Genomic DNA, 144,179 nt, shown 5'->3' on the forward strand with positions numbered 1-144,179 from the left:
TTTGTCAATGATAATTAAACGTTCAGGTCGGCTTGGCAATATTTAACCATTTTATGCTAACAGAGACAGTCTTGTGTTCCATAGCTAACGCCGGGAAAGAATTCAGTAAATAATTAAAAACCCACTGCATCTAGAAAATGTGTGCCAAGGCCGAATTATGTAAAAAAATTAATTTAAATAAGTTTAAAATAAATGTTATTAATCAGTTAGTTTGAATTTATCAGCAGGAAAGGGTTGCTAAGGTTCACGTAATTTTAAATGTGCTCAATTCTGCCTAAATGAAATTATATTACCACTCGTTAATAAGGGGTTCTACAACAAAGTTCGTACTGAAGGTGTAAATAACATAAATATTTAAAGCCATTTCTTCCCCATTTTTTCATTCATTCACATTTTTACATAATAAATATTTCAATTCCTTTTTTTTACATTAAAAAATGTGACTGCCATTTTCAGTTATTCTGCTGTTGTACGCTTTCTTATTTGTTAACGTATTACTGAATTCATTTTCTACGCAGAGAGTAAAACGAAATTGTGGATTTGCAGGAAAATCTAATAGGTGAAATCGGAATCTTTGAAAATGTTAGGTGCAGCGAGATGTATGCGATATGTAAAAAGATGACGGTGGTTCGGCAGAGCGAGCGTCAACAAAGAGTGTGGCTTGTGGAAATTATTGCCATGCGTTGCGTGTACCGCTATGCATTGTGTTCGTGACAGGTAAAAAATATCCATTTTTGAACAGTGCTACATTTATGATGTTCGTATGTTCTGCCATTTGAGAACTTGCTCATGATCCTGAACTGTATGACTAATTAAGCATAAATTTTTTCAAGTCCAGACCGGTAAGCTTAACACACGCCATAAGAATCCCGTTCCTGGCTGTAGACAGCACAGATTGTTTATTGCGCAGAGAGTGCTATGAATTCAAACAAAATGTATGCTGGTACCATTTCTTATCATATATTGACACAAAGAACTCCAACTGTGAATGTACAGTGCACTGACCACCGCGTGATTGAGTGATTATGTAGGCAATTGTAGACGACACGGACTGCTCGGTTCAATCCGGGGACTAATGGCTCACCAACAATTAACTTGATATACTTTAGTACAGCGGTCGGACGTACTGTGCCGCTCCGCGATCTGATAGTAAAGCATAAATCTGAAAACGATGGTTAAGGTGACTAATAAGCTTTATCGCGACAAGTAACGTCACGCGTTAATGAAATAAGACTGGTTTATGTTCGTCGTTGTCTGGATGTATACAAAGTGAAATTAATTCTGTAAACAGCGTGCGTTCCTGTTAGATTCGCATCAGGCGCCCACGATCAAGGGTATCAGCAAGACGACACCCATTATTGGAATACACGCCCAAGGATCATGGCCTAAAGACGTGGACATCGACAACTCGCCTGCAGAATCAACTAAGCCGAGACTGCTTTGAAGGAACATTGGCTAAGAGACAGCACGAACTACATTTTGTAATCAGTGATGTAAATGCTCGTTATATAAAAACAATAATAACTATTCTAGCCACGCGAGATTAGCCGAGCGGTCACAGGCGCTGCAGTCATGGACTGTGCGGCTGGTCCCGGCGGAGGTTCGAGTCCTCCCTCGGGCATGGGTGTGTGTGTTTGTCCATAGTAGTGTGTAAGCTTAGGGACTGATGACCTTAGCAGTTAAGTTCCATAAGATTTCACACATTTTTGAACTATTATTGATCTTTAATTTTAGGTATTGTAAATTGTCGTGTAGTAATGCTATTCATATTTATTTTCACTAACATTCAGAACAAGAGTTAAAACTTGTTTTCATTCGTTGAATTATATCTTTTCATAATCATAATAACATAGTAAATACATTAATTTCCGACAGAGTTACTATTGCAAACAGTTGCTACGAATACTAAATAGTTTTGTTTCTTTTACCCTTTTTTAATTGCCAATATTTCTTTTCTTATGTAGTTTGTAGTTCTTTACCTGCATTTACATATTTTATAGTTTTACATTTAATCTCACACGATTTATTGTGATGTGCTACTGAAGTTTTCGTGCTGTGCAGAAGCACTTCACGAGGTGTTCAGTTTGTTCAGGAGAATATTATTACCACAGGTAATTCGTTTCATTTGGGCAAATTTCATTCGTACTGTTATAGTTGTTGGTAATTACTTGTATGTGTGAGTGTAACGTCCAGCCAAATTGAGGAAAAGTAGAGTAATCGTCGTTTCCGCTATCTTAAAATTTCGCTGCGCGGTTAATTTAGAGGAGAGGCATCGATGTGTTTGTCATGTGTTGTCAGTGTGAGTAGTAGAACATGTTCAGTCGATGTTGGAGGACGTATTGTTTCGGAAGATACCACTCGTCCGTTCACAGTACGCAAAACAGTAGTGCATATACACTGAAGAACTAAAGAAAATGGTGCACCTGTCTAATATCGTGAAGCCCCCGCCCCCGAGCACATAGAAGTGCCACAACATGACGTGACATGGATTGAACTGATGTCTGAAGTAGTGCTGGAGGGAACTGACACCATGAATCCTGCAGGGCTGTCCATAAATCCGTAGGAGTACGAGGGGTTGGAGATCTCTTCTGAACAGCAGGTTGCAAGGCATCCCAGATATACTCAACAGTGGTCATGTCTGGGGAGTTTCGAGGCCATCGGAAGTGTTTAAACTCAGAATGTGTTCCTGAAGCCAATCTGTGGCAGTTCTAGACATGTGGGATGTCGCATTGTCCTGCTGGAATTGCCGAAGTCCGATGGAATGCACAATGGAAACGAAGGGTAGCAGGCGATCAGACAGGTTGCTTACTTACGTGTCACCTGTCACAGTGGTATCTAGACGTATCAGAAGTCCCAGAGCCTCCACGAGCTTGAACGGTTCCCTGATGACATGCAGGGTTCATGGATTCATGAGTTTGACTCCATACCCATACGCGTCCATCCGTTCGATACAGTTTGAAACGAGACTCGTCCGACCAGGCAACATATTTCCAGTCATCAACAGTCCAATGGCGGTGCTGAGTGTGTTGACAGGTGCAGGAAAGGAGTAAAACTTTGTGTCGTGCAGTCATCAAGGGTACACGAGTGAGCCTTCGACTCCGAAAGCCGATATCGATGATGTTTCGTTGAATGGTTCGCACGCTGACACATACTGATGCCCCAGCATTAAAATTTGCAGCAATTCTGTCACCTCGAACGATTCTCTTCAGTCGTCGTTGGTCCCATTCTTGTAGGATCTTTTCAGACCGTAGCGATGTCATAGAGTTGATGTTTTACCGGATTCCTTATATTCACGGTACACTGGTGAAATGGTCGTACGGGAAAATCCCAACTTCATCGCCACCTCGGAGATGCTGTGTGCCGACTAGAACGCCACGTCCCAACTCACTTAAATCTTGATAGCCCTCCAATGTAGCAGCAGCAACCGAACTGACAATTGGCCTGATACTTATTGCCTTATATAGGCGTTGCCGACCGTAGCGCCGTATTCTGCTGCTTACATATCTTCATATTTGAATACGCATGCCTATACCGGTTTCTTGGCGCTTCAGTGTATAATGCAAGGGTCAATTAGAGCTACCGTTTTCGTAATGAAGGTTACAGTAAAATAATAAGTATAGGATCATAGTTACATATGATGAAGAAACCCTGTATAAAAACAGCAATACATAGTATGACCTATTCGTACTCTATACTAAATACATACCTTCAATTTTCACGTAACTGAAAATGCTCTGCCCGCCCGGTTGGCTGAGCGGTCTAACGCACGGCTTTCCGGGCGGGAAGGAGCGCCGGTCCCCGGCACGGATCCGCTCGGCGGATTTGTGTCGAGGTCCGGTGAGCCGGCCAGTCTGTGGATGGTTTTTAGGCGGCTTTCCAACTGCCTCGGCAGTTCCTCTTATTCCGCCTCAGCTACACTATGTCGGCGATTGCTGCGCAAACAAATTCTCCACCTACGCGTACACCACCATTACTCCACCACGAAAACATAGGGGTTACACTCGTCTGGTGTGAGACATTCCCTGGGGGTCCACCGGGGGCCGAACCGCACAATAACCTCTGGTTCGGTGTCGGGCGGCGGAGGGGTGAAGTGGACTGCGGTAGTCGTCGTGGGGTTGTGGACCACTGCGGCTGCGGCGGGGACGGAGCCTCTCCGTCGTTTCTAGGTCCCCGGTTAACATAACATAACATAAATATGTTCTGGTTAGTCACTTCCCTCGTGAAAGTCCATTTACATGGCTCTGCCATAGTAGGCTAGCATCAGGAAAATAACCAAAGCACATTAAACTTCGAAGTAAAATGAAATACAAGAAAACTAATGTATCGCAATTCTTACCACATTTTTTGTTACGAGGAACCCACTGATTCCAATTTACTGTCCAAAAATAATTGTGTATTTCATATCATTAAAAATTTTATCAAATATTGTATTTAGTATTTCACCTGCACATAAATCTCCTTCGTAAAACATGGAACGTGAAATCTGCACGGTACAACCGGTTAGATGTTAAATTTCTGTGAAACAGCATGACTATAGTGGTTTGAAGCATTATATTTATCCATGAGTCACCAAACCATCGGAGCTAAATTGTTTGATTTTGTATTATTTTTATTTGAATTTACATGTGAACAGTTAACTTTGTGTAACGGAATAACAAACATTCAAAATAAATTACAGCTAAAGTAATTGTTATTTTTATATAGTGTGGTAAGGAAAAGACAAAACGGAAGTGTTAAGGAAAAAGTATCGTTAAGGTATTCCAGAACGTATTAATTTCATATTTCTTACAGAAAGTGTGTTAGCACGTGCTTGGACAGTTGCTAATGATTGACCGTATTTGTAAAAGCAGCTGTCAGTGATAAATTTATGGTGCGGTATGCTATTAAGTTTCAGTTTGTCGAATCGTAAATCGCATAAAATAATCCTCTATATTCAATTTTTTTCTTTTACTCCCAAGGAAATGAGTGTGGAAGTAATGTAGGAAAACATTTGTCTTACGTGAAGACGACGTTTTATTAGTTAATTGCTAGATCATTATCCATTGCTACCCAGCCGGCTACTAAGTGTCACAAAGAATGAAACTTCTCTACAATGTAAAATAGTCCTGAAGAGGGTCATACATGCTTCAGATTAAGTTTCAATTGTGTTTGGACCAAACAGAAACATAGACAAAAATTGCCTTCAAGTAAACTGACTGTTTTATCCACCAGTTCCCAGCAGAGCTACGTTATCATTGATGTTCCAAAAAAGCTCACGGAAATGCAGTGCTGATATTCTTACTTGAATGTTAGAAATTTTTCGGAAGTGACTAGAAGGACCAGAACCAACATGAGCAGTAGGACAGCATCGTAAAAACGAAACAGTGAGGCAGTATTGTAACTGATGTAGCACTCATCTTCTAAAATAATTATGTTCACTGTATTGCCATTTTAGTAGTCTTTTGAGCCACAAACCGATTTTCTGAACATTTCTTTGATGTTACTACCTCTGGATTTACCTTCATTTATTCCATGTAACATAAGCGGTCAAAGTATTTCTATAATCGTTTACCAGTAGGAACTTGTACATGGTAAATCTGTTTCCTCGGACTTACCAGACATGTTTCCCACCGCGGTCAAGACCTCAACCAACAATTTTGTTTTTTAATTCTCATTTTGTTCGCTTTTGTTCTTTGCATCTGCTCGGGGCGGACGTCGTAAGACATCCGTTAAGTTCCCAGAATGCAATTTTCACTCTGCAGCGGAGTGCGCGCTGATATGAAACTTTCTGGCAGATTAAAACTATGTGCCCGACCGAGACCCGAACTCGGGACCTTTGCCTACAGCGGTCAAGTCCTCAACCAACAATTTTGTTTTTTAATTGTCATTTTGTTCGCTTTTGTTCTTTTCGTCTGCTCGGGGCGGACGTCGTAATACATCCGTTAAGTTCCCAGAGTGAAATTTTCACTCTGCAGCGGAGTGTGCGCTGATATGAAACTTCCTGGCAGATTAAAACTGTGTGCCCGACCGAGACTCGAACTCGGGACCTTTGCCTTTTGCGGGTAAGTGCTCTACCAACTGAGCTACCGAAGCACGACTCACGCCCGGTCCTCACAGATTTACTTCTGGCAGTATCTCGTCTCCTACCTTCCAAACTTTACAGAAGCTCTCCTGCGAACCTTGTAGTCTCGGTCGGGCACACAGTTTTAATCTGCCATGAAGTTTCTTATCAGCGCACACTCCGCTGCAGAGTGAAAATCTAATTCTGGAAACATCTCCCAGGCTGTGGCTAAGCCATGTCTCCGCAGTATACTTTCTTTCAGGAGTGCTACATCTGCAAGGTTCGCAGGAGAGCTTCTGTAAAGTTTGGAAGGTAGGAGACGAGATACTGACAGAAGTAAAGCTGTGAGGACCGGGCGTGAGTCATGCTTCCGTAGCTCAGTTGGTTGAGCACTTGCCCGCGAAAGGCAAAGGTCCCGATTTCGAGTCTCGGTCGGGCACACAGTTATAATCTGTCAGGCAGTTTCATCCGTTAAGTTCGTTGATGATCGATTAACTCAGATTTTTTTTATTACAGAGGGCACGTAACCCTCTAACCGAACACGCTGAGCTACCGTGCCACCATCTGATCTACCCAAGCACGACTCACGCCCCGTCCTCACAGCCTTACTTCTGCCAGTACCTCGTGTCCTACTTTCCAATTGAAACTCCTAGATTCGCAGGAGAGCTTCTGTTAAGTTTGGAAGGTATAAGACGAAGTACTTGCAGAAATAAGGCTGTGAGGACGGGGCGTGAGTCGTGCTTGGGCAGCTCAGTTTTCAGTCTGCTTTCGGCGGTGGCGCGGCACGGACCTGTTGTCCCGGCCGCGGGCGGGCGTGGACGAGAAAGTGTTTACACCGCCGGTACTCGCGCGTGTTGTTGTCTGTCTCGATCGCCATGGCACACAATTTTCGAAAGACTACGATTCAGTTTACGTTCTACAACGAATATTCCAGCCCCAAATAGAGGGTTTTTTGTGGGAAGAAGTTCGTTTACCTGCTGCAGACATAATTGGAGTACACCTGTCCCTTGTAAGCAGTACAATGTACGTAAAGATGACCGATGAAGCTGCGTGTGAATGAACTCTCTCCGCTGCTCAAAGAGGATTTAAATTTCGACATTCCGATGGCCATATCAGCGATGTAACAGTAGCTCCTTCAGGATTGGGTGTAAGGGTCATTCGGATCATTGAATTGCCGTTTGAGGTGCCGGAATCGATGGTTACCGAATCGCTGCGACCATATGGAACGGTAATTAGTCATACGCCTGAACGCTGGGCCAGTTTTAGCACCTTTCCTGTGCTAAACGGAATCCGACAGGTGCGGATCGTCCTTACTAAACATAACCTTTTCTTATTTATACTTTGGAGGATGTCGAACTATTGTGATTTACGATGGCCAGCCACGCACCTGTTCTGGCTGTGGTGGAGAAGGTCATATCCGCTCGGAGTGCATCCAACGCCGCGTCGTGTAACTGCCACAAGGGGAAGCGTCACAGCGAGAAGTTCCCACGCAACTGCCGATGACGTATGTGTCGGTGGCCCGCCGGGAGGTGTTTCCAAGTTCGGAGCGTGACAAGGACGTGTTGATGCAAGAGCAGACCGAGTTACGGAGCATGGAGGTGACTCGAAGACTGTCCCTGGACCCACGTCACGTCCGATGAGGGAGGAACCCTCCGAAAACTCACATGTAGCACGCGGCGTGGAAGTAGAGGTCGCGACAGTGGCGCCGCCAAAGGACCAACGAACGATCGACGAACACAGTGAGGCAACAAAGGCAGGGCACGCAAACAGCGATCGCCGAAGCGTCGCAAAAAGCGTCGCCATAGTTCGGGTAACACGTCCCCCCCTAGCCTAGGGGACACGGAAGTTATCCTAGCCGAAGAACTGTCTGACACGGACCACGTACCTTTAGAGGACGCTGACAGGATTCCGTCAGATGGTGATCGGATGTGCTGCCTTTCAGATGGTCCCTCTTCATTGACACCGTCTGACCCAGCGCTGCCGACGAAGGAGTCAGTGACGCCAATGACCTGGCTGCCACATCGAAATACATCGGAGGACGTTTCTCGGATTGATGACCACGGCGACTGGGCGGAACCAGTCGAAGACATACAGGAACTGCCACCCCCAAATCAACTCACTTACGGGATGCACACCACGGAACGACAACAACGGAGGGCAACCCGTTGGCGGGCACTCCTCTGAGCACGAATAGTGGACTAAAGCCTTTGCAGTTCTCAGTGACATGACACGAGCATGACGACGACAACGGACCAAGCATATAAGGTGGGCACAGTGAACATTAACACCTCACGTTCGCTTGCAAAGATGCAACTTCTCCGGGACATGATTTACGCCACAGACGTTGATATTCTGCTGGTGCAGGGAACCTGCAATGCTGCTTATCCCGACGTGCATGGCTACAACACTTATCTAGCGCCGACTCCAGATGGAGGACGTGGCACAGCGATACTAGTCCGGGAAGGGATTAAGATGTGTGACCTCGGTTACTTTCCTTCGGCTCGGGGTTTGGCTATGACCGTGAACGGCATTCGTACCGTCAACATCTACGCATCCTCCGGATCTGACAATCGACAGGGGCGTGCACGATTCTACTCGAAGGATATTGACCCCCTATTCCATGGGAGGTATGACCACATCTTGGTAAGGGGAGATTTTAACTGTGTGCTCGCACCGAAGGATCAAACTCCTAATTTCAGCTCCTGCCACGCTTTGAACACGATCTGCCGGGACATGGCCCTAATGGACACGTGGGAAAAGATCCATGGGCAGCGAGAGGGCTACACGTATTTTACTAGCCACTGGATCGGTTTTATGTTTCTGAGAGATTACGGGATCACGTGTTGGCTGCTGAACGTTGGCCCACAGCTTTTACGGATCACCTTCCATATTTATGGACGTTCTGCATCAAATCAGTCTCAGTACTGATGACAACAACAACAACAACAACCCTCCAACAAAAATCAGAAATATACTGGGCTCAATGAAGGACAACTTGGGTTTAAGAACTCCGGGTGTCTACAGTATTTCCTGTGAATGTGAGAAACAATATATTGGGCAGACGCAGCGTTGCATAACGCAACGCATCTCTGAACATGTGAGAAGCGTCCGCCTCGGACAAAAAGAAAAATCCGCGGTAGCGGAGCACAGCCTTAGTGAAGAACACACGTTTCAGTTTGAAGAAACCAATAGACTGTGTAGAGCGAAAGGTTTCTGGGACTCAATTATTAAAGAGGCAGTAGAGATACGGGTTAGTGACAACCTGGTCAATCGGGACAGTGGCTTCCAACTCAGCAGCGCGTGGAATACAACATTATCAAGAATGTGACGAGAGCGCTCCGATGGAGGTAGGTCGGTGGCGGCGTATGGAATAAACAGGCCGCACCGAGACGAGACGCCAGGACCCGGCTCCCGCGGCTCCCCCCACACCACGCGCCGCCGCGCCGATTCCGCTCGCACCTGATTGGCCCGACCCGCGCCAAGGATGCAGAGATGCCCGTCGTCCAGCGGCTATAAAGACCCGGACGAGACGTGAACCCGACACTTCGCCTGAAGATGGCAAGTAAGAAACTTTGCTGAAACGTTGCTGGAATACAACGCATTGACTCGGCTGTCAGCCCGAGAAGATTTTATCATCAAGATTCGCCGAGAAAGCCTGCATTCTCATATAAGAGAGCACGCAATATCTCCTTTCAGCATGCCCCGCATGCAGTGGTACAGAAAGAAGAATCTGTAGCAGTCACTGCCCAATGTAGATGCTGGCGTCCGGTGGAGGAATGTTGGACGTGGATGGGAACTGTCAGGATGCACCGTATTAAAACTCGGCCGTGATCTTCCAGTGTTTCATTATTCCCAGCTACAGTGCTGCGTTCCTCTCTATGTGCGTCGCAGGGTCCCACGATGCCGAAGACGCCACTTCGCTGCCAGCAAAACAACTTGGCGCGGAAGGGTACCTCAGCAACCTGTCCAATGTACTGCAGCGTGCCGGTCATTTACAGCCAAGGTGTTTTGATGACGTCAGGATGCGCCGGCAGCTACTCAGCGGCCTTCGACTCGAGATGCTTCTGGCGTGTGTTGAGAGCCAACAAGACTGACTGCAGTAGCGAGCCTTCGAGTGGCCCGCCGCTGGCTGGTTACGGACCCCGCATTGGCCTCAGAGGGTCGAACCACTGACCCTACGTGGACTGGAACGCTGGCGCGTGGCCAGTGGTGTGAAAAACCCCGCCATCCAGGAGAGCTGCCACAGTTGAATTATCTCGATAGAAAATCGGTACCTAATTATACAAGGCTTTGCGCCTTCGTTTTGCTGATGTACCACTCCGGGTCGTGTACTCTTGTGTGTGTGTGTTTGAGGTTTACGGGCGCTAAACATCGTGGTCATCAGCGCCCAAACGCATAGAAACAGGAACACATGCGGTAAAGGGACGAAGACGGACACCGAACAAGGAGAACGGCTAAAAGACACAGGCCTGACGCAGTTCCAATTGCTCACATACAGAGGTCAAACAAGAGGAGAAGAAACACACTAAAAAAGAAAAGAAGCACAAGGAAAAGAGAACAGATGCCGAAGGGAAACAAGGAGGTAATCGTGACTGGCTCGTGTACTCTTAACACCTGGGTAAGCCAGCGGACCCACTCTGCCTGTAACTTGCGCCATGCAAACCGCTGCGTTTACTCTTTTCAGCGGTTCTATGGGCATGTGACCTCCATTCTACACTACTGGCCATTAAAATTGCTACACCACGAAGATGACACGAAATTTAACCGACAGGAAGAAGACGCTGTGATATGCAAATGATTAGCTTTTCAGAGCATTCGCACAAGGTTGGCGCCGGTGGCGACACCTATAACGTGCTGACATGAGGAAAGTTTCCAACCGATTTCTCGTACGAAAACGGCAGTTGACCGGCGTTGCCTGGTGAAACGTTGTTGTAATTCCTCGTGTAAGGAGGAGAAATGCGTACCATCACGTTTTCGATTTTGATAAAGGTGGGATTGTAGCCTGTCGCGATTGCGGTTTATCGTATCTCGACATTGCCGCCTGCGTTGGTCGAGATCCAATGACTGTCAGCAGAATATGGAATCGGTGGGTTCAAGGCGGTAATACGGAACGCCATGCTGGATCCCAACGACCTCGTATCACTAGCAGTCGAGATGACAGGCATCGTGTCCGCATGGTTGTAGCGGATCGTGCAGCCACGTCTCGATTCCTCAATGAACATATGAGGACGTTTGCAAGACAACAACCATCTGCACGAGCAGTTCGACGACGTTTGCAACAGCTTGGACTATCAGCTCGGAGACTATGGCTGCGGTCACCCTTGACGCTGCATCACAGAGAAGAGCGCCTGCGATGGTGTACTCAACGATGAACCTGGGTGCACGAATGGCAAAATAACATTTTGTCGGATGAATCCAGAACTGTTTACAGCATCATGATGGTCGCATCCGTGTTTGGTGACATCGAGGTGAACGCACATTGGAAGCGTCGATTCGTCATCGCCATACTGGCGTATCGCCCGGCGTGATGTTATGTGGTGCCATTGGTTGCACATCTCGTTCACCTCTTGTCGCATTGACGGCACTTTGAACAGTGGACGTTACATTTCAGATGTTTCACGATCCGTGGCTCTATCCTTCATTCTATCCCTGCGAAACCATACATTTCAGCAGGATAATGCACCACCGCATGTTGTAGATCCTGTACGGGCTTATCTGGATATAGGAAATGTTTGACTGCTGCCCTGGCCGACACATTCTCCAGATCTCTCACCAATTGAAAACGTCTGGTCAATGGTGGCCGAGCAACTGGCTCGTCACAATACGCCAGGTACTACTCTTGATGAACTGTGGTATCGTGTTGAAGCTGCATGGGCAGCTGTACCTGTACACGTCATCCAAGCTCTGCTAGACTCGATGCCCAGGCGTATCAAGGCCGTTGTTACGGCCAGGGGTGGTTGTTCTCAGGATCTATGAACCCAAATTGCTTGAAAATGGAATCACATGTCAGTTGTATATCTGTCCAATGAATACCCGTTTCTCACGTGCATTTCTTTTTGGTGTAGCAATTTTAATGGCCAGTTGTGTACTTCGCAACTGCTGGTAAGTGTAACTTACTGTCTACAGGCCCACGTCTAAATGTAACTTGTGCTCTGAGACATACTGCACCAAATCTAACATTTTCCTGTCTTAAACTGTGGTGCCGCTACAAATTAATCCGACTTGTATTGGAAACTCGGCAGGTCAGCTTAATAACTGCGCCGGAAACAGACAGGCTAGAGACACTGGAGATCTTATTACTGAACTTTCATGGTCAATCGTCATTTACGATGATAACTTTACAAGCAAGTTTCTGGCAGATAATGCTCCACACATGCTGGCGCATATATACTGCATTGCTGGCTTTCGGAAGATGCTACCAACTGAAACGTCTGCATTTGGATTGAATTTATCATCAGCTGCTTTTATACGTTACTTGTATAGCTTACTGGGTGATACCATGAAGCAAGCTTTAAGACCAGCACTGATTAATGCACCGATTCTGCTCCATCTTAATCTGTCGCAAAGTTTCTGCAAGATTACAGACTCAGGAGTGACAGGTCTTTGTGTAGATATCATTCAAGAGTATGAAGAGGATGGCAATACGGTTAAGAAAGGAATAGCATTCGATAGTGTAGTGTTACTAAATGTGAACGGAACTACTCCGTGTCAGAATTGAAGGTACTGGCAGCGCTATTGTCAGTTTAAGTGGGCGCGAGTAACGAGTGGATGGGCAAAGTATCTATTAGGAACATTACGTATTTAGGTTGTGGACAGTTGGGAATGTGGGTCTCACGGGAAGCGTGAAAGGGATACGTCGCTGTATTCGCGCTATTCATCTGTGTGCTTGGTGGCTCAGATGGGTAGAGCGTCTGCCATGTTAACAGTACATCCCGGGTTCTAGTCCCTGTCGGGGCACACATTTTCAGCTGTCCCCATCAAAGTATGTCAACAACACCTGTAGGCAGCTGAGGGTTTCAATTAATTATCATTTATGGGAAATGTTCCTAACTTTTGGCTCAATGTAACAGCGTAAGCGTAGGGTGTTCCATATACCCTTAATGTACTTTTATATTATTAGGTAGGTAAGTACGATGCCCCTGGTATAAGACCACAGAAAAGGAATAAGATGGGAAAGAAATACCCTTGGAGAATAAACCAGACTGCAGAAGAGGAATTTTGTACGGAAGATAATGGTTTATAAAGAAAACATAAAGACTACACAGATATTTTCTCTGTTTTTAGATTTATATTTTACGTCCATTCTAACATTTGTTCAACAGCCACATTAGAATGATTTGGAGTTGAGGATACGTATGTTTGTGTTTCTGTTTACTTTGTTTTGAGTTTGCTTAGGCCAAAATCTATATGCTGTGCAAGAGAACGACTGAGTCATGAGTAATAATGGGTAGATACTCTACTAAAAGTCGAGCGACAAGTAATTAGATGGAGTAGATAAATGGAAGAAGGTGAACAAGTATAATGGATGGGAAATCATTTTGTTATAGCTTCTTCACAAAGGTGAGAACAATTACACTAGGTTAAAATTACAAAGTGGCATAAAAGCATCTGCAATTACATAAGCATCATGGTGATTAAGGATTAATGCATGTTAAGTTATTGCGCACACCAGCATAGTACACGCAAGTAAAACAAACTGAGGTAATCGTAAAGGAATACACGTTCACCTTATAATTTTTCCTTGATATTATACATAGTAATAAAGATAGATAAAACAATAGATTTTTTGTATAACTTGGAACAGTTTGAGGTTACTGAGCCAAGGAATTTAGTTAGAAAGAATTGGAAGCCATCGAGCCATTATATGTTATTTCGTGAATTATTTTTGTGAGAAATACTCTCAATTTAAAGTTTGATAAGATAGTTTCTGACTCACTATGTAATGTAAAGCATTTGTAAAAGACTAATGTAGTTACAAGTAATGTTAAGATGGCCCACCAGTCAACGAAAGAGTGGCGAGAGGATTTCACTCACACTGGCGAGACAGGAGGAGACCACGCCAAGGCTAACGGCCGCTGCTGTGAGTGAAAGCGAGGGCCTCCTGGTCCAGTTCCTTTTGGTTTGAGGTGAGAGTCGAGACACAATACGTCAGGTCCATTGCTCTGTCTGGCCAGGTAAGCCAGGATGTCTCAAAGGTCCTGTCCTCGCGGCTAGGTGACGGTGGGGCACCGGAAAACTGGCAGTAAGGAGCAGATGTTGATGGCGGAATAAATACAACTCTGCAAATGGCAGCGGATTTCAAGCGACGACACTGGCTGGCAACACTTGAAATCGAGATAAGATAACCCACGATCCAAAAATTATGTCGGCCTGATCCCTTGTCGCATATCATTAAAATGGAATAAAAATGGTATATCTGGTTAACCTACCCAACACCACATACCAAAGGTATTGGGCATGGGAGAGGCAGACCTATCCAACATCTTGTTAAATAGATTAAAAGCAATACCAGCGAATAGGCACAAAAAACTCAGAGTTGAGTCCCGTAGCCCAGTCTACGAAGAAGACATATGAAGACGCTAATGCATTGTCATGATGAGAACTTGACATCTAGCAACTGAACCCTCCGATTCCACGTATGATCGATTCACCTTTGTACTGCAAACATCCCAATCACATGTAATGAAACAGTTTTTTAACTTCACGTAGTAGGGAAAGGAATGTTTTTTAACTGCGAACATAGCAATATTTAAGCTTCAAGTTCACCCAATAGAGTATTTTCATTAAAACCTCACAACATTGCACAGGTTTTACTAACATTAAAAAAGAAATCTCTAATACAAATTTGAACATCCGTTGCCTAACAGAATAACATTATTATCAAGGCACCTGTTTATGATTTAAACTTCCCTCCAAAGCGAGGTGTGAATAATGAGGCCCGATTTTCAGAACTGGTGCACCACACTAATTATAACACACATAACACTTTATATGGCCTAAACGGATCTGGTTTTGTCTGCAGCCCTGTAGCAAACAGCTTACAGCTAAGTAACTTTACCTTGTGATAGATCCAGTGAAAGAAAACTATACCTACGAAGACTGGTTTGCTCACCAGCTCTGAAAGAGCAATTTCAATAATTACTTTCAAAGTTTTTAAAGGTGCCACAAGTAAATTTTACATTAATGACTTTTGTAGCAACCATTTTACTTGGAATCAAGATGTAAGTAGACTCAGACATCCCTATACAGCATAATTGCTGACAGCTTCATTTTGAATAATTTCATTAAGTTACTATTTTGGTAAAACAAATTTAAAAGCAGGAAATCTCATAAAATTGAAATTTACAGCGACATACCAAAGTCGCCATAATTTGTCTCTTCAAAATGAAAATAAATTATTATTCTTGGAGGTTACTTTTATATGACGCTGAAATATTGTCATAATACCAAAATCAATTAACTGTGAGCAAAAGACTGGCAGTAGAAAACCTATGGTTAATTTCCTACCTTTATGATTTCAGTTTTTTAAAATGAGTTGCATGTTCTAATACCAGTAGAATGTTACAGTCAGTGCATTTATAACCAACATTCCTTTCTATATTTAATTTTCCATAAAATTATCAAGGTTTTCACATAGTACTCTCTTTTTCCAACGAACGTTTATTATAGAAATAACACTTTTATATCATGACATAGTTATAGAGGTTTCCTGAAAACTAAATTTTAGTGTAATATCGATAATTTTAGTCAGTCGGTTTGCTTTCAATACCATGTAAGCAAATAATTTTTTTAAAAATTTTAGTCTGAATTTAAGTTTATCGTCACAACTTCCATGTTGACCCTTCAGTATGCCCACACTAGTTTCATGAATGGGAGAGATAGAACAGTGCACCACATCATTGGTGGCTCTTTTGTTCTGGCCAACAAGCAAGAATAATTTCACGTCTTTTCGCCAAGTAACTAGTGCTTTGCTCTCCACAGATGAGCAGGAAAACATCTTCATCCCCATAATATGTGTGTTAACGCTGTCTGCAAAGGTCCTGTGTGTTGTGTACAATCCCTTATTCAGTGTTGAAAAAAGGGTGAAGATGCTAATAATAAGTTTGGCATTTAATTATTTTGTTTCCCTTCAGCAACACTGTTACTGAATATTGTAAAGCTGATATTTTATGTCTGTGTCATTTATATGTTAACACTATGTAGTTTAATTGTTTGTAATTGTTGTTTATATGTTCCAATGGTTGTATAGGTGGGAATCTTAACTTATTAAATTTTTAAATCTTTTATTTTTAAATACTACTGTTTGAATTCATTTGTGATTTTACCTTCTTAAACAGAAAACAAAATTATTTTGTGGTTTATAATGTGTAGTTATTGTGCAGTGATTACGTCCGCCATTTTTTAAAATTTTTGTTCAAGTCGTAGTGTTTAATTTAAATGGTAGGTTTGCATGTGTACCTTATGTCAAATCTTGCTTGCTTTGTAAAATAACACTAAGAGGGTACCACTATGTTGATAGAGAGGAGTGAACATCTCGTGTCATAAATTTTACATTCTGTCTGGAATAAAGTGTGATTGTGGTTTTTTTTGTTTGAAAGAGCTGAAACAATTTTGTTGTTCTGATTTTTCGAATTTTTGTAGTTACAGTTCTTTAAAAACTGAATTATATGTTGCATACATAAGTGCCATCTGCACGTCAGACAGCAAGTAAGTTTGAATGAGAATGGTGCCCATTAGTATGCATCCATTTATAGGTTGGCAGCGAACCCATTCGCAATAGTTGCAGTCAATTTTCTTCCCCATTACCCAACTGTTGGGGACACTCAAATTTTCTTTCAGTCTATAACACACGCAAGTTTGCCATAGACCTCACCAAACCTGAAACGCAAATGGGACAGTTTGGTCGAATTTAACACTATCCCCATTTAATATGCAAATTATGTACCAAGATATGTAAATCAAATTAATTTGATTCCCAAATTATGATTATGGGCTGGCAATTCATCTCTTCCCAGTAGTCCGAATCAATTTCCTTTCCAGTTACCCAATGGGTGGAGACACTCAAATTTTCTTTCACTGTGTAAGACACAGAACTATGTCACAGATCTCATTAAAATGGAAATGCATGCCGGATGGTTTTATCGACTTTCACCTTATCCACCTTTGATACGAAAATTACTGAGATATGTAATGAAGTTGATTTGGAAGTAATATATTCCTTCATTTTATTATAGATTTCTCACACGTTCACTTCATTTAGTTGTTTTAACAACAGTGATTGCCAGTACATTAAGTACTACTAGCAATTCTATTTCTTTGCAAATTGCGTTTCGCTGTGCTTGCAATTTCAACAACAAACAGAGAGCGAAGTGGATGGAAAGGCATTGTTAACATGGTATTGCTAGAAAAGTATTTGCCAACGGCTACTGTGTGCAGTGGAGATGTTAAGCGAGCACCTGTTGAGAGCCGAGATAATGTGAATGGCAGTAGCACAGTCGTCAGCACGGTCTGACAGCAGATGGAGAAATTCCCGAAGGCCTGACCCTGGAACAGACCTCCAACGCTACTGTGGATGTGCTTATGAAAAGGTACTTAATGAGTCTAGAGCAGTACTGGTGGACATTATCATTACTACGATGCAGTTAAAAATGGCAAGACCTCCAATGAACTTCAGCAAGTGTAGGTCACAATGTGGTCAGTGACCATTACAGTTTCCATGAGCAAGGGGAATATGACCTTCTGTTATGCATAGCGTTTGAATGTCACGCTGTTTGGCATTCACTGTTGTCACATCACAGAAACAGATCAATCACGATAAGAATATAACAATTTTACCAATGAGTTCCTTATGTGGACTATCTGCCAACCATCGTTCCATGTAATTCTCACATGCTTGGCAAAATATTTGTCAGTGAAGAGTATAATTAAATAGGTTTATATTGTACTTCAGCACAACTACTGACATGTTTATATCAGGTTTTGTAATAAACAATAGAATTTATGGCATTTTTGTCTCTCGTTGACATAAATATCTTTCGTGGTAACAAATCTAAATTTAGTGTTCATCCATCGTCACTCATCCTTTTGAAGTCTCTAGGGGCATAATTTAGCGTTAATTGAATATCCTTGAATAACAACTAATAATTTACAGTCTTCACTGGGTATGTCCACACACATACAGGTACTTGTATAAAAGTGTAGGCGGCGAGGGTAGAACAGTTTTTTCAATCTTTTTGCATCTGCAGAGCTATTAGGCATGTAAACAGGTAATATTTTTGTGAGTTTTGGATTTACATTCATGTTATTTACGATGATGCATTCACTATGTTGTTAATGGTAGCTTGCCCACATCCTTGTTTTCATATATGTTACTGTCTCTGGTCTTCCATTAGATCTATCGAATTCTCTACTTAGAATCCTGTACTCACCTGACCGTAAGCCCTGTTCATGGAATTCACTATTTATCCCTGCACATACTTCAATCAAGGCAGTCTTCCTTTCAAATTCTCTAACGTGGTTCCTTGCTCCGATCCATGGGAATTCAGGTTTGTTTTTCCTGATGAGAACATCTACATTTACATCTACGTAGATGCTGCGGAAGCAACCGTTCGGTGCGTGGCTGAGGGCACCCTATACCACTACTAGTCATTTTCTTCCCTGTTCCACTCGCAAATTTAGCGACGGAAAAACGACTTCCTATATTTAGCAATTAAGTAATGTGACGAAGCAGTGACGAAGTGAATAAAATTATACACCAAGATGCTCTACATCTTGCACTAGATGCCTTCCTGAGGAGTCTGTCACCAGATATGTCTAGTCTGATTCAGACTGGTTGGTTATGAAGTTGGAAAATTTTGGTATAGCAACAAGGGCATGTGAGAAGCGAAGGCTGCTTTCCACTAACGTGAACTTTTACGGGTGATGGCGCTTGGGGAAGTGTAGGCACCTATAATAGGGTATAACTAGTGTGGATATCAAGAATCAGGTGGTAGTAACGACGGCAGGACTAGGAAAGAGAGATGGGGACATGTGTTAAAAGCAGAAGAGAATCCCAAGTCCTCCAAGTGATGTTTCCATGAATTTTTGATGCTACAGGTACGTATGGAGAGGCAGACTGTGGAATGACAGGAACTGTGAGAAGCAGGACAGGTAAGTTTTGTTGGACACAGCGGCACATGTGTCAGCGGCAACTTGGGATCTTGGTGATTGGAAGTGATTGAACCAACCCGACTATTGGTTGTGTGGGGTCGGAGACAATGAGGTGAAGTTATTAGGAAAGAGATACTAACTTCTCAGGTAGGGATAGAACCCCTTAAGCAGTTTGTGGAAGTAGTGTCTCGTGTAAGCAAAAGTTACTGTATGATAGTAGGGTTAGACTTTCTGTAAGAACATCATGTCTTAATTTACCTTTGGTCAGTAAAGTGGAAATTAATGGGACGACATTCGAGCTAGTTCAAACTGTCGCCATTGAAATAATGTCAGAAGGCTTGTCCACTTTAGGAATAAATCAATTGAATTGTGCACAAAAACAGTACGGCTTGATTGGCATGGTATTGTGCCACGGCCCTCTTAAAGTTGCTTTGTGAGAGACCAGAATCTGAGCTGCTTGTTGACGTATTGTGTGTTATTTTGTCACATATGAAATAAAAATAAAAAAGGTATATTAATAGCAAATATCCTAGAACTAGATGACTGGGGATGTCAGATATGAACCATAGTCAGTTGCAGGCCACGAATAAAACAGCGTGACCTTATAGAGTAGAAATTGAAAAATTAGAGATGGAGAAGCTGCTATTGGAATTGCAAGATTTCTTTTATCGTCGAGGCCCATTACCAGCAAAGTCCATGAAGCAGCATCGAATTAGAACAAAATGAAACACTCGATGTTTACAGTCAGTTATGAAGGATATCATTAACCAACAGACAGCCAATGAGACAATAGATCAGAGCACTAATTTAGAGGGAGCCACCGTTATGGTCACTCCCGCGAAGTCAGCAGATGGTTCCAAGAAGATTCTGTTGTAACCATCGATATCATAACTGATAATGGTCACAGATGCGTATCACAAAGGCCATCTACAATCTTGGAAAGTTCCAGTACTTCTCTACCATGCATTTGAGAAACGGATACCTCCAGTTACATGTTGTCCCAGAGGATCGGCCAATGTCGGCACTTTCGTTCCGCCGAGGACACGGTTAACAGCAGAGGGCACCTTTTTGGACACCAGTGGTTGTTAAACGGATTTTACAAAAGGGGTTAAAACTTCACTAATGTTTGATATAAATCTATGACAGAATTGCGTTCTCGAGGGATATGAGCGAGCATATACAATTGTTGACACTGATTTTTAAAAGATTACATGCAGCACACCGTATGTTAAGCCTGGGGAAGTGTCGATGTGCCTACGAGGATTTTGTTGCTTAGGCGGAGTAATCATTAAAGAGGATGCAAAAGTATGATCAGTGGAACAACTGCAACTGAAGAGTATATTTATTGATAAAAAATCCGCTAACAACTTACGCATATTTTTGTTGTATAAAAATTAAGGATAGTGTAAAGACAGACCCAAGTTTAGTACAAGCAATACAAGCCTTTCCGGTAGCTGAGACGAGTACGGAGTGGAAATCTTTTTCTAGGCTGCCCAGTTATTAAATTATTATTATATTATATTATATTATATTATAGGGAATTTTCCAAAGGGATTGCAGCTATTGCACGTCCACCCACGCAACTTTTGAAAAAAATGGTTCTAAATGCGAGTGGACGAAGGAATGAACCCCACATTCGAGGTGTTGAAAAAGGCTTGACATCAAGCCAGGTCTCAGTTTTCCCAGACATACACCAGCTCGTGCTGTCAGGTGACGTTTCCAATCGGGCACTGCGGTGTGTTTTAAATAAATGGTGAAGAACATTCTTTGGCTACACCTTGCAACAACTAAGTAAGGTTTGAAAGGTCTATTCCACAACAGGAAGGAAAATGCTCAATGGTGTATACAGAATGAAATATTTTTGGTACTATTTGTGTGGGGAAAAAATAAAAGTTGTCGCTTATCATGTAGGTCTAAAACTGGTATTAGGGAGATATAGAAGCACAAGCAGAGAGGAAATGCCAAAGCCTTGGAATGGCAGAAGTTATTCGCTGGGAAATCATCACAGTATATTGTAGGGCACTGGGTAATGTTGTAAAGCCTTTACACACCAAACCATAAAAAAGTTTGTCACCTGGTGTCAGGGACCATACCAAGTGATGATCACTAATCAAAGTCAGGTTTGAGTAGTTAGCTAGAAAAATAATAGTTATCAATGTTAGGTGAGCTTTGCGTGGCTCGTGTTCCCGCCATCATGTATTTTACACGTACTTCAATCTCACTACGTTAATTTAAATTACTACTGTCACTGAGTTGCTGCTTTGCCTGACCGTGACCGGCTTTGGCAGTACGTATTGATATATCCCCTCTCGTAATATCTTTGATCTGCTGCTATTACTTCCCACTCGTTGTCTGTCATAAGCCAGTTCGGACAGCGCGTTCACATCTGCCAGTCAGTTGGAACGCGTCTGGAGTTCAGTTCGGACCTGCCAGTCGAGGAGTTGCAATGCGGCACTAGTGCAGCCAGGTTGGAGCAGTAGTGAGGTCTGCGTCGACATGGCTCGCCCGACCATGGCCGCCAGGCATCACTTGAGCTGGGCCACGGTCTTGGTGGATCGTCGGTCGGTCGTCCTACCGGACGACGCGTCTTGGCTCGCCAGTCATTCATGAATCGTCTGTATGTCTGTGCATCGACTCCCTATTTGCCTTCGTGCGTGTTTAGTTACTGTTGGGTATCGTTCAGGTCTTCGTGCAAGTGTTTATCAGGTTCTGTGTGTAGTTGCTGTTAGTTCCACTGACGATTATTTTAAAGGTTGTCGGCGTACTGCCTCTGACAGGTCGGTCCTGTAATCGGGTGACATGTAACTGGTTCTCCAAGCCGCTTCAGTTACCATCTTGTGGAACGTGGGTCGGTCCTTTCACTGTGCAGGGTTGTCTTTTGGCCGGTGGGCGTTTTTCCTCTGCATGGTTGGGTCTGAGCCAGTATTTCCGCCGTCATGTTTCTGGATGTGAGTGAGAGATGCACCAGCAGTGCAGTCGCGACGGAGCAGCAGTTGCGGACGGACCAGCGGGCAATCGGTCGATTGTTGCAGACGAAGGAAGTTATCTCCGCGCGTTGCAGCCCGCCGGGGCCGCTGGCAGCCCCTGCGCAGTGTGGGAGCGTGTGTGGAGCTGTCCAATCGCTACGAGCTTCGTGGTTCACCGACCCAGGACGCCAAAGTTGAGTACTGGTTTCAACTACCCAAGCTACGTCCATTCATGTTTTGGTGGTTCGTTTCGGTAGTTTGCTGTTGGGTGGGTTTTCCTGTGAGATACACCGAGGGTTTCTACTGCTGAAATTTAGCCGCCATGCAGTGCAATTAACTATTTTGGTCGACTACAATTTGAGTGCATCAGTGGAATTTTCTGTCTTGTGACCGTAAGTGTTCTGATTACTGCCCTGGGCACTGACGTAAACTAAGGTAGTGTTCTTTTGAGTGCAGCTAGCTATATTACCATGTTTCAAATTCAAGTGTACCAGCGGAAATTTCTGCCTAGTGGTCGTTAGTGTTCCAGTTGCCTGCCCTGGCCACTAACATAATTTCAGGAGCATCCTTTCCTCATCTGTTGTCGCTGTCAAACGTGGAGTGTAATTTTGACAGATAATACATACTCCATTGTGGATTATCACGTTTGTAACCTTTCCGGTTTGATTTCTCATGTACTGATTGACGGGAAGCAAGTCTTTGTGTCTGTAGGTCCGTGGCTATGCCCTGGTTGGGTTCCGATGTATCAAGTATAGTTGGGCGCACCACCTGTCTTACATAAGACAGACCGATCGCCCTGGCGGCTTCTGAGTGCTACCGGTGTTTAATTATCTCTTTTCACCTACTTTAAATTCAAGTCTTGTGGTAATTGCTGAATTTTCTTAATTTTTTTTGCGAAATTAATTATTAAATTATTCTTTCAAGCTTAAACATAGCGCCCTTCTGCCTTTAATAGATTATGGTAACACATTTTAAAATTTCTAGACTTAATTGTGGCCTTCAGCCATTGGTATTGCACCTTGCATATGTATGTTCTGTCTGCTTAGCCTTAAGGCTTTCCACGAAGCTGTGATACGTTTCTTTATTTATTTGATTTACCTCTTTAATTGCATTTTAATCTTGCTGATTTGTTAAGATATCTTGTTTGGAGGCCTTCAGCCGTGAAAGAGTTGTATTCGGTAAAGGTCCGGCTATGTGTCGCTTTGGATATAAAGGTTAATAAATTACAAAAAATGACAATTAGGAGAAACTGAGCTCAACCTTTGGCCCTTTCCGCGATCATATTTCCTTTTCATCCCAGCGGGTTCAGTGGGCGGTTTCATTAGGGTTACTCAATGTTTGCATAAGCTGTCAATTAATGGCAGACGTCTTTAGATCATAGAGCTAACAGGAACAATGCTGGGGCAGTGGTTTGTGGATGTCAGTATAAGCGGCATTCTTATTATGGAGCTGAAATGTTCTGTTTTGGTGAAATTCCTAATCTGTATCTCTTGGAACTCATATTGTATGGCTGCAAGTTTCAAGATAGTTACAAGGAGATGGGGTAGGTCAAAGGGAACATTTACTACTGTATGTTCACAGTATATTGTTAAGTCGTGGTATATCTCTTAGAGTAAACAGATTGCTGCAAGATCAGTGGTCAGCGTTATCAGAAACGTAACTTTTCAAACGTCTCTCAGTAGTAAACGTAAGGCAAGGGATCCTTATAAAAAAAACTTTTCACTAGTTCAGCGGCGCAAAGAGTTTATTCCAGTCCATCCCTTTACCAGCAGCGGTGTTGTAAGACACGAACGCGTGAGGAGTGCTCCACAGACATTCTTTCGAGGTGTGGCACCCTAATCAGAGAAAAGAAAGTCGATTTTACTAAACTGGTACTGTCTTTTTTTCTTATCATTGCTACTATCTCACTGGACGTAGAAAATTTAATTTCAGAACAAATAGAATAATGGAAAATGTTAGAGCTGAATGGAAATTGTGTTGAGGTGCACATATTTTTTATTTTGTCAAAACATATGAACATTTTAACCGTTTTACTATTCACCAATGCATGTAGGTTGTTACATGGAAAATGATTAGACATGTTATTATATACATTACAGAATAATACAGAAAACATAAAAGTACTTCACACTGTAAAGTTGTGTATGTCGTCACATGTAGCTTCCCAGTACTTGCCATGTCCAGGGTATATTCTCAAAGTGTGGAAGAAATTACTAACAGTAACAAAAACAACAGATACTCTTTACAAGAATTAGCAGGAAGCATTTCTGCTGTCTATTGTATCATCTACATGTACCAACAGTGGAAACATGTAAGAAGAGAGAAACATTGTTTTCCATACATTACAAACCTGATAATGGGGAAGCAGGATATATGTTTTTCATAATCAGAAGTATACCATTAGTTTGCTATACTACGTTCGTGGCAAGTTTGATAACTGGACATGGTAGAGTGGGACATAAAATATCATCAACACACGTCCAATCACCATGCTCTCATGCTGATGAACTGTATTTACGACGGCAGCAGGTTTTGCCAGAAGGTCATATCTGGCTCAAACAAGTTAGTTCCCAGTCGTAGAGGTCTCGTTATCTCCAAATAGTATGGGGACGATTCGTCGTACTCCTTCCACGTTTCCGTCAGCAGGGAAGTCTGTTCTGGCGTGGGATTACTGAAATCATAACAATGAGTCATATGTTCTTATTTCACACATCCTTATGATCCTTGTATATTACTTTTAAAATCAATTTATTTTCTACATTGTAACATGACAATTATTAATGTCCATCTCAGATTAATGGCAACAATTCATACTTGCATTATAGCATACACTATTTTACAACATTTCATTGCTGTTGTGTGATTTATTCACCTTGCATGTAATATTATTTCAGTTATTCAAGTTATAAATAATTAACAAAAGCTGTTTGATATTTTACCAACATCAAATGGAAGTAGAAACGCAACTAGTCTGACTATATCTGCTACTTATTAGGTTTGGGCGATTATCTATGAAAGTAAGTTAGAAAATTTAGGATTATCACAACAAGGTCTTATTATTTACAGATGTGTAAATCAATAACATGTCTATTTTATTTGCATTGTGTTTACTTTAGAAATATTCGTCGTTAATAACTGAAAATAGTAAAAGAGATCCTTGTTAAACAGTTAGGGATTTTTAATTGCACTATGTCCATACATTTACTAATCTGTTATGCACTTCAAGAACTTCAACAATTATATTTTGAGGAACAGTAGCATTCACGATCGTGGAACAAGAGGCAAACTATACTTGAATTTATTGAGAATAAACAAATGTTTTCTGTGGTGGACTACAATAGCACAATAAATTGTCTAAGCTGCTTAAAGAAAATGTTGATATCCTAGGTATAAGCCTCAAATAATGTTTATTTGAATAACGCACAATAGGGAACACCATTTTGCAGTAAACAGTTAAAGTTTCATAATGCCGTTGTAAAATGCTCTCCCCATAACTGGTGATGGATGTTTCTTATATTTTTCATACTCAAAATAGCGTTCATTGTGGTAAGGTGCTGATGCAGCTTTCTCAGGTAGCGAAAGGGATGCCACAAAGAGCTCAACAGAATAGTGGAGGTATCATCAGAATCCTGATGCCAGTTGAATGTGTGTGTGTGTGTGTGTGTGTGTGTGTGTGTGTGTGTGTGTGTGTGTGTGTGTGTGTGTGTGTGTGTATGTGTGTGTGTGCGTGCAAGCTTACAGTGTGTTGTTGTGTAGTAGTAGTAGTAGTTGTGTAGTGTGTGTATAGTGTGGGCATTGACCAGTGCTGTGGTGCAGGTGAATAGTGTACAAGCATTTCTGTACATTAATTATCAGCTTGTTTCCCAATATTAAAAAAAAAGTTGCACATCACATATCAACACAACAATACAACATGTTTTTCTAGACATACTCGAGACAGTATCACAGATTGCGTTAATCAGTTAACTTTTTTAAATCTGTTTACCTCAGTAAACATGACCTATCTGCTTTGTAAACAATCTGTGTATGAATAACCAATAACTAATCGACCAAGATTCCATTTATTATTATGTATTTAAAGACAGAGGAATGTTTAGAATAGCATCCAGTCAAGATGGAGATATTGTAATTAGAGGCAATTTTTCACATCACATAGGCTTGCATATAGAAAGGTACAACCTTTGTGTCCTGTTGATTGATGGTATGATTATTAAGAACTACTTCAAGAAACATCAAACAGCAGTAACTTAAATTACATCTAGATACTTTTCCTACCAAACAGCAAGTAATCGGTCCTTTTAGAAACAGCATAACTCCACAAATGCGTATTTTTCTGGAAACATAAGAAACTATTTTTGTGAAAGAAAGGTCAATACACATCAAAAGTAGCTTTGTCCTTTTTAAAGAGTTTAGTTAGGTGAATCACTTAACAGTAAGTATAATCTCAAGATCCTAGCAGATCCAGCCAAAATGATCAATGTGATTATAGTTGTATTTTTTTTCTAAAATTAACTCAAATGCTTGTGAAACTTTATCACCATAACATACTGTTGTAATCAACTAAATGATAACTTTCAGTTCAAAAGCTATAAAATATGTAAATGCTGACTTACATAGCAGATTTACACAAACATGTGACATCAGTAATATATTGCCTTTAACATTAACATTAATTTGAGGTATCTAACTGTTTTTTTTAAATCACATAACAAAAATAATCTTATAAAGTTATGGCTTTTCAATGCCAATTCGTGACTGAAATCAGTTATTTCAAATTATCAATGTTTGTGCAAAATTTGGTCTGTTGTATGGTCTTGTTGGTGGTAAACACACATATCACATCCTGGAACCTTAAGTATGAATGTATGTAAGAGTGCTATGTTGATGAATGGCAATGCAGCTCCTGTCCCTGGATGACAAGATCAGTACTTGAACTGTTTTAATGTTGACATCGATCGTCTCTTGAACGATGCTCGTTTTCCAGTGAATTTCTTATGTAGACAAGGAAACCAATCCTTGAACTTAATTAGATGTTCAACACCTCCTGTAGTAACCACGAATTTCTCAGGTAATCTTTACATTACTATTATGACCCTTACTTCTTTTGTAAGATTAATTTGATCTGATTTGACAAAAGACTCTTCACAACAACAAAATCACAGTCATTGGGAAGAAAAGAATGTTCTCCAAGGAGAAAGATGTGCTGGGTTTTATCAGAACGCTACGTTTCTACAAGAGCCATAAAAACCATTACTGTGTTGAGATTTATATTTCCACCACCACAGCTATCACTAAAGAGCTGCTGTTATTTCACATCCTTAGGGTGTTATCACAGAAGTAAAAACGACGTTCTCCTGCTTGTATATCAAGAATTTTAAAAAATGTTGAAGGTTGATTTTTGAACATAAAACAACCCTTGCACTGGAATATGGGGCAGTGAAATATTTAGCATGTACTCAAATATTATAACAACCAGAGCTTCCCTTTCTTTGCACAGATTGATTCAAGCTTGAAGACTATTGTGAAATTTTTTAGCTGTTCTTTTGTGGATCGTTAGTTCTGCTTCAGCAACCTTCTTTACCTTCTCATTAATGAAAGTATAACTTTGCATGTATAGTAGGTGTCAACCTGAGGTCTCGCAAAACTGAGATGAAAATGGGTTGGTGTTTTGGGTTGTGTGGGGGAGGAGACCAGACAGCGAGGTCATTGGTCTCATCAGATTAGGGACGGATGGCAAAGGAAGTTGGCTGTGCCCTTTCAAAGGAACTATTCTGGCATTTACCTGGAACAGAAAACCTAAATCAGAATAGCCACACGTGGTATTGAACAATTGTCGTCTGAATCTGAGCCCAGTGCGATAGCCACTGCACCACCTCAGTCTGTGGTGAAAATGGTCTTTGAAGTATTTAGCTTAATATTGATATGTAATGTCTACATTACAAACATGGTTTTCACATTTGACTTTCTATCAAGGTAATTTTCCACCATGGATGAATAGTGGGTCTTTTTTCTTGCGAAAGCCTCATTATGTTCATGAGTGAGCATCTCAATTTCACAAGCCATTGAATTTTCTGTGGGCTTTTTTCCTCTTAAATCAACTGAAGACTTATCATCTATCAACAATTCTCGTAGATGACAGAGTCTACTGTCACCCTTAAGACCATAAAAGCTATAAATGTCTACTGACAAACCTCCTTCCTCTCATCATTGAGTGTGACGAAGTGTCTGATGAAAAGTGTCAACGTTAGCAAAACATGCTTTCTTACAGTTTCATCACTCACCTGTTTTCCTTTCTGGAATTGTTTTTCCTCCATAGTTCATACATTCACTTCCTTGAACATGTGCTATTTTAATTACCTCACCCTTGTATTCAGCTTCATTCTTCATACCCCTGTTCCATTTTATGGACATTAAATTGTCATAGATCTTTAAAATAAAACAAATATCAACCTGCACCTCTTAATCACTTAAGATAACCAAGAAAATAATGTTATGTTCTGTCTAAAAGACAACAAACTCTTCAACAACGACACATTTTATCACACGAATGATCAGATCACACAGAACTGCCAACAGACTCAACGGTGGTGCCACACTGAGATTAGAAACACCAGAACCACAGGACTCGTGTTGTTTCTAAAACTAACACAAGCATATCAGACACAAAAAACGTACACAGATTGACTGTAAATACATCATTTCTATAGAGAAGGCTGCAGGCAGCCTTAAAGAATGCCTGCATGTAGATTTCATTTTGCATAAAATTTAGAGTTACATTGTTTCTAAAATGACCGATTCAAGTTTTCCCAGCTAACCTTCGCTCAGATTTACAAGCGGATGACATGCAGAGTGATTCTTATTAGAGTTCAGAATAGGGCTGCATATCTGATTAACCACGATTTACGATGAAATTATCGATCACACCTTAATCATCGATGTTTGGTTGCTAATAGGTCCAGTTATTGTTAAAATATATTTATTCCCTCGTGTCGTGAATAGCCCATCATCAGAATATCAAGGAAAAGAACTTGATACCGGATATTGTTTCATGTGAAATGTATTGTACCACTGATCAGAGACAGAGATCACACATATATTGAGTTACTTACTCCAATGCTCCATTGATGCGGTACCTCTGGATACGTTTGGAAAAAACGTTTTAACCACAAGAAGGTTGTTGTTGTTATCAACCAGAAAGCTGTCGTCAGATATGCTCAGTATTTATATAATACCGCAAGCCCCCTGCGTTACTTTATGTAGCAAGTTCAACAGTAAAATTAGCCATGGAGTCAAGATTGAAATACAGTAATATAGGAAGCAAAGTTTTTTTCTATAGACACAGAATGATCAGTTCTGTTCCTTGCATGGCATAGCGGTATCCACCAAACTTAAGTTACAACACCGTCGTGCCTGAACACTGAATTAAATGTGATCCACTCACTTCCAAATTGCTCGAAGTGCGAAATTCATGCATCATGAGAACGCCAAATGGTTTCCTCGTCTTCTTTCTGATGCACCATGAAACTTATTATATTTTCCTCAAGCAATAGCAGCAATTGTATTCAGCCCAATTTGAATGCCACACGAAAGTTGCTGCACTCCTTTTGAGCCAACATTCCCACGGGCATATGCTATAATTCAGAACATATTTCCCGTAAATTTCTCAGTTGAAAAAAAGTTTCAGTACCTGCTGAAGGATGATAAATAGATGTGGTCAGATTTTGAGCCAAATACGCGACATGTTTTTGATGTTCAGTTCATCCCACAGATGTTTGCCGATATTGGAGATGAGTGTTTGAAGAGGCCAATATAGCAGCTTTAAGCAGAACTTCGGTTATCTGGTTCATGTTTTGTGATGTACAGATTTACAGCTCCGAATTAATTCATCTCTAATAGTGGATTGATATATCTTATAGTCATGTACCACCATTAGTACTAGTTAAAAGCAGGAAAAAGCCTTCCCAGAACGACTCATTAGCTCCATCAAACTTTATAGTTAGGTATGGGAAGTGTCTGTTGTCATATGGTGAAAACATCAACAATCGTATTCAGTCAACGGTCATTTGGTGTCTTCATTGCCCTTGAGGGAAGAAAAGGTCCATAATATTGCACTAAGATGCGACTGGGCAGAGAGCCTGTCATTACGCAGGGACATTTCTCATTTCAAAGTGATATGCAAAGACATTTGGCTGCAAAGTGTATTTTCTCAATACATGTCAAATAAGCACCAAATAAATGACTGAGTAGAAACCTTTTTATTGAACACTTTCTAGGCAACGGAATATAGTTACACACAGTAATTTATGTAAATGAGATTCTCTGTAGAGTCCATTAGAGTGCACAGTGTATGCAATTGTTGACAGTACAATGTATTCAGTCTGCTAAAATTCCCCGAGGGCTTACTTCAAGGATGTTCAGTGCACATGAAATGGCGGCACCTCAGGAAATTGCCCACCAAATTGATGTACACTGCAGTGAAGTCAAAAAGATTGAGCAGCTGTTCTGTGAAACAAATAATTGAAGGTGCCGTATATGTCTTAACGACAGCTGATGAACACTTCCTAGAAATTAATGTTCTTAGATTTTTTGAATACGATACAGTAGAACACTGCTCAGCTTCTCAGGTCTATGAAACTGCAGAATGTATGCAACTGTCTCTAGGCATGGAGTCTGCCCGCCCATCAGATGTGTAATTTTAAACTAGGACACTGCGTTAATACATAACGTTGCAGAAGGCAGCGCTCCACCATGGCGGTGGGAGTATGTATGTATTAGAGTTTATAGCACAATTTTGGATCTTTTTTAAATCAAGGAAAACCACAAAAATCGAAAAATTTTACATGACATTTATTAGAAATGATTCTGTCAAAAGTCAGACTTCAACAACAGCAAAAGACAAATCGATATGGACGTAAAGCAACAGTAGATTTTCAAACATTTTAAATTTTTTTCCAAAATTTTGAAGCATTTTCATCATTTTTCAGGCATTCTTACTATTTTTCAGAAATTTCTAATGTATATTTCGTTTGTCCAAATATTTTCCAAACATGTTTCAAAGATTTCAAGGAAAAATCGTAAAATTTCAAGCAAAACATAAAAATTATTATTAGATTTAAAATTTTCAAATCTCCTTGTTATCCCCACCATTCTTTTTTTGAAAATGTGAATAAGAAAATGGAAAAAGTCAGTCAAATAAGAAATATTTTTCCATTTCTTTTATTCATTTATGTCCTTAAAATTTTACATAACAATAATTTTGCATTACAACAAGGTCTTTTAAAATTTTTGGACGATTTAGAAACTTTATCATTCGCTATTTTGAAAGGAAACATCTAAAATTTTATTTGATAAATCGACAAAACTGTTAATTATCATATATGCATCCTACATTGAGAAGTATGATAAGAGAATTTTTTAGATTTCATTGATGTTTGAATTTAAACATGATGGTTGGAATATCACTTGCAAAGAAATACATAAATATGTTTGTGATTCAATGTTCTTACTAACCTTTCTGTTTGTACTAGGCAGAATATTATTTTCAGATGGTAAGTTATATTGTTCATCATATAATTTTTTGGGGTATTCTGAATCTACATCAAATATATATTACAATTGAAGTGTGTCATGACGGTGTACCTGCGGTTAGCTTATAAGAGTAGCCGAGAAGTAAAGGAACGAGACAGGCATTCATTACAAGGGACAGAGTGAGCTGGGGACACTGTTCTGATGACTCCAGAGTGAAAGATTTACGACATGGCGCTGCTAATGGCCCAGTGGGGTGCTGCGTAACTAACAGTTGTTTTCAGACCTCGAAAAATAGAAAAACATGCCCCTATTTTTCGTTTGGCTGCCTCCGTTGCGTTAGGAAATGGCTCCCCTCTCTTCCTGCAGGGAAGATAACTCTGTCAGCAGATTGGAATCTCCAAAATTCGGACACGGGACTCAAAAATACGAGCCACTAATCAATTCTAAATAGTTTTTTTCTTAGCTCCAAATCGTATCGTGGGAATACTGTAGCATTCAGAGAGTGTTGTGCACGACCAGTACTGTAAGACTGAGAATATGCATTTAATTGGATAAAGCTCTTTTCCTTTTTGTTGTAAGCAAACTGTTGCTATGCTAAGGCCTGTGATTGGTAAAGACAAGTGGAAAAGGTATAGTGAGGGTACGAGGTTTCATAATTCCCACTAGGAGACATACGCGAGACTTCACTTCCTCACCCTCTATACTCCAGATGGGTCACGCCAAATGGTTTTCAGATTCACCAGATCAAACAGTTGTCTGATTGACCCTATGTGTGATTGCAGGAAAACCTCTGCATTGGCGTGTGGCCATGGTGCTTTTATTTGGTATTATGCAATTGCAGGATGACCTCCTGCCTTAGTGTTCAGCCAAGTTGATAGATTTATGTTTAGCCTCTTGCTTTGTGAGTTTAAATATTTTCATTATACATGGTTCAGATTTCTGAAGGTGTTGCGTACCTAGCATTTTTCGATCGAAGTAGAAGAGCTACATTCTACGTGTGTTTGATTTGAGCATCGCTCAGGATCATTTTATTCACGCCGATAGAATATTTCTTGGCATTGTGGCTTGATTGTTAGAATGTTTAACATTGCACTGGTTTTGCACCGGTATGGACGCATACCATCGTCCTCATTAATGTAAATTTGAACAGGGGTTTTGATTGTAGGCAAGATTAGTCACATTTTCGCCAACAGAGACGTATGCATAAACAGACCCGTTATGCAGCAAATGGGCCGACTCATCGCATCGGCCCACGCAGCCATAACGACGCAGCACACATGTTCAGTACAGTAAACTGTAGCTCAGCTCCGGTAGTGTAGGGTATCTCAATTTTGACTCCTTGCTCAGCTATGGTCATGATTCAGCTGACGCTTAGACTTCCATCCCAATTTCATATTTATAATAAATAATCATTGCTGATTCGGCAGGGCATTCTATTTCATGCGTGAGCAGTAGGAAAACTGTTTGGTCACTCCATTCCTTTTTCCTAGCTTTAAAAACAGGTTTCAAACAATTAACGTGCTCAATGTGCCTCCCTTTTCTCCTTCAAGCGACTAGTACCAGCAATCATATATATCTGTATATGATTCTTAAGGATGACAGTGCCACTGATTCAATTTCACGCAATTATTTTGGTCTAGTGTGTAATCTTACAGTAAGTTTGTAACGTTAACGGGAGTAATATTTATGTGGTCTTTCACAAACGTGCACAAAATCCGAATAAAATACACTAGTGGGGGTGATGTACAGTCCTAAACCTTTTGAGTAGTTTTTCTTTCACACTATTGCTAGCTTTAATTTGGTGCTTATTTCATTCTTCACGTAAGTCTTTCTTTCATTTATACAACACACGTTCAAATTTTACTGAACGACTCTGGTTTTGCGTATTGATTGTGTATAAGCGTTTTCTTCCTTCTGCATTTAGCTATAAAATTTACAGCCTTTTCTTTCTCACTGAAAGCTGCTACAGTATGTGTTTTCTTTGGACTTGGGAAGTACTCTCTTTTTGTTCTGGGCTTGAATTAGTATGACAAATATTGTTCGAATCACAGTTCACGGAACAGCCCAAGTTATTTCTTATTAGCTCTAATTCTTCCAAAATTTCTAACGAAGTGTTGACATCATTCGACTGAATGTCCAAGAAATTAACTAGTAAATAACACATACGTAAGTCTGCAGGAGAAGTAGGTCATTCCGTTTGCATACGACGTCCTTGACATTGCATTTTGCAAAGATGGAAACATTAATTGGTTTCCACAAAATGTGAAACTCTGAAACCTGCACGAAGCGAGGTGTTATTAGCAAGCCTATAATAAGAAACCACAAAAAAATTAATTCAGTTTCATCTCCATTGTTAACACCAACAATACTGCAAAGGCAACTCCTAATTATTCAGTTGCAAATTCGAGTGAATAGTAACTGTAGAAAGCTGTCTAAGAGAAAATGTCAACGGAACTGAAATTCGCTTTACAAATTACTAACGCGTTGTGACATGTTATGTATTTACCGATGTGCCACCAAACAAGAATATGTGCCCGCCATGTTGCCTGGCGAGCTACGGAATAGACAAACGTGATTTTTTTTTTTTTTACAAGTTACTTTCAAAGTAGCTTAGCAGCTAAAACTTTGACGATGGCATTCTTTCGGTGTATTTGTCCTGTATAAGAAATATCAGGGTAGGTTGAAACAGGTGGAACTAGACAGTTCCCTTGTAAGCTGCACAGACGTTTTTGGATAAATGTTTTTTTAATGACCTGATTTTGATAAAAATAAAAGCTGTACGTTGCCCCAAGCTATTCTCAAGTTGTATGTGAGAACCCCATGAAAATTCATTTAGTTGGTTTAGAGATTAGTGTGTTTAAACAGACAGATACTACAGCCTTAGACGTTGTTTTAAATTACGATATATATTTTCCTTAATCTGATTTTGGTACAGTAAAGTCTATACGTTGTGCCAAGCTACTCTCAAGTTAACTGTGAAAATCCGTAAAGATTTGTGGTTTTATTTTGGGGATCAATGTGCTGAAACAGACAGACAAGACGGGTTTCTGGTTATATTCCTAATATAGATTTTGCGTCCTTAATTACTGAATACACTGCTTTTACAGCACTCTTCACTGCTTTGTTATTGCCAGTATGAAAGGTAGCTCATTGAAATTTTCACCCTCTAAGAGAAAATTTATGCCTTTCTTATAAAAGGTGTTGCATTAGCGATCACTATAATTTATGTGACATAGCGCCATACCACCTCAGTTTCCGATTTTACAAGTAAACTTGGTAGTCAGTTATAAATAGCAAATTGCTAAGAAAACTACTTACTCATATTTGGCGAAATTGGCCCACATTTCTATCATCTGCGCTCTGATAATGCCTCCATCCGAGTCAGGATCGAGATTAGTGGGCGACGTGAACATGTAGTGTACATCGTCGGCGTGGGCCGCCCCTGAACATAGCAGAAGGAGAACATATGTAGTCAGTCTGTTATAGGCCTCGTTGGAGAAAAACTCTAAATTTTTATTACTTATTTGTTTCAGAAAGGTTACACTAGGAGAATGATGTCGTTTCAGCTGTTGAAGATGTTTTAAAAAGCCGAGCACTAATTTATCAAAATCTTAAGTGTAACGGAACTTTTTTCCAATACAGATCAAATTTTGAACATGTTTGTGTCATTAAATCGATGCATGAACACGTTCTGCAAAGATACCTGCAATTTTGAACGTTCTTGCTAGGAAACTATAAAGAAGGGTGCAACTGGATAACACTGAGGACAGAAATAATATAGTTAGAAATGGAGTACAGAGGAAGAATGTACGAACTTGTTTTCGCATCCTGAAGGGTAGCTATCTGCTGTCGGTAGCCTAATGTTTCGAAAGTTGTAAAATCAAAAACAATTAACCAGAATTGGTAGAAAATATCAAATTTTGTAGGATATAATTTTACGACTTAGTTCCTAAGACTGCAAATAGACAAAATGTGCGTAGATACAGCTGAACCATTTCTGGCATAATTTAAAGTTTATTTTTTAATGTCAAAGTCACCAAGTACGGGCCATTAAACTAGGTAACGTGGGAAAGAAAGCCTCTTTTAGTTTTCTCAACGGTAAACACTTCAGTTCAAATGGCTCTAAGCACTATAGGACTTAACATCTGAAGTCATTAGTCCCCTAGACTTAGAGCTACCTAAACCTAACTAACCCAAGGACATCACACTCATCCATGCCCGAGGCAGGATTCTAACCTGCGACCGTAGCAGCCGCGTGGTTCCGGACTGAAGCGCCTAGAACCGCTCGGCCACAGCGGCCGTCAAAACTTCAATATCAGCGTGAGATATCGCAGGACATAATTATCTGACTCCAGGATATAAGTCTGTCACTTGTGGTATTTCGGACCATACAGGGTGTGTGGGTACAACATATATGAGCATGTGGAATGAATGGTACAAGACGGTCACAAACGGTGACTGTTGGATGCTGGACCACATAATGTAACACAGTCCGATATGGCGACCATCTGGCACATGTAGCCGTAAAACACCTTACAGCTTCTTACAGTCCTGTGTCGATGCTGGAGTAATACAACTCGTGTGGATTCTCTGTGGCGACCGTTCGACTCTGTGTCCTGCGTTCTGAGTGGTGGCAAGAATGCTGTTGCAGCAGATACCATTGAGAAAAATCGCATACCCCTCCGAGTGGGCAAGTGAATTTCGTTGCCAGAGTGGTGTCAAAATTTTTGAGTTTTTAAGAAACAGACATCTATCAACGCCACGCAGTTGTCACAAGATACAACCAATGATAATTATGGTAGTTAGATGCACGGATAGGAAGGCCGTAATTATAATATTGCAGCACTTCAGTGATATGGAGACGGTGCTACTTACACGGCCAATACGTAACCTTCGGCAGCCGCGAGCCTAGGGTTTCGACAAGATTCATCAAGGACCACTTACACGCTCAATGTTTATTGTGAAGTACTGAGTATTACGCAGCAATATTAACTATCTGGGAGCGGTATTGACGGTTTGCACCATATACTGAAGCAGACCGCAAGTTCTTCTAAAATACTGACACTCGCTCAGTATATTACGGAATACATTGTACTCTTTATGGGTGGTATTGTGCAATACATGGTAGTTCCTGACGAAATAAAAAGAAATTATTTCGCTCCGAATGAATTTCCGCAAAGAACTGAAAAAAGTAAAAAAACGAAAGAGGGTGAAGGATGTATATTAAAGCATAGCGCGATACTTTGAGAAGTGATATTCCCGCTTGTTAAAGAAAAACCAGATACCTCCTTGTCCGCAGCAGTGGAGGAAACTGACAGTTGACAGTGAGCAGAAAAGTACATTTTAGTTGTAGCAGTTTTCAGACTAGGCATATAAGATTTGGTCAGCTGTCCAGTGAGCATACATGCTTTTGTAATGTATGCCTGACGTCTTTCAAGTGTGGGGTGATCCAGACCAAGCTTTCTCAAACTGTGGTGCGACGAACACTAGGTACTGGCGAGAAGTGAATAAGAGCTTTTTTGGACAATTTCACAACACTAATTATTTTCGAAAACTTGTGTTATGACTTCTGTGTAATTAGTTATGGTTTAAAATAGAATTAATAACTGAATAAAATACGTTCTTCTCTTATTAACCGTCAAAATAAACAAGGCCTTCCAGCAGAATTCCATGATTCTCAGAGCGCTTCGTCATAGGAAACGTTTGGGAACTTCAGATCTATAGTAATGTGAAATATAGAATGAAAGCTTCAACAGCGAAGAGGCCTAATTATAATTGTTTTTTTTATGATCGATTTAGGCAAACCAATCTTGCCTTGATGAGACATCTTGCAAGTACATCACAATACTTCTCCATCTGCCTTCACTATCACCAGGACTTGGCCTCTGCTTCGGAGACTACCAGGAACTTGATATCGGGATTTGATCTTCACTACTTTATTTTGTTTAACTTTTCATTGATTATGAAAATTCGACTGTTTCATCGTTAATACGTTCAGACTAAGTTCGAACTTGTGTAAATCCAGTGCTGATCATGACGTTTTGATAAACTATTGTAATGACCTAATTATCCAGACGAAGAGTACTTAGAGTTATGTTCTTTTCAATAAAACTTTACCAAATAGTTTGCCTGGGCTGTATTCTCTTTGAGTCTTAATTGGCAGAAGAATTAGCAAACGCATTAGTAGGAGGGATTACCAAGTGGTGCGCTGGTAAAAGCAAAAGTGTACCCTCTCCCTGCAGAAGTGGGCTTCAAATATCCGTACAGCTATCCGAATTAATGGTTACCTGGGTTTCCATAAGTAATTTAATGAAAAGAGTCTTAGAGAAGGAATCTATCTGTTTTCTTCGTGGTTCTTGTCGAATCCGAACTTTTTTCCACCTTCAATGACTTTGTCATCGACGGAACGATAAACGTAAATTTCCTTCCGTACATATTTCATAAATGAATTGTAGTTATCCAACAATCTCCCAGAAAATTTTAAACTGTAGTATGTGGTGTCCTCAGTTCAGCCAGATGATCCATTACCACCATACTTTCAAGAATTGTTGCAAGCAGTAGAAAAATTTTCTGACGCAAGCCTGTGACTGAGTTTTCTTCACGCAGTACTAGACGGGAGCAGGTGGCGAGCCCAGCGCACTGGTGGCTTACCGCAGGTGCTCATCTGATACGGGACTGAGAGGACCTGAGTCCACGCTGGAAGGATTGGAATGAGGGCGAATCTCAGCCTCCGTATTGAACTGAACTCGGAACCTATATACTCAACTCTAGTGCCCTACCTGTTTGAACACAATGGCCACGTTGCATGAAATTGTTGACTCATTGTTCTGGCACTCAGTATCTATTGTGTGAATTGTGATCTTTAGCGACACAGATAAACTACACGCGTATTGACTCTACTTTGTACAAGAGTACTGATTTAAAAATGCACTTTTGCATTCCTTACCCTTCCATGTTGTGTCTGGAATATGTTGACCCGGATTTAAATTAAAAACAGTTTCAAAAGCATTTATTCTGGTCAAGGTCTGTCGAGGTTTGCTTTGGCCGTAGGATAAACCGTGGAACTGGAAATTCATTTGAAAATTTTCCAGACTGGGATTCCCAAGGCGCCGATACCAGCACACCTGGTATTTGACCGAAGATCCCCTGACTCTACATGGATTATTACCGGATCAACCTGCTATAGATATTAGTGGCTTACACAAATTTACAGTTTTCAGCAAGTTGTCATTTATTTATCGTTACAAAAGAAAAATATTTCGTGAAACTTTTGATACCAGTTCAATACACTACCTCTATATAACGTTCCAAATACATTACATAAAAATGATTTGTATGTGAGTTCTTCAATATTAAGGAATCTATTAAGTCTTTTATACATAGAAGGTAGATTTTGTTTATGTATGTTGCTGACTCTCATTAAACCGAGGATTTATCAGCTTTATTTGTGAAAATTTTTGAGGAAAAATCGAAATGTGGGTAGATGTGATATTTAAATTAACTGTCCCAAAACGACTGATAGTGTATAACGTTATGGGACCCTCAAAATCATGCTTCATTCCAGGTGGCCTGATGTTCTGTTACCCTTATCTGGCAGTCGAGTGCCAGGACTGTAACCTGGGTGAACATGACGTAGTGTTTATATTGATGTGTCGCACTGTGGGCTACAAGGGAGGAAACAGATGATGCCACATGACTTGCACTTCATCATGTTGGGCATGCACAAATGCGTCGGAGTCCACTGTGTGTTAAACCATCACATTATATGTCATAGCGCGGTGATTTGTGGTTTAGACCAATAGGCTTAAGAGTCATGCCCTTTTCGAAGAATCCATTACGGTATTGGACTTAATTAGATTCGGAAAACGACGCCATCGCATTCCTGTGCTGACCAAATTATAAACTCCATGCGAAAAGGCCTCGGAGACTGATATCATCCAGAGCGGCCTGAGCAAGCGATCCGTGTACATTGCTGTTGTGCGATACCTCTCTGAGACTGCCTAAGAGCTGTGACGACGTGTTTGTGCTGTGGCTATAATTACAGCAAAGAAACAAAATTTTTGGTTATTTTTGCACCACAGCATGGGCATAATAGGCAACAAGAAGAAAGCTACGACAGTGAAAGGGCCATCGGTCATAGAACTCATCGAGGTTTCAGATCGGAGGACTGAAGAAAATCGTACAACTGGCTCACCTCTGTATATCAGTTGCAGAGGTAGAGGGTGGACAGAAATATACAATTAGATCGTAGCCTGGTGTGAGGTAGAACTTGGCATTGAATCCTTTGAGTCTGATGCCACAATCGTTCTGTGAGTAGGGAACATGGACGACCGTAGTGCCCTGAAGAGCACTTTGGACGATCTCGTCGTGCAAATTTCAGAGAAGACGAAGACGTTGCGAAAACAGCGCGAGAAGACAACCAAGGTGCTCCCTTGGATCTGCGATGAAGCAGCAGTCCGAGAAGGGCTGAGATGTACCAGTTTCATGCATGAGGGGATCGCTACAAGCATACCAACAAATAACAACGCAATTGTACTGAAGTTTATGTCACAAAGTCGGCGATTGAAGCTGATACTGAAATCGGAGAATCTGGGTTTAAGCAAAGACACTATAAGCGTTACAATTCACAAATTTTAGAATACGTGTAAGATTTTTACCTAATTCTACCACACTAATTGACTAATGAGTGGAGATTACTTTCAAGAACAATAAAAAAATTTTGGGTCTTCTGTCTCTGAAGTTTCGTGTTACTACTCGTACTTATCTAAGGTTTCAGTAGTACCATATAACTATATAGCAAGCAAAGAATTTCTTTTACATGACAAAATAAGTTAAAATATTATGTACTGGGTGACAATTATGGAACTATACAGATAAAAGTTTTTTGCATCACCCCAGTTCCCAGAACTCCTGAAGATAGGTGTTGACTGTGGATACTGTATCACAGACACAGTCCCTTTGACTGTTCAGAGATGTCAGTAACCTGCCCAAAGATATAATCAGCCATGCATGAGCAGCGCCTATTAGACGGAGAGGGTCCGACAGCCGATCAGTTCCAATCATTTCACCAGGAAGGAAGTTCACAGCTCCTGTTGTCGGCAGTTCAACCATGCCTAGACGGTCCGTACCGCGGTTCGTTCGCGTCCGCATTGTTACATTGTCCCAGGAAGGGCTCTCAACATGGGAAGTGTCCAGGCGTCTTGGAGTGAGCCTAAGTGATGTTACTCGGACGTGGAGGAGATACAGAGAGACAGGAACTGTCGATGACATGCCTCGCTCTGTCCGTCCAAGGGCTACTACTTCAGTGGATGGCCGTTACCTACGGATTATGGCTTGGAGGAATCCTGACAGCAACGCCACCATGTTGAATAATGTTTTTCGTGCAGGAAGTCGTATTTCGACTCACACTGTGAACAATAGGCTGCATGATGCGCAACTTCACTCCTGACGTACATGGCAATGTCCGTCTTCGCAACCACGGCACAGTGCAGCCCGACAACACGCCCAACTGATAGCTCAGGATTGGCGTCACACTGACTGTCGGCGGCTTATTGGGGAGACATTCGTCTTCATGGATGACAATTCGCACCCCCATCGTGCACATCTTACGAATGGCTTGCATCAGGACAATGACATCGCTCGACTAGAGTGTCCAGCATGTTCTCCAGACATGAACCGTATCGAACATGCCTAGGATACATTGAAAAGGGCTGTTTATGGACGAAGTGACCCAACAACCACTCTGAGGGACCTGCGCTAAATCGCCCTTGAGGAGTGGGACGATCTGGACCAACGGTGCCTTGATGAAGTTGTGGATAGTACGCTACGACGAATAAAGGCATGCATCAGTGAAAGAGGGCGTACTATTGGGTATTAGAGGTACCGGTGTGTACAGCAATCTGGACCACCACCTCTGAAGGTCTCTCTGTATGGTGGTACAACATGCAATTTGTGGTTTTCATGAGCAATAAAAAGGGCGGAAATGATATTTATGTTGATCTCTATTCCATTTTGCTGTACAGGTTACGTCACTCTCGGAACCGAGGTGATGCCAAACTTTTTTTGGTGTGTGTATAAGAAATAAAACCGTCATATCTTGTGAACGGTTTGCGTTAGGAGGTTCGAACTGCATGGTTGGCTGCGGGGTACGATGGGAAATAGAATGTGCTGTACGGTTTGATTTAGCGAGGAAGCCCACTTTTATTTGGATGGGTTCGTCAAGAAGCAACAACGGCGCATTTGGGGGACTGAGAAGTCGCATTCCGCGATCGAGAGATCTCTTCTCTCTTAACGGCTGACTGTGTGGTGAGTAGTATCCAGTCACGGATTAATCGGTGCACTATTCCTAGATGGCTCTGTAACTACCGAACGGTACAGGATGGTTTTGGAAGATGATTTCATCTGCATTATCCAAAGTGCCGCTGATTTCAACAAGATGTGGTTCATGCAAGACGGATCTCGACCCCATCGAAGCAGGAGAGTGATGTCCTGACGGAGTGCTTTGGGGTTCACCGACTGTCTCTGCGGAACCAAGAGGCCCCTGGCATGGGCCTCCATTAGCCGCCATTTAGCCGGATCTAAACACATGAGACTCCTTTGTGTGGGGGTCTGTTAAAGACAAAGTGTACAGAAATAACCCCAAAACCATTGCTGAGCTGAAAACCCCAATTCAGGAGGTCATTGTCAGCATCACATGATCGACATTGATGGCAGGCATGTCGAACGTGTCATAACCTAAATCCGAATATCTGTTGTGATATATACATGTTGATTAGTGTGTGTATATGCCACAGTTTGTAAGCAATTTAAGTTTGTTTCATATAGTTCAATAATTGTGACCCTGTACATTATTGTCAATGAGCGGTTAAAGATAGATGGAGAGTTACTGAGTATGCTGTTACAGTGATTATTTCTCGTACCTGGGCCACCAGGATATGCGCTGAGGGGACCGACGAACGAAAACTGGTAGTAGTAGACAGGCTGCGAGGAGAACCGGGACATGCTCCTGACGGCGGCGTCCAATCCCTCCACGAAGCAGAGGTGCGAGTCGAACTGCAAAATGTAATTAAAGGTTGTAAAAAATTGTAAACTGCACAGAATACATATGAATACAATCTTAGTTGCCTTATAGTTCGTTGAACGATCTAAAGGACAGAGACATGAATGAGATACGAATTTGGAATATTACGAGAAGGAAAGTTGCTACTCACCATACAGTAGAAATTCTGAGTCGCAGATAGGTACAACAAAAATCTCACAATTAATAGCTTTTGGCTATAAGGCCTTCCTCAACAATAGACACACATAAGCACATGCACACACACTCACACAAAGACAACGTTTGAGTGACTGTGTGTGCGTGTGCATATGTGCGTCTATTGTGGACGAAGGCCGTAATGAACGAAATCTGTGAGTCTTTTTCTTGTGTCTATCTACCACTCAGCATCTCCGCTACACTGCAGGAGCAGCTTCGTTCTTTCGACGCCGGATAATACACTGTCCTCATTTTGCAAACACGTGCAGAGAGTAGTGTCGATTTGTGTTACAGTTGACAGGAGTTACGAAACCGGAGCTGTTCGGTAGCCCACTAATTTTGTAAAGCGCCAAGACGGGAAGCCGGCTTAATAATCACCTCCAACAGTGTCAAATTTCTTTACTCAACGAGTTACTGGGAAGGTGTTCTGTAATAGACTCGTGACATTGTCGCAAGATCTGATGACCAGGAGTTCTAGGTTGTCGCCTGCTCTCTGCTGCCGCCCAAATATTCGCGACAAAATGTTTACCTTGTATCAAAATTCGAAATATTACAACTAACAAAGGAACATTGCCAAGTGCCTTTAAACGATCTTTATGAAACTCTGCGGGTGTCTAGAAGAAGCAAAATAATGCATTACGCATTTTTTGGTTTGTACGCAATTTCACTTTCACGAGTAATACAAATCCAGTAAGATAACCTGGCGTATTAGGTTTGGAGGGAATATCTTCGAACTGATGACACATAGAAAATGTTTCTCTAGTCAACGTTATTGAAAACTCTTTAATCGATTATTATTATAATTTGAAATTTAACAAAATATCCCACCACCATTAAATAATTATGAAAAATGGAAACTTTTCTTAATTCATAAATTAAGAATGCTTTAAAGCATTAGACTTGTTTCTGAAATACCATTTTTGGAGAACAAGCTGTACAAAATGTGCTGCCAGAGTGACATACAATGGTCAACACGTATTTTTTTTTTTTGCAGAGTAGCCAGTCGCCTTTTTATAACTTTAATAGAAACTAATGGTGAGTTTGAACCGAGAATTTCAGAAGCTCGTTTTGAAGGACCAAATGTCCTGGTGACGGAACTGAAATCTGATAAACAAACGTCCGACCAGGTCAAAAAGGTAATTGAAAATGTTATCTTTCCCACTGAAGGGGAAAAATCTCTATTATTTTGAGATTCATGAAGATGTCACTGTAAAAGAACTCTATAGAGCTTCATGCCTGAGGACAAGGAATTTGTTTATTTGGTAGCCCCAAACGGCTTGATGGCACACGAGCTGTCGTGAGCTATATGTGGTTTCTGATACTGAAAGATCTTTCTGCGAAGATTTTCAGATATAGTTCTGTTAAATGAATATGATATTAACCTCCACATGATAAACAATATAATCAAGGTGTTGTCACCAGTTCACAAACAGTTCTGTTAGCCAATGCTTACCAATGTGCTGAAATATTCTTGATACAAATCAAGATACTTAGAGAGTCAATCTCGACGGTTTGAAAACCTGCTCAATTTTGTTATATATTGTGTTCTCTGTCGTATACATTACGTGAAAAAATGTCGTTGAGTTTATGTAGATGGTGTAAGATTTAAGAATTTATTTACAGGTTATCATTATTATAATGATTTTGTATCGTAATAATGTGTTACTTGTTATTTAAAAAATTAGCAACATGCAGGCAAACGAAATGGTAAACAGAAGAACAAAAAATATGTAGCAGGTAAAATAGCCGGCCGAAGTGGCCAAGCTGTCCTAGGCGCTACAGTCTGGAACCGCGCGACCGTTACGGTCGCAGGTTCGAATCCTGCCTCGGGCATGGATGTGTGTGATGTCCTTAGGTTAGTTAGATTTAAGTAGTTGTAAGTTCTACGAGACTGATGACCACATCAGTTAAATCCCATAGTGCTCAGAGCCATTTGAACCTTTTTTCTTAAATAAAAATTGAAAAGCTAAAACATATATGTTAAATAAATAGCTATACTAATAGTGAATGTTTAGATATTTTAATTAGGTATGTTGAAAATACTCAGTCAATACAATGTGCACAGCTTATTTTCCCAAAAATGTATAGCAGAAACCAGCTTCAGTACACATGGATGTATGTAGCTTGAAAGTATCCCTAATTTATGTTATAAGAAATGATATCATTTTTCAAAAATATTTAAATGTGGTGGGCTGTTCTGAAAAAAATTTAAATTATTATAAAATTTGATTACACATTTTCAAAGATATTCTTGCCAAAGGTAATACATCAAATTACTTTTCGGTTTTTTTCTGCGCCTTTAAAAGTGAAAATGGGTACAAACAAAAACATATGGAGGACATTTCATTTGTATTAGCCTTAACAATGTCACAGATTTCTATGATTTTCTGAAATATTTGAAGCTTGCTTGGTCTACTGAAACAGAACAGCTCTACCTGTGTAAGTCAGATGCCTCTGTTCGAGCCAACTTCGTAGGTGGCATATAGTGATTTTTCTCTAAAGGAAATCCAGTGGTGAAAACTAGCTTGACAGTTCAGCTGCGAAGGTTGTTCGTCAACACATATCTTGTGTCGTTGCTGAGACTTACGACACATATAGAAATGGAATAAAAACATGATTCATCAAAATAAACGCGATGCGGAGCAGGTTTGAAGGATCGTGATATAGAGACAAAGATTGATAGCAGTTCTTGTGAGGGCCGTGTCTATGGTAAACCTCATCGGCTGGCCTTTGGTGAAAGAGTGTGTAAATCCACTGAACCCGGATGATAAGTTTATGCAGATTTTTGCGGACCTATGAAAGAAAATGGTCTGCAGGCTCATCGATACTTCGCTGTTTTTAAGGATGGCCGGCCGCGGTGGTCTTGCGGTTCTAGGCGCGCAGTGCGGAACCGTGCGACTGCTACGGTCGCAGGTTCGAATCCTTCCGTGGGCATGGATGTGTGTGATGTCCTTAGGTTAGTTAGGTTTAAGTAGTTCTAAGTTCTAGGGGACTGATGACCACAGCTGTTAAGTCCCATAGTGCTCAGAGCCATTTGAACCATTTTTAAGGATGATTTACCCTGTTTTAGAATAACGAAAATTTTACGTTGCAAAGATGACATTTAAGTAATATAACCACCATTTATTAAAATGATAAAAACCCATGTCGCTGTTGCTGTGAAAGAATTACGTTCAGAGGATGACACAGAGTTCCGTAATAGCCAGCCTCTGTGGCTGAGCGGCTCTAAGCGCTGCAGTTGGGAACCACGCGCCTGCTACGGTCGCAGGTTTGAATCCTACCTTGAGCATGGATATGCGTGATGTTCTTAGGTTAGTTATGTTTAAGTAGTTCTAAGTCTAGGGAACTGATGACCTCAGATGTTAAGTCCAATAGTTCTTAGAGCCATTTGAACCATTTGAAGTTCCGTAATAAAGATGTACGTAAGTCTGGAGCGAAAAATTCGCTTATTGCCCAATATACTCCTCAGCAGAATGGAATTGCTGAACGGCAAAACTGAATAGTTAATGAGATGGAAGTTCTTGACTCTGCTCTGCTGAATACCTACCAAAAGCATCCAACCATAAATCTGTTGTGGCTGCAACCAACTCTGAATCGAAGTGGTCCCAGGAAAGTTTAACGAAAACCTACGTTTAAAGAATTAAGGTCGTTTTGAAAATTTGGTGATGACTGGAGTAGAATGGCATATTTAGATTACCAGGTGCACCCAAAAATGGAAACGTCTTATGCTAAATCTCCAAAACGTATGTGGTTGGTTCTGATGACTGCAGATATATCCTTTTGGAGATTTAGCATAAGATATTTCCATTTTTTTGGTACGCCTGGTAATTTAAGTATGCCACTATACTCCAAATATCACCAAATTTTCAAAACGACCTCATTTCTTCAAACGTAGTTTTACGTTTAATTTTCGTGGGTCTCAGCATGTATATATATACAGAGATGTAAAATTCAGCTGCAAACAATTACAGAAACCATGTACTCAAGGAACTAAAGGGCTGTTGATGTACCAGATGTAGATGAAAATGTTACAAGAAATGATTGTGAAAATGTTGATAGGAAAGTCGATAGTGTAGTACGAACCAAGATTTGCAATAGTTCGCTGTGTTACTGTGGTGCCAGCTGGTGCTCAAATTGCAGGTGCAGATTCAGCCGATGCACCACAGCCATACACCGAACACCATGGTCTTCCCTTCCTGTAGTACCTAGTGGGCGAGCGGAGCCCGGTCCTTTTGCGGGCATTCCCGTGACCACAGCTGCCAGCAATCATGAACAGTGGCTAGCTACATTCCTGCCAAGTCGTTACGAACATCGCAGAAGCTAACATCCAACTTCTCGTCTTTTTTTGCCTTAAAGGCATTAATAACATCAGCTCACCAAGTCCAAAGTTAACTGACGCTCACGGGGATTACAGCGTGATTTTAAAGCAAACCTGATTTGCATCTTCATAGTGGAGGAATGCGACTGGCACGAAATCTGAATAGACGTCATCTTTCAAATGTAGAAATACGCCTACGAACTTCTTGGTGATGGGATTTATTATTCCGTCAGTGTATATTGAGAAAATGACCCTACTTATGATGATCTGCGTTTCAAAGGCGATTGGTACCATATTTACCTTCCACTGCATATCAGTAGGTGGCTTTCCGAGTACAGATAAAAACGTAGATGCAGATGTATGTGCAGATAGTCATCAATTACCATAGTCTGAAGGGTCATTAGATATATCTGCATATAGCATTTATAGCAGTTGAGGATTCAACAACTGTTTTGTTCGTCATTACGGGCAAGATTCCTTAACGAAATGTGGCAACAGGTAGATATATTGCGAGGAATATTAATTTTACGAGCAGATCTTTGATTTTATCACGGTTTATCAGAGCTACAGTCAACAGTCTTGCCGCAGTGGCAATACCGGTTCTCGTCAGATTACCTAAGTTAAGCGCTGCACTAGGATGGGGGACTGTCAGGGTCTGCAGAGGGCTGTTGGCTAGGTGGGTGTACTCACAAGGGAACTTCCCATCGCACCCCCCTCAGATTTAGTTATGAGTTGGCACAGTGCATAGGCATTGAACAACTGCGAGAAAACCGAAAGAATTTGTGTGGAACTATGAAAAAAATAAGCAAAATATACAAACTGAGTAGTCCAAGTAAAAGATAGGCAACATGAAGGAGGGTGCGAGCTCAGGAGTGCTGTGGTCCCGTGGTTAGCGTGAGCCCCTGCGGAATGAGAGAGCCTTGTTTCAAGTCTTCCCTCGAGCGAAAAGTTTAATTTTTTATTTTCAGACAATTATCAAAGTTCAGGCACTCACACATAATCAACTTTGCTCTCCAAAATTCCAGGACATGTTCAGATTTGCTTGAACATATGCAGGATTTGACGGTCTTCACAAGGGAAAATTGGAAAACGTTAAAAACATATTTTTTTTTACAGAGAACAGGGATAACTGTGTGACTGTGAAACTGTTGCATTCATTTGTTGCAGTATATGTGACAGACTCTTATGTTTTCACCCCTTTTGTGGGAGTGATTATCACATCCACAAGAAAACCTAAATCGGGAAGGTAGAAGAATTATTTTACCCATTCGCCAAGTGTACAAGTTAGGTGGATCGACAACATATTCCTGTCATGTGACGCACATGACGTAATCATTGTCGTATAGAATTTATCAGACGTGTTTTCCTGTGGAAGAATCGGCTTACCTGTGACCTTGCGATCAAATGTTTTCGATTCCCATTGGAGAGGCACGTCCTTTCGTTTACTAATCGCACGGTTTTGCGGTGCGGTCGCAAAACACAGACACTAAACTTATTACAGTGAACAGAGACGTCAATGAACGAACGGACATACCATAACTTGGCGAAAATAAAGGAACCAAACATTTCACTCGAGGGAAGACTTGAACCAAGGACCTCTCGTTGCGCAGCTGCTCACGCTAACCACGGGACCATGGCGCTCCTGAGTTCATATACTCCTTAATGTTATATATCTTGCACATGGACTACTCAGTTTCTATAGTTTGTTTATTTTTTCATAGTTCCACACAACTTCTACCTGTTTTCTCGATTGATCTGTGTTTAGTTTTTCAAGGGCTATGCACTGTGCCAACTTATAACTAATTCTGAGAGGGGTGCGATGGGGAGGTTCCCTGTCAGCACATCAGAGAACAACTAAAATGCTAGTTGACTGTGAAGTAGCGGCTCCGGTCACGAAAACTGAAAACGGCCGGGAGAGCGGCGTGCTGATCACTTGCTAACCATATACGCATCCAGTGACGTCTCTATTCTGAGGATGACACGGCAGTCGGTCGGTACCGTTGGGCCTTCCGAGGCCTGTTCGGACGAGGCTTAGTTTATCATTGCTGCACGGTAACATAGTATTTCCACATCATATCCCTGAAGGTGTTCATTTTCTAACTAATGTAGAGTTTGGAACTCTATTATCTGAAAAGACAACTATTTAATATACAGAAATTATCATGAATTGCTAAGCAGCCATTTTACAGACTGTGAAAACAGTGTCCATCGCACCCGGTGGAACCCTCAGCCCGAAGTTCAATATTCAAAGGAATCGAATATGAAGCTCGACAGATTGGAGAAGTCAGAGCAGTTTTCTCTTCATACACACACACGTGCCTGTGACTCACCAGAGCAGTGGTGTAGTTGTCCTGTAGCGTGATGTCGTTGCCGTTGTAGTAGAACTGCTTCACGGACTCAGCGCCTTGCAGCCGTTCTTCCTTCGTCGGCAAGCGCAAGTCGCAGCCCACTATTTCGTCGAAATAATTATTCAGGTACACTATTCTGTCCTCTGTTGAAAATCCACCGCCAGCTGTCGTCAGAAAATAGGGAATTTCTTACATTAATTATCCAACTGTATTAGAAACAATTAAATGACATTTTCCACTTCTACTTTCCATAATGAATGTTTGCTCTGTATAGAAACGTGCACTTATATGAAACTTCTTAGCAGATTAAAACTGGGACTCGATCCTGGAACCTTTGCCTTTCTACACACTGAGCTACCCGAGCACGATTAACGATCCTTTCTCGCAGATTTACTTGCGCTACTAGCTCATGTCGTACCTTCTACACTTCACAGAAGTTCTCCTGTGTAACGTGATGGCTTAGCACTGCTGGAAGAATGGATATTGTGGAGATACGGCTTAGCGACAGCCGGGGTTGGTTTCGTATACATCTACTAGATACACCGCTTGTCACCGTATGGTGCTCGGCGAAGAGTACCTTGCACCACTATTTGTCATTTCCCCTCCTGTTCCAATCGCAAATAGAGCTAGAGAAAACAGGCTATCTGTACGCTTCCTTAAGAACTGTAATTGCTCGTATCTTATCTTCGTGGTCCTTACGCGCGATGTACGTTGGCGGCAGTAGAATATTTCGGCAGTCACCTTTAAATGCCGTTTCTCTAAATTTTCTCACTAGTATTACTCGAAAAGAGCGTCACGTTCCCTCCAAGAGTTCCCATTTGAGTTCCGGAACAACACTTACTTGTTGTTGGAATCTATCAGTAGCGAATCTAGTAGCCCGCGTCTGAGCTGCTTCGATGTCTTCCTTCAATCCTACCTGGTGGGGGTCCCAAACACTCGAGCAGTACGCAAGAATAGGTAACACCAGCATACTGATGCGGTCTCCTTTACTTGTTTACTATTCTTCCCTAAAATTCTCCCAATAAACCGGAGTCCACCATTTGCCTCCGTACCACAGTTTTCACATGATCGTACCACCTCATGCCGCTTTGAAAAGTTATGCCCAGCTATTTGAACGACTTGACTGTGTCAAGCACGACACTAGTAATACTGTACCCATACGTTACAGGTTTGATATTCCTACTCATATATGTTAATTTAAATTTTTCCACACTTAGGGCTAGCTTCCATTCATCGCACCAACTGCACATTTTGTCTAAGTAGTGTTGTATCTTCCTTCTGTCACTCACCTTCGACACCCTATCGCGCACCACGGTATCATGAGCAAATAACTGTGGATTACAGCCCACCCTGTCCGCTACGGTTATGTATATAGAGAACAACAGCGGTCCCACCACACTTCGCTGGGGCACTTCTAAGGATACTCTTGTCTTTGATGAACACTCGTCGTCGAAGACAACATACTGTGTTCTATTATTTAAGGAGTCTTCGAGCCACTCACATATCTGAACGTATTCCGTATGCTCGTACTTTCGTTATCACAATAAGGATCTTACATATTCACATACACCTTTGCCTTTAACCCAAATGAATACAGATTCGTTTACAGATATTTTCCTCTTGTTACGAGTATACAATGACAAAGACGAAGGAGAAACATATGCAGATTTACCAAAATCCTTATTAGCCAATTCCGAAATATGGTAAGTGCGAAAGGCAATAATGTCTCTGTCAACAAAACTTTCAAGCCCAGCAACACTTGGTACTCCAGTACCTCCTCGAACAATAGCAACAGTAAACCATGCGTTACCATGACCAAACGTATCTGTACGTAGCTGAGAACCGGACAAGGGTAAATCTAGGATTTGTTGGCATAGAGTATGCAACAGCATGTCTCAATTGAATATGGTGATCCATCCATAACGAAGTTTGAAGCAAGCTGGGGTTCTAGGGGGCTTTGCCCCACTAGCTACCGGACGCGGGAGCACCTAGGACCACTAGTGCTCGCGTCCGGGATTGCATCAAAAATTGAAAATTGGCATACCAAAAAACTGACAACGCCAACAGATGTACCCTTGTCCAAATAACATATGTCTCAAATATTATTCAATTTGATCAACAATGCCAAGAATACGTAAGTTGTTCGGCGGATTGCGTCAGCCGCCTTCGTGGCGTGACATGCTGTTGCCTCCTTGAGCCCCCCGGTTCTAGATGTACCCATGTCCGATTCTAAGCTACGCTACAGATCAGTTTGCAAAAAAATTATTTATTTATGGAAATATACAGTACAATCACCAACAAATTTTACATATTCACATACACCTTTGCCTTTAACCCAAATGAATACAGTTTCGTTTACAGATATTTTCTTCCTGTTACGAGCATACAATGACAAAGACGAAGGACAAACATATGCAGATTTACCAAAATCCTTATTAGCCAATTTCGAAATATGGTAAGTGCGAAAGGCAATAATGTCTCTGTCAACAAAACTTTCAAGCCCAGCAACACTTGGTACTCCAGTACCTCCTCGAACAATAGCAACAGTAAACCATCCGTTACCATGACCAAACGTATCTGTACGTAGCTGAGAACCGGACAAGGGTAAATCTAGGATTTGTTGGCATAGAGTATGCAACAGCATGTCTCAATTGAATATAGTGATCCATCCATAACGAAGTTTGAAGCAAGCTGGGGTTCTAGGGGGCTTTGCCCCACTAGCTACCGGACGCGGGAGCACCTAGGACCACTAGTGCTCGCGTCCGGGATTGCATCAAAAATTGAAAATTGGCATACCAAAAAACTGACAACGCCAACAGATGTACCCTTGTCCAAATAACATATGTCTCAAATATTATTCAATTTGATCAACAATGCCAAGAATACGTAAGTTGGTCGGCGGATTGCGTCAGCCGCCTTCGTGGCGTGACATGCTGTTGCCTCCTTGAGCTCCCCGGTTCTAGATGTACCCATGTCCGATTCTAAGCTACGCTACAGATCAGTTTGCAAAAAAATTATTTATTTATGGAAATATACAGTACAATCACCAACAAATTTTACATATTCACATACACCTTTGCCTTTAACCCAAATGAATACAGATTCGTTTACAGATATTTTCTTCCTGTTACGAGTATACAAGACGAAAGAGAAACATATGCAGATTTACCAAAATCCTTATTAGCCAATTCCGAAATATGGTAAGTGCGAAAGGCAATAATGTCTCTGTCAACAAAACTTTCAAGCCCAGCAACACTTGGTACTCCAATACCTCCTCGAACAATAGCAACAGTAAACCATCCGTTACCATGACCAAACGTATCTGTACGTAGCTGAGTACCGGACAAGGGTAAATCTAGGATTTGTTGGCATAGAGTATGCAACAGCATGTCTCAATTGAATATAGTGATCCATCCATAACGAAGTTTGAAGCAAGCTGGGGTTCTAGGGGGCTTTGCCCCACTAGCTACCGGACGCGGGAGCACCTAGGACCACTAGTGCTCGCGTCCGGGATTGCATCAAAAATTGAAAATTGGCATACCAAAAAACTGACAACGCCAACAGATGTACCCTTGTCCAAATAACATATGTCTCAAATATTATTCAATTTGATCAACAATGCCAAGAATACGTAAGTTGTTCGGCGGATTGCGTCAGCCGCCTTCGTGGCGTGACATGCTGTTGCCTCCTTGAGCCCCCCGGTTCTAGATGTACCCATGTCCGATTCTAAGCTACGCTACAGATCAGTTTGCAAAAAAATTATTTATTTATGGAAATATACAGTACAATCACCAACAAATTTTACATATTCACATACACCTTTGCCTTTAACCCAAATGAATACAGATTCGTTTACAGATATTTTCCTCTTGTTACGAGTATACAATGACAAAGATGAAGGAGAAACATATGCAGATTTACCAAAATCCTTATTAGCCAATTCCGAAATATGGTAAGTGCGAAAGGCAATAATGTCTCTGTCAACAAAACTTTCAAGCCCAGCAACACTTGGTACTCCAGTACCTCCTCGAACAATAGCAACAGTAAACCATCCGTTACCATGACCAAACGTATCTGTACGTAGCTGAGAACCGGACAAGGGTAAATCTAGGATTTGTTGGCATAGAGTATGCAACAGCATGTCTCAATTGAATATAGTGATCCATCCATAACGAAGTTTGAAGCAAGCTGGGGTTCTAGGGGGCTTTGCCCCACTAGCTACCGGACGCGGGAGCACCTAGGACCACTAGTGCTCGCGTCCGGGATTGCATCAAAAATTGAAAATTGGCATACCAAAAAACTGACAACGCCAACAGATGTACCCTTGTCCAAATAACATATGTCTCAAATATTATTCAATTTGATCAACAATGCCAAGAATACGTAAGTTGGTCGGCGGATTGCGTCAGCCACCTTCGTGGCGTGACATGCTGTTGCCTCCTTGAGCCCCCCGGTTCTAGATGTACCCATGTCCGATTCTAAGCTACGCTACAGATCAGTTTGCAAAAAAATTATTTATTTATGGAAATATACAGTACAATCACCAACAAATTTTACATATTCACATACACCTTTGCCTTTAACCCAAATGAATACAGATTCGTTTACAGGTATTTTCTTCCTGTTATGAGTATACAATGACAAAGACGAAGGAGAAACATATGCAGATTTACCAAAATCCTTATTAGCCAATTCCGAAATATGGTAAGTGCGAAAGGCAATAATGTCTCTGTCAACAAAACTTTCAAGCCCAGCAACACTTGGTACTCCAGTACCTCCTCGAACAATAGCAACAGTAAACCATGCGTTACCATGACCAAACGTATCTGTACGTAGCTGAGAACCGGACAAGGGTAAATCTAGGATTTGTTGGCATAGAGTATGCAACAGCATGTCTCAATTGAATATGGTGATCCATCCATAACGAAGTTTGAAGCAAGCTGGGGTTCTAGGGGGCTTTGCCCCACTAGCTACCGGACGCGGGAGCACCTAGGACCACTAGTGCTCGCGTCCGGGATTGCATCAAAAATTGAAAATTGGCATACCAAAAAACTGACAACGCCAACAGATGTACCCTTGTCCAAATAACATATGTCTCAAATATTATTCAATTTGATCAACAATGCCAAGAATACGTAAGTTGGTCGGCGGATTGCGTCAGCCGCCTTCGTGGCGTGACATGCTGTTGCCTCCTTGAGCCCCCCGGTTCTAGATGTACCCATGTCCGATTCTAAGCTACGCTACAGATCAGTTTGCAAAAAAATTATTTATTTATGGAAATATACAGTACAATCACCAACAAATTTTACATATTCACATACACCTTTGCCTTTAACCCAAATGAATACAGTTTCGTTTACAGATATTTTCTTCCTGTTACGAGCATACAATGACAAAGACGAAGGACAAACATATGCAGATTTACCAAAATCCTTATTAGCCAATTTCGAAATATGGTAAGTGCGAAAGGCAATAATGTCTCTGTCAACAAAACTTTCAAGCCCAGCAACACTTGGTACTCCAGTACCTCCTCGAACAATAGCAACAGTAAACCATCCGTTACCATGACCAAACGTATCTGTACGTAGCTGAGAACCGGACAAGGGTAAATCTAGGATTTGTTGGCATAGAGTATGCAACAGCATGTCTCAATTGAATATAGTGATCCATCCATAACGAAGTTTGAAGCAAGCTGGGGTTCTAGGGGGCTTTGCCCCACTAGCTACCGGACGCGGGAGCACCTAGGACCACTAGTGCTCGCGTCCGGGATTGCATCAAAAATTGAAAATTGGCATACCAAAAAACTGACAACGCCAACAGATGTACCCTTGTCCAAATAACATATGTCTCAAATATTATTCAATTTGATCAACAATGCCAAGAATACGTAAGTAGGTCGGCGGATTGCGTCAGCCGCCTTCGTGGCGTGACATGCTGTTGCCTCCTTGAGCTCCCCGGTTCTAGATGTACCCATGTCCGATTCTAAGCTACGCTACAGATCAGTTTGCAAAAAAATTATTTATTTATGGAAATATACAGTACAATCACCAACAAATTTTACATATTCACATACACCTTTGCCTTTAACCCAAATGAATACAGATTCGTTTACAGATATTTTCTTCCTGTTACGAGTATACAAGACGAAAGAGAAACATATGCAGATTTACCAAAATCCTTATTAGCCAATTCCGAAATATGGTAAGTGCGAAAGGCAATAATGTCTCTGTCAACAAAACTTTCAAGCCCAGCAACACTTGGTACTCCAATACCTCCTCGAACAATAGCAACAGTAAACCATCCGTTACCATGACCAAACGTATCTGTACGTAGCTGAGTACCGGACAAGGGTAAATCTAGGATTTGTTGGCATAGAGTATGCAACAGCATGTCTCAATTGAATATAGTGATCCATCCATAACGAAGTTTGAAGCAAGCTGGGGTTCTAGGGGGCTTTGCCCCACTAGCTACCGGACGCGGGAGCACCTAGGACCACTAGTGCTCGCGTCCGGGATTGCATCAAAAATTGAAAATTGGCATACCAAAAAACTGACAACGCCAACAGATGTACCCTTGTCCAAATAACATATGTCTCAAATATTATTCAATTTGATCAACAATGCCAAGAATACGTAAGTTGTTCGGCGGATTGCGTCAGCCGCCTTCGTGGCGTGACATGCTGTTGCCTCCTTGAGCCCCCCGGTTCTAGATGTACCCATGTCCGATTCTAAGCTACGCTACAGATCAGTTTGCAAAAAAATTATTTATTTATGGAAATATACAGTACAATCACCAACAAATTTTACATATTCACATACACCTTTGCCTTTAACCCAAATGAATACAGATTCGTTTACAGATATTTTCCTCTTGTTACGAGTATACAATGACAAAGACGAAGGAGAAACATATGCAGATTTACCAAAATCCTTATTAGCCAATTCCGAAATATGGTAAGTGCGAAAGGCAATAATGTCTCTGTCAACAAAACTTTCAAGCCCAGCAACACTTGGTACTCCAATACCTCCTCGAACAATAGCAACAGTAAACCATCCGTTACCATGACCAAACGTATCTGTACGTAGCTGAGTACCGGACAAGGGTAAATCTAGGATTTGTTGGCATAGAGTATGCAACAGCATGTCTCAATTGAATATAGTGATCCATCCATAACGAAGTTTGAAGCAAGCTGGGGTTCTAGGGGGCTTTGCCCCACTAGCTACCGGACGCGGGAGCACCTAGGACCACTAGTGCTCGCGTCCGGGATTGCATCAAAAATTGAAAATTGGCATACCAAAAAACTGACAACGCCAACAGATGTACCCTTGTCCAAATAACATATGTCTCAAATATTATTCAATTTGATCAACAATGCCAAGAATACGTAAGTTGGTCGGCGGATTGCGTCAGCCGCCTTCGTGGCGTGACATGCTGTTGCCTCCTTGAGCTCCCCGGTTCTAGATGTACCCATGTCCGATTCTAAGCTACGCTACAGATCAGTTTGCAAAAAAATTATTTATTTATGGAAATATACAGTACAATCACCAACAAATTTTACATATTCACATACACCTTTGCCTTTAACCCAAATGAATACAGATTCGTTTACAGATATTTTCTTCCTGTTACGAGTATACAAGACGAAAGAGAAACATATGCAGATTTACCAAAATCCTTATTAGCCAATTCCGAAATATGGTAAGTGCGAAAGGCAATAATGTCTCTGTCAACAAAACTTTCAAGCCCAGCAACACTTGGTACTCCAGTACCTCCTCGAACAATAGCAACAGTAAACCATCCGTTAAACCATGACCAAACGTATCTGTACGTAGCTGAGAACCGGACAAGGGTAAATCTAGGATTTGTTGGCATAGAGTATGCAACAGCATGTCTCAATTGAATATAGTGATCCATCCATAACGAAGTTTGAAGCAAGCTGGGGTTCTAGGGGGCTTTGCCCCACTAGCTACCGGACGCGGGAGCACCTAGGACCACTAGTGCTCGCGTCCGGGATTGCATCAAAAATTGAAAATTGGCATACCAAAAAACTGACAACGCCAACAGATGTACCCTTGTCCAAATAACATATGTCTCAAATATTATTCAATTTGATCAACAATGCCAAGAATACGTAAGTTGGTCGGCGGATTGCGTCAGCCGCCTTCGTGGCGTGACATGCTGTTGCCTCCTTGAGCTCCCCGGTTCTAGATGTACCCATGTCCGATTCTAAGCTACGCTACAGATCAGTTTGCAAAAAAATTATTTATTTATGGAAATATACAGTACAATCACCAACAAATTTTACATATTCACATACACCTTTGCCTTTAACCCAAATGAATACAGTTTCGTTTACAGATATTTTCTTCCTGTTACGAGTATACAAGACGAAAGAGAAACATATGCAGATTTACCAAAATCCTTATTAGCCAATTCCGAAATATGGTAAGTGCGAAAGGCAATAATGTCTCTGTCAACAAAACTTTCAAGCCCAGCAACACTTGGTACTCCAGTACCTCCTCGAACAATAGCAACAGTAAACCATCCGTTACCATGACCAAACGTATCTGTACGTAGCTGAGAACCGGACAAGGGTAAATCTAGGATTTGTTGGCATAGAGTATGCAACAGCATGTCTCAATTGAATATAGTGATCCATCCATAACGAAGTTTGAAGCAAGCTGGGGTTCTAGGGGGCTTTGCCCCACTAGCTACCGGACGCGGGAGCACCTAGGACCACTAGTGCTCGCGTCCGGGATTGCATCAAAAATTGAAAATTGGCATACCAAAAAACTGACAACGCCAACAGATGTACCCCTGTCCAAATAACATATGTGTCAAATATTATTCAATTTTATCAACAATGCCAGTACCTCCTCGAGCCCCCCGGTTCTAGATGTACCCATGTACATTATTGCCTTTCGCACTTACCATATTTCGGAATTGGGTAATAAGGATTTTGGTAAATCTGTATATGTTTCTCCTTCGTCTTTGTCATTGTATGCTCGTAACAGGAGGAAAATATCTGTAAACGAATCTGTATTCATTTGGGTTAAAGGCAAAGGTGTATGTGAATATGTAAAATTTGTTGGTGATTGTACTGTATATTTCCATAAATAAATAATTTTTTTGCAAACTGATCTGTAGCGTAGCCGTAACAAATGCTTTCCAGAGTTTTAGAAATATGAATCTGTCTGTTGCCGTTCATTCGTATTTCCCACTATATCACGTGAGACATGGCCAAGCTGAGTTTCATAAAGGCGGTGATTTCTAAAACCATGCTGATTCTTGCACATGAGCTTCTTATCCTCAAGAAAATTTAATATATTCCAAATGAGAATATGTTCAAGGATTCTGCAGGAAACGGACGTTAGGGATATTGGTTGTAACGCCGGAAGTGCATATCCTCCTATTTCCATCTATTGCACTGCAATTATTTTTCCTTCTTTTGTTACTTGAAGATATAACATTTCTGTGTCTTTGTATATAGTAACTGTTTTACTATTTGTATATATATGCATTTATGTCGATGTACAATTGGTTTGTTTTGTGAATATTATTTATATTTATACGCTGGGTCTGGCCTAAGGAAAACTATGCTATTGAACGAATACATCGATAGGTCTTGTGGAGAACCAAAGTGTTTACGATCTTTGGTAGTATTAACTCTGCCGCGTGGAGCGCGGGCAGAGGAGAGTCTGGCTGGAGTATGGCGGTGGTGCAGGTGTGTTGTGTGACGCTCCCGCGAGTTGCCGCGCTTTCGGGGTTTGGCAGCATGTAATTGCGGTCGACTTGCTATGATAGATCTTGACACGGTGTCGCGGACTGGAAGCATTAGTTGGCGCACATCAAGAGCCCGTTTCGGCTGGAGACCGTGTCGAGAAGGAGGCGCGCCAACATCCAGCTTCTGCAACAGCGACGGCCGACAATGACTGACTGTCGCCACCTCCCCGATCGACGACTGCAAACCTTCAATCAACCAACAAGGAAGACTGGAAGCACGTAAAGTTTTAGAACTGTATGGAAGGCCTCAACTTTTAAAATTGTTGCATCCCAAAATTACAGCAACTTAGCATGAACCGTTGTTGCTCATTGTCCCAATTGCATTTCCAAGCAGGGTCCCTTCCTTTTCCGAAATGAACCCGAGTGTCGTTGTAATTCAGACGCCAGCATTAAAGTAATATCATTCCATTTCACTGCTTTAATTTCAAAGTTCAGTTAAGGTATTCATAGCTGGCTACAATATTTAGATTACACAAGCACAAACTAAGAGTGCGAGTTTTGTTACCGTATTTTAGCTTACCTGTGACTGCAGCTCATCTTGGTACGTACTAAATTTTACTATTGTTAATTGTTCAGAATCATTTAATTCAAGTTCAACGTTAAATCTCTTATTTCTAAATTGCGTAGATACAAGTAGCTTTAGAAATGATTGTTGATGTAGCCCAAGAATAACCGTATTTTACTTAATTTCGATGTGCTTCAGAAACCAAGCTCACTATTAATTTCAGTCACTAAATTAACTTTCAATTTTCCGGTTTTATTAATTCTTTTGCTAAAATAAGTCAGAGTGTAGCGAAATTTATTACTTCTGACAAACTTTCAGTTTTCACACTGCACGTGTCAATCTTCAGTTGCCACTCTTCTAGTCGTAATTATATGTGTAATAACCTTTCTTTTTCAGTTACTATAGTAATTGTACATAGGACTGGCGACCGTAATTTCCCCCAAATCTCAAATATCTAATTACCGCTAGTTAATTGTTAACGTAAAGACCGCACATTTACTTTCTTTATTAACCTTACCCTTTTCTCAAAATTAATTTCCACCAATTTCATTTGCATTTTTCCTTTCATTTAGTTGTAACTCTTTCCTCTCTCTTTATCGACAGATTAACTTCGGTGACGATTGCTTTTCCCAAATTTCCGTTACGTACGCGCGGTTTAATTTTTCACTGTATTTGAGGTCGATAAGTGAGAGGGAGGGTCCATGGTCTCTAATTTTTCGGGGCAATTTTACCTCTCTTGCATACCGGAGTCACCTGCGCTTTTGCCGATGTCGTGGTGTTAAAATGGGGTCGTTGGCAGGGAAGGCCCACCGTTAGGGAGTGTTCAATGCACTGTGTGTTGATACACACATGTTCTCTGGTCAGCATTAAAGTCTGACGTCATCTCCGCCACAGTTCGCCGCCTGTCGTGTTATACCACTCTGCCCAGCCCACGACGTCCGACGTTGTAACGAGTGATGGCCACCCAACGCTACGACTCCTGGTCATGATTTCACCTTGGTTTCGCCACGTGGTGGGGACACTCGCTGTAGCACTCCTTAAATAGCCGAAAACTCGTGCAGTTACCGAAGTGCTCCAACGGAGCCCCCGGGTCCTCGCAGCGTGCCCTCCGTCAAACTGAGATACATCACGCACCTTCTCCATTCAACACACGGACAGCACGCTCACTGGTTGTACATGCACCGTGCGTGTGACTGACCAGCAGTCGTTTCTCGCCAGGCGACGCCGCTATCGCCTTGACCGGTTTATATCGATAGTAGGTCGGTGTTCGTAATGTCCTGGCTGATCAGTGTATATTGAATATTTCCAGCGTTATGAAGATGAGTGTTGCCGCCTTGGACTACGCTACTCCTTGCTACACCAATGACAGACCAAACAGAACTGTTTGTCTAACACATACCAACTAATGCTCCAGTTGCAGTAACCGCATGTCTATTTAGAAATAAGGTATGGTCATCCAAAGTGGTAGAACACCTCCATCTTGCTTCATAATTAGAGAAATGCACTGCTACCGTCATAAACATACTGACGGCACAGGGCACCTGCTGAACGTTGTGGTACTAGAGGGAAACTAAATTTTAGTGGATTAATAGTTGAGTTTGATAGGATACTTCGATAACAAACTGCTAATAACAGGTTTTTCACTTTATTTGACCAAATCTAGTGTAAGAAAAAAGACATTAAAAGCCACTGAAAGCGTCTTAACTTTATTATAACTATTACTAACAAGACTTAGCAATATTTTTTTCTAAATTTCCATATTATGTGTATGGTGAAATTACAAAATTATTGTAAGTAGTGGGATATGGAGAAAGTGGTCACGGCGGGAAAGGTGGCCAATACATAATTTTTCCCCTGGACAATGCTACTGCCTGTCGAGAAGAGGTCGAACTAGTTGCCAGTCAGTTTTCCAGAGGAGGCCTGGTCCGTTGTTTTTTAGTAAAAGCTTTTCTTAATAGCAACTTTCAGTTGCCTAATGTAAGGTAAGTTATATATATTTATCTTATTACCTCACTTAGACGTAGGGTAATACACTTTTACAATATAAATGACTAAATAGCATCTTTTTGCTTATGAATGTGGTTGCGAGTTGTTTCCTTCGGTTTGATAATTTCACTGTGAAATAGCGTCCAGTCGGGAAAAGTAGCAGGTTTGCTGATCGGAAAAAGCAGCCGAGGTAACTGTTTTTTTTCTGGTCATTTTCGATTTGTTTTCACCACAGACAGTTAGTTACTTCCACATAACAGGTGTAGAAGGATGAAACCGGGATTTCCCTGTACGTGCTGCTAGGCGTCAGTGCAGGGCTCGTGAGGCTGCGTCCGCAGCTCCATGTGCTTTCTGCAACGGTTCACGAAGAATGCCAACACTCGTTAACCCAAGTTCCACGCGCTGATGTTTGTTTGAAGTCTGTAAACATGTTGAGTTTTGTGCCTACCAACTACGATTTGCCGACGGCACTGGTTTTCTGTTATCATTTGCAGAAAACTGCTGCAGAACCGCATCGAATGTTTGTCGAAACTTTCGGCGAACATCCTCTTGCGAAAACAGTGTTTCGAGTGATTCAAAAAATTAAAATGTGCTGATTTTGACGTGAGAAATGACGAGCGCGGGACACCACAGAAGAAGTTCGCAGACAACGAATTACAGGCCTTATTGGATGAAGATTATACTCAAACTCACCATGATCTCGAGGAACAACTAGATGTGAAGTAGAAAGCCGTTTCTCTTCGGTTGAAAGCTATGGGAAAGGTGCAGAATGTGGGAAACTGAGTTCCGCATATACTGAATGAAAGGCGGCAAGCAACTCGAAAGACCACTCGAGAAATACCATCGAATAGTGACAGGTGATGAAAACTGGACCTTAAGCATCGTAAATCATGGGTGAACCTAGGAAAACCATCGACGTGCACTTCAAGGCGAAATCACTTCGGAGAGAAGACAATGCTCTGTGCTTGGTGGGATCAGTAGGGTGTGATCTGTTACGAGGTGCTAGGACCTGGTGGAACCGTTAACACTGAACAGTACCAACAGCAAATGATCTATGTAAATCGAGCATTAAGTGAAAAACGACTAGAATATGGAAAAAGGCAACACAAAAGTCGTATTTCTCCATGATAACGCCCCATCAGACACACCAAAACTGGTCAGGGAACCATTCGAGACGTTCAGTTGGGAAACACTTGGGCATACGACTAATTCTCTAGACTTGGCTCCTTTCGATTATCATCTATTTGCATCACTGGGGCACGCTCTCACTGAAAAATTCTTTAATTCGTATGAAAATGTACGACAATGGCTCGCTGACTGGTTCACTTCAAAAGAAGAAGTGTTTTTTTGGGATGGCATTCATAGCACACCGGAGAGATGAAAGAAATGTATAAACATCTATGGAGATAATATGAATAAAATATTGTTTATCAGTTTCAAAAAACAGAAGAGTAATTATTGCAACCAAATTCCTGTTTCATATTTCTACGCCTGGTATCATATATAATAGTACAGATGGACTTATAAATCCCTTTACTTACAAAGCTATGATTTGCCATTATATCCATTTGTGATGGTTCAGTTGATTGATTTGGCGGACAAGACCAAACTGCGAGGTCACCGGTCTCGTCGGATGAGGGAAGGAAGTCGGCAGTGCCCTTTCAGAGGAACCATCTCTGCATTTGCCTGTAGCGATTTAGGGAAATCACGAAAAACCTAAATCACGATGGCCGGACACGGGATTGAACCGTCGTCCTCCCGAATGCGAATCCAGTGTGCTAACCACTGCGCCACCTCGCCCGATGTGATGGTTCTGAATTAATTAAACAACGTTATGTAAACCCATCTCTTCTTTCAGAAATTAGGGCAACAAAATGCCTAGAAAGTTAGAGAATACGTTCATAAACCAGAGCAACGAACATGTGGCACTAATGTGATGAAAAATGCAATTGAGGCGGTAAAGAATGATACAGATTCGTATTCTAGTGCACTTGGGTTGCTAGATTAAATTTAAAAAATTACCCAAACAGCCTGGAGGAAAGATTTGGTTAGCTGAACGCAAACACAATAAAAAACTTAATAAACACAAATAACAGCCCGCCCGGCTAGCCGTTCGGTCTAACGCGCTGCTTCCCGAGCGGAAAGACGTGCCGGTCACCGGCACGAATCCGCCCGGCGGATTTTTGTCAAAGTCCGGTGTACCGGCCAGTCTGTGGATGGTTTTTAAGGCGGTTTTCCATCTGCCTCGGTGAAAGCCGGCTGGTTCCCCTCACTCCACCTCAGCTACACTATGTTGGTGATTGCTGCCCAAACACTGTCTCCACGTACGCGTACACCATAATTACTCTACCACGCAGACATCTGGGGTTACACTCGTCCGGTATGAGACATTCCCAGGAGAGTCCACTGGGGGCCGAACCGCACAAAAACCCTGGGTTCGGTGTGGGGCGACGGTGGAGTGGGGGACATGAAAAAGCTTTCTGATGTCTTGCCGGAAGATGGAGCCGATGTGCTCCAGAGAGTCCCTGAGTGACACTTTTGTTCCATGTTCCCGCGAGACATCACAAAGCTCTTTCATGCATCTCTCACCACAAGCTATTTAACGTCCAATAGCAAACTTCTGTGGACAGCTGGAAGGCGTCGCCATGGGTAGTACTCTTATTCCAGTGGCGGACAACTTCTTCATGGAACACTTCTGAGCACAGGCACTGGACTTGGCACCTTGTGAAACCTTAAGTGTGGTGCAGACACTTCGACGAGACCTTCGTTGTGTGGAGCCATGGTGAAGAGCAGCTCTGTGACTTCGCAAGACACCTGCACAGTCTCCGTGCCAACATAAAATTAACTACGGATGTAGAGAAGGACAAAAAACAACAATCTCTGAGATGTTCTGCTACCAAGGGATGGTGAAAACCTGGGACACAGCACATATCTAAAACCGACACACACGGACCGATATCTGCACAGACTATCAAAGCACCAACCGAGCCAAAAAAAGGCATGATTAAAACACTCGTAACGCCGGCAAGACGAATAAGTCAGCCACAGCATCTCAGACGCAAAATACAATACTTGGAGAGTGTCCTGAGGAGCGACGGTGACATTAGAAGCATAAAAGGTCCAAAAACTCGGCAACGTGAGAAATCAGAATAAAAAATATGGGTTACGGCCTTTCTACATCTACATGACTACTCTGCAATTCACATTTAAGTGCTTGGCAGAGGGTTCATCGAACCACAATCATATTATCTCTCTACAATTCCACTCCCGAACAGCGAGCGGGAAAAACGAACACCTAAACCTTTCAGTTCGAGCTCTGATTTCTCTTATTTTATTTTGATGATCATTCCTACCTATGTAGGTTGGGCTCAACAAAATATTTTCGCATTCGCAAGAGAAAGTTGGTGACTGAAATTTCGTAAAAAGGTCTCGCCGCGACGAAAAACGTCTATGCTGTAATGACTTCCATCCCAACTCGTGTATCATATCTGCCATACTCTCTCCCCTATAACGCGATAATACAAAACGAGCTACCCCTTTTTGCACCCTTTCGATGTCCTCCGTCAATCCCACCTGGTAAGGATCCCACACCGCGCAGCAATATTCTAACAGAGGACGAACGAGTGTAGTGTAAGCTGTCTCTTTAGTGGACTTGTTGCATCTTCTAAGTGCCCTGCCAATGAGACGCAACCTTTGGCTCGCCTTCCCGACAATATTATCTATGTGGTCCTTCCAACTGAAGTTGTTCGTAATTTTAACACCCAGGTACTTAGCTGAATTGACAGCCTTGAGAATTGTACTATTTATCGAGTAATCGAATTCCAACGGATTTCGTTTGGAACTCATGAGGATCATCTCACACTTTTCCTTATTTAGCGTCAGTTGCCACCTGACACACCATACAGCAATCTTTTCTAAATCGCTTTGCAGCTGATACTGGTCTTCGGATGACCTTACTAGACGGTAAATTACAGAATCATCTGCGAACAGTCTAAGAGAACTGCTCAGATTGTCACCCAGGTCATTTATATAGATCAGGAACAGTAGAGGTCCCAGGACGCTTCCCTGGGGAACACATGATATCACTTCAGTTTTACTCGATGATTTGCCGTCTATTACTACGAACTGCGACCTTCCTGACAGGAAATCACGAATCCAGTCGCACAACTGAGACGATACCCCATAGCTCCGCAGCTTGATTAGAAGTCGCTTGTGAGGAAGGGTGTCAAAAGCTTTCCGGAAATCTAGAAATACGGAATCAACTTGAGATCCCCTGTCGATAGCGGCCATTACTTCGTGCGAATAAAGAGCTAGCTGCGTTGCACAAGAGCGATGTTTTCTGAAGCCATGCCTTTCTGCCATACATTCCCACAGTGACGGACAGAATCGGCGGTATATTGTGCAAACACAGCGTAAAGACTATTTACAAACCGACAAAGAAAATCAAATAGAGTCTCAGATCAGCAAAGGGAGGATCACAGAACATAAGCGACATTGCAGGTTGGGGCAGGTGGAGAATTCGGCTGTGGCACAGCACGCGCTGTGTGAGACCAAGCAGGGAGTAAATAAAATTCGCCAACACGGAAGTTCTGGCTGTAGAAAAGAACTATCACACCCGCTTGTTCAGAAAAGCTGCAGAAATACACAAACACGAGAACAGCTTCAACAAGAAAGAGGAATGCCTCAAGGCAAACGGATCCTGGCTTCCCGTCCACAAATGACCGCGGAGAAGCCCTTGGACATTGGTGCGCCAAGTATATATAGTTTGCAGCCGCAAGCTCGGTTGCAGTCCACCACCATCAACGGAGGGCGAGACTTTGACAATGGCAGCCACTCGTGCTGGCGAAACGTCTGAAAAATTATCAGGCGAATATCAACTGAAGAACTCGAGACAGAAGCCAACGGGCAGTTTGTCAACAAGTGGCCACGATAGGCTTAACAATTTTGTACTGTAAACGGTCCTGAAATCTCGAACCTTACTACCCTTGGATGTCAAAAGGCTATAGGCCACTACATTGTAGCATACCGGTAAAATTTTACATGACTATCATTGTGCAAAATTAATGTAATTTTAGATGAAGTGCCGATAAGCATATTAGTAGTGCTCACTTTCTCCTTTCTAACATTAATCATAAGATGAACATCAACAAAAGCAGAACGAGCATAATCGAATGTGTCTCGAGGTCCGAATGGCCGAAACCACGAGCCTGCGTAGAGCGAAGATAACGGAGTACTTCACCGGGGTCAGCATCGACTACAAGCAGCTGGACGATCTTCCGTCGGTCGGTAGGCCACATTCGTGTAGGACGACCGCTCAGTGTCTTGGCTGCCCTCTTCTACCTGGCTTTCATCGCCACCACTCAGTAACTGCTGCGACGCACCTTGGATCCATGGAACGGCTTTCTGATAAAGGGGAGTAACATTGTGTAATACTCTTGGTGATTTGTTTCATGGTCTACCTGCCCTCGTCATTTTCTGGTTTGTATCCGATCTTGAGAGTTTTTCTCGATCGATTCTTTGGTCGCAGATGTAGGCAGCAGTATTGTACTAAGACACCAGTCGTCGTTTGAAAATTTGTCACGCTCTTATAAGGCCTTTCCTATCTGACTTGTACCTGATCATTACTGTTCTAATTAGTCAGCTCTTGGTCGTAAATACAACCGGAACAATTGAACTAAGTCACAGGTTGTCGTTAAACAAAAGAGGGGCCTTGTCGTTAGATTTAGCTGTTAACCGGCTCAGTTCTTTGATTGTAATTACATTTCTCAGTCATTAGTTATAATCTGAACAATCTGTTGTATTAAGCTGCTCCTTTCCGTGTTTGGAAGACCCGTTCATTATTGATGTAATTTAGCTGGATCTTGTGGTTCCGTTAAGTGAGTTCTCTTGTAATAATTGTCCACAAGCGATGATTTAAGACGTTCCTTCAGGGCGGTCTTAATAACTGACAATCAGTTTACCCTTGAAAATATTAACAGCCGAGTGTCACCAGGGTTTTAGTCAATAGTCAGAAGGGACGGGTTGCGATCCATTCGCTCCCTGGTTGCCGAGTGAAATTAAGAGTTTGGTTGCTTTGCAGTAAGCTTTATCATTGTCATATCGTTTACTAATCTGTTTCACCTTTAAGCACAGGTGCGTACCTTTACCCCGAACCTTTCGACATACAGCTCTCAAATTAAAAGTTAAGACATTTGTTTTGAGTAATGAATCACTCTTGTAATTAGTGGTACTTTGTCGTTTTTATATGTTCTAGAAGGGCATTTAGTACGACAGACTGTGTCCAGTGCGGTAGTAAACACCGCAGTTTCAACCTGTAACGGGCGGGCTACAGGTCCGGCCACCTTGAAATCATTGTCATATTTTGCAATACAGCCTTCAGATTTCTTTTTGACGATTAAAAGCTTATTCAACTTAAGATTTAAGGTCAAAATAATTTTGCCAATCTGTTCATTTTGTTAAAGAAAATGTTATGGTTAAATGCTTATAAGACACATTATATATATTGTTAAATTAACGAGCTGTGTGAAAAGAAAGTTTTATGATGGGTTCTCCCTTCCACGTTTTCCTAAGCCCCAGTATGTACCACGTTTGCTGCGCGGGATCACCCGAGCGGTCTAAGGCGCTGCGGTCATGGGCTGTGCGGCTGGTCCCGGCGGAGGTTCTAGTTCTCCCTCGGGAATGGGTGTGTGTGTTTGTCCTTAGGATAATTTAGGTTAAGTAGTGTGTAAGCTTAGGGACTGATAACCTTAGCAGTTAAGTCCCATAATATTTCACGTGCACCAAGTACCACGTATCAGTAACAATATTAATTTGATTATTACAGAGCGAAGATCGGATGTAAATACTACTTTCATTGTTGGTTACTGGGAAGGAGACATTCAGCCGACACTGATGGTGAACAACAATTTCACAATAATCACCCTAACAGTGTCTGAGGGAAGTACCATACACCCTTCAAATTCCTTGGATGCTCTTCATAGTCTCATTCTGAGACAAGTCGCGACCGTGGTGTCTACAAGGTGTGGCTGTATTTATACGGCATAAGATTCATAACCTCGTAAGGTCTGCAGAGTGAAATGTTCAGAGACTTCTGGAGACAATATGTACAAGGGCAAAACGTTTGGGAACTTAATAGAATGCATACTGTGCAGTAGGACATTAATGATGATTAGCTAGGATATATAATAAATGATTGTTTCCATTTAATTTTTATCGCAAATGGAGGTATATATAAGTGAATCAAATTCACTGAAAATTCATAATTATTCGCTTCTCTAACTTGGAGGCCTCGCAGATAGGAAATACCATGTCACTACTGAAAACTCAGCCAAGATCCTATATGTGACAGAGGGACAGTTGCTCGTTGAACCGCTCAGGCATAATGTTCTTCAGTATATGTAAATTAGATACCTCATTTTCTCTGATAATAGGTATTGTAAAAGAAACTAAAAGCACTCGTTATTACAACAATAATACTCACGTCGCACTGTTTCTCATGACCTTGTCGATGTGATATTAAACCCTACATAGGCGTAACTTTCTGTCATCTTTAGAATTTGTCAGCTTTGCAGTATATAACGAGTACTCGCAATAACAATAATCCACGTAATACTTATACATTCAGCTAGATCCACGTAAATATTGCGTCTCCATATGTGTTGTTAAATGCTTTCCAAGTTACTAGACCAACATGCAAAGTACATACCGAATCACAGCTAACAAGCAAGCAGAATTTGTTTGATATTATCTGTATATTAATAAAACGTCCAGTTTTAGAATTCTAAGAGACTAGAGAAACAATAGTGAGCGCAGACGATTACTATACAAATGTTTTTACACCATAATTATTAAACAGAAATGAAAACATTTATTTTACGTACGCTGTGTGTAGCTAACTAATTCGAGGTCAGTATTGCCAGCCATAAAAGGAACCAGATTGAAGCGGCCTTCAGACAAAAGCGTCCACGGCTCTTCTGCCAAGAACGCCCCGTCGAGCACCGGTTCAGCGCTGGGCACCCAGATACACGTGAACGACGACATGCTGTCCTGCCACAGAAAATGTTTTACATACTTACTACTGTTACTTCCAGCAAGGACAGCCTATTCAGTGTGAAGCTGCCTTCGTCTAAAGAATATATTAAGTAAGGTTAATGCTTTTTCTTTAAATTATATCGAACACTTTTCCTTCATACAGCGAAATCAGCAGCAGCTGACAAGCTCTTAGAGTTATCCAACCAATAATGAAGTTTACTAAGTTACATAGCACTACTTTATTTCGTTTAAATTCTACGGTTGTAGCTTTAGATGAAGAACATATAGCGTTTATGCGAATAATGATCGCAAAATCATGGCGTAATCCTTTTTGTGTTGAATTTACAGCGTTTTGCCTAAGTTTATTTTTATGTTAGTGATAGATGCAGCACTACATACATTAGACCCTATTACCCTGTACTTATCTTCCATTGTCATAGAAAAAGAGGAATGTTCCTTTAAACCGTCAGATAGTTCTGCTGACTTTGAAATGCTATTCATCATCTGCAGCTTGACATCTGTTAGGCAGCCACTGTTGCTTGGTTTCAGTGTTTCTCCGAAGTTTCCTTTTCACAGCATAACGCCGATTCTACACTACTGGTCATTAAGATTGCTACACCACGAAGATGACGTGCTACATACGCTAAATTTAACCGACAGGAAGAAGATGCTGTCATATGCAAATGATTAGCTTTTCGGAGAATTCACACAAGGGTGTCGCCGGTGGCGACACCTACAACGAGCTGACATGAGGAAAGTTTCCAACAGATTTCTCATACACAAACAGCAGTTGACCGGCGTTGCCTGGTGAAACGTTGTTGCGATGCCTCGTGTAAGGAGAAATGCGTACCATCACGTTTCAGATTGTAGCCTATCGCGATTGCGGTTTATCGTATCGCGACACTGCTGCTCGCGTTGGTCGAGATCCAATGATTGTTAGCAGAATATGGAATCGGTGGGTTCAGGAGGGTCACACGGAACGCCGTGATGGATCCCAACGGCCTCGTATCACTAGCAGTCGAGATGACAGGCATCTTATCTGCGTGGCTGTAACGGATCGTGCAATCAGGTCTCGATCCCTGAGTCAACAGATGGGAACGTTTGCAAGACAACAACCATCTGCACGAACAGTTCGACGACGTTTGCAGCAGCGTAGATTATCAGCTCGGAGATCATGGCTGCGGTAACCCTTGACGCCTCATCACAGACAGGAGAGCCTGCGATGGTGTACTCAACGACGACATGGGTGCACGAATGGCTAAAGTCATTTTTTCGGATGAATCCAGGTTCTGTTTACAGCATCATGATGATCGCATCTGTGTTTGGCGATCGCACATTGTTAGCGTCTATTCGTCATCACCATACTGGCGTATCGCCCGGCGTGATGGTATGGGGTGCCATTGGCTACACGTATCGTTCACCTCTTTTTCGCACTGACGGCACTTTGAATGGTAGACGTTACATTTCAGATGTGGTACGACCCGTGGCTCTACCCTTCATTCGATCCCTGCGAAACCCTACACTTCAGCAGAATAATACACGACCGCATGTTGCAGGTCCTGAACGGACCTTCCTGGATACATAAATTGTTCGACTGCTGCCCTGGCCAGCACACTCTCCAGATCTCTCACCAATTGATAACGTCTGGTCAATGATGACCGAGCAACTGGCTCGTCACAATACGCCAGTCACCACTCCTGATGAACTGTGGTATCGTGTGGAAGCTGCATGGGCAGCTGTACCTGTACACGCCATCCAATCTCTGTTTGAGTCGATGCCCGGGCGTATCAAGGCCGTTATTACGGCCAGAGGTGGTTGTTCTGGGTACTGATTTCTGAGGATCTATGCACCCAACTTGCGTGAAATTTGTCCAATGAATACCCGTTTATCATCTGCGTTTCTTCTTGGTGTAGCAATTTTAATGGCCAGTAGTGTACTAGTACATATGTAAACTCACGTGAAGACATTCAGGCAGTGAGCTAGACACTTTGAGTTCCTTCATTCGTGCCAAGTCTCTCATTTCTCTCGGTTGACTCATTGTGACGGTAAGCACAATATGTAGTTGAGTCAGCACAAGTTTTGTCTGGGATACATGACATGACACTGAGTACAGGGCACTCAGTGAACAGGATGGATACGTTTACCCATGGTCTCCCATCTCAACGCATCATGAGTGTGTGATCTGTACACACCCAATGTTATCTCCCTTGTCAATATCACCAATATCAAAAATCACATTAGTGATCTAATACCTAGTCCTTCGAAGTTATGACTGTATGGTTTTCGTCATTTCTGCGTCCCAGCAGCGCCAGAGGTAGCTAACGTCGTGACAATTGGAAATAAAACCTGGCAACTGCTGTTTTCACGTCAAATGACGGGTTTGTTAATTCAATCGCAGAGGGAAGTAACTCTGCGGTCAGCGCTTTTGTCACTCGTAGAGGAAACTTGGGACGACTCAGATAGAAGATTTTGTGTTATGAAAGTTATGAAAATTGCACTATATGAACTGAGAAACTTATATGCCATTCCGATAACAACATAAGGGATGAAAGTTTTCTCCTCTGAAACATAACGTAAGTGCCAAGGAACATGTAAGCCTGTTGATTAAAAAAAATCTGCGGGATGCAATGGATAAAGAAGCGTTGGGTACAAAAATTATATCACAAATTCTCTAGGAATGTACATATCACTGACATAAATGTTAACACCCCTGCAAAACCCAGTGTCTATTAAAGTCTATTTACTAGTATATTCAGAATTTTCTTTCTATTTTAATCTGTATAACTCTTGGTTAATTCACAAAAACAAGCTTTTTATTGGATATGCGATGTAAGATGATTAGGCGAGAGTATAACAGTAGTAAGGCAGACAACTATACCTAAGGAAATACATCACAGGTAACTGACGTGAAAGTAAGTTACAGCACTAAATTTTCCATGAAAATTATTAAATCGATATTATGGCATTCTGTGTCTTACAATTATTGTTATTTGCTTTTGGTTTGTCAAGACATTTTTCATGTGCTGTAAAACGCAGCGATGTAACTTAAAGTTTTTCATTGAATTAAAGAAAATAATGAGTGACATATACATACCTCTTCCGACAGAGCAACGTACGGGTCCATCACTAGCGTAGATGGATCTATATTTTTCAGAAAATTTACAAGATCGTTTGAAGTTTTCCCTGTGTATCCCAAGTGTTGGGCAAACCTTATCGCCCTGTCTGTTGCATTTCTAGAGAATGCCCAAGGGTTTAATGTCGATCCGCTCATTGCTATGGCGTTCTTGAACAGACCTGTCGAGGAACGAAGTTTTCTGATAAGTACATGCATTTATGTAGTAGGCACACATGAAAACAACACTTTTCCATTTAATAAAGTTTGTATATAAACTGTTTCAAACTGCATTTCTATTTTTATAACGTACGTGCGCAGCTAATGTGAGCTGCAAGACGCCAGAGTCAATATTTAATGATGTTTGGCGCATAATAACAATGCTAGTAGGATATAGGCATAGACATAATATTATGTGAATAAAATAAATACTAGTTTAATACACGCTTTCCATGTATTGTCTAGAACAGACTCCTCTCTCTGAGAAGTAATGCTGTCAAAGCAGGTAAAAGAACAGGTATCACCTTTAAATGCTTATGTCTCACTGCCATAAGCAGAAACTGATAATACGCACCGATTGTGAGCTTTCTTTTTCAGACGAATCGGAAGTTTGCTTCAGTTTAACCAGCAAGGCACTCGACATATTTAGTTCTCTGTTTATTCATTTCACTTTCCATTGCGTTATCGTCGTCACCTTCGCTAAACAGAAAAACGCATCAACAGTTTGTATGACTTCACTGTTAATTTGTAGTTCTCGCTTTTCAGTTTTGATTACATTGTTACCGGTTTATTGTAAAAGCCTACTTTCAAAACTGCTCCTATTAATGCTTCCATTCCTGGTAGCATTTTTATCTGTATTAGAAGCAAAAAATACATTCTCTTCAGCAAAATAAGGTTGGTTAAGATTAGATTTTCCACCTATGTTTCCCTGGTTGCGTGATAAAAAGGGGCCTCGAGGGCGGTTGCAAGGTTTTTGAAGACACAGAAAGTTCTTTCTGACTCCTGTTTCAGTCCTTCATTTCTCGTAATGCTGATGATGTCTGACTTGTGTTGTAAGAGAGACTTTCATATTCTCTAGTATAATAACACAGACTGCTTCTTAAAGCTCGTCTGGATGTACGAGGAGGCAATACGGAGGTGATGGATTTCACCTGAAAAGATAATTACTTACACTACTGTTTTTTTACTATTTTTCTGTAGGAGCGAGTTTTAAGTCTGTAGGATAATGTACCTACGAACACAGGAAATCTTTTCGTCGGTACTTCAGACTGGAGACTGCAGAGCGCACTAGATACCGACATAAACAGTTTACTCCTTTTTCAACCGTTTTTGTTCTTGTTAGACATGAGGCTTTATTTTGCGCAGTATTTGTAAATATTTCGCGTTCTACAAATTTAAGTGCTGTATAATACACACATCAAAAAAAGTTTTGCACCACTCGGTTCTGAGAGTTCCGGAACTTGCACAGAAAATTGGAGATCAACACTAACATCGTTTACGCCCTTTTTATTGCTCACGAAAACCACACAAACTGAGAAGTAGTAAATGGCAGTGTTATGGCAAGACTGTTTATCTGGAACGAAAATTTTATGACCATCCTGTAATATTAAAAGAAAACATATTCATTAATTGTTCTTGAATTATATTAACAACATACATTTTAAAGAGGTGCTGAAGTGTAATTAGGTCCACTACCTGAAAATAACTTTTACTACACTCCTTGCAGTGTCAATGCTTGTCCAATAACGTGTACTACCGCCTTTATGAAAACCACAGATAAATTTAAAAATGCAAATTTTATTCATTGTTTTTCACATTTACTCTCAACATATTTTTGAAGAAGTTCGTGACGCGTAAGGACGGCCATGAACCTGCTAATATTGAATAAAACATTTATTGGGGAACTCTGTATGTCCATCTTTTTAGAGATGGTTGCGGGACTCGGCTGTTCGATAGAGGATGTCAAATTAAACACCTTTCAGCGGTCAAATTTCCAACCTTATTTTATTTGTGCAACAAGTTTCAGCGTTTTAGTAAGCCATCTTCAGACCGCTGGCCGACGTAGAGGAAGAATCTTCCTCGGTTGTGATCAAGTCGGCGGTGATGATTGAAGTGATAACTGTAGGAAAAATCTACTAATACCAGTATTTATGGCTCCTGTTTTGATCACAACCGAGGTAGATTCTTCCTACCCATCGGCCAGAGGCCTGAAGATGGAGTAGTAAACCGCTTAAACTGGTTGCCAAATAAAATAAGGGTGGAAATTTGACAGATGAAAGGTATTTAATTTGACATCCTTCCTTCACTGGGGAAAGTGACAACTGCAAGGTTACATTTTACTTAGAAATTTCAAACATGCGTGGAACCTATTAGAATAATTCATTAAAAATTATATTTATATATTAAAGTATAAAATAACTGGGTAGATTACAATACTTTCAGATGTGGGCGTAAGGTACCGTTCACTCCTTCCCATTTGTGTTGCAGAAGTTAAAGGAAATAAGAAATTTAAATGCTTTCGATTTTTTGTCGTAAAACATGCAGATCGTGAAAGACACAGAACAAAGGAGACCCAACAAAATTCTCCGTTGATTCCGAAGTGCAGAAGAAACATCGATATGGAACTCATTATAGAGACAGGACAGTACTGAAGCACTAGAAATATACGAGACGAGATCATAAGGTGTCAAAATAAGAAATAAATGAAGAAGTAAGAGATATTATAGAAGTCAAAGAAAATGCAACTAAAAGATTAGAACAAAGGCAGTTACTGTTGTACAGACATGCTGCAAGAATAAACGAAGGTTGCTGATCAAATTAAAACCAAATGTATGTCCCAACATGAATAAATATAAAAAGGATCAGTGCCATTTTGATAAAGTGGAATAAATACTGCCATAGAGAAGAGAAGTATAAAGCATGTTGAAATGCAGGAAACATGATAGAATCCTCGCTATACGTTCAGTACCACGGAGCATGTATCTGATATATCTCTTTCCTGGCTGCTAAGGCCACCTTTCGGAATTTGGTGCCACCACGTCACCAAGTAGCTCCCTGTATTGTTTGTCTCATGAGTCTGTACGTTCCTAGTTCTCTTCTTAGGGAACATGTCTTGATCATTTCATGGATTGGCCCTAGACCTTCCACGCGGCGGAAAGATATACTAACCTACAGAAGTGCATTATATAAAAAAAGTAAATTCCTGTTAGTCACTTTGTTTCATTCGTTATTGTTGCTCACCATTTCTTTATTCTCATTGTTGTCTGAAGACACATAATAATCATCTTTAAAACCACAAAGGAAACGATGTTATGTTGTTACTGGTGATGAAAAGATAAGTTAGGAAAAAAAGCCAGGAAAACGGTCAAAATGGATAGAATACATTAACGGAATAGTGAAGAGAGATTGCTTCACTAAAATATAAACCAGAAGAGGACAAAAGTCAAATAAGGCTGTGGGATAATTGATATCGTAAGAAGGAAATGCCTATGGTTTGATTGTGGAAGTTCTTTGTAAATGCTCCGAAATTTTAAAAGAAAAGGATTCAATGATAAAAAAATTATCTCAACATGAATTTTCCTGCGTATATGCATTCGGATGTTACTTATAGGTAAAATGTCTTAGTCTAATTTCATGTAGAATTATCTTGTTCGTTTGTTCTGCTGTTGGAGTGGCTACTAGAGCGTTTGAGGGGAGTAGAAGGGCAGTGGGTGGCCAGAAATCTTTGCCCAATGTTCTGATGGTGTGAAGCTATGCCTCTTTGTTGTGATCTATGCCATAGCGATTAGCTCCGCCAGTGCACCAGCGACTGAGATGAAGCCTTGGGTTCTCAGAATCGCTGTGGTATCTGTCACAACAGCGAGCCACAGCTCCATTCTAGAAGAAGACAAAAGTAGACATTGATATCTAGCCACATGAGCTCCCCCCCCCCTCCCTAAATGCTGTACCAGGTTATATTAGGTTAGTTGCAGCACCAACTAAACGCAAAATACGTCAGTGTTACAATATGATATAACTATTGTAATAGGTATTTATTGTTAGTGTTGTTTTTCCAAAGTGAGATCATTTTAAAAGTGCTCAGTGACATTATAACTAAGGAAGTAATCTTTGGAACATATAAGGTGTCAACAAAATTATAAGATAATATAGTTCTCTATTTTTCTCTGGTAAAAAGTACAACAAGCAACAGTGCTCAAAACTTGGACAATGATAGTTCGTATAAACTAGAAACAATAAAGTCGTACTTGAACTTACAGGCTATCCAAAATTTCTTTTCACTCTTTGATCTAAGAACTGAATAATACTTTTTTGTCCTTTAAAAAAAATCTTCAGATTTTGTACAGATAGGTTATGATAGGCTGAGAACTTTTAAGAAACACGCTTCTATTTGCGAGCATAGCGTCATTTCTGGATGACATTTACCTCCTGGACATAAAATGACTGATTGTGAATGGCTTTTACATAGACAGAGACAAATTCGATATCCAGAGGAGTTTGTGTATTTGAATAAACAAGTGGAGATAGAACATAAAAGTAATAAAGAATCAGAAATATGTTTACTTGAAGAAACGCCGTTCTGAATGAATTGCTGAAGTTACTCCACGCCAAGGTTACCGAAGGAAATGTGGACACAATCTAAATTATATATGAAGATGGTATCTGTTCTTTCGAACATGTGCGAAAGAACAGATACCATCTTCATATAGATAAGGCTTACCGGCCAATGATCTTCTTCAGTGCGGATGCACTCACTTTGCCCGAAATCTTACCGGAATCGGAACACTGACTGCTGCGATTGATGAGTATAGTGGGCAGTGGCACTACAAATGTAGTGTGTGGACAGTAAGTAGGAAGTTTGGGTCTCACGGGGAGCGTACCAGAGACAAGTCCTTGCAGTCGCATTATCTTCTGTGTCCGCCATGCTCAGTCGGATAGAGTGTCTGCCATGTAAGCAGAACATCCTGGGTTCGAGTCCCGGTCAGGGCACATATTTTCAAGTGTTCCTGTTGATATTGATCAACTCCTGTAAGTAGCTAATGGTCTGGATTTTACTGTAATTTCTATCTCAATTATGGTTACAAGTAGTACCAACCAAGGTCAAATTTTTTATTTCCAGGTTTTAAAACTTTAACCGTATAAATGTCCAGTATAGCACAACGTGAAAGAAAAATACAAGAACGCCCGTAAATTTAGGATATTTGGTATGATTTTCGAAGAAGTGTATGGTCAATTTTTCCGGTGTTTGGCATTTCTAAGGTTAATTTAAAATAGGGTTAATTTAAACTAAGACATTTTATGTTTAAGAACATTTGTGTGTATAAACGCGCGATGATGACCAAATCATGGTCGAAATGCTTCGCAGTTAATCTTAAGATTAACATTAAATAAATACGTGTGACTAGTTGTCGGAAAACAAACAATTAGTGAAGAAGAGTTTTGGGAAAGAGAACTAAGTTCAGGGAGAAGAAACAGAAACTTGTTTGCCGACGACATTTATATTCAGTCAGGAACCACAAACAAATTGGAAGATCAGTTGAACGAAATGGACAGTTCTTTGAAAAGAGATTATAAGATGAAAATCAACAAAAGTAATGGAATTATAATAGAATGTAGCCGAATTAAATCAGGTGATGCTGAAGGAATCAGATTAGTAAATTAGACACTAAAAGTAGTAGATGAGTTTTGCTGTTTGGGAACCAAAATAACTCAAAATACCCGAAGTGCAGGGGATGCAAATTACAGACACGCTATAGAAAGGAAAGCTTTTCTGAAGAAGAGGGATTTGTTACTGTACAAAATAAATGCGTTACGAATTCTGTTCGGAAGATTAACAATGAATCCATAGAACCAACTGAGGTACGTTTATATTTACAGCAGTTGAAGACCCAGGTGTGGTTCAGGATACAAGCTATAACGTTTCTTCAAGTAAACAGAATGACAGTAATGGCGATGGTACGAATACAGGGTGATTGCTTCTTGTAGAGGCACCTCGGTCTATGAATGGTTAGGAGAAAAGAAAAACAGTGTTGGTATTGGAACCCTGATGAAGATCATGTGATACGAGTGAAAAGGGTGGTGTTATATAGGTTTCATAGAAGTTGATTTTTAAAGACGTGGATAACGCCGCATTGAATAACAGAAGTAATAGGAAAGGAAAGAAGTACATTTGATAAAAAACGCATAGTGTCTCGCTATAATTGTTGACGGGGAACGGAAGTCCGTCAAAACTGTCATACGACAAGATGTGGTGTGAGTTGATGTGAAAAAAAGAATCAATACTGTATATACTGCATAGTGTATGTACTGTATAGTGTAGACTGCGGTGACACAAGTCATGGGATAGCGACAGGCACATACACAGATGGCGGTGTATCGCATACGCAAGGTGTAAAAGCGGAGTGAATTGGCGGAACTGTCGTTTGTACTCAGGTGATTCATGTAGAAAGGTTTCCGATCTGATTATGGCCGCACGACGGGAATTATCAGACTTTGAACGCGAAATGGTAATAGGAGCTACACACATGGGACATTCCATTTCGAAAATCGTTAGGGAATTCAGTTTTCCGAGATCCACAATGTCAAGAGTGTGACGCGAATACCAGATTTCAGGCATTACCTTTCACCATGGTCAACGCAGTGCACGACGGCCCACAATTAATGACTGACATTAGATGCATTTACGTAGAGTCTTCACTGCTAACAGACAAGAAACACTGATTGAAATCACCGCAGAAATCAACGTGGAACGTATGACGAACGTATCTGTTAGGACAGTACGGCGAAATTTGGCGTAATAGGGCTATAGACAAACGGTGCGAGTGGGTTTGCTAACGGCACATCGCCCGCAGCGCCTCTCCTGTGTTCATGACTATATCGGTTCGATCCTAGGCGACTGCAACACCGTGGCCTGGTCAGATGAGTCCAGAATTCAGTTTGAATGAGCTGATGGTAGGGTTAGTGTGTGGCGGAGATCCCACGAAGCTATGGACACAAGCTGTCAACAAGGCAATCTGCAAGCTCGTGGTGGCTCCGTGATAGTGTAGGATTTGTTTACTTGGAATGGACAGGGTCCCCTAGTCCATCTGAACCGATCATTGACTGCTAATGGTTATGTTGCGCTACTTGGAGACCACTCAAAAAAAAAAAAAAAACCAAAAAAATGGTTCAAATGGCTCTGAGCACTATGGGACTTAATTTCTGACGTTATCAGTCCCCTAGAACTTCAAACTACTTAAACCTAACTAACCTAAGGACAACACACACAACCATGCCGATGGCAGGACTCGAACCTGCGACCGTAGCGGTCGCGAGATTCCAGACTGTAGCGCGTAGAACCGCACGGCCACTTCGGAGATTTCAGGTTTCCAAACAACAATGGAATTTGTGGATGTCACCGGGTCACAGCTGTTTGCTACTGATTTCAAGATATGGTCAATTCGAGCGAATGATTTGTCCACCAAGCTCATCCGAAAATTTATGGGACAGACTCATAATGTCAGTTGGTACACAAAATCCTGCACCGGCAGTGGTTTCGTAATTATGGACTACTACAAACGCAGCATGACTCAATATTTCTGCAGGGGACTTTCAGCGACTTGTTGATTCCATGCCACGTGGCGTTGTTGCATTATGCCGGGCCAAAGGAGGTCCGACAGGATATTAGGGTGTATCACATGACTTTTGGCACTTCAGTGTATGTTGGTAGAGATGTCGTGGGGGTTCAGGTTCAGTGAGGATTAGGGACGCCTTACGGTTCTGCAAAGTAAGTTTCGTGAATGCTAATTGCTTCCGGCGGTGCGGTAGCAAATTGAAGAGAGGCGAGGAGGGATAGGTGAGGAATAGGGAACGACGTTCGAAACCTTGAAGGGGTTGGAAAATAACGAAATTTATGATTTATCATGGAGGGGATTTTAGACAGTTAGTAATCAAAGTATAATAACACATATATGATTCTTCTCTGTATCACTCTGCATTGGGTAGAATTTACTACCATGTACATGGTTGACTACAACATTAGAGGTATTGAGCTAAATAAAAAGAAGCTCGAAAGTGGATGGAAGTGATTAGAAGCACGTAGGTTTCCAGTTCAAACAACTGACCAGAACTCCGACGGCGATTGTAGGCTTCATCTATGTGTACCGAAACCAAACTGGTAGAGCTGAGATTTTTCAGTTGCTGACGTAAGTGGAGAATTTGTATTCACACTGAAATGTAGTTACGTATGAATTGTATTACTAACATATACGGTCGTTACGTTTTGGCTCATCTGTGTATTATGCATTTGTAGACCATTATTACACTAAACGGACAGGAACGGGATTCACCAAAAACGTGGTGTGTAATTCTGTGCACTTCACTTTAACAGACTCTAGTTAACTGTTGCAAATCACATTGATGAAGGGGGACATATATAGGAATCATTGCTATTACATATACCCTTCAGCGTGCTCAACTGAAATCGTTTAAATTAAATTTCTTGTAGTTCTCTAAAATATTAAGACAACTCAATCAACAAATTAATTATACTACTCATAAAATTTAAACAATCAGCTCCGAGAAAACATTCTAAATTTCAGCAAGAGTTTCTTAAACCAATATAACACAGTTCAACCAGATTAGAATCTGAGTTCAATTAATAAACACATTTTCCTTTTCTGCATATCTCACTGTAAATTACAAAAATGATAAAACTTTATGAAAAATGAAGAATATATTTGTAGCTGCATAAGTTCCATGCAATAACTTGTCGTAATCATCGTGTGAAAAATGTTGTTGTTGTGGTCTTCAGTCCAGAGATTGGTTTGATGCAGCTCTCCATGCTACTCTATCCTGGGCAAGCTGCTTCATCTCCCAATACCTACTGCAGCCGACATCCTTGGTCTCCCTCTACGACTTTTACCGTAGACGGTGCACTCCAACACTAAATAGGTGATCCCTTGATTCCTCAGAATGTATCCTACCAACTTCTTCTAGGCAAGTTTTGCCACAAATTACTTTTCTCGCCAGTTCTACTCAGAACCTCCTCATTAGTTACGTGATCTACCCATCTAATCTTCAGCATTCCTCTGTAGCACCTCATTTCCAAAACTTCTATTCTCTTCTTGTCCGAACTATTTATGGTCCACGTTTCACTTCCACACATGGCTCAGTCCATACAAATACCTTCACAAAAGACTTCCTGACATTTCAATATATACCCAATGCTAACAAATTTCTCTTCTTCAGAAACGATTTGCTTGCCATTGCCAGTCTACATTTTATATCCACTCTACTTCGACCATCATCAGTTATTTTGCTCCCCAAATAGCAAAACTCCTGTACTACTCTAAGTGTCTCATTTCCTGGTCTAATTTCCTCAGCATCACCTGATTTAAGTCGAGTACATTCCATTACCCTCATTTTGCTTTTGTTGTTAATCTTATATCCTCCTTTCAAGACACTGTCAACTGCTCTTCCACGTCCTTTGCTATCTCTGACAGAATTACAATGTCATCGGAAAGCCTCAATGTTTTTATTTCTACTCCAATGGTTTTAATTCCTACTCTGAAATTTTCTTTTGTTTCCTTTACTGCTTGCTCAATGTACAGATTGAATAACATCGGGGATAGGCTACAACCCTGTCTCACTCCCTTGCCAACCACTGCTTACCTATCATATCCCTGGACTCTTACAACTGCCATTTGGTTTCTGTAAAAATTGTAAATAGTCCTCCGCTCCATGTTTTTGACCCTTGCCACCTTCAGAATTTCTAAGAGAGTATTCCAGTCAACATTGTCAAAAGCTTTCTCTAAGTCTACAAATGCTACAAACGTTGGTTTGCCTTTAATTGGTCTTTCTTCTAAGATAAGTCGTAGGGTCAGTATTGCCTCACGTCTTCCAAATTTTTACGGAGTCCAAACTGATCTCCCCCGAGGTCGCCTTCTACCAGTTTTTACATTTGTCCTAAAGGATTCGTATTAGTATTTTTCAGCAATGACTTATTAAACTTACAACACCTGTTTTCTTTGGGACTGGAATTATTATATTCTTCTTGATGTCTGATGGTATTTCGCCAGTCTCATACATCCTGCTGACCAGACGGTCGACTGCCGTCATGGCTGGTTCTCAGTAGTGCTAAAATAATGTTGTCTACTCCTGGGTCCTTGTTTCGACTTAGGTCTTTCAGTGCTCTATCAAATTCTTCATGCAGTATCACATCTCACATTTCATATTTATCTACGCCCTTTTCCCTTTCCATAATATTGCCCTAAAGTGAATTGCCCCTGTATAGACCCCCTATATACTTCTTCCACCTTTCTGCTTTCCCTTCTTTGCTTGGAACTGCTTTGCCAGCTAAGCTCTTGAGTTTCTCACAAGTGGTTCCCTTTTCTCCAATGGTATCTTTGATTTTCCTGTAGGCAGTATCTATTCTGCCCATAGTGATACATGCCTCTACGTCCTTACATTTCTCCTCTAGCCATCCCTACTTAGCCATTTTGCACTTCCTGTCGACCTCATTTTTGAGACGTTTGTATTCATTTTTGCCTGATTCATTTCTTGCAGTTTTATATTTTCTCCTGTCATCAATCAAATTCAATATCTCTTCTGTTACCCAAGAGGGATCTGACATTCCACGCTCCGATCTGTAGAATGGCAGTTTTGTTCCACCTGATAACGACGTCCTCCTGATTAGTCCCCGCTCGGAGATCCGAATGGGGGACTATTTTACCTCTGAAATATTTTACGCAAGAGGACGCTATTATCATCTGACCATACAGTAAAGTTGCGTGCCCTCGGGCTGTAGTTTCCCCTTGCTTTCAGCCGTTTGTAGTACCAGCACAAATAAGCCGTTTGTTTTATGTTACAAGGACAGATCAGTCAATCACCGGACAGGTGCTCCTGCAACTACTGAAAAGGCTGCTCGCTCTCTTCAGCAACCTCTCAACACATGCCCCTCCGTTGTGGTTGCATCTACGGTACGGCTTTCTGTATCGCTGAGGCACGCAAGCACCCTCCCCACCCGTTCCACTAACGCCAATGGCAATGGTTCATTGGGGGGGAGGGGTAGGGGGTGATAACTTGTGTACTGTCTTTTCCTACTGTAGATTCTCTTTCTTATTATGTGATAAACATCATGTAAGATCGGTTCGCGTTTCCCTATATGTTAGACTTTGAAACACTTTTCAATTTGGCACTATGAAGTGTGTGTTGATATGGCTATAATTCAAACGCAGAGGTAAAATACAGGGATAATATACAGCTTGAATGGAACAAATCAGCACTCATGTATGCAATTTTACATAAAATGCGACAAATTTCTATGAGAGGTAAATGTCACTACACGAGAATTTTCACATTTTTTTTCAATATCGAACTGTGTTATGCTCCTGCGAACTATTTTGAGAAGTTAATGTTCAAGTCTTTCATCTAGGGATGAGAGTGAGATTCAGAAATATGCTGTGACTAATAAATACAAATTGTAATGGTTGGTTACCAAGTGCTCTTAATTATTGCAAAATGCTTAATAGTTCGTTCGATAACTCCGCAGTTAACTGGTTTTATCCCAGCAGAGTACTTGAAAATGCTTCACTTGCCTGTGCTCAGTGGCGATATGACATGATAATGAATGGATGCACCGCCAGCACTTTGTCCAAAGATGGTCACTTTTTGTGGATCACCACCAAATGCTGCAATGTTTCTCTGCACCCAGCGAAGAGCTTCTGTTTGATCTTTGAGACCCATATTTCCGGGGACAACTTCATCACCAGTGCTCAGGAAACCTAGGAAATGTTCATTTCTTTCGTATTAGTGGAATCTAGTCTTAACAACAAATGTACGTACCATCATTATACTAGAGCAATATTTACAGGCATACTAAGTACAGATAAATATTGCGTTTTCAGTTGTATGACCCAGACATAGATTTCAGCTCGTACTTATTGTTTACAGGATACTCTATATAACGAGTAACATCGTTGATAACTCAATTTCTTACCTAGGAGTCCGAGACGATAGTTTATGCTGACGAGTATGACATCTTCGTCAACGAAGTAGTTTGGTGTCGCGCCCTGACCATAGCCTGATGTGAAACATCCACCATGGATAAATACCATAACAGCTTTCTGTGTTCCCTGCTGTAAGGCCGTCTGTAAATCCACATAAACGCACTACAGTCTGTCACACGGAAAGGCAAATAAAATATTACGAATATTTATCAGTCCCATTTAGTTTATAGATTGTTCTTAAAGATTCAATATGTTTCTGAGGAGATTTGTTATTTATGCTGACTTTGTCTACCTGTGGGCCAAAAACATTGAGGAAGAGGCAGTCTTCACTCCCAGCCGTTCCACTGCCGCTGATCTGAGGACACTGCGATCCGACCGCCAGGGCGTCTCTAACACCGGACCAAGCTGCTTTGGTTACTGGAGGCTGTGAAGAGACTAATGTTTCACAAGGCGCCAATTTTTACACCTTATGAAACGGCAGACAGAGGTTTGGTTTGAAATAATAGTTACTTCGTGCAAAATCTCTGTAAGGTTAACATATTATGATAATTTTTCAATAACTGTAAGGAGGCAGTGAGATTACGACTCGTACACACTCACTGGTGCGTGTGGAACACTCCTTATCAAGACGAAAGGTGTTAAATTCGCCCAGTTATTAGGTTTGTGCTTAAGTTCGTAGAGTTTGTGTTTTGCATGTCGGTATTCCGGTTGCTATTGGTTTATTAATCGAATGTAATTTTTATTTTTAGTTCACTGTTGCTACATGAGTTTATATATTGTCATTTGGAGATAACGAGTGGAGCTGTGGACGCTAGAAAATAGAGTGGCAAGTTGAGAAATCTGAATATTTCTGACACACTCTTATGCTCTGGTTTAGCAGAGGGGTGGAAGCACAGCGAGAAACATTGGCGCCGTGTATGGGGATAATGCTAATGGATAGGCCACGGAAAAATATATTTTACTCTTTTTAAGGAGGGTTGATTTGGCGTTAGCGACTCTGCACGTAACGCAGGCAGACCTTCACATTTTGATGAAGGTCGTTTAAGCTCATTAATCCACAATGATTGAGGTCAGTGTACTCTAGAACAGGCAAATGTGATGAACACTATCATGTGACATTTGCCTGCAACGGGGAACGTTCAGAAATTGGGTATATGAGTAAAGCATTCTGTAAGACAAAATCATAAAAATCAGCGGCGGGTCACATGTGCGCTTTCTCGTCATCAGTTGGCTCGAGAACAATAACCGACCATTCCTTATCGTCATTGGTTCGAGAAATGGTGTTTTTATGCTAACGTAAGGAAAAGAATGGAATGGCCGAGCCCAAATAAAACAGCACCTCCTCGTACAAAAACCTGTGCACATTACAGAAAGTAATATTATGCATCTGGTGGAACGGCGACGGTTTTGGTGTGCTACTAATAACTTCCCCGAGTTGAAACTCTCATTCGTGATACTTATTGTCATTTAATGGAGACTTCTTGTAGACACAGTCTACGAAGAAAGACCAGGAAGATTGCATCAAGTGATGCTACTCCAGGATAACGCCTCCCTAGATTCTGCTAGACTGACAAAAAACACTGTACTGGAGTTGCGTTGAGAAGCGATTGCGCAACCACGTTAATCAACTGATCTGGCGGCCTCTATTGAGCAACGGTCAAGGAACTTCCTTTCTAGACGAAAACGCGCTCGAAACATGACTCACGTGTACTTCGCCTGAAAATCACACGATTTCTACTGTCGCGAAATCTAACTGCTATGCCAGCGTTGACATAATGTTCTAAGTAGTGAAGAAGAACATATTGATTATTAAAGTTATATTATGTGTATTTGTCACGTTAATTAAATTTATGAAAAAACGCTGCAAACTTATGCACCAACATAATATTAGGTATAAAGTAAGTACACGGAAGGCATTCAAGGTTATTTGAACCAGATAATATGAGTTGTAAGATAAATATTTTTACAAAATTATCTCTGAATTACAAATATGAATCTTCCAGCTCAGTCTTCAGCATTCTAATACGTGTGGATGCTAGAACTAACATTTCTGTGATTCTCGCAAACAGCGGTATGTATGTCCAAATATGTGACAGGATAGCTGAAGAAAAAGCGACTGTTAATGCTCACAACATTATGGGCTTCTCTGTGATTACTCTCATCATTGATTTTCCACATAACTCATAGCCCTAGAGAAACTGAGAAGTGTACAGTTGGGTAAATTAGTATCTGGTCGTGCAAGAGTCCGCCCCACAAGAAATTCTAGAGAGTATGTGTAGCCGGCAGGAGTGCCCGAGCGATTCTAGGCGCTTCAGTCAGGAACCGCGGGCCGCTACGGTCGCAGGTTCGAATCCTGCCTTGGGCATGGATGTGTGTGATGTCCTTAGGTTAGATAGGTTTAAGTGGTTCTAAGTTCTAGGGGACTGATAACCTCAGATGTTAAGTCCCATAGTGCTCAGAGCCATTTGAACCATTTGAGGAGTATGTATAATAAAAAAAGACAAGGCAGAGTCCTTTGCAAAATTACTTCAAAATATGTAACGGAGTCAGGACACAACACGATTTTTTTAGCAAAATTAATACAGCCGAAGGCGTCAACAACCCAGTAAGGCGAGTCGACCTTGGACCATCAGTAGAACTATCTGAGGCAGGACGGGCGGCCAGAGAAGTGGCGTAGTCAGTGCCTCGTCGAGTACGAAGCTGTGTCAGGCCTACAGACCTCAGACACGCACTAACAGCGATCTCCGGTGCAGGCCGGCCACCCTGTCAGGTGCAAATGCAGCTACCGGATAGCCGTGCAGGACGTCGCCAAGTGCGGACTGGGGACCAAGAACACGTGGACAGTACTCTGGAGTCGGCTGATGGTAGCCAGCAGTAGGCTGGAAGGCAAATCCGTAGACCCGCGGCTAGCAGAGGCACTGAAGTTGCACTTGAGAGAGGATGCCCACCTGCTTGTCGACCGCTGTCGTGGTAAAATTCTCGGTAAAAGCTGCAGCCGGGGACAGAAACTGCATGGCTGGGGTTGGCGGTATTTATGGCCCCTTGACCAACTCTCTTCTGGCAAGAGGTCACTTTTGATCACACTGACGACGGAAACAGCACAGCGCCAGACCAAGGCAGGGTGTAATCCAAGTCAACACTGCGGAAGCCCCTCCCTCGCAACATGCTGCCATTGTAGCAGGCGGTAGGGGTCCGCACGTGAAAACCAAACTTGCTCCGTTGGCCGACCGAAGGCTTCCATCAGGTCAGCTTATCACCTCTCCAACTTATGCAGTGGAGTGTGGAAGCCATTCTTTTGGTTCGCCTGCCCACATATTACGGACACTGATTTTGAAAGGTAGCGCCGTAACACACTAAAGCTTATCTTTAAATGGAATCCATAGAGCATCAAAATAGCGGTAGAGATAGATACTATTGGATTACGACAAGTAAGCTGAGAAACGTTTGTAAATAAACACTTGTCATTTCATGAGCGGAGTACACTATATGAAGAAGTAAATGAAAGGTCCAAGTTCCTACAGTTTCCTCGTAAGTCCCAATGAATGGAAAACTAAAAACAGATGTGTATAGAGAGAGAGAGGGGTGGGGGGGGGGGAGGGGGAGGACATCTTACTTAGAGACTTATAGCGTAATATTCTTCTCGGGTGCGCAACCGAATCATAACGTCATTTTGACACAATATTCAGAGGTCCATTTGGTCGCCACCTTCAAGTGAGAATGCTGGTACACGATCTCGCCAGAACTGACTTCTCAGCGCAAGCGGCGGCCCCTATATAGGCCGCAGAAGGCCCACGACGCGTGAGAGAGGAGGTGCCGTAACTGCCCTCTAGAGCAAGTAAACATATAGCGCCCCAATGGTGGTAACAGGCGAAATCGACATATCGCTATAAAAAAATCACGGCACCTTCTCGCTCACGCGTCGTGAGTCTTCTGCGGCCTATACAGGGACCGCCGTTTGCGCTGAGAAGTCAGTTACAGCGAGATCGTGTTCCAGCACTCTCACCTAAAGATGGCGGCCAGATGGACCGCTGAAATATTGCGTAAAGATGAAGTTATGATCCAGCTGCACACCCGAGAAGAATATTATCAATTATTACGCCGGGAAAGCCTTCGTAGTCAGACTTATACCATGATAACGGACATTCTGTTGCGCAAATGAGAAACATAGTATATCCTGTTTGTACCTAGTGCAAACTGCCGTAGTTCTACTTACAGAGCCAGCCGGAGTGGCCGTGCGGTGCTAGGCGCTTCAGCCTGGAACCGCGTGAACGCTACGGTCGCAGGTTCGAGTCCTGCATCGGGCATGGATGTGTGTGACGTCCTTAGGTTAGTTAGGTTTAAGTAGTTCTAAGTTCTAGGGGGCTGATGACCACAGATGTTTAAGTCCCTTAGTGCTCAGAGCCATTTGAACCAAATCTACTTACAGAGGAAATTGTCCACCTTGTATATTTATTGACAAAAGGGAAACAAATTTGCCCGTATCACTAGCGAATATTATTGTGAGACTGTTACCTGAACTTAAACTGTATTCTCGCTTTGTCACACGTAATGTCAAAAAAATTAAGTAGCAATACACGCGTAGGTTGTTAAAGATGTCTTTTCTCAGCCTCAAGGCAAAAATTGTAGAGACACTATGGAACTTCACGAAAAACGAAATGCAAAAATGTATTGAGATGTGGAAAAAAAAAGTGTGAGGCGTGTGCATGCTTAAAGGGTTGATGATTTCCAGGTGACCACCAGAAGCAATGTCTTTGGTCAGTAAACAAAACTGAACAATTAATGTCTCATATGTATGTATCCAATCACGGAGAGAAGATTCTTGGCGAAACGCGGGAAATTGTCTGTAGAGAACTGATAGCCCACTGCTTCCAGTTTATCGATGTTGCTGAAACAGCAGATGGACCAGTACAAAATCAAGGTTAAAAATACAAGCGCCCTTATAAGCAACGACAAAGAGTACTTTAAAAAAAAGAAAAAAGTACTCATATCTGTTATCTTTAGGAAAGATGATCCTCGTGGAATAAAGCCCATGAAGAGTTAGTGTCTCTTCACAAAAAGCAATCCTAGAAGACCTAATTTGAAAGATAATACCCAAATTTTTCCCTTAAGGAGACAAGTATACAAGTTACGCCTAGCCCACAGCGTATTCCCGAAACTATGAGAATGCGTAGATTTCGATGCTCTAAGAATATTATACTGAAGAACGGAACAGAAAACTGAGGAACTGTTACATGACGATCAATTTCGTCTTAGGAAAAGTAAACGCACCGAAGATGGAATCCTGACGCTGCGTTTGATGATGGAAGAAAGACTGGAGGAAAACCAAAATAAGCTCATTGGATTTGTCGACCTGGAAAAACTTTCGGCAATGTAAAATGATATAATTGTTAGACAGCCTAAGAAAAATAGGAGTATTTACAAGAACCGAGAAGGAAAACTAAGTTTGGATGACCAAGGACGAAGAACTCAAAATGGATGTAAGACAGAGGTGCATCCTTTCGTCCCCACTGTTCAGTCTATAAATAGAAGAAACAATAACGAAAATAGAATAAAAGATCAAGGTTGGGATTAAAATTCAGAGTGAAAGAATACCAATGATAAGATTCACTGATGTTCTTGCTGTCCTCAGTGAAAGTGAAGAAGATTTACAGGCTCTGTCGAATAGAATGAACCAGCTGAGAGTAAACCGGAAAACGACCTGTGTAATGTGAAGCAGTAGCCATGAGAGTAGCGAGAAACTTAGCTTCAAAATTGGTGATCAAGAAGAACATAAAATTAAGGAATCCTGCTGCTTTGGAAGCAAAATAACCCACGGATAGATAATATTCCATGGTAATTTCAAAAATCATTCGAGGAAGTTACAACAGAACGACTATTCACGTTCGTTTGTAGAAGGTACAAGTCTGGCGATATACAGTCTGACTGTTTGAAAAACGTCATCCACACAATTCTGAAAATTGCAAAAGTCTCTAAGTGCGGGGTTTATCGCAGAATCAGCTTAACAGCCCTTGCATCCAAGTTGGTGACAAGAATAACTTGCGGAAGACTGGAAAGTAAACTTGAGGATGCCGTAGATGACAGCTAGCTTGGTTTTAGGAAAGGTAAACAAACCGGAGGAGGTAACTTTTACGTTCCAGTTGATAATGGAACTAAGACTAAAGGAAATTCAAGACAAGTTCATAGGATCTGTCGAGCTGGAAAAACCGTTCGGCAATGTCAAATGGTGCGATATTTTCGAATTTCTGAGAAAAACTCGAATAAGTTACGGAAAATGCGGGTAGTATACAATATGTACAAGAATGAAGACCGATCAATAAGAGTGGAGGATGAAGAAAGAAGTGCTCGAATGAGAGAGGTTGCAAGAGAGGGATGTAGTCTTTCGCCCCTTCTATTCTATCTGCATACAAAAGAAGCAATCACAGAAATAAAACAAAAGTTCAAGATTGGAACTGAAGTTCAGGGTGAAAGATATCGATGATAAGATTCCCTGATAACACTGGCATTCTCAGGGAAAATGTGAAAGAATAGCAGGATCTTCTGAATGTAGTGGACAATCTAATGAGTTCAGAAAATGGACGGAGCAAGAAGGACATAAAAAGCAGACTAGCATTGGCAAAAAATGCGTTCTTGCCAAGAGAATTATACTAGTATCTAACATAGGCGTTAATTTGAGGAAGAAATTAATGAGAATGTAGTCTGGAGCACACCACTGTGTGGTGGTGAAACATGGGCTGTAGGAAAACCGGAAAGAAGAGAACAGAATCATCTTAGGTATTGTGCTACAGAAGAATATTCAAAATGAGGTGGACTGTTAAGGTAAGGAATCAGGAGTCTCTCCAGAGAATCGGCGAGGGAAAGACTATATGGATAACATCGACAAGAAGAAGGGGAACTATGGTAGGACAACTGTTAAGACATCGCGAAATAGGTACTAGTGGGCGTTGTGGAAGGTACAAATGTAGAGGAAAACAGAGATTGGAACACATCCAGCAAATAAATGAGGACTATGTTCCAAGTGCTACTCTGAAATATTGGCACCGAAGAGTAGTTCGAGGCGGGCAGCATCAAATCAGTCAGAAGACTGATAACTCAAAAATAAATTAATAAATAAGTAATAAAATAAAATGAAGATTGCGCAGTTTCATCTAGTCACGTGTATGACGTGCAGCAGTATCCAGTGCCTTTCTTCGGAGTAGCACTCCGGGCAAATTATAAGTCGAATATTCTTTATAATGAAATAGTGCCGATTTATTTCAGGTCCTGATATAATCTGCAATAAGGTGTAAGGTTCTCTTTACAAGTCGTTCCGAAATAATGTGTGGTATTTTCACACACTTTAATTGCCTGGGATGCTAGGTCCATTCTGTTGATTGATCAGTACGACGCCAGTAACAGGCAGACTTCCGTTTCAGATTCCTTCCAATATGATAGTCTACAGGAGTTAACTTAAATATATGATAACCTGTTGCAGATAAGGCTGTTTGAAATCTCACGGAACCTGTGCTTTCGCTATCTTCGCATGGGATGATGCGATGTGAATGCGGATAGGGAGGTATAGCGTGACAGGTTTAGAGACGTCAGTCATAATGTGGAATTTCAAATGAACGACAGAAAAAAGCACGTCTAGATTTCTTAGCATGCTGATAAATGCGAACCAATGAGATGCAAGACTGCTTCCTACGTCACACGCCGAAGCCATCAGAGGCCACTTTAAAATACAACTTTCAGAAGCCAAAGTACGGTATTCAGTGATTTTTGTATTTGAACATGCATTTAATAAAAATGTGCTAGTTGTTTGGGTTAACTGGCGTCTTTAGCAACTCTCACAGAAGTCTTATCAAGAACAGACGTATTCCGCTTTATTTTAAAGCCCTTCCAGTACTCACTGTAGCAATATGGTTTGTTCTCGTACAATTCTGTTTATTATTACGTCGCATCCTTTACTTACTGCTATAAACAGTTTTTATTCCCTAAGTTATTCACGGTTTTGTTGTTGTTTATTGTATTCTTCTTCGTCTTCCACATGTATGTGTTGACGCTTTACACACAGCACTTTCCCTGCTCTTAACACATTCGAATTTCTGTGTTGGGAATTATTGCTATCCTCTCGCCTTTTCGAGTGTTTTGTTTCGCTATTGCGGGATGTGTTCGTCTTTTATGTTCTGATATCGGTGGAAGCATCTCCTATTCTTCTGTGGGCGTTTATATTTTTCGACTGGGAGAGAGAGAGAGAGAAAGAGAGAGAGAGAGAGAGAGAGAGAGAGAGAGAATATATCTGTTGTCTACTTTTCACGAAGGCCATACTGGCCGAAAGCTATTTTGTGACAGTCTTTTTCTTGTGGCTATCTGCGTCTCACTATCTCCGATAAATGGTGAGTAGCAACTTTTCTTTTCATAATATTAATACAGTATATTGTATTTTGCTGGTTCTATTTTCTAGAAGTTCTTTCTTCTATTTTGTTCATGAAGATATTTACCAACTTCCACAACATTAGGGATCCCACTGGAAATCCTTCTTTTGGAAAGAATTCTTTGTTGAATTCAAGGTAATTTTGGTCAATAATGAGATGTAGGAGTTTTCTGGGCCCCAGTCAGTAAGACTGGGTAATAGACCTGATCATTGGATTCCAGGGGATGAGGCATGTCATGAAGAGAAGAATCGGAGCCTCTCAAAAACCCTCAAGATGAAGAAAGTATTTTACATGGGAACACTCAACACCAACACACTACTGAGGCCAGGTAAACTGAAACAATTAACAAACGCCATGGATAAATACAACATCAAAGTTATGGCCATACAGGAAACACGATTTGCAGATGAGAACCACTTTGATTCCGAAAATTACAGAATATATAAGGGGAAACAGCCATAACCATCCCAGGAAGAAATCTCCAACTCTAACTCTTCGGAACTGGTTTTGTAGTACATAAATCGATACTGGACTCCGTAATAGATTTCACATCAAAATCAGAAAAAATGTCGACACTCACGATAAGATCTGGAAACAAAGCCTATACATTAATCAATGGACATGCCCCCACAAACAATTACAACAAGAAGAACCCAGAGATGATAGAGGAATTCTGGGAAGATCTGGAAGAAACTACCAGCAAAATCCCCAAGAATCACATAAAAGTTTTACTAGGAGACTTCAATGCCCAGTTAGGGAAGGAAATAAAATTCCGAGATACGACAGGAAAACACACGGCCTACATGAGAACAAACAAAAATGGAGAGAACTCGACAAACTTCTGCAGAAATTTTGATCTGAAAATCATGTCAACGCAGTTCCAGAAACCACACAGAAAACTTGTAACTTGGAAATCCCCCAACCATGCTCTAGGAGAATTTCAGATAGACCACGTAGCAATATCCACAAAAAACACCAGAGAAATAATGAACGTAAGAACAAGGAAAGGTGTTTTCGAATCTGATCATCACCTTCTCCAAATTAAAGTAAAATTTATACCCAATAGACAAATCAAGAGAACCAACAGACCTTTCACAATAGATCCAGATTACCTACAAATAAACAAGAAAGAAATAATAGAAGAAGTTATGAAAATCAATAGCAACAACTGGACAGAAATGTCAGAAAAAATAAAAGAACCGATAAAACTGGGGCAGCCACCGAGGAAAAGGAAACACCGATGGTGGAACATGACATGCTACAGGGCCATAGAAGAGAGAATACAAGCCTGGAAGAAATTTAACAGCAGTAAAACACAAGAAAAATGGGAGGACTTCAACAGGATATAGAAAAACACTTCAAAAATAATCCGAAGAGAAAAAAGAGGTTACGAAAACAGCAGGTTGAAGGAGATAGAAGAAGACTTCACCAGAAACAACACACGAAATTTTTACAGAGTATTCCGAGAAAATATGACAGGATATCAGCCTCCAAGCTTATGCTTCAAAATACAAGATGGAACACTGGAGACAAATCCGAAGAAAAACTGTGAAATATTAGCCAGATACTTTGATACGTTACTTAACTGTGATAAACCAAAACAGAGATTACAGTTTACAAAACTAGAACCCAACCGGGACTCCGAACCCCCAACATATGAAGAAATCGTGAAAATAATAAAATCATTGAAAAATAACAGGGCACCAGGTGAAGATGGACTGATTGCAGAAATCTGGAATTTAGACCATGAAAACATTACACCCAAAATTCATAGTATAATCAAAAACATCTGGGAAACAGGAAAGATACCAGAAGAATGGAAGTCAGCCCTAATACACCCCCCTCCACAAGAAAGGAGACAAAACAGACCCAAATAACTATAGAGGAATTTCGTTACTGCCGGTGGCATACAAAATTCTATCAAAAGCTCTGTTAAATCGCCTAGAGCCTCAGATAGATCCACAGATCGGAGAATACCAAGGAATGTTCAGGAAGGGAAGATCATGCAGTGAGCATATCTGGTGTCTGAGAACATTATTAACAACGAGAAAGTCCAGAAACACCACAGTAACATTTGTTGATTTCAAGGAGGCTTACGATTCCATAGACAGAGAAACACTTTTTAATACACTATAAGAAATGAAGGTAGACAATAAGACCAGAAAACTAATTCAGGAAACATTAACAAATACAAAGTCAAAAGTGAAGTTCATGGGCGAGATCTCAGAATCTTTCGAGATCAAGACAGGAGTGAGACAGGGAGATGGCCTGTCACCCATTTTATTTAACGCCGTTTTAGAGAAAATAATCAGGACGTGGAACAAAGGAGTCAATGGGGAGAGAGAAAAATAGACCCGTCAACATAAAATGTCTGGCCTTTCCCGACGATATAGCCATCATTACAAATGACAGAAAAGAAGCCAGAGAAGCCGTAGAGATATTGCATGAAATCGCAGCCAGAGCAGGACTACAAATATCATATGAAAAAACACAGTACGTGGACACAAAATCTGCAGACAGAAGCCCATTGATAACAAAGTACGGAAAAATAACACAAGTAGAAAGTTTCAAATACCTGGGAGAGATTATACAGAAAACAGGACTGAATTCAACAGCCAATGAAGAAAGGGCTACAAAACTACAAAAAGCATACAGACTTACATGGAACTATTACAATGAAAGAAATATTTCCATCAATGCCAAATTAAGACATTACAAAACAGTAGTCTTACCTGAGGCCTTGTATGCCTCAGGAACAACAGTAATCAGAGGAAGAACTAAAATCAAGGAAATGGAAAAGCAAGAGAGGAAAATTCTGAGAAAGATCTATGGGCCAGTTCAGAGACAGGGGATCTGGATAAAGAGACCAACAAAGTAATTGTACAAACAGGCAGAGACAATTACAGACAATATCAGAAAAAGAAGGGCAAAATTCTATGGGAATATTCATAGGATGAAAGAAAATAGGCTGACCAAGAAGATTTTTAACATAGTGGTGACGAATAAGGTGAAAACTAACTGGGTAAAGGAAACCATGGAAGACCTTAAAAATCTTAACATCTCTACAGAAGAAATATCTAACAGAGGAAAATACAGAGAAAAAATCAACAAACAGAAATTCGATGAAACACCAAAAGAGGAGAAAGCAGGAAGGAAGTGGACAGAAGAGAGGAAGAAGAAGCACAGTGAATTTATGAGAGGTTTTTGGGAAGAGAAAAGAAAGAGACAAAAAAATGCCATGAATTTGAAATGTACCAATTTATGTACCATATTGTCATTGTGAATATTGATTGTGTTTTAACGCTCCCCTCAATGGGGAATTAACGATAATAATAATTATATATATCTGGAATGTGAAAGTCTTTTATGAGGTTTATTAGTTCTTCTGTGTTTTTAATTGCTCTGTTATATGTTGTTGTGTACTGTTGTGTGAGCCTGTTTAGCATATGTCTGATTAGGGAGAGAATGGGTACTTTCCTATAGTTAATAACAGGTCTCACTGGAGTATTTGCCTTTGGGTGGCCTCGGATATTTGAGGCATTGGGGTTCATGCCTGTCATATGAGCCTTTTGCTGTTTCACTGTGTGTATTTAATTGTCTTTAGTGGATTTTTGTGTGGGATCTGTTTGTTGGATCTGACTTTAATTTTGTGAATTTATTCTGTGAAATGAATTCTTGTGTCTTCTTACTGTATTCTTGTGTATTCATTAGGACAACTGTATTAGCTTTTTCTGACTTCGTTACGATTAGGCTGTCTCTGCGTAGTTTTTCTTTAAGAGTTTCCGTATTTTATCTTCTGCCATTATCTCTCTGGTTTTATTGTGTTCATCTCTGTATCTATGATGTTTTATAATTTCTTTGCCTAATAATTCTCTTGTTAGACTTAGGTTCACGGTGCTTGTGTCTTTCTTCTGTTCTTGAGACAGTATGTTCGTTCTTAGATTCTATGATCAGATTTTCTACGAAATTTTCATTTAGTTTTGTGTTTACATTGTGTTTTAAGCCTTTCTGTAATAGCTGTGTTTTTTCATCTTTAAGCTTGATGTCTAACAAAGGGAGATCAAATGGACATTCACCAAAAATCTGGCGCTTAACTAACTCCAGACTAACAGCTGTTATACTCGACAACTAGGAAAGACAGGCAGAACTTTCGAAATAAGGTTTAACGACCCAATAAAGCTTGGAAATATGGCAACAGCCATTAAACATATGCGGGACACTTCTGGCATGAAAACTACCACTCTACCACAACAGAAAAGGACAGGAAAATAGGCACATTCAGCAAAAAGAAACATGTCCTACACACACAAGAAAACTTTCAAATTCAAAAACCAATAATGCAAAGGTAACTCATAATAAACGAGCAAACATTAGCAGCCATTCGCTATTTAAACTACTGAAATATTGTTGCGAAAGCACACATTCATAGACACCACAAAATAATATAACAAAGTAGGCAATATCCCAACCCTCGATCATCCACCATTGTACAAAAGTAAAACACACACACAAGTAATCACCCCACTTGCTAAAATGCTAAGTACTTCTCTCTCTCTCTCTCTCTCTCTCTCTCTCTCTCTCTCTCTCTCTCTCTCTCTACCTCTCTCTCTATCTCTCTCTCTCTCCCTCCCTCCCTAAAACACACACACACACACACATACACACACGCTGGAGAATATAAACACTTACAGGGAGACAACAGAGCTTCCGCCAGTATCAAAACAAGCAAAAGACAAACATCCACAGTACCAAAAAAAAAAAGGAAGAACAATGAGAATACGCGAATTCTCGTGAGGATAGTGATAGCAGTGATACTCCCCAGTGCAGATAAGTCAATGTCTTAAGTGTAAGGAAAAGTGCTTTGTGCGAAACTAAACACATGCTCGTGGAAGACGAAGAAGAATGCAATGAATAACAATCAAACCATGATTAATGAAAAGAATAAAAACTGGTTATAGTAATAAGTAAAGCATATGAACTGTTACTGATCATGACAAACAACATTGTACGAGAATAAACCTTATTGTTACAGTCACCACTGAAGGTGCTTTAAAATAAAGCGAAATGGGTCTGGCCTTAATAGGACTTTAATTACGGTTGTTGAAGACGCCAAATAACTTATACAGCGTGCGTACACACAAACACGAAAAAAGAGGCCGAGAATCAAAGAAGACAACATAAAAAAATGTGATGGTTCATGGCGTCGGCGCATTACAGATGTGTTAAAACGTGTCGGTTGGATATGAATTCCTTTATATAGATATCGGCAAATTGATTAAATCTTTGAGTAACCTGTGGTTTCTGCCTAAAATTAGCATTCCAATAGTTTTTTTCTGATGTACCAGTGACTTTCGTGTGAAGCCACCAATGTTATTAAAATACATAGACGTCTACTAGTACGATAAGGTACCTCTACGAATGTATAGCACTCACGGAGCTAAAATCAAAAGTTGCCTCGGAGATTTTGCTTAGTGATTCCATGAGATTGTCACTTTTTTTACGATCATTTACAGTGGAAGTGAGTATATTTAAGGTTATTGTGACGTGAATTTGAATTTCCAGTGCTGCTTTTGTGTGGTTTCGAAATGAAAGGATTGAGGTAGTATATACTACATATATAAATTTGTTAAATTATAGGCCAATTTCCGCATGTTATTTGGGGTTATAATTTGTTTTCTGTATTATGAGTTCATTGAAGTTTCGAGATGTGGCATTGTATTCAGGTAATAGGAAATTACTTACAGATTTTATTACGAAATTATGAGTAACTGAGAACTGTATATTCCAGTGGTTCCAAAAAGAAACCACCTCCTTAAAACAACTGATTGTTTTCTTTCTGTCAGCTTCTTCTTTTATTCCTTGCTTACAACGATAAACGCAATTTTTTTGAAAAATTTTAACGTTATATTCCTAAGTGAAACAACCAGGTTAAAACAACTGATGGCTTACTTTTCGCCAGTCGCTTGCTATTATGATAAAGGTCAATTTTGTGAAATTTTTTAAAATTAATTTTTATATATTATTGGGACTCAAGAGGTTTTAAATTATATTGTATCTCAGGGCTAAAAGTTCTGGAAAAAAACAGACACATCTTCAAAAATTTCACTTTGATTACATAGAAATGAATTTGCAAGGTATGGAGTCAAAGAAATTAGAAATAATAACTTGAGAAGATCTACGGAGAAATATAGAAACATGATCAGTAGCAGCGTGTTGCTTTTGAAATTCTGCTATCTGTCATAGACATTTAATCATGCATACAGTTCTAGTCGTTAAAAGTATAGGTAACTTTGTTTGCTTCCTTAGATCTATAGTCAATGACATTTGCTATGAGGAAAAATGGAATATTTTAATGATCTGTTTTAAGACATTAAACACATTTGAATCAATCAACGTACCTACAGTGTTCTCTGTGCACCTACGCCAATAGCTAATACATTTAAGGCACCTATTTTAGACCCTTCGATACCAATATGTGTGTATAGTTCAAACGCCATATGTAGTCGACAATAGCCGCTCGAGAGTACTGCGGTCGCACATCACGTCCACGTGATCGTTCGTGTGATTCTGGGAGAGTGTGGAGCACCCTAAAGAAAACTGTGTACAAGACAGCAGCGTGACCAATGATACAGTGCTGCAGTCCTCATCAAGTAGACACTATAATAGATGCTAAGTGAATCGAAAGGTGCGCTCCTACGATCGTCGTAGGTAGGTGTAGTCCATACGAAAGCAAGGCAGAAGTGTTCAAGGAACATAAATGGGAAATCTTGGAAGATGGCATTGTTCTCCAGATATTTTGCTGGATAAATAAAGAGCACATCGACTGCAATAAAGATTATTGGAAGATTCTGCCACCATCGAATATCTCGCGTAAGGACCATAAGAACAATTTTGGAAAGATAAGAGTGCGCACGAGAGGCATAAGAATAGTCATTTTTCTATCGGTCTATGCTCAAATAGAACACGAGGAAAAGAAACAATAAGTTTGATAATAATACCCCCGCTGCACTTTGCTCTGGCTTCCGGGGCAGAGAGGTAAATGTAGTAGTCTACTCGTCACTATCCACGTCCACGCACGGATTCACATCTTGTCAGAGGGCGGTTTATGACACGATACACTACTCCCTACCTCGCTAAGATACTGGCTTAATGAAGCAATGCGGGATGTCCAGCAGGCTATATACCAGAGGTGGGCGAAAATATGGAAACATCGCAAGAAAAGTTTGCTTTAATGTAGATGGAGATACTGAGATACTGACTACAGGTTGCACCCTCGTATTACACCACACACGGCACCTGTGCTGTGTCGTGAATCCTTTATAAGCGTCAGTCGTTGACAGAACAGTGTTCTGTGTAATTGTGAGGAAAGTAACTGCATTCGATAGCGGACAAATTGTTGGTGCTCGTATGGTACGTGCTTCCACGTGCAAGGTAGCCAAACTCTATCTCGTTCTAAAGAACGAGTGTCGGATTTACTGTTAGTGTTGGACAGGCTACAGCTTGTTTAGTTACTTGATCAGACTAGAGCATGTTTATTTCTAAGGGGGTTAAGTCCCCGTCCTAAACTGAAAGCCTAGTTTAAGCTACGGCTACTGCCGATTACTTCAGTAACAGTTTACCATAAGTGCCTAGTGGCATACTTTCTAGTCACATTAAGCTCAGTAAAGGTAATAAGAGAGCGATCTAGCTTAGGAGGTGTGGGTGTAGTTTACAGAGCGGCCGCTAATATGTCTATCATGTCTAGTCACTTTTATTAGTAAGTGCGCACGAGGAAAAATCTTAAACATGTAACTTACGGATCGTCACTATTAGCTTTTGAACAATTACGCACGTTGCTATCACATTAAACGTTTAATGAGAACAGAACTTTTATTTAATGCTGTTGTGATTAAGCTTTAGGACAATGCGCAGCTGAGTGTACTGATGTGATTTCAAGTGTTGCCGGGCAGTGGTGCTGTTGCTTGAAGTGAGACCAAGTTGCTTACTCGGATCTCTGCTTCAGAGTAAGTGTGCTCCCGTTTCCCATTTTTCCCATTCCTCCTGTAAATTCAAGAGGTCCTCACGTATGGCGGCCACCTCACGCCAAGAACATCAAGATATTATGTTTTAATGAAATTTGAGATGGAAAAAATAAACAGATGATGAATGTGTGTCAACGTAGCCGCCTTCAGTCGTAAACAACCCAGCGCTCCACTCCAAACCCACGTTTCATAAATGTTTCGTTTTTCAAGAGACAGCGTATCGAACATTCATATCGCATATAGGGAGAGGGGGAAAACATTGTCTGCTAAGTCACAACGTGGACGAAATAGGGTGTGAAATGATCTTGACGGGCAGTCGCTGAAAAGACTGTGATGAAAAATAAGAAGACGTCTGCTGCAAAAATCACTGCAGAACTGAATGTTGCACACGCGAGCCCCTGCAACACCAAAACAACATGAAGAGAGTTCCATAAGAAGGAAAAAGCAGGGCGAACTGGAGTTTCAAAAGCTCTCATTAGTGATGCAAATACCCATAACAGAAGAACGTCCTGCCGAAGACACAATGCCTGTACTACGTAGCAGTGGCAGACTGTAATTTCGTCAGATGAGTATCGTTTCGCACTGTTTCCAACTTCTGGCCGAGTTCACGGCCGAAGAGTGAAAAAGGCGAAGGTTTTGTGATGATTTGGGCTGCCACATCGTGGTATTTCAAAGACTCAATGGTTACTCTGCAAGACTGCATTTCTTCTAAGGATTATATGGCCGTTTTGCTGATCAGGTACATCCCATGGTACAATGTTTACTCTCCAGTGCTGATGTCGTGTTCCCCTGTTCACACAGCCTGCATCGTCCACAACTGGTTTCGTGAGTACGAGAATCAACTGTTACATCTCTCCTTTCCACCAGTCACTCACTCTCAGTATCATTGAGCTTTTCTGGTATACTTGGGAGAGAACAATGTGCAATCGCTATTCATCTCCATTATCATTACCTGCATATGAAAATATTTTGCAGGAAGTATGGTTCAACATTACCTTGAAAACAATACAGGTCTTGTGTATTTATCCACTGCGAGACGACTGGAAGCTGTTTAGAGCGCCAGAAGCTTTTCTACACCGTATTAGGCATGGTAATGTGTTTTTCACCCTTCAGGATTGAATACAGTAAAATCCATCCCTGTGTATACTGTACCCTGTAGTGGTTAATCCACAAATATTCAACAGCCTCGTTTACAAACCAAAGATCTTCATACAGGTAAAATAATCAATTAGTGAGGCGTGCCGTTAAATAAAAGTAGCTAGTGAAACGTGATATCTCACGTATTTAAACACTATTTGACAATATTCTGTAATAGACACATGCAGACTTGATAAATGTATCTTTCAAGGAAAACAAGTAATATTATATGATGTCTCATTTCTTTAAACGTCAAGTGAATACATTCCACAAGAGACATGCAGACTGTTACTTCTAGCATGATACATTTTTTATGCAGGAGATGAAATAACAGATAAATAACTTGCCTGGAAACGGAGATCTCCAACTGGTGGCTCCGCATATGGAATGCCTTGGAACATATACATGGGAACGTCTGTATACGTTTTAGATATCTGGCCCCTCAGGGTACCTTCTTGCGTTTCCACAGTTACATACTCTTGGGCCTGCAACAAACGGAAAGAGCATAAGAAATGCGCTCCAAGGAAGAGTGGAAGAGTGAACGTGGGAAAAACTAGAACTAATAAATATATTAGAAGACGTCAATGTATCACGTTAATACTACACTTGCAGATATAAATGTATTGTGCAACACAATTAAAAGATCACTGTTCTGACACCCCACAATTGCTTTCCACTACGACTCATAAGTCTGAAAGTTTTCTCAAAGGAGCCTTACAACCTTCCACTGTAAATGCGCAAAAGTGTGACGCACTGCTACGTCACCTCCGCGTTCGACGGCCCATTGAAAAGCAAAGTGTCGACGCCGGAGAAAAAATGGCCAGAGATTAGAAGTTCAGGTGATGTGTAAGGTTGATAAATGATGTGACATACCCGTCAAATTTCACCACCATTCGGCTCAGTAACACGGTGTACCTGTTACACAATAGGAAGGTCGTCACTCCCCCTCCCTCCCAAATTGCACCTCTTTTTTTTTACGCTTCTGTCACGGGGGTCAAAACCGCGACATGCTACATTGAAATCAAGCGGTTTCCTTATGAGTGGCTGAGGAAAGCATTTCAGACTCACCGTCGCTCAGAATCAACACGAAGAGGCCTCATGGGTTGGCAAAAAGGACGTAAATGGAACCACTCTCTTCCCCTGGGCGATGGAAAACGACAGTTCACATTCCGAAGGTTGTCGAGTTTCTCGACAACCTTTGACACTGCTCGCACCTCTGGGCGTTTAAAAAACCAATCGTCGAATCTTGGCTTGATTCAAAGCAACAAAAGGGTACTAATGTATTTTCAGCCCTCCTATTTTGCGCCCTCCCATGACGGTATCACAGGAGCCGGGGAGAGGTCGGGGGGTGAAGTGTGTCTTCTTAAGATTCCTTCCACCCTCCCCCCCCCCCCCCCCCCGCCCCCCGCCCACAGTTCGGCAAAACCTACGGTGGCACCTGCCCACATTTACCGAGAATTTTAAAAATGTGCTGAACTGCCTTCCGATTCCACGTGCCTGCCGAACTGGAGTGGGGCTTTCCTGACCTTAGAGAAACTCTTTGCTGTTGTATTCATGCCCGTGTCAGCATTGCAACCCCCGTAACCACACCACAGGAGGGGGCGAAACTGGAAGGCTGAAAAATTGTAAGCCCACTTTGCTGCTTTCGACTACGTTGAGATTTCGTTGAAAGGTTCTGAACAGTCTATAGTGTTAGAAACATGTACTCTAGAGCAAATTTTGCGATCGTGCTCCACTCGACAGAGGTGCGGTGACGCTGACTGGCGATACAGCCCCCCAGTTTCCTTAGAGAAAGAGCTGAAACATGCGGGTGTGTCAGCAGTGATGAAGTTTGCCTGGTACGTCGCCCTGCCCTGTTGCTCATCGGAATGACAACTGTAGTTTCCGACCGCGAAATGTGTAGGAATCAACGTGCCAGGGAAGGAGGCGGTTTCATCGACAATGTTTGTGCCACCCCCTGAGACCATTTTGTGTCAGTTCTGAGCGGCTGTGTGTCTGAAATGTTTTCCTCGGCCACCCCTAAGGAAACTGAGTTATTTCAACGCTGGGCGTCGCGGATCTGACCTTGGTGGCAGAGAAGTCAAAAGAAGGTGTGATATGTAAGACGGACTGTGACAACCTTCCCATCGCGAGACAGGTCCACGGTGGCAGGGGCAGAAAGATGATGAAATTTAGTGCCAACTTGACATCAGTAGCCCACCTTACACCTCACCAGGACTCCTTAGCTCTGGATATTTCTTCGCATGTGTCCACACCTCGGTGTTGTTTGAGCATCGACGAGCCCGATGATGACGTCATAAGGCGTTGCGCTTCTGCACAGCTACCGAGGGACGTAATAGACAGCTTTGAGGCAAGTTTAAAACTTTTGCGCCGTAGTGTGGGACAATTACGTGGTTTCAAAAATTGAGCCTTTAATTGTGTAGCACAGCATATTAAGGCGTGTCATAGAGCAAATTAAGGAGTTAAAGATCAAATACATCACAAAAATTGATAGGTCACGCACTGTATATTCCATACCTATGTACATTGAAAGCTGTGTTTTTGAGCTTGAGACCAGTGCCTTGATTCAAAAAAGTGGTGAGAGATATTTATAATAATGTTCAACAGTTTTATACAGATTAGACAATGTTTTCAAGCACTATATACCTAGTGACTAGATGCAGAATATATGTGAGTCCCTGAGTATAGTAAAAACATTTAAGAAGGCTGACGAGTCTGAAGAGAAAGAGTTATCTTTTCATTGCAAAATATTAATACTTTCATTTGACTGAATATACAACGTGCTGTCTTGGCTCGTAATTATATTTGGCAACATAAAGTTTCAGTCAATCAGTGAAATACCGAAAGATGAGGAGTATCTCTGGGAAAGAGTCGATATGATTTAGAAACGTTTGACCAACACAAGAACAGAAACAATGATGCCACTGATGATTTTTTATATTAAAAAGCTAGTCGCAAGTAATGGTGGTACAGATACGATGTTGTCAATAATAGGGCACTGAGTAAGGTAGCAGAGACATGTCGGAATACCTCTAGAACGTCATGTCGTACCATGAAATAATTTTTCAGGTAAATTCAATGATATATGTGTATACTTTGTATGGAGTATTTAGCGAATATCGTCAGAGTAATGAAACAATAAATGGAAACGTCACTCCTGTTGCAGTAGTTTTACTATGTGTGTAGCGAAAATTTAGTAAGCTATAAACATTTTCCATCCATCATTTTGTGTATGTAGTCAGCTAGAAAAGTTACGTAAAGGTTTGAAATTATGTGTAAAGTTTGGTGGAAGTTGGCAAGTGCTTTCATTTTTAAATACTGGACGAATAAAAAACAGTAATATGTGCGCCACAAAGTACGCTGCCTCAAGACGAAAACACAATTTCTGGGTGTATTACGAGTCTTATTGTGTTAAACGTTTAAGATAAGATTAAACCTCCTAATGAGAAAATTGGGACAGCACTTTAAGTTTTTAAATTCGGTCAGGAGTTAGGCTGATGAAAGAGCACTGAAGAAGTCAAAGATCATTTTGTCAGTTGGTACCGTGATGGCAAATGCTTCTTCGGATTCCCAAGAAACAATCCGCATAGATTATATGGAAAAAAGCAGAACCACAAAAGGACCCTATTACGTTCCATTATTGGATGGTTTGAAATTTGCGTTGGCTGAAAAAAGACCAGGGTTTGCACGTAAAACACTTCTCGCTAACCAGGCTAATGCACCACTCCCACAGATCAGGGATCACAATGGCGAAAGAGCATGAACTGGGTTTGGAATTTGTTCCTCATCCAACCCATTCGTCAGACTATCCCCAAGTGACTTTTTGGTGCCCGCAACTTGATACTTTGGTTTGCTGGGAAGAAATTTTCATCAAATAAGGAAGTGACAGTTCCCGTCAACGAAAATTTTGTAGAGCCTGAGGAATCTATTTTTCCGATGGGGCGAAAAAGCTGAAGTACAGCTCGACCAAATATATATCCTTCAAAGTAGATTTTATCGTCCAGAAAGGTCGTTTATTTACGAAACAAACATTTTAATTACTTTTTTACCAGGCTTATCACATTACCCTCCTAGTTACTTGAAAGTAACAACAAATAATTTCCAAACCATTGACTGACCATGCCGATTGTTCTCCGTGAGCTCTTCGAACTAGACGTTTCTGAACAGAGTACCACATTACTCTCGGTCGGGCAAAGACTATAAAAGCATGCCACGGAAACAGGTTGTGTGGTATATGGAGGGAAAGATCAAGGTCCCTCATGGCTACAGAGACCGATGGCAGACGTCTGATGGGATACATACCGTGTGACAAGAGGAAGCTACAGGGATCATTGCAAAAACGAGCTTTACGTTCTTTGAGATTCAGAACTAAGAATAAATTATTACAAGTTAGTAAATCTACTGCGTTATTTCATATTACTTTCAGGTAACTAATTTAGAATCACCATGTACTATGGTCCCTTAAAAGCCCCGAAAAGACATTTATGAAACTGATGAAATGGATCAGCAAGACCACCTATCGGAAGAAGCATGGGACAATATGTTCGAAATTCATGAAGAAAGTGAACCAGTAGATTGTCTCACAATCTGTCACACAGATCTTATCACCAGGTAGCGCGATATGGCGGCATGGATAGATACCACTGAATATAACACAACAAAACCTCAAGTTATGTATGAATCTGTTGGAGTCCAAACGTGAACACTTTTGAAAAAGCGTCTCTAATCATCAGCTGAATATGAAAGTGCAAATACTTTTTTATCACATATATAATGAAACTCTAATTGATACAAAGCAACCTGACTTATACCCAAACCGTGTTCCAAGGGAAGTCATACGGACACATCGGAGGCTGCAGGAAAAGTGAGTCTAAAAACTAGGGTCTGGGTGTCCTATGAGGACCTTCCCTCATTTCCTGTAACGTGGTGGAGGGAGCGTCGGGGGGGGGGGGGGGGGAGTAGAGGCACATCTCTGCTACCCATTCGAGTCACACGGCAAATGGCTCAGTATATGCGACATGCTGTTTTATTGGCCAACTGTGGAGCGCAAACTGGGATCCTTGAGTGTAAATTGGGAGGTTGGTATTGCTACGTTCTGACGGAAATGAACGCTTCTGATCTACCCTCAGGCATTCGAAAATACATAACAACGCTTCCGTGTCATGCAACGAGAGTATCAAGACATGGTAATGGGAAAGGAAGTTGCTCTTGATATTAAGAGCAGTAAAAGAAAAGCATCGCCCCAAGCTCCCAAGCATCGCCATCTGTACAAATTTTGACATCGAGACTAACAAAGATATGATAGTAGTTCATAAAAAACCAATTATGAAAGAGGAACGAAAGATGTACATCTGAAGAGAGAAGCGCTTGGACCGAGACTCAGAACCACGTACTGTGCGATATGGCCCAGTCTGTACAGAAGACTCACTTTCAGATGCCAAAGGAGCGGTAAATACAAGTCTTAGTAACGACTGGGGAGTGGTCACTGAACCTTTAGAATTGTAGTCTGGTACCTGCCCGCCTAGCCACCGAGCCACCCACACATTTCTCCATGCAGTGAGATGTCAGTCAGTTTGGTCAGTCTCCTGTAGTAGAAACCGAACCGACTGCAGCCTTCAATCATTTGTCTCAATGCTGCATTGTTTTGAGTGCGTGTGGACTGCACCAACAAATACTCTTATCAATACACGGCGATGTGTGGTCTTCAGGACTAATTCAAGTGATTTCCAGTGTTGACTTGACTTGTATTACAACAATAAACATAACGAATTTCTCTAAAAAGAGTACTAGTTACCCTGATACGTTTGTATAGATGTTCCTAAAATTCTTAAAAATTCTGCAATCATCAATCAAAAAAAAAAAAAAAAAAACGTTACAAACATCACAAAATTGAAACGTGACTAAGTAATATGCAGCCACGTGATTGCGTGATCCACGGCAGAGCGATGATACAACGCTTTAATCACTGGCCAACTGGCAATATGTTCCTGATGTAGGCTGAAATGCTCTCTTATAAAAGTTTAAGTAATGAGTCTATTTTCAGAGTCTATTGTACAAACGTTAACTTCTCAGTACATACAGAGACCAAATTCCTCAAATATAATTTATTCCCTAACAGTATTTTACCTCATACTATTAGCTAACATCACAGCTACTTCTGTGGCACTTAAACTGCGGTGCAAGACACATAGGTTCCCTAAATTAACACACAAAATGTATTACAAAACAAAATATGCGTCATGCTTTTGCGTGACATTGTTGACTTACAAATATGAAGACCGGTAACAAAGATAGTTGAACTATGGTTGGTAAGTGAAGAGCCGTAAGAACACCCATGTTGTTCAAGAGTTGCTGTCGCTCTACGCTAACTGTGGACAACTGTGCTTAACATAAGCGCTTACAGATAAATACTCTTATCATGAGTCAAATACTCAACAGCGCAATCAAAAATATCCTCAGCCTTATCGAACTGCTGTATACAGTAACAAGAATTGTGAATTAACGATTTATTCATCCGTTTCGCATTATGTAGAACCTGAAGAAGCTAAGACTTTCATTCATATTGGAGAAACTATAACCCATTACGTAACAAAGAGGAACTGAGTAAATATCATAGGAAAATACATAGAAACAATCATCAAAGTTATTCATATGTAACAAATTTTCGTTCTATTTATAGACTGAAATAAAATGAGTGTGCGAGGTACGTTCAAATGAATAGTGACTAAACAAACGTTTAAGAAATTAAGGATATTACTGTCCCTCGTCAGTCAGTTTTTCCCATACAAAATGCCATTTGTTGTATTTCAGTCTTATTTTGTAATGCGGTTTCTCTCTACACGAAGTCTAGCAACTCAGAGGAATCAAAATATTCGTGCAATTGAACAAACTTTTGCTCACCTAATTTAGTGGAGTATGTTAGCGAACGTGAAGGCAACACTTTCGAGAAGAAACGCTAGTAGAAGGTTTTGTGATTGTTCTTTTCCAACTTAGCTTCACATTAGAGGTTTATAATTATGTCCTGTGGATACATGTGCTGATATCTCGTTTCATGTAACCCTATACATTTGTTGTTATCGGGAATATGAAAGTGAGACGTTTCTAGTCGTCGTAGTACACTGACGGATAACCTAGCAGCCAAACGTAGACTGTCAGCATTCCGCCTTTCGTTTCATTGCCAAATCCGTGAAATAAAAGATTTTCCACCACAGTGTAACCTGATAATTTAGGAAACGATTTCGCCGCCTGGAAAACGTGATAGGTTGTAAACTGCGAGCAGCTATTATAAAACGATCTTACTGAAATTTTATGGTGCGTATTCAAATGAATACAGTTGGTTCAAGTTTTAAAAAATTAACACTGAGTGGAATAATTATTAACAGCAATAACCATATGTGGGCTCGTCCTTTGAGCGATCGTGGAACCAAGGAATGTTGTATGATCAGGAACTGTGGGTGGCAGAAATATAGGCGCATAAACTTTGTCAGACTAATTAACAGGTGCTGTTTATCACCAACTTCTGTCCGATAAATTGTCCCCGCTCTCGGAAAATATTTCGCTCCCATGAAGACAAAGAAGATGAATGATGGTTCACTGCCCCATTTTCAGCCGCGACACCATACACAAACTTTCAACCAGCGCTGGATTTGTTGCTGAATACAGGAGGATGGCCTTTACTTTCTCCTGACCTTAATGCATTAGATTTCTGTGCCACTTACAACAGGTACACGTTATAGGACCATGTGTCCCATTCACGCGTCCAAATCGGAGGTTCAGCTCCTCCTCTATTCCTCAAGACAGACGGCTATCGTAGAATAGAATAGCCCGCGTGTCAATTAGAATTTGTTTCCCGACACGTTTATGGAATTTTTTATAGTTTTCAGAATTACTACATCATGTATCAATATGAGCAACGTTTTATTAAACATGATGTGTATATATGATGTAAAACAACTCCGCTAAAAGACACAGAGCACATTACGTTTTTCTTGGTCAACTCGGCTACTGCTTCCTATGTACTGCCTCATAATAAACATTTACACTACTGGCCATTAAAACTGCTACACCACGAGGATGAGGTGCTACAGACGAGAAATTTAACCGACAAGAAGAGGATGATGTGATATTCAAATGATTAGCTTTACAGAGCATTCACACAAGGTTGGCGCCGGTGGCGACACCTACAACGTGCTGACATGAGGAAAGTTTCCAACTGATTTCTCATACACAAACAGCAGTTTACCGGCGTTGCCTGGTGAAACGTTGTTGTGATGCCTCATGTAGGGAGGATAAATGCTTACTATCACGTTTCCGACTTTGATAAAGGTCTGATTGTAGCCTATCGCGATTGCGGTTTATCGTATCGCGACTCTGCTGGTCGCGCTGGTCTAGATCCAACGGCTTTTAGCAGAATATGGAATCGGTGGGTTCAGGAGGGTAATACGGAACGCCGTGCGGGATCCCAACGGCCTCGTATCACTAGCAGTCGAGATATCAGGCACCTTATCCGCATGGCTGTAACGGATCGTGCAGCCACGTCTCGATCCCCGAGTCAATTGCAGCAGCATGGACTATCAGCTCGGAGACCATGGCTGCGGTTACCCTTGACGCCTCATCACAGACAGAAGCGCCTGTGATGGTGTACACGACGGCGAACCAGGGTGCACGAATGGCTTAAGTTATTTTTTCGGATGAATCCAGGTTCTGTTTACAGCATCGTGATGATCGCATCTGTGTTTGGCGACATCGCGATGATCGATTGGAAGTGTGTATTCGTCATCGCCATACTGGCGTATCACCGGGCGTGTTGGTATGGGGTGCCATTGGTTACACGTCTCGTTCACCTCTTTTTCGCACTGACAGCACTTTGAATGGTGGACGTTACATTTCAGATGTGTTACGACCCGTGGCTTTACCCTTCATTCGATCCCTGCGAAACTCTACACTTCAGCAGAATAATGCACGACCGCATGATGCAGGTCCTGAACGGGCCTTTCTGGATATAGAAAATGTTCGACCGCTGCCCTGGCCAGCACACTCTCTAGATCTCTCACCAATTGAAAACATCTGGTCAATGGTGGCCGAGCAAATGGCTCGTCACAATACGCCAGTCACTACACTTGATGAACTGTGGTATCGTGTTGAAGCTGCATAGGCAGCTGTACCTGTACACACCATCTAAGCTCTGTTTGACTCAATGCCCAGGCGTATCAAGGCCGTTATTACGGGCAGAGGTGGTTGTCCTGCTTTCTCAGGATATATGCACCCAAATTGCGTGAAATTGTAATCACCTGTCAGTTCTAGTATAATATATTTGTCCAATGAATATCTGTTTATCATCTGCATTTCTTTTTGGTGTAGCAATTTTTATGGAAAGTACTGTATTTAACTTTACTGATTTCACATAACGCTATCAGCTATCTAGATACTGGAAAAGACAAAACTCTAATGTAATGAAAGTGGCTAATTACTTTTTGTTGTAATATACAGTTACATTTACTGGTATTTTGTCTTTTTGGAAGTTGAAGTTGAACTCGTGATTAGAGAAACAGTTAAGCTCGTACTTAAGTTCATGAAAAATCTCATAATTCTTGAAAAGTGGCCAGCAGTGCAAAAGTTAACTATAAATGCATCATTAAACTGTGTACTGCAACACTCGTGGTCCGAGTACTGTCAGTTCTTGAAAAGTGATCAGCAATGTAAACGTTAATCGGATATGCAACATTAAACTGTTTACTGCAACGCTCGTGGCTAGAGCACAGTCTGTTCTTTCAAATTTAAGAGCTCAGTCCAGTTAGCAATTATACAAGCAATGTGACTGCGAGAAAAATGTGAAATATAAATAACTACCATTAATGCCCTGTCTGAAATGTATTTCAGTGTTAAAATGTTAATTTTGTCACAGGTAAATTACAGATTGCCTACCTGTTTGCGCAATGAATAAATGCTGTGCTGATGCTATCTCTAAACTACTGCAGCTGCTGCTGCTACGCAGGTTAAAAAATAAAAATTCAAACTACTAGCAACACGACGTGCAATTCATGCTTTAAATTACAGAGACATTCACGAAGCTTCCGTGCTAATAAAACTCATTACTGCAATGAACATTGTCAATTAAAGTTCTGTTACTTAAAAGTTCGCCAAAGTAAAATTATATATTTTCTTAGCAAGCACGGAGACAACAAGAAGAATTGCACCACAAGATGATTGTTCTCTCTCTGTCTCTCTCTCTCTCCAAGACTGCATTCCACTCACAAAGCAAACGTTCTACTAACAGTCTCACGCAGCGCAACATTTTTGACAGTGATGTTGCCCACTTTTACTCAGATCCTATTGAAGCTTTACTTTGTCGCGTGACATACAAAATACAACCAAACCTACAATTTTCTGTACGAAACAAAACCCTTACAGTAATACGAACAAGTTTGGAATGTAGACATACGCAAAATCTGCAGCAATAACTGGGTAGGTTTTTAAGTCGACCGAACAGGCTCGAAATCATAAACACATGCAAGGAACATACAAAAACTGGAACAAAAACGCAGAATATGAATCTGGTATAAATCTAATCATAGAATGACGCAGTGTTACTAATACTGACATTCGGTACCTCAGGTTTCATGTCCTTCAGATATCTTGTTTGCATAATGAGATGTATTATTTTGCTGACTACAGCATTTTGCTATCGCTGGTTTTCCAGCGCTGAGGCGTCTTTCGTCCTGATTCTTGGAGCACCTCCTGTTGTTTTTAGTTTTTTCAAGTTCAAAATGGCTCTGAGCGCTATGGGACTTAACATCTATGGTCATCAGTCCCCTAGAACTTAGAACTACTTAAACCTAACTAACCTAAGGACATCGCACAACACCCAGTCATCACGAGGCAGAGAAAATCACTGACCCTGCCCGGAATCGAACCCGGCAACCCGGGCGCGGGAAGCGAGAACGCTACCGCACGACCACGAGCTGCGGACTTTTCTCAAGTACATCAACATTCACATACAGTCATGTCCACATACAGTCATGGAAAAAAGTATTCATACATCGCCTTTCATTAATAATAACTATGTTTATTAACACGAAAGATCACAACTTGAAGTGTTACTTGGTAAGCTAACAATATGGGGTTTCCTTCGAAATCTGTACGTACAGGGTCCTCTAAAATGCCTCTTACAGCCTTCTAGGACTTGTAGAAGCGACTGAGTGGATAATAATTTCCACTGGAGCCTATGCCCGCAAACGTACCGTTTCCGTGCTGTAACGATTTGAAAACAAGTTGGTAAAACAGCTGCATTTACAAGTATTTCCAAAGAAATGAAAGCGAAATTTAATCACTTTTCACAAACACTGTTGTTTACAGTTAATTTAGTTGTGACGTGTCTCCCTGGAAAACCACAGTCACGCCTGCTGACGGTGAAGGTTCCCCTTCGTAGTAGCCGTTGCGTAAATGTGAAGAAAAGGGTACGCGATGCCGCCGTACTTAGTGAAGAACGGTCTTGAAAAAAGAGATGAACAGCTCTTCCATTACCTTTAGCTTGGCCGTACGGGATCATGTCGGTGTGTTGTGTCAATGTGTCCTCATTTTGTGCTTTAACCCTCACAGACACGTGAATGAGACTCGAATCAGCTGAGAGATATAGCATAGACATCAAATGACGTCAGCCGATCGGACGTAAACACCCCCAATTATGACTACCCTGTTTCATACCTACCTTGCAAACATGTATTCAAACGGCTGGGTTCCCATTCAAAATATTGTCTATTCAATCCTCTTCATAAGTCCTAGAAGTTTGTAACGGGAATTTTAGTGCACCCTGTATAAAAGAATGAACTAAATTAGCCTTTTGCAATAAGTAAATAACAGCTTTCTACCACCTCGCTTCACACAGTGGGGGAAAAACTATTCATACACTACTAGAAATGTTAACATAGAAACGGCTAACGAGCCACTTGCAGCAAGGAACGGCTCTGCGTGGTAGGCCGCACCTTACGCATGTTGGTTTTAATAAGCGGTGAATGCCCGTGGAACAGCAAAAAGGGATACAAAGAGAAGGGAACAGCTGTAGAGGTTCAAATGGTTCAAATGGCTCTGAGCACTATGCGATGTAACTTCTGAGGTCATCAGTCGCCTAGAACTTAGAACTAATTAAACCTAACTAACCTAAGGACACCACACACATCCATGCCCGAGGCAGGATACGAACCAGCGACCGTAGCAGTCATGCGGTTCCAGACTGAAGCGCTTAGAACCGCACGGTAACAACGGCCGGCCAGCTGTAGAGGAAACGCAAATAATTATCTCCCATAATGAAGCCGAGAAAATCATTTTCAGAAATAGCTGATCTTAGTGGAAGAAGCCGAACAACTGGGATGCCAATAAAACTAATGCAAAGATAGCGAAATATGTTAATATGAATGGTCAAAAAAGATCCTATATTGACAACTTCAGCATTGTCTGCACATGTTAACGATCCGCTTGGAAAGGAAACCATACCAAGGGCTGTTCACTATATTTTAAGTAGTGCATGCCGGCCGCGGTGGCCGTGCGGTTCTGGCGCTCCAGTCCGGAACGGCGTGGCTGCTACGGTCGCAGGTTCGAATCCTGCCTCGGGCTTGGGTGTGTGTGTGATGTCCTTAGGTTAGTTAGGTTTATGTAGTTCTAAGTTCTACGGGACTTGTGACCTAAGATGTTGAGTCCCATAGTGCTCAGAGCCATTTGAACCATTTTTTAAGTAGTGCATATTATGGAGATAGAGAACCTAGAAGAAAATCATACATCAGCAAGAAGAACATGAAATTGTGATTTAATTTTTGCCGAGAGCATATAAACAAGAAGACAAGTTTGTGGGACAAGGTACTGATCATAGATTAAAGTAAATGCAATATATTTGTATGTGATGACAGAATTTCGGTGTGGAGACGACCAGATATACATTCAACCCTAGTAAAGCGCAGTGACGAAGGAATTATGGTATGGGGCGGTACGACTACATCTGGTGCTGGACAACTTGTTTTCGTAGAAGGTGGCATGGATAGATATCAGTATTTAACTATCCTAAAGTAAAATCTTTCATGTGTTAAAAGCTAGGGGCTTAGATAGAGATTACTACTTTCAACAACACAATGGCCCCTAGTATACAACGGTAATTGTTCGTCTGCCGTTGTTCTCCTACACTGTTCATATTCTTTAATTTTCAGCACAGAGATCAGACCTAAGCCCGTTGAATATCTTTGGATTAAGCTTGAAACAATGGTCATAAAACATGAAAAATGAGGAAAGACTGGTCTGAAACAATGTCTACAACGAAACTCGTGCATTCCATGCCAGAGCCGTTCAAAAAGTGGAATGCCAACAGTGTCATTATGTACATGCTCATTGTAACTTCCTTTTGTATGTATGATTACTTCTTTCCGCAATTGTCACCGGAACTGGTACATAATTTTTGTACTCTTTTAACAGAAGACTAATTTATTTCATCTTTTTCTATATACAGATAAGAAATAAGACCTCTTACTGTTAGTTTACCAAATAATATCTCTGGATGTGATCTTTAGTTCTAATAAGTAAAGTTGTTTTGCATGAACAGCAATGCATTCATATTTTTTCCATACACAGAAAGCCAGCGTTTGGTGCGTGGTGGGTGATATCGTGTACCACTAGTAGTTATTTCCTTTACTTTTCCACTAGGAAATAGCGCAAGGGAGAAACGTCTGTCTACATCCCTCCGTACGAGCCCTAAGTTCTATTACTGATGCGAGATGCATTATGGCGACTGAAGTATCGTTCTGCAGTCAACTTGGTTTGCCAGTTCTCTAAATTTTGTCAATAGCATTTCTGGAAAGGAACGCCACGTTCCCTCCAGCGATTCCCACCTGAGTTCACTAAGTATCTGCATAATACTCACGTGTTGATCAAACCTAGCTGTAACGAATCTAGCACCACGCTTCTCCATTGCTTCCATGAATTAGTTTAATTCGACTTGGTGGTAATCACACATACTCGAGCAGTAGTCAAGAAATGTGTTTCGTAAGCGGTCTCCTTTTTGGATGAGCTACAATTTTCTACAATTCTGCCAGTAAACCAAAGAAGACCACTAACCTTCCCTCGAACCAAACTTACTCCTGCGTTCCACTTCATACCAGTTTGCAGTGTTTTCAGTGGATATTTAACGGACGTCACTGTGTCAAGCAGAACATTACTGTTGCTGTATTCGAGTATTACACTATTACTTTGTTACTCATTAGCAATAAGTTACATTTTTATACATTTGGGGCTAGCAGCATACAAGGAATTTTGTCGAAGTCATACTACATCCTCCTAAAGTCGGCAGCAGAAGGACTTCTTCAACAGTCTGAAAGCCGAAGGCTTGAAAAGTATCTAAGCCGAAAAACTGTTCGGCTCTCGGACATTAACGACGACCAAGCAGCGACATCTTGAGCCTTTTTTGTACATTATTTTCAGTTCGCAAAGGGAATGGAGTACCTTGCTTGGAATAAGAACAGAGTCCTGTGCAGCAGGTCTCATGGGTGGCGCGCCCAGTTTTTTTGTATGTAAGATCGTTGGTTAACGAGGTACAGACACCGTGTGATAAGAGGCCAGTTAATGGTAGGCCAGATCAGCATCTGCCTTCCGATTTCATTTTATTGGCTTTCAGGCCGTGCTCACTCACCCATCTCGACAGTGTAATGACAGTTACGACGATACGAAAGTTAATGGCAACACAGCACTCAGTATCCGTGAACGTATAGAACTACGTAAACAATTTTTGTAAACAAGTATTCGCTGCAACTTTGGGCTTGGCTGTTGCCACCGAGCGGCAGATGATAGTGGCGGTGGCGATAGGGGGCTGCGCCGGCACCGAGGCGACAAGCGTAAGCCATGTGTCAAATGGTTCAAATGGCTCTGAGCACTATGGGACTTAACGTCTGAGGCCATCAGTTCCCTAGAACTTAGAACTACTTAAACCTAACTAACCTAAGGACATCACACACATCCATGCCCGAGGCAGGATTCGAACCTGCAACCGTAGCGGTCGCGTGGTTCCAGACTGTAGCGCCTAGAATCGCTCGGCCACCCCATCCGGCAAGCCATGTGTCCTATCTTACCACAACGAGTTACATTCCTTGTCCGAGAAAGGACACTGAGCACCAGAATGCTTAATATCGAGAACATCCCGAAGAAATCTGTGTCATACGCTGCGTGGGAACTGAACCCGTGACGAAGTATGTACTCCGCATGTCTACATTTACACCTATATGACTGCTCTGCAACTCACAATTAAGTGCCTGGCAGAAGGTTCATCGAACCACCTTGAACTATTTCTGTACCATTCCACATTCGAAGAGGGCCAGGAAAAACGAACACTTGAATCTTTCTGTACGAGCTCTATTTCTATGATTTTATTATGATAATCATTCCCACCAATGTAGGTCGATGTCAGCAAAAAAAATTTTACACTCTGAGGAAAAAGTTGGTGCTGGAAATTTCACAAGGAAACGTACGACAACGAAAAACACCCTTGTTTTAATGACTTACCACCGAATTCATGTATACTATCTGTGGAGCTCCCTCCCATACATCGCGATAGTACGAAACGAGCTTTCCTTTTATGAACTTTTTCCAAGAGCTGCTTAGATCCTGTCCGACGCGAATCCTACACCGCACAGTAATACTCTTGAAGAGAACGTACAAGTGCAGGCAGTCTTTTAGTCCTGTTGCATTTTCTCAGTGTTTTGCCAAAAAATTGTTGGTTTGGTTTGCTTTACCCTCAACATTATTTGTGTGACAGTTCCAGTTAAGGTTATTCGTAATTGTAGTTCCTAAGTAAGTATGTAGTTGAATTTATAGCCTTTAAATCCGTGTGATTTATCATGTAACCGAAATTTAGCGGATTTCTTTTGGTACTCATGTGGATGACATCACACTTTTCGTTATTTAGAATCAATTGCCACTTTCCGCACCATATAGGTATCTTGTCTAAATCGTTTTGCAATTTATTTTGATCATCTGAGGACTTCATAAGACGTTAAATGACAGCATCATCTGCAAACATTTTAAGAGTCTTATTCAAAAGCCGGCCGGAGTGGAACAACCTGAACGAGTGTCGTTGGACGTCCGCCACGAACAAATTCAACGAACAATATAGAACAAAATGAGATAAAAAAGAATGAGTGGCAGTGCGGTTCTAGGCGCTTCAGTCTGGAACCGCGTGGCCGCTACGGTCGGAGGTTCGAATCCTGCATCGGGCATGGATGTGTGTGATGTCCTCAGGTTACTCAGGTTTAAGTAATTCTAAGTTCTAGGCGATTGATTACCTCAAAAGTTAAGTTGCATAGTGCTCAGAGCCATTTGAACCATAATTCGTTTACATAAAGTGGGCCAGGAACTGCTGAGGCCCTATAACACATCCTTGGGGAACGCCAGATATTACTTCTGTTTTACTCGATGACTTCCCATCATTTACTACGAATCGTCATATTTATGTCGGCAAGTCAAAGATCCAGTCCCACAACTGGGACGATAGTCCACATGCACGCTATTTGAATTCACTTGTGAGGTACGATGTCAAAAAGCTTATGGAAAACTAAAAATATGGATTCCATTTGGAATCCCCTGTCTATATCACACATTACTTTGTCAAGAAAAAAAACTGGAAATCGACGTTAGAGATATGGGTCTGTAATTCAGAGAATTTTTGGGTACTGGTGTGGCCTGTGAAAATTTCCATTCTGTAGGTACGGTATTTTCAACGAGCGATAGATTGTATATGACTCCTAAATATGGAGCTATTTTATCAGTATAATCTGAGAGGAACCTGACTGGTATGAAGTCAGGATCGGAAGCCTTATCTTTATTCAGGACCGGTGGTCTTGCCTTTATTACGTGATTTAAGATGCTTCGTTACACCTAGGATATCTACTTCTATGATCCTCAGGCTCTCGGTTGTCCATCATTTAAAATAAGAGACGCTGTTAAGAGAATAATATACTACAGCACTTTCCGCAGACGAGGACATGCGTGAAAACGAATCACCGACTGAGGGCGGTTTAACGTCCGCCTGTAAAAGACAAGAGATACAGAGCTTACGTAAATAATCGTATTACATAAAGTTTGGATGTAATAGTGAAAATAATAATATTTAGTTCATGTACACAGAAGCGCCAAAGAAATTGGTATAGGCATGCGTATTCAAATACAGATATATAGGTCGGTCCATTGATAGTGACCGGGCCAAATATCTCACGAAATTAGCATCAAACGATAAAACTACAAAGAACGAAACTCGTTTAGCTTGACGTGGGAAACCAGATGGCGCTATGGTTGGCCCGTTAGATGGCGCTGCCATAAGTCAAACGGATATCAACTGCGTTTCTCTAAATAGGAGCCCCCATTTTTATTACATATTCGTGCAGTACGAAAATAAATCTACATGTTTTAGTTGGACCAGTTTTTTCGCTTTGTAATAGATGGCGCTGTGATAGTCACAATCGTATAAGTACGTTGTATCACGTAACATTCCGCCAGTGCGGACGTTATTTGCTTCGTGATACATTATCCCTGTTAAAATGGACCGTCTACCAATTGCGAGAAAGGCCGATATCGTGTTTATGTATGACTATTGTGATCAAAACACCCAACGAGCGTGTGCAGTGTATGCTGCTCGGTATCCTGGACGACATCATCCAAGTGTGTGGACCGTTCGCCTGATAGTTACGTTATTTAAGGAAACAGGAAGTGTTCAGCCAGACGTGAAACGTCAACCACGACCTGCAACAAATGATGATATTTAAAAAGTGATGATATTTAATAAAACGCAGTATCCATTTGATCTATGGCAGCGCCATCTAGCGGGCCAACCATAGCGCCATCTGGTTTCCCCCTTCAAGCTAAACAAGTTTCGTTCTTTGTAGTTTTTTTCGTTTGACGCTTATTTCGTGAGATATTTGGCGCGGTCACGATTAATGGACCACCCTGTATAAACAGGCAGAATACATCGCTGCGGTCGTAGGCAACGCCTACATAAGACAACAAGTGTCTGGCGCTATTTAGATTTAAGACAGTTTGAGCGTGGTGTTATAGTCGGCGCACGAGCGTTGCGTCACAACATGTCCGAGGTAGAGATGAAGTGGGGATTTCCCCGTGCGACCGTTTCACGAGTGTACCGTGAATATCAGGAATCCGGTAAAAACTCGGGCATCGCTGCGGCCGGAAAAAGATTCTGCAAGAAAGAGAACAACGACGTTTGAAAACAGTCGTTCATCGTGGCGGATGTGCAACGCTTCCTCCAATTCCTGCATTTTTCAGTGCTGGGCTATCAAGTGACAGCGTGCGAACCATTTAACGAAACACCATCGATTACACAACTACATGCATAGCGCTACACATGGGCTGCCTAAAATCGCAATACAGCTCACAACTTGACGATGCGATACAACTGGTGTTACCCTGCTGGGAAAAATTTCACAGTACCACTAGTAGCAGACGCTCTCAAGCTCTACCCTCATCTACAAGATGGCGGGAGAAAGGGCTGGTGTGGAGGGGTACAATCCTTAATTTTTTTGGTAGGACATATATTCAACTGACGACATCCTGGTGGTGGACAGAGAGGAGTTTAACAACCTATTACCTATAAGCATACAGTTGAGGACTGTATCTATCGCAGTTCTACAATCACCGTGCGGCCCAGGTAATCGAAGCCAATACACGCAACCACAACTGATGGGAAGTACATTATAGTTACACCTCAAAACTGACATTGAAAAAAAAAAACAGCACTCGTAATGAATGGGTCATAATGCGAACATGTACTGGGGAAAATCGTTGTCCGAACGTGTGCAGAGGGGACCGCAGCTGAATGTGCGTTCCCCTCAACGTAACAGTCTTATTGCTGTCTACAGTAGCATGATCACTATTCTGGTAGCATTCCTCTTGCACAAATAAGTCGTAGTCTGATGTTAGGTAGTTTTACTCATGTGTAGCAGGATAATACAGCAATTTCGTCCTAACTCCGCGACTCTCCAGTACACACCCATCACACTTCTAAAGGTGGTATATCCGGTATCGGTCAACTCTCCTAGAGGACACTATAGGGAATGCTAAAGTCAGATAAATGTATTGATTCTCCCCTTAATACTTTAAGAATAACATTGATGTGAGAACTAGCCATAATTCGGTAACATCTACATTCACTTGCCTGTGGGAAAATACAGTTGTGGATAGGGATACATATGCTTTGTCTTCTTTAATACAGTGCAATACTTATGTCGCCTTAGTTGACGTATGTGTTACAAAAAGAGAAGGGGTAATATCTAAAAGTGAATGCAGCCAGAGCATAATTTTCAAGCTTTTCTTGGCCTTGAGTGTCCGAGTACCGCCACCTCATCTCAGTTCCCCGCATTTAATGGTACTTGTTCTCTAATATCACATATCCTCAGTCAGATTACGAGATTTCGAAAGTTCCTCTGCTATTTTAGGTATTTCATCGATCACTATGTGATCAAAATTGTCCGGACACCCCAAAAACCTACCTTTTTGATATTAGGTGCATTGTTCTGCCACCTACTGCCAGGTACTCCATATCAGCGACCTCAGTAGTCATTAGACATCCTGAGAGAGCAGAATGGGGCACTTAGCAGAGCTGACGGACTTCGAACATGGTCAGGTGAATGGGTGTCACTTGTGTCATACGTCTGCACGCGAGATTTCCACACTCCTAATCATCCCTAGGTCCACTGTTTCCGATGTTATAGTGAAGTGGAAACGTGTAGGGACACGTACAGCACAAAAGTGTACAGGCCGACCTCTTCTGTTAACTGACAGAGAACTCGGACATTTGAAGAGGGTCGTAATGTATACTAGGCAGATATCTATCAAGACTATCACACAGGAATTCCACAGCGCATCAGCATCCAGTGCAAGTACTGTGACAGTTAGACAGGAGGTGGGAACCCTTGGATTTCATGATCGAGCGGCTGCTCGTAAGCTACACATTACGCCGGTAAATGCCACACGACCCCTCGCTTGCTGTAAGGAACGTAAACATTGGACGATTGAACAGTGGAAAAATGTTGTGTGGAGTGATGAATCATGGTACACAATGTGGTGATCCGATGGCAGGTGGTGGATATTGCGAATGCCCGGTGAACGTCATCTGTCAGCGTGTGTAATGCCAATAGTAAAATTCGGAGGCTGTGGTGTTATGGTGTAGTCGTGTTTTTCATGGAGGAGGAGTACACCACTTGTGTTTTGCATGGCACTATCACTGCACAGGCCAATATTGATGTTTCAAGCACCTTGTTGCTTCCCACTGTTGAAGAGCAATTCGGTAAAGGCGGCTGCATCTTTCAACACAATCGAGCAATTGCTCATAATGCACGGCCTTCGGCGTAGTGGTTACACGGCAATAACATCCCTATAATGGACTGGCCGGCACAGAGTCCTGACCTGAATCCTAAAGGACAGCTTTGGGATGTTTTGGGACGCCGTCTTCGTGCCAGGACTCACCGACCGACATGGATACCTCTCCTCAGTGCAGCTGTAGTTCACCAAGAAACATTGCAGCACATGACTGAATGTGTGCCTGCGAGAGTGGAAACTGTGATCAAGGCTAAGGGTGGGCCAACACCATGCTTAATTCCAGCATTACTGATGGAGGGCGTCACGAACTTGTAAGTCATTTTCAGCCAAGTGTCTGGATCACGTAGTGTATTTCCCTCAATTTTACGTATCTTCTATCAGTTCGTCGTAATTATACCAGGTTTCTCTCGATTTTTACCAATTATATGTCATTTTTCAGGATTTTTCCGTATAGATTAGATCCAAGGAGTGGTGCAGATTTGAAACTCGTAGCCTGGAAATAAATCCGTGTACTGCTACGGTACATCAGAGAGGTTTTTTGCAGACTCACGAATCAGTGCACGTGATCGAAACTCAAGGTTCAAATGGTTCAAATGGCTCTGAGCACTATGGGACTTAACATCTATGGTAATTAGTCCCCTAGAACTTATAACTAATTAAACCTAACTAACCTAAGGACAACACACAACACCCAGCCATCACGAGGCAGAGAAAATCCCTGACCCCGCCGGGAATCGAACCCGGGAACCCGGGCTCCGGAAGCGAGAACGCTACCGCATGACCACGAGATGCGGGCAAACTCAAGGTGTAACACGATTCTACACGTTCCTCTGTCTTCCAGTCTACCGTGTAGGCGTCTGGAACAGGGAGTTGACATGCGTACAGAGTTGATTTCTGGTGCTGTCCTGATCTTTATGATATTATTGCTTTTTGAACGAGTTTCACTACTTTTGTGTACACCTTTCAACTCTGATAAGTCCCCAAAACCCTGTCACGAGACCAACAAACTGACGATTTCGGGTACGTTTTTATTCCAGTAATAAGTTATTCGTTAGTTGACATACTGGACCTCGAGAGTTTCCCCTCCCTATACCTGCAGAGTGCACACCCGTGGCAACCTAATTATACACGAACAATTAGCAAGTTTTGCAATCGATCCGCAACCGCCCGCCGCTGACAGCTCCGCAAACATACTTCTAGAGACTATGCATAGATATTACGAATAGCGAAGTCTCGAAATCTTTGGAAATTTGTGGTAAGGCCTTATGGGACCAAATTGCTGCGGTCCTCGGTCCCTAGGCTTACACACTACTTCATTCAACTTAAAAGAACTTACGCTAAGGACAACACACACACCCATGTCGAGGGAGGATACGAACCTCCGACGGGGGATCCGCGCGAAACGTTGCAAGGCGCCCCTGACCGATCGGCTACCTCGCGCGGCGCCTAAGTCTCTATAAATGGTTCAAACGGCTCTGAGCACTATGGGACATAGACTTAACATCTGAGGTGATCAGTCCCCTACAACTTAGAACTACTTAAACCTAACTAACCTAACCCATGTCCGAGGCAGGATTCGAACCTGCGACCGTAGCAGTCGCGCGGTTCCGGACTGCAGAGTCTCAGCAACCGCGGCCGAGGCCTAAGTCTCTATTTCATCTTCTTGTACGTTACTTCCGACAGTATAACAGCCCCGAAAATAGATAAAACTGTACGCAAAACGATTTTGTATGGGATGTAAGCACACTGAAATTCATCCTTTAGAAGACCGTAATATCTTGAATGCATGTTATATTGCCTACATTCACCAATAATAGCAACAAACTAAGGCATCCTGTTGTGCCTCTCAACTCCTGTTGTATTCCTCAAGATCCACGAGGACAGCACATATTCATTCCAGTTCCGCTATTTCGTGCACTAGATGCCTGTTGTATGGGTGGAGGCAGTCCTTCTGGAGTATTCTTCTTATCTACAAGACAGTCACTCAAATCAAGTACTTTACAGAGTCTACCCAGACGCTCGTGACCTAGAAAAGCTTAAAAATTATGCTCTGGCTGCATTTACTTTTAACCCTTCCTCTCGCCCTGTAAACTGCGAGGGTTTGCGTAACACATACTTCAACAGAGGCGACATATGAATTACACAGATGTAATGTATTTAAAAAAGGCGAAAGATACTTATCGCAGTCTGTAACTGTGTTCTCACACATGCAGTCGGATATAGATTTACTAAACTACGATTGGTTCTCACAAACAATGATTTCCTTAAGTATTAAGGAGAAGAATTAATGCGTTTATCAGACTTAAGCCATTCCCTAGAATGTTCTTTAGGGGAATGGACCGATGCCACATATATCACCTTTAATTGTGTGGTGAGGGTGTACTGGACAGACGAAATTGCTATATTATCCTATACATGAGTAACGTATCTGTCATCAGACCACGACTTCTTTGTGCAAGAGCACTGCTACTAGAGCCGTGTTGATACCACTGTGAACACAAATGAGACCTTTGCGCACTGATTGTGGTGCTTACTCCCTCATAAGACATAGCTGCTCCTTCGTGTGCACTTTCGTGCAGCAGGTATCGAAAATGTACATATCGCTTTTTCCTCGCTCTATTTCCTAGTGAGACATAGCTGCATCCATCGAAACCAATACTACTACTACTACTACTACTACTACTACCAATGATAAGAACGAGTGATACGGAAAGGTGATTGAGGGTATGTACGAGGGTTGCCCAGAAAGTAATGAACCTCATTTTTTCTTCAACAGTCCATTGTTGAACATAATGAGAATTACTTACACGAAAGAATGATGTTTTATCTACACACCATGTTTTTCACGCAATCTCCATCCAGTTCTACGGCCTTCCTCCAGCACGAAACAAGGGCGTGTATGCCCTGTCGGTACCAATCCTTCTTCTGGTTGCGGAGCCAATGCTTCACTGCGTGTATCACCTCATCTTCCTCAAAATGTCTTTCACGAATGGCTCCCTGTAATGGTCCAAAAACGTGAAAGTCCAAGGTGCTAGGTCAGGGCTGTCAGGTGTGACAGCGGTGGATGGGCTCCCTGACCGATGCAAATCGTGGAGCTGTGCCAAACCGCCTTCTGATGACCTCACCCTCCGTGCGAAGCGATTGACTCTGCTTCTGTCGACAGCAGATGCTGCATAGAATTTGCACAAGCGTTTCTGATTATTCCTCGCAGTTTCTTTCTCTGCAGTGAGAAATTCAATGATGCCACGTTACTTGGAACGTACGTCACCTCCAGACGCCATTTTGAATTTGTCCTGCAACTACACTATGTGTCGGAAATGACGGAAACTTGGCGTTCTCACGCAGGAGACTTAAAATAATACGTAAGTACCGTCTCGCACTCGTAGCATAGTTTTGGCTGAGAACACAAATGCGGTGCATTACTTTCTGAGCAGCTCTCGTATATTTCTGCCTTAAAAACACGTGTACAATCCATTAATATCTCAAGAGACATAACGGTTGTTTTCTGACTTTGTGACACACCACTTCTTTTCATATTCGTGAGGCATCAGCAAAAATACCCTGTGAATGCTTAGCGTCACTGGAATAAATTATTTGGGGTAGGAGTGAACCCTTATTCTACGACAGAGCACATCGGTGTTTAGCTGTACAAAATTGGTTTAACTTCTGTACTGTTGTCAATGAGGCATACTAGTTTTCATACATTGTGACTTGATGTCAAGATAAGATATTACGTCCTGATTAGCAGAAATAACACTAAACACAACAATATAAAAATTGCATAGAAGGTTCTATACAAGTTTCTTCTTGCATCTAGACAGTGAAGCACTGTCTGTGTTGGCCAATATTACGTCAAATCATCCGTTTCCAGTTCTAAGTGCGGTACTATTTAGAATGACAACCATGTCCGCAGAGAATGTTTAGTATTTGTGACTTGATATGCAAAAGATTACTTATTGTTGCTTGTGTTCACAGTAGGTGCAAGCTGGTGATACAATAATTTTACACCTCTGCCAGCGGCATTTACCTTTGGCTACGACGTGTTGTCGGCTGTATGGCTGCTCTCGCCTCTGAAAATCCTAAAAACCTTTACTGATTTTAACAACTGAAACTGCCCTGTTTCCCGTAAGGCGAGAGAACATGCACTTATCTCTAGTCTGGAAAACAAGGCGATATACACGCACAATGATAGAGCAGCGTGTATACTTCAATGCCCTCTCAGTTCTTGCAAGAGCAATTAACTATGTGGCCGGCCGGATTGGCCGAGCGATTCTAGGCGCTACATTCTGGAACGGCGCGACCTCTACGGTCGCAGGTTCGAATCCTGCCTCGGGCATGGATGTGTGTGATGTCCTTAAGTTAGTTAGGCTTAAGTTCTAAGTTCTGGGAGACTGATGACCACAGCAGTTAAGTCCCATAGTGCTCAGAGCCATCTGAACCAATTAAGTACGTGGTTGTTTCGTTTCTCCACTATCGGAACTCAACGAGTCTTCAGCTAATTTATAGCTGAATGTCAACCAAAGTAAACGCAGTGATCGCACAAAATTCCTCTTTTAGCGTCATGCAGAGCGTGATGCGCCCAGTTCTACTCTTTACACTGTTTCGGAGGAGAGTCCTCGAAGTTTTCGGTATTCCGTGTTTCGTAGCAAATTCTCTCTGCCCCCACCCCCCTCACCCCCACCTGTGTCCTTTCGTGCTTCGCATCACAGGCATTTTAGAGCAATGGGAGCATTCCTTTCATCTCGTAGAAACCACCCCCGCCAGTCGCAAAGGGCGTACCTTCAAACTACGCCATAACCTCCCCATCTCTACTCCTTCCGAGTTTATTTGACCCAATAGGACATTTTGTGTCCGTTCCTGACGCCTAAAACTTACACGCGTGTGTCACAAGAGCACCACAGACCTTTCATTTGATCAGTAAATGCGACTCGCTTTTAACTTCGCCTCAGGCCTATTTGTATCCTTCTGGAAATTCCGCAATGCAATTTTGTAAATAATTTCTCCATCATAGGCATGGCCGGGCTGTTACCTGCTAACTTCGATGTATCACCTGGTGCATTCATTGTCTCCCTCACCACAGGTCACCTACCCCCTGTTAAAAGCCTCTCATTGCATGTGGCCAGCAGCTGCACAACCCGAGTCTGTCCCACACTAAGGCGTCTCTTCCAGCAGCTTTTTCCACCTTTTGCTCATTGACGTGCAGGATTTGGGTTCAGTGTGCTAACACTATCGAATTTAATGATATATCTTTTTGCATTACATACCGTACATTTTGATAGTCAAATCTGCTCACTATTACTGAAGTACGTCACGTGACATATCAATCTACTCGTTATGACATATAAAATCTCATGTAACATTCATTCAAGTTGCCACCTTACAACTGTTCTAGTTGGTTTATAAGCTGCTCGCGCGACGGTATACACTGACGATGTCTCCCTAGCACTGTAGAAGGAAGTAGTCTCACCACTTTAATGTTTGTCACCACAGTTATGGGGGTAGAAAACTTGTGGGATCGCTGTTTGCCTGATGATGGAAAAATGTATCCTGCATTAGTGTGTAAAGATCGTTGTAATCCACTTGAATACTACTTTGGAAAATATAAGGCTTTAGCAACATAGCATTTTTAGTTGGAGAACAGCGAAATCATAGCATTCTGTGTTTATGCTCTACACCCATTTCTCTCATGCCGGTCATCTTCCTGATTCTGACTGCAGACAGTGGAACAATACTTCAGAATTGATAGCACAGTTGATTTACGTGGAGTGATTCAAACTCCATCGATTGTAGGGCCATCAGTATACCACACATTTCTTCTTAACCGTCTGTTATATCGCTGCAGCAGTCTCTTGTCTATTACACACCAATAAGAGCTGCTAACTCCTCTGCATGTATGCACCTGGAGAGATTTTGTGCATTTGGATGTGTGCCATGGTTAAGATTGGTTCAGAACAGTCTTCACTGAACAGCAGTTACGGACATAGGGCACCTTATTACTTCACAGGGCATGAAATGTAGTGAGTGTAGGAGTCTCACACTTCTGGTCAGCTGAAGATTAAATTGCTACCATGTTGCAGGGAGGATTGGTCAAGGTCGACACGGGAGGGATCTGACAGTCTCCGACTTTATGCCACAAATGCGTGAATACTCGGTGATGCCCATCCACACATGGAAAGATGGTCAATCGTAAGAGTAGATTCTGCAATATGACCGATGTGCTGGAAATATGTAGATAACTTATGTGCATCGGTATAGCACGCTGTCTGGTATACTTTGGTGTATATGGCCAACTGGACGTACTGCACAGTCACCTACCTTCATTTGTAATCTAGTGATGATCAAATTGCTATAAAACTTGAATGCAATAATCTGCTGCAACTGCTATTGATCGTCTTCTGTATGACAGAAACATTACAGACAGTCGGTAGAGGAGAGTTAAGGATAAAAACTGTCAAATGATAGCACGCAGACGGCATATGATTTCGATGTATCAGAAGAAAGAGACGGTAAAATCTGATAGGAGGTTCTGTTGCTAGACAAGCTCTCACCATTTGTTGCGTAATCGCAGGTGTGACATAGCATTGCACTGGTAATACTTGACCTGACGTAGTGCACAAAACAGCAAAGTCCTCTTGAATTGTAGTTTGTTGTTGTCAAATGTAAAATGATCGTGTTTTTTCCGACATGTGATAAAATGGCATGAAAGGCTGTATTCCGTAATGTTATTTCAAATGCACGAAATGTTTGTAATACACACGTGTAGGACAGTTTTTTTTACAGACACTGATTTGAGTGCGAGAGATACTCCTATGTCGTGTAAGGAACTGCTTAAAATACAAACATAAAAAAAAGTTTTGCATCACCCCGCTTCCCGGAACTCCTGAAGATAGACTTCAACTGTGGATATTATGTCACAGACACAATCCCTTTGACCGTTCAGAGGAGTCACTAAACCCGCCCAAAGATGTAAACAACCATGTATGAGCATCGCCTAGTAGACGAAGGGGGTTCGACAGCCGATCAGTTCCAGTCATTCCACCCGGAAGGAGGTACATGGCTCATGTTGTTTGTAGTTCAACCATGCCTGGGCGGTCAACACCGCGGTTCGATTGCGTCCGCATTATTACTTTGTTGCCAGGAAGGTCTCTCAACAAGGGAAGTGACCAGGCGTCTCGGGGTGAACCAAAGCGATGTTGTTCGGACTTGGAGGAGATACAGAGAGACAGATACTGTCGATGATATACTTCGGTCAAGCCGCCCAAGGGCTACTACCGCAGTGGATGAGCGCTACCTATGGATTATGGCTCGGACGAACCCTGTCAGCAGCGGAACCATGTTGAATAATGCTTTTTGTGCAGCCACAGGACATCGTGTTACGACTCAGACTGTGCGTAGTATGATGTATCATGCGCAACTTTACTCCTGACGTCTATGGCGAGATTCATCTTTGCAACCACGACACCACTCAGGACTGGCAACACGTTCTCTTCACGATGAGTGTCGCATACGCCTTCAGCCAGACAATCGTCGGAGACGTGTTTGCAGACAACCTGATCGGGCTGAACTCTTTAGACAAACTGCCCAGCGAGTGCAGCAAGGTGGTGGTTCCCTGCTGTTTTGGGGTGGTATTGTGTGGGGCCGACGTACTTCGCTGGCGGTTATGGAAGGCACCGTTACGGCTGTACGATACGTGAATGCTGTCCTCCGACCAATAGTGCAACCATATCGGCAGCATATGGATGAAAATTCGAGCCCCCATCGGTGCACATCTTGTGAATGACTTCCTTCAGCATAATGACATCGCTCGTATAGAGTGACCAGCATGTTCTCCGGACATGAACCCTATCGAACATGTCTGGGAAAGATTGAAAAGGGCTGTTTATGAACGACGTGACTCAACAACCACTCTGAGGGCTCTACGCCAAATGGCCATTGAGGAGTGGGACAATCTGGACCAGCAGTGTGTTGATGAACTTGTGGATAGTATGCCACGATGAATACAGGCATGCATCAATGCTAGAGGACATATTACTGGGTAATAGAGGTACCGGTGTGTACAGCAATCTGGACCACCAACTCTGAAGGTCTCGCTGTATGGTGGTACAACATGCAATGTGTCGTTTTCTTGAGCAATAAAGAGGGCGGAAATGATGTTTATATCTATCTCTGTTCCAATTTTATATTTAGGTTCCCGAACTCTCGGAACCGAGGTGATGCAAAACTTTTTTTGATGTGTGTAGATATCTTTTTTTTTGGAGTTTAAATTCTCGCTTTTTCTTCATTTGGATGACGGTTAAGAAATATCGAGGAGACATTCTGCAGCAATCGGTAGTTTTCGCAGCGAAATAGTGGAAGTTTTTTCCGAACTTTATGCAGACTGGACATTTATGGGCCTCTGCTGTCTGACAATGTGTAATTGAATCCGGTGCTATATATTTTAGTGATTTTCTTTCACTTCGTCATATGTCTCAAAACAATTGGATGCATGTCGGATCGTGTAGTTGAACATAAAAACTAATCATATATTACTCATAAAACTAAAGGTAAATGGACACCGCCTATTTTCGTGGAAAGAGGAAGTTTTACCTCTTAATAGATGCTCGATTATAAGAGATGCGTTTACGTTAAATACAATTGTTACAGTGCTGTGTTTGCTCACTCAGAATGGCGGGCACTTGTGGGGGCGGTGTGGTGACGGTCCAGTGTGTGTTTGTGTGTGTGTGTGTGTGTGTGTGTTTTTGTGTGCGGTTGCCCTAGGCACTTACGCTCCGACCAAGTCGTAGGATGTAGGGCGCGGCAGCCTTCATTTTTATCTATTATTGTTTAGTTAGCTTTACCTCCTTTTGTGTTGGCGAGGGGCCGATGCTGGACCGGGTGCAGTCAACGACTCCAGTGGGATGGCGGTATGCTGCAGATAAATGCGCTGCGCTTGGAGAAGTTCGAAGTTTGATAAAGCCTGTGTCGCCCCTTAGGTGGTGGGCGGGATGAGGGGAGGTAAGAGGGCCTCCAATATTTTGTTTACTGTATGTGATTTGCTAATACAGGCCCCTTGCAATCCTTGCAATTTAATTTACGTGCCACTTATCTTTTGTGATAATGCTTGGTCGCACACTGCACATGCAATAACGAGGCTCCTGCATCGTTTTTGATGGGGAGTGTTTGATCACCCACCACACAGCCCTGACTCCGCTGCCTCAGATCCTGAGTGGGGCCCCTCCATGTCCACAATTGCACGGTGTCCATCTGTCACCCCTGCTTTGGTTAGTATCTAAAAAGAATTCCTCTGAAAATGCTGCAATTTATTTTCGCCAGGCTTATTAAAGACTTGTAGCTTTCAGAGAAACGTAATTAGTGCCGAATTTTTAGTACAATCTACACATTTCTCTGGTTCCCTTGTTAAAATTTGCTTCTTTGGCCAACACGAAGCCGAGTTTACTCTGCCTCACCTCAATAACATGTTGTGCAGACAACTGCGAGATAATTCTGAAATGGTGGTTTATGAAGTTTATTGAGTGAGGACGTGGGGAAAAGTATGGTCAGTAGCTTATAAAAAGCACATCCTCCCTACAAAATAACGTTTCGAATGTCTTCAATTATGCTAATCCAAAACACATAGGATTTCTCGTTTCACCAACTATCGATGGTCATCAAAAATTACAGTTTTTTATCGAAGAAGTCTGTAGCTAGTGGAATAACACGTTAGATAATGAATTTTTGCATAATAACTATACATTGAAACACTTTCCTGTTTGGCTGTTATAATTTGCTAAAATCTCATTTCCATATCTCAAACCTTTTATGAAATAAGCAAACGTTCTGGATATTTCCCTCTGAATTTGTCGTTGGCGCGGTGCGATCGCAAATGAGTGTGCTACGTCAGATCATTTTCGCGAGATTGGTGCCAGACAGAGACCTCCACTCAAGTATAAAGAAAAATTCATGATGTTGGCTAAATTTCATATGAAGTAACATATTATGTAATATGCACCAAATGCAAAATCGTTGCGACCTCTAATTTTCATTGCAAAAATTTTTGAATGTCTTACTTTCATGTAAATATGACAGTAACCATGACCATTAACGAAATGATGCGCACATCGTCATGAACGAGACATATAAAGCTATAAGCAAACAAAAAAATGAATTGTTTTACCGAATAGTTTCTCTAAAATCGTTTGATAAAGACTGTAGGATGTGCGTCTAGATTCTGTCATCGCTGACCGATCGAAATGTGGCAGACAATGTAGGCCTCCCCTTCTGAGAAAACGTATTGAACTTCCCCAGCGGCTTTCGATTTTTTGGTAAGAGTCTGAAACGTCCCCTTAGAAAAATTATACATAACTGTGCTTAAATTGACACACAATATTTTTAGCGCAACGCAATCTGACTTCCAAAAATCCCTACGAAAGAATGGCCCTGACTAACATTAACCTATACGTTTCACAAATCACTTACCTCACAAAAATCTTCGTTGCTCGAACTACTGCAATACAGCGAGCGCCACTACTGCCAGCTAAATAAAAGATTCAAACTACTGAAGACACTAACTACTGATTGGCATAGTTAGCAAATGAGAGATTTTAATACAGAACAAACAATGTATTTACCGTAATAGTCATAATATATATATCAGTTCATGACACCAATTCTTACAAATTTCAAAACTCCGCCATCTCTCTCCCCACGTCCACCACTGCTGGTGGCTCACCTCCAACTGCGCAACGCTACGCGCTGTTAACATCCAGCTGCCGCTGCCCAGCACTACAATGGCAGACAACAATGCAAACCAGCCACAGACTGCACACGGTACAGCCAGTGATTTTCAGAGCGCTACGTGGCGTTACCAATAAAAAAACCTAAACAGCCTACTTATATAGCCCACATGCTCCCCACAAAAAAAATTACAAACTGTTTTGGGCAGTGGCCAATACAGATTTGAATTTTTTTTCATAATTACAATAACAATGAAATGAAATGCACACACTTATCGATACAATGTTGGTCAAAAGCTAAAATTTTCTCACAGTCCATAAATACAGACCTGATCAATCATCACAGTAAAATTGCAGTGTTTTTCTCAAAGTCTGAGCAATAAAAGAAATTGCACCTGGAAGTAGTGGATTTCTAAGCAGTCTTGAAGAAGTAGTGTTGTCCTTCCAACAGAAAGTCAGTGCTGACTCTTGACATGCAGACAGGTAATGGGGCACAACAGAGCAAACCCACAGCAGAGTCAGTCGGAGTTTTGAAGAATATTGGTAGGTAGGTCAACACAGAGTAGACCCATTGTAGTCCTGGTAGAGATTACGGTATTGGTGGGCCACCAGAGGTGCAGACCCTCTGCAGTCCTTGTAGAAATAATGGTATTGGTGAGTCATCAAAGGTGTAGACCCACTGTAGTCCTTGTAGAGACGGCCAGCAGCCATCTGTTGCAACTGTGCAGGTGCACAATCACCATTGAATAGTCTTGCAGAGAATACAGCAAGTCCATAAACCACCACTTGTCCACTCACAAAGAATTTGTTTGAAATGTCCTTAGAACCAGGAATGCTGTTATCCAGTCCCTTTGCTGAATTATTAACACATGTGCAAACACTATCAGTCCCTACATCTCACATATTGTCCATATACTATGACCAACAGAAACGTGTGCAGGGAAATGTAATTTACAAGTTACTTAATTTGATGAACTGGTGTCAATTACAATTTTATAACATAAGAATACAATAACAAGGGTACAAAATACACCTTTAAAGAACATAACAATACAGATAACATTTGCAGTAGTACAGGCTTTACAAAAGAATCGAAATAGCAAATACATCAGTGTTACAAAAATTACGACATAAGTACATACATAAAAGATCAGAATAAATTTCGATACATCAACTTCACACATGAGCATTAAAACAGAACAGAATAAATAATTTCTAATCATATTTACAAAGAAAACGACATATTATTAATGCAAATTATATTTGAGGATAACAGTATTCCTCATCATAGTGAATGTAGCTGAATATCAGAAAATTCTACAACATAAGTCTTATCAGATGAACATATAAAGACAGGAAGAACATAAATACACAAGAGTACACAAACACATAGTGGGATAACACAAGGAAAGGCCAGGGTTTGTTTTACTGCAGTATTTTGCAAACATAACTTTCTTTACTTCTTGGAGATCTCCCTTCGTTCTTCATTATTTCCAAAAAGTCCTATCTATACCTGCTTTCTGTACTTTTCTCATATAACCTCTCAGTGCATTTCTTCAAATTCATCGCAACTCATTCTCTTACATAGGTTACCCCCTCTTAAGCTAACTTAAATCTAGTGAGCTCAGATGCTTAACTAAGAGACGAGGCAATGCAGCAGCACAAAACAATTTACACAAACAGCAATGATAAAAAAATGGAAATTGGCAAAAAAGGCGGCAATATTACAACTAATATAAGGCAATACACAGCAAACAAGAAAAATAAATCTGTAATAAAATTTGCTTAACCTAGTAATACAAAGTGACATTCAGTAGCACTATGAATGGCAAACAGCCGCAGCAAATGCTATGACTTATACCTAAACATGACAAAGCTAATGCAGAAAAAATGTTAAACTAAAGACAACAATGCAGATAAGGACAATGTCTATTCACATCTTAATGTCTATGCAATTAAAGTGGTGCAACACAAAAGCTAATGCTACAACAAATTACCAAGTACTTGAAAAGAAAATTATATATACAGTTACTGTTATTAGTCGCTTCTTATTGCTCTTTCCACTGCAAGAGCTCCTTTTTCGAAGAATGTGGATCATGAAATAATTATTTAATAGATCTATTGACAGAAAGTGTTCACATTAGCAAATTACGACACCAGTTTCCGCTAGAGTGGCAGTCTCATATAAAAAAATTCACAGGTCAAGAATATGCCTTACAAATCTGTAGAAATAAAATCATTTTAAAATAATAGTGTTCAAACATTTTCGACAGCATAGTGATACATTCACGCATATACACACATTTTATAACTCTTAAAGTACGATTCTCGGTTTCCAACATCCTTTTTTACAAACCAGAGTCCCTAACCACTACTCATTATTCCTTACCTTATTACACATATGTATATTCGTCGACACTTCTTCAATATGTCATCATAACAGATACGTAGCATAACCAAATAACTCATATAGCATCAGCTTAAACATACTTCAGCAGCATAATTCACATCGTCGTCGTAATAATAACATCATAACACCTCAGTCAAATCTCAAAAATGTCATAGCTTTCTGCAATAATTTCAAAGCCTAAAAAAAATTCTCTGCTCATGTCAAAAGTGCCATCTACCTTAAACGTACTTTAAAAATCATGATCCCATACGAAAAACGTCATTCAAAGCTCTCATGGTATCACAATGGTTCCAAAAAAATATGAACATTTCACAAAGTACAGACAAAATAGAATTTCATAAGTGTGAAATTATCCAACTGTGTAATTGCGTAAACATGTGTCAATGACGTAATAAAAAAATGTTTGTCTCTCATTTAAATGATCAGATATCTGTGTAATTTATGTGTTAGAGAAATATGGCACCGATGTGTAAAGTTGTATAAGCAAATACCATATTAGCTAGGGCTCCTTGTGCTTGCCAAACACATGATACACCAAGTAAGCGTGTACCCCCCTGAGGATTAATGTAATTATATCCTCAGATGTTACAGATTACAGCAATGGAATGAAATGTATCACGGAAAACCTTTGTATCATTGTATTTCAAAAATCTTTAAAAATAAATGTTTTAAGTACAAAATTAGTCACTCAAATACGCGTACTGTAGCGCTAAACTGTGCGTCGTGTTTGTAAGATAATCTCTGTGGAAGTGTCGAAGTTATCGTCCTCCGAAAGCTAAGTTCTACAGAAGTCAATGTACTTACCTAATGATAAACAAAAGTGAAATGCTTTGCGTACAGATCTACATCTACATCTACATCTACATCCATACTCCGCAAGCCACCTGACGGTGTGTGGCGGAGGGTACCCTGAGTACCTCTATCGGTTCTCCCTTCTATTCCAGTCTCGTATTGTACGTAGAAAGAAGGATTGTCGGTATGCTTCTGTGTGGGCTCTAATCTCTCTGATTTTATCCTCATGGTCTCTTCGCGAGATATACGAAGGAGGGAGCAATATACTGCTTGACTCTACAGTGAAGGTATGTTCTCGAAACTTTAACAAAAGCCCGTACCGAGCTACTGAGCGTCACTCCTGCAGAGTCTTCCACTGGAGTTTATCTATCATCTCCGTAACGCTTTCGCAATTACTAAATGATCCTGTAACGAAGCGCGCTGCTCTCCGTTGAATCTTCTCTATCTCTTCTATCAACCCTACCTGGTGCAGATCCCACACTGCTGAGCAGTATTCAAGCATTGGGCGAACAAGCGTACTGTAACCTACTTCCTTTGTTGTCGGATTACATTTCCTTAGGATTCTTCCAATGAATCTCAGTCTGGCATCTGCTTTACCGACGATCAACTTTATGTGATCATTCCATTTTAAATCACTCCTAATGAGTACTCCCAGATAATTTATGGAATTAACTGCTTCCAGTTGCTGACCTGCTATTTTGTAGCTAAATGATAAGGGACCTATCTTTCTATGTATTCGCATCACATTACACTTGTCTACATTGAGATTCAATTGCCATTCCGTGCACCATGCGTCAATTCGCTGCAGATCCTCCTGCATTTCAGTACAATTTTCCATTGTTGCAACCTCTCGATACACCACAGCATCATCTGCAAAAAGCCTCAGTGAACTTCCGATGTCATCCACCAGGTCATTTATGTATACTGTGAATAGCAACGGTCCTATGACGCTCCTCTGCGGCACACCTGAAATCACTCTTACTTCGGAAGACTTCTCTCCATTGAGAATGACATGCTGCGTTCTGTTGTCTAGGAACTCCTCAATCCAATCACACAATTGATCTGATAGTCCGTATGCTCTTACTTTGTTCATTAAACGACTGTGGGGAACTGTGTCAAACGCCTTGCGGAAGTCAAGAAACACGGCATCTACCTGTGAACCCGTGTCTAAGGCCCTCTGAGTCTCGTGGACGAATAGCGCAAGCTGGGTTTCACACGACCGTCTTTTTCGAAACCCATGCTGATTCCTACAGAGTAGATTTCTAGTCTCCAGAAAAGACATTATACTCGAACACAATACGTGTTCCAAAATTCTACAACTGATCGACGTTAGAGATATAGGTCTATAGTTCTGCACATCTGTTCGACGTCCCTTCTTGAAAACGGGGATGACCTGTGCCCTTTTCCAATCCTTTGGAACGCTTCGCTCTTCTAGAGACCTACGGTACACCGCTGCAAGAAGGTAGTTACTACGCTTATTGCCGTGATGAAGTAAGTACTGTACTGTAACGTATTGTTGTGCTACAGAAAAGGCTGTCTCATTGTAGCTATACCACCAAGATACTACTAAAACATGTTTTACTTTCCAGAATAATATAGAAGAACTGTGCAGATATAAAACAGATACAGTGCAAAAGCAACATTGTAAATTGTCACTCATTAGCAGCGTTGTGATAAAATCGTGTAGCTGTCACATAAACTAACCACTGAGTTATCTGATATCTCACAGAAAGTACTTTAAATCCAGAATTTATTTTCAAGTAAACCAAAATGTTGCATTAAAATCTATTTAGCAGTACTGGTAACTGTTCTAAGTATGTAAGCCTTATAGTCGTTACGTAATCGTGCCACTAACAAGCAAGAATGTACAAATAACAACACTGTGTCGTCTGTTCGCTATAACAATCCATTCTTAATTTCTGTTTAAATAAGTTCTCCTGGTTCTTGACTGGATATTTCACTTCAAACATTGTTGCATGTTAACAGATTCTAAGTCTGACAAATTGTATTAGTAGCGTGAAGTGAAAAATTTTATGGCAAAGACAAAGTTAAAAAGCAGATTATCTTTCAATAAACGGCTCTACATGTGAAATGTGGTGTAAACCTTTACTCTTCCTAGTACGCAGAGTTTCAGCTTCAACGCAATTATCATGTGGTATATGTCGAATTCTGTAAGGTCCATTGTAAACTAGAAAGAATTTGTGACTCAAGTGTTTCTTCTTATGTGAAAATGAATGAGCTTTAATGAGAACTTTCTGACCAATATATAATTTCTTTGCATTTGCTTTACCATGTAATTTTCTCCTTTTGTCTGCAGCAGAATTTATATTTTTAATAGCCAAATCAATTATGTCTTTGTGCCGAAGTTTTTCGTGTATTCGGAAAAGGTACAAGCTCTCTGATTCTGTTCGGTGGTTCTTTATTCTTCAGTACAAGAACAGGTGGTAAAGCAGTGGAGTCATGAGGCATTTCATTCAGCACATTTTGAAATAAGTGTAAATATCTGTCTCAATGCTGATGCTTTCTGTGACAATAAAGTCTGCAAAGCTTATTGATTTCTTTCATAATCCGATCAGACGGGTTACAATGTGGTGAGTACAATGAAATAAAAACAGATTTGATTTTATGGTTACGAAGCATGCGTGACCAAACAGCAGATCTGAATTGCGGTCCGTTATCTGAAATTACTTTACTAACGTGTCCAACTTCACGTAAGAAATTTTTAAAAATGCGTTGGATATAGACCGTCCAGTGGCTTTACGTAACGGAGTGAAAGAAACAGATTTTGAAGTAAGTTCAACAGCGACTAGAACGTACGAAAATCCATTAGATGTTCTAACAAACGGTCCCAAGAGATCAACAGCAGCAAATTCTTTTAATTTAGAAGGAATGATAGGAAACAATGGAGCACGATGCGAGACAGTAGATGGTTTCGCCTTTTGACAAAGTTTACAAATAGACAAGACTCTTCGAATTCTCTTTTCCATATTGTTAAAATAACAAGTCGTTGGAAGAATATAATAACATTTTCGTGGACCAAAATGTGCATAGCTGAAATGAATGTACCAAATGAGCTTATTAACGAAATCGTCTGGAATGCAAAGTACCCATAGCTTGTCATCAACAGTGCACCGTTTGAACAGTATGTTGTTCCTAACCAGATAATAATGCCGAATCTGTGTGTGTGTCTTTTCATGCCATTTACTTTTGATGTCTTTCCAAATCGGATCTATATCTTGTTCATGAGCAATGTCCTTTAAAGATGTGGTGATGAAGTTTTCAAAGGCGACTTTCTGAATGTAAAGAATACTGAAATTTTTATCGAGGTTGCTTTCTGAGTTACTTTTCTCGAGCCCAGCCAGTGCGCGTGACAGTGCGTCCGCAACAATGTTCTCCTTGCCGGGAATGTAGACTATTGTGAAGTGGAATTCTTGCAGAAACAATGCCCAACGTTTTAACCTGTCATGATTTAATTTTGAAGACATAAGAAATTGTAATGAACGATGGTCACTGTATACTTTTACGTGCTTACCGTAAAGAAAGAAACGGAATTTGTTAAATGTCCAAATGATAGCTAAAGCTTCTAATTCAGTAACGCAATAATTTTTTTCAGATTTTGTTAGCACTCGGCTAGCAAAAGCAATGGTTTTCTGAACAGTAATGTCATTCACTGTGGCTTCTTGAAATAAATGGGCACCAAGACCGACTTTAGAAGAATCCGTGCAAAGGCAAAAATCTTGTGAGAGATCTGGATGAGTTAGTATTTGCGCGTTAAGTAGCGATTCTTTCAAAGAAATGAATTCCAACTGTGCTTGTTCGTCCCAGTTCCAAATAGTATTTTTTTCCAGTGAGAGAACAAAGTTTTGGTGTAACTAGAATTTGCATATTCAGAAAACGACAGTAAAAATTTACGAGGCCTAGAAAACTGCGGACTTGTTTTTTTTGTGGATGGATCCGGCTAAATGCCTTCAGAAGAGATAATATGTCCCAAAAACTTCACCTTTGTCCTACCGAATTCAGACTTTTCCAAGTTAACTGTAATTCCAGATTTTGCAAAAATATGTAACACGCTCTTGAGGATGCGATTATGTTGTTCCCATGAGGCTTCTGCTATTAGAATATCATCCACATATAAGGTGATGTGACGTTTTAAGAAATCAGGTAATATTGAATTTAGCCCACGAATGAATGCTGCCGAAGAAATGTTCAAACCAAAAGGAAGTTTCCGAAACTGATAACAAACGCCGAAACAAAGGAAAGCTGTGTATTTTCTACGTTTCAGGAATAATGATAGTATTGATTTGTCTCGAATCTAAGACAAGCCTGATCGATCCATTTTTCTTCTCAACAACATGTAATGGATTGTTGTATGAGCTTACTGCAGGCTCAATAATGCCCTCGTCAAGCATAGATCGTATTTCTGTTCTAACACGGTCCCTATAATGTGCTGGAATTACGTATGGTCTAACACAAAATTTAGTATGCTCACGAACACGAAACTGGTACTAAAATCCCTTGATTGTTCCTGTTTTGTGAGTAAAAACTGTGGAATGTGCTTGTAAAATCTCAAAAAGGTCGTGCCTATCAGTGTCATTACAATTCTCAATTGTTTGAATTTTATTGTGAATTAACTCATTAGTTTTAAATATGCCATTGATATTATCCCTGTCAGTACTCGCAGATTGATTGTTAGTGTCTAGTTCTGCAGAAAATTCCGAACTGTTGTCTAACAGAAGGTAAAGCCGATTAATTTCCTCGTCATGGTTTGAGAGCCAATCTTCAAATTTCAAAGCTATTTACTTATATTCTTTCTCTAAACTTATTTCAGCATTGTGAAAGTTTAAGATTGCTTTGTATTCATTGAAAAAGTCTACTCCCAATATAATTTCCGTCGACAACAATGGAACAATAAGAAAGTTCATAGAGAAGCTATGGATTTGACAAGAGAATTCTAAGTTGGTTTGTTGGCGTACATCTACACTTTTCCCAAAGATTGCACCTTGTAATTTAATCTTGCGTAACGGAAGTGTGGGGCAATCCTTCGATTTGCTGCATTTGCTAATAGCTGTTTCACTAATTACTGAAATGGGACTGCCTGAGTCAAATACTGCCGTAAATTTTACGTCATTTACAGTAATGTGAATCACAGGATATGCAGTTTTGTTATGTTTTACGTCGTGTTCCTGGAGTAAGATGTCCCTAATGTCTTCCATTTTTACGTAATTACTAGCTACGGCAGCTGCGTCGTCAGTTTCAGGCGTACGTTTTATGGCTGCCAGCGGTATGAGTCATTGCCTATTGTGTCTTTGTTGGCGCACGTCGTTATTGGGATTTGGGGACCTTACTTCTACAAATTCACCTTGTCGAGAGGGCCCTGCTCTGTTTGAATCCTGCCAGTTCTACTGCAATTCAGGTCTGTCGTTACGATCATATCGTCTGTCGTCATGTTGGTAGATTCCATAGTCTTTCTTGTCGGTCACGTGGTGGAGAATTTCTCTCTGAATCGTAACTGCGCGCTGGACTGTTGCGTCTAAAGTTATTCTGTCTCCCTTGATAATAATTATTTTGGTTTCCATATTGTCTGTTTCTCTGATTGTCTCTGTGATAGTCATTACTAAGGAAATGCGATCTTTCTCTGTAACTATTATTACTCCGCCAATGGTTGTCATATGGGTGGTGTCTGTTTTGGTCACGATTTGCGTTGTAAGAATAGACCTGTCGTGTCCAGTTATTGTTTCTGTCGTCACGGAATTGTGACGGATGTGAACTGTAGTGATTGTTTTCCTGTTTTCGCATTCCGCGACTGTCTGTGTCAATTTCTAATTCTTGTAAGAGTCCCTGAAAAGCTTCAATGTCGTCTTTGCAACGCCCTGCCAATGTTCAGGCAATTTCATTATGCAAATGCGGATGAGTTCTGAAGGGCTATATGGGTTTGAAAGATATTGATTCTTATGTAACATGTCTTCAAAATATTTGACGAGACTGGAAAATTCAGATTGTTCAAAGTGTTTCATCATCATGATGCTATGTTTTACTCGGTCCTGCGTAGCTTGAGACCAATATGCTGAGAGGAAGGCATGATCAAATTCTCCTTCACTGTAACAATCGTGAATGACCGATCGCATTCTTACAGCTGGTTCATTCTCCAAGTAGCCACAAATAAATTCTAATCTGTGCTCTAATGACCAATTGGGAGGAAAACAATGAGAGAACTGATGGAGCCACGCTTGTGGATGAATGTCGTTGCCAGAATTCTTAAATGTTTTGAATTTACGTGCAGTAATGAAGAGCTTATAGCCAAAATCATCGTGTCGGCGAGTAGCATATCGGTCATTGTTTCGTCGTGTCGGCGGTTCCATCTCAAAATTCGGTGCACCTTGCCAATTTCTTTCATGATTTCCGAAATGCCCTGTGTTATTTTTTTGTGGCTTTTCCGTATTTCTAAGTTCCTCTTCCCTAGTTGGAGCGCGAGTGTCCTTTGAAATATGTAATTTTTGTATTACCTGCGTCAACAGATCTTGTACTTCCCGGATTTCTCTTTTGTATTGCGTATTAATTTCATTCTGATTTTGTTTGAATTTCTTAATTTGTTCATACTCTTCTGTGTCAGTGATGGCTACAGGTCTTGTGTCATTCAGATCATCATCTACCTTTGCAGATAAATTAGTGAACTGATCCGAAAGTTCGGCTACTTTCTCCGGTAGTGAACACATTTCCTCAGTGTGTTTTTCTGAACCAAGTTTCAGAGTGTCCATTTGTGTTGTAATCGAATCTACTGTATCCTTTAAGTTTTCCTGAGTTCTTGCAAGTTGCGTAACCGAATCGGTGGATGCAACTGAGTCCATTTTAGCTTGCAAGGTGTCGTGATTTTCACGAACAATAGTTTGCAATTCTTTAATGGCTGCTTCGTGATTCTGTAATGCGTTTTCATGCCGCGAAAAAATAGGTTGAAAATGCTCACAAATTTGTGTTTTTACGTCATTACAGATTTTTTGACATTTCTATTCAATGTTATGTAACTCAGTAGTTCAATCTTCACGTGTTTGTTTAAGTGTGGTGTCTAACTTCCGAAGATTTTGTTCCATTGTGTCTAACTTTTGAAGCTTTTGCTGTGTTTGTCTCTGATTTTGTTCCATTGTGTCTAACTTTTGAAGATTTTGTTCCATTGTGTGTAACTTGTGAAGCTTTTGTCCCATTTGTTGCATTAATTATAATAACAGTGCACTGGTGTCTGAAACATGTTCCTTAGTGCTATTCGGCAATGCATTTGAACCGGCAATATTCGCAGTTTGAAAAACAGAAAATGTGTCTTGACTTATTTGAGAAAACGGTGAGGACGC

At 41.3% G+C, this 144,179-nt stretch overlaps 1 protein-coding gene across 1 annotated transcript; it reads right to left on the reverse strand.

Moving 5' to 3' along the window:
* Window positions 1-24,170: 24,170 nt before the first annotated feature.
* Window positions 24,171-108,947, reverse strand: LOC126320783 (esterase FE4-like). The gene is made up of 11 exons (XM_049994121.1): window positions 108,841-108,947; window positions 102,921-103,058; window positions 85,297-85,428; window positions 84,995-85,145; window positions 84,594-84,779; window positions 73,003-73,202; window positions 69,758-69,923; window positions 49,586-49,767; window positions 42,603-42,735; window positions 35,002-35,125; window positions 24,171-24,826 (listed from the first exon to the last, which is right to left on the reverse strand). Exons 1-11 carry the CDS (start codon window positions 108,907-108,909, stop codon window positions 24,670-24,672), a joined length of 1,638 nt encoding a protein of 545 aa, XP_049850078.1. The 5' UTR covers window positions 108,910-108,947; the 3' UTR covers window positions 24,171-24,669.
* Window positions 108,948-144,179: the final 35,232 nt, after the last annotated feature.

This window comes from Schistocerca gregaria, chromosome 2 (genome assembly GCF_023897955.1).
Source record: "Schistocerca gregaria isolate iqSchGreg1 chromosome 2, iqSchGreg1.2, whole genome shotgun sequence".
NCBI lineage: Eukaryota > Metazoa > Arthropoda > Insecta > Orthoptera > Acrididae > Schistocerca > Schistocerca gregaria.

Coding starts and splice junctions, on each gene's coding strand:
- LOC126320783 (XM_049994121.1), bottom strand. CDS start 108,909: ATGGGTGTTCTTACGGCTCTTCACTTACCAACCATAGTTCAACTATCT. Junction 73,203..84,593: donor CATATCGCCACTGAGCACAG/GCAAGTGAAGCA, acceptor GTTCCTCGACAG/GTCTGTTCAAGAACGCCATA. Junction 49,768..69,757: donor ATTAGTTAGCTACACACAGC/GTACGTAAAATA, acceptor TTCTGACGACAG/CTGGCGGTGGATTTTCAACA.